This window comes from Urtica dioica, chromosome 3 (assembly GCF_054948205.1).
Source record: "Urtica dioica subsp. dioica isolate 48M chromosome 3, U.dioica_male_clone48M_v1_H2, whole genome shotgun sequence".
Lineage (NCBI taxonomy): Eukaryota > Viridiplantae > Streptophyta > Magnoliopsida > Rosales > Urticaceae > Urtica > Urtica dioica.
This window is the reverse complement of record NC_142758.1, coordinates 146,692-283,488: the sequence shown is the minus strand read 5'-3', so window position 1 is coordinate 283,488 and position 136,797 is coordinate 146,692. Positions and strand designations below refer to the sequence as shown.

Genomic DNA, 136,797 nt, shown 5'->3' with positions numbered 1-136,797 from the left:
GGGTGAAGTCTTCGATGAAAATTCAAATTTTTTCATCGTAGATTTCGTCAATCTCGCTGGTTGTGACTTCTTCGTCATCGTCGGATCAGATCATGGATTCAGAAAAGATCGGTTCATGAATTTCGAATGGGATATTTTTCGTTTTTAGAGTTTTCCAATAGGACTCCTCGATTAAGATTTTTACGAAATTATTAGGATATGTTTGGATTAAAAATAATAAGAAAAGAAAGGGAATTCAAATATTACAGTAATGACCTATGAATGGGGTACACGTGAGAACCACATGGTAAAAAGATTAGCATAATCGAGTAAAAATGACTTAATTTGAAATAAAACACGAATTCAAGATAGACGATTAGTAAAAGAGTACTGCTATTTATCTCTACTCACGATTTTGAACGATCCAGTCAGCGTTTGACAAGTGACCAATTTTAAACAGTTTATCACTTTGGATGGGAAAAGTCGTGAGTCGTAAATCGTGTCAAAAATCATTTCCGTTAGTATAATTATCAAGGGACAAGTTGTGACTTGTGTAAGAGTCAAGCGGAATTTATGTAATCAATCCTTCTAGTAAAACTAATTTTTTAATGTACAAAAAAAAAAAAAAAAATCCGTATTAGAAAGGAAAAAAATAATAATAATAAAGAGGAATGATTGTAAAAAATTGCAAGGACTAAACTCAAAGTCGCTCTCTCACTCATCACTGGGTTCAGTTGGGTTGTGCGATGAATATCAGTCTCAAAACCCAATCCTCACTGACTCTCCATATTTTCCGACGCTCCGACTCTCGCTGCTTCCCTGGCCTCGCCGCACCGTCGCTTCAGAGGCCTTGTCTCAGTCGAAGAGCTCAGAGCGTATCAGTGTCAGCGAGCGAGAGACAAGCCATTCCCATGGCGATAGAGCAACCCTCTCATCCGACCTACGACTTGGAAGCCGTCATTGGATTAGCCCTCGCCGAGGACGCCGGCGATCGAGGTTTGCTTTCTCTTCCTCTCACTCTGTATTTTATTTTTGTCGCGTCGTTTCTGAAATCGAAACGCCGTGTCGTGTTAGGCGATGTGACGTCACTGGCCACGATTCCCGGTGACGCGGAAGTGGAAGCTCATTTCCTGGTGAAGGAGGACGGAGTGATCGCCGGAATTGGCCTCGCCGAGATGGTCTTCCGTCAAGTTGACCCTTCTCTCAAGGTACTTTTTGCTCTCTCTTCATCCCTGAGCTTTGTTTTCGCTTATTCTTTCTTTGGGGCATTTTATCAAACAGGTGGAGTGGACCCAAAAGGACGGCGATTCAGTCCACAAGGGCCTGAACATCGGAAAAGTCTACGGTACAAAAACACTCTCACGGACAAATTTCATTCTAAAATGTTATTTTCTCTTCCAATTTTATCTCTTTTTATATTGATATTCGCAGGAAGGGCTTACAGCATTATTGTAGCCGAACGGGTGGCTCTGAATTTCATGCAGAGGATGAGCGGTATCGCAACTCTCACAAAGGTCATACATATAATACCGACATTGAATCTCTGTTCTTAATCACTAAGTTCGAGTCTTTTTATTTTTATTTTTGAGTGAGAGCAGGCAATGGCTGAGGCTGCTCGTCCCGCGATCATATTGGAAACGAGAAAAACCGCTCCGGGTTTACGTTTAGTCGATAAGTGGGCGGTACTTATTGCTTATCATATGATATATCTATTCTCTATGTTAAAAAAAAAATTAGCATCATTCTAGATAATCGAGTTCTGTCGTATTATAATTTAATAGGTGCTTATTGGCGGAGGAAAGAATCATAGAATGGGATTGTTCGACATGGTGTTAATCAAAGACAATCACATCTCGGCCGCCGGTGGCGTCACAAACGCCGTGAAATCCGTGGATTCGTACCTCGGCCAAAATCACCTCAAAATGGAGGTCGAGGTAAAGTCTAGGCTTTTGTTTTTTTTTTCCCCGACTGTGTTCTAGGGTTTTTGTGTTTGTGTACATAATGAGTATATGCGATAACTCAAAGCAGGTTGAGACAAGGACTCTTGATGAAGTACGAGAGGTTTTGGAATATGCGTTGGAGACCAAGACTTGTTTGACCAGAATAATGCTGGATAACATGGTTGTTCCATTACCAAACGGGGACGTTGACGTGTCAATGCTTAGAGAAGCGGTTGAAATGATCGACGGGAGATTAGATACCGAGGTAATTTAAAAAAAAAAAAAGAAAAAAAAAAGGCATTGTTTTGTGTAGATCAAATTGTTTTGTTTTTTTGTTGTTGTTGAGGTTTTTGACTATTGTGGGTATATTTGGTGGTTAAAGGCATCTGGGAATGTTACACTTGAGACGGTGAACAGAATCGGAGGAACTGGAGTGACCTACATTTCTAGGTAATCTTGAATTTTCCCTCTTGATCTGTATTTATTTGTTTGGAAATTTCAAGAAAGTAATTCCCTTCTAGAGCATATGAAGTTCATCATATATAGCGAGTTTTGTTCTACAATGACAACGATTTGCTTTGAGCAAGCCAATCTATGTGGATACTCACTCGGTGGTTTTAGTGCAGTTCTTTTTTTTTTCCTATCTAAAAAGAAGTTTGATTCAAGTTCAGAATTCTCTTCCTTAATTTTTTTTTTTCGTGCAATGTCAATCTGTGATATTTCTCGTATTGATCTTCAGTGGTGCTTTGACACATTCTGTCAAAGCTCTTGATATCTCCCTCAAGATCGATACCGAGCTGGCTCTTCAAGTTGGAAAACGCACCAAAAGAGCGTGAAAATGCACAGGTAGATCAAAAAATTTTATCGTTGTCCCTTTTTTCTTTTTTTTATCCCGGAGAAAATTCGGATAAGATGATGTGCGACTCAAAAACTTTTGACGAATAAAGGCGTGATTCTTGACGAATGAATCAGATCAAATGAAGTGCCGTTTTGTCTTTCTTTCGGAAACTTCGGTTCATCCGAGTCTTCTGTAAAAAACCCTATTGAATAAAGGTAGAGTTGGTGAAATTGATAGAGATATATACGATTTGAGATGTCCAAAGATAAAATCACGAGCTTCTTGTAATGGAAATGTGTAATGTGTGTTTTGCTTCAGAAAATGGAAAATGTGTATTGATATGTATGGTGGTGCACGATTGTAACGTATCAAGAAAGCAAAACATAGTTGGATTTTTGAAAGTGAGATATAATGAGTCGAAATTACCCGAGTTAGCTTATTTTTAAAACATTTTTTTTACGAATACCGAATTTCTCATTCTTATGAATTCAGAGAATATCTTATGGGAATACCTATTTTTTCAGTTTTTTCTTCGTGTTTACAGTTTATTTACTAATTTTATTTACAGTTTCATCTAACTTTTCCTTATCTTAGTTAATAATAATTTCATTTCAAGTTATAGCAAAGTCAGCTGAAATTTTAAAAAACGAGGTATTTGTAGAATATTTGAAAATCAGAGATATTCAATAAATCAGTCTTTTCCTTTATATTTCTGTTATTATTTTCTATCCATTTTTGTTCATAACTCAACAATAACTCCTTTTCACTTTCCTTTTAATTTTGATTTCTTTGAGAAAAATGGACATGAATAATATCAAACGCGATGATCTTGACTAACACGTTAAAAACAATTTTTTTCAAAGTTAATTTTTAATGACAAAGCTCCTGAAAAAATAGTTCTGATTTGTAATAAAATTAAAACAAAGACTTTACTTCCACATTTTAGTTATAAAAAAAAATTAAAAAATTAAAAAAATTCATGTCTTGCACTCTGTTTTGTTTTGCACTTTGATTTGGCAAAAATATGTAAGAAAATTAAAAAAATAATTTTTTATTTGCAGTTCATTTGGCTAATTATATTCCTTTTTATTTACCCCTTTGTTGGCTGACCATTGCACCAAAAGATTACGCTTTGTTGTCATGAGGCTTGGTGGTTTCCATTTCCTATTCCAATATATAAGTTTAATGTATGAGTGTGATCTTAGACCATTTTCCTATACTATATATAATATATATATATATATATATATATAATATATATATATAATATATATATATATATATATAATATATATATATATAATATATAATATAGGAAACTCCCAACATAACACTATTTCTATTTCCAACTAGGTTGTGTGTCACCAAAACTATAATTATTGAACCCATCTAATTCACGTATTTGATCAATATATCGGCTCTTACCTTTTAGAATTAGGCATACGAAATTTTCTTCTAAATATCTTTTTCCTGATCAAATCAATTACTTAAGATATGGTCTACATACCCAATTTTATTTTTCTAATAGTTCTAAATCTAATATTATATATTATTTTCATTTCATGACTTTGTTTTCCTGGTATTGCATAACGTACGAAGATGATATCATGTGATGGGACTGTCGAGAAATGCTCAACACCAACTAATACAGCTCTCTTAAAAATGTACAATTATATTTGTTCTTAGTAAAAGAGATATTTTTCTCGTTCGAACTATATTATTATTATGAAAAGAAAAAAAAAAGTCAACAAAAGTTTTGATGACCAGGTAGCACATGACATCTAATATTTTCTACCAAAGTACTCAGCCAAACAATCCACTCATCAAATGCATTTATGCCCCTTTTCAACCCTTTTTTTCAAATATATATATATATATATATATAGTGAGTGAGAGAGAGAGATTTGATTATAATTCAATTGTACAAATTTGAAAAAGATAAAAAAATATGAATTGTCCAAAAATTTAGAGCTGTTTATATCTCATGGGTCGCCATCCATTCATGCCCTCTAAAAGCTACTAACTCTTTTATGGGCTGCCTATTATATTACTTTCTCATATTTAACTCAATTAATTAAATGAAAACACAGAAAAACCCCTTGATTTGAAATATTTTGGAAATAGAAAAGATTGTTGGGTGTGACATTGTAATAAAATAGGTCTTTCCAGTCTATATATATTGATAGGGAATTGTTATTCACCAAGAAATTTGATCTGAAATATTCTTTATTGGAAATATGAACAAACATATATACGATATACTTATTATGCCGTTATTTTTCAAATGACACTCCTAATAGAAAAAAAAACGATAAGCAAACGGTTATGAAGACTGAGTCCCAAACTACTCTAAAGGCTAAACCTAAAACGGCTCTTAAGGTTGAGCCCCAAACGGCTATGAAGGCAGAGCCACAAGCCAGCTTTGAAGGTTGAATCACAAAACGGCTCTGAAGACTGAGCCACACAACATCTTTGAGGGCCGATCCACGAAATGGCTCTGAGGACTGAGCCACTCTGAAAGCTGAGCCACAAAACGGCTCTCAAGGCTAACCCCAAGAATTAAACTTCCTATAAATACTACATACATTGTGGAAGAAAATGAAGAACAATTCTAAGAGAAGCAAAATACTACAACTTATCTCTCTTTTCTCTCTCTAAAAAAAATTCTCTCAACACATACCCGCGAAATAATACTAGAGTTACTTCACATCGCTCAACTTTGATTTAGAAAAACGAAAAAGATGAATGATCTACTTCGTTTCTCTCTAGAATTGAAGAAGAATTACTCTCTCTCTCTCATATTTCTTTTCACAAACAAAGGCTGAAATTATACCACATTACATTCCCTCTAAAAAGGTGTCCAATAGCTTGAGAATTCCAATAATCATGTTCTTCACGTAGTAAGAGGAACATTTCATTATATATCACATTTTGTATCTTTTCTTTCAGCTAAGGAAAAATGAAGATCACGACGAACAACACCACCCACACCGAGTTCCCGAAGATCTCCACAACAGTCGTAACATCACGAGATATCCTCGAACCGTTACGATCCATTCAGATCCATAGGAGATTCAACGCCCGTAACCCAAGACCGATATACGTATATATAAAGCTTTATATAGGTCCTTATTGTTGCTAAAGAGTATTCACATGAGAATGATATGTATTATGAAGAGACTTTTGCGCCAGTTATGAAGATGACGACCATCCGCACTCTGATCGTGAGTGGCTTCCATTCATCGGTGGAAGATATCTCAGATGGATGTGAAGAATCTTTTCTTGTATGGAGATCTTCATGTGCAGTTCTACGTTACACCTCATCCAAGTGCCGCGCACCAGCCTAGTCATGTCTGCAAGTTGCGTAAAGCTCTCTGTGGTGACAAGCCCCCCGAGCTTGATTAAGAAGTTCTCCACTGTGATCACCTCTCTTGGCTTTCTTCATAGTCAGCTTGATTTCGCCTTGTTTGTTAAGCATACAAATGTTAGGAATAATATTGCCCACTTGAAGATAATGAATAAATGATTACTAAATTCGATAATAAGATTACTTTATTAGCATTATATGATTAGTGGATTGAGTTCTAAACAATTAGAATCAATAACAACTATCTTCCATAGCCTCCGTATTAAACTGAGTCACGTGTTGGGCACCTGAGTTCGGGCGGTGAGCTAACACGAGGTCGATGACTGATATACGCCTGGAAAGCTATATCTAAAGTCATATATGTGGAACACATAGGTGAAGGCTAATCACTATGTGGGAGCATTCTACACTTGTGGTAAGTGTACGACTTGGACAGGTCTTGGTGTAGATGTGTCGCTTAAGGACCGTAACGACACACTAACCGAGGCAACTATGATGGTCACAGTGAGACTTGATATAAATCCTGAAGTGATCATGGACACTAGGTTATGTTACTGGGCTCTTTGACTCATTCGCTAAAAGGCTATTCATGCTAATCACAACTTATGTCTTGGGAGTTTTGTCAGAGCATAATTCGAGTGGGAAGTGATTTATAGATACGGAATCCAGCCTTCCTGAAAGAAGGTTAATGTTCACTCACCTAAGGGTTGATTCCAGAACCGATAGATTGCTAGCACTTTCGAAGTAAGTAACGTTCGAAAGAATCTTTCGCTGGGGAAGCAACAATGCTTAAGGCTGATATGTATCAAGAGAAGTATAACAGAAAAATTGACTTCTCTTGACACGGGTTGAACCTGGAGGATCTTGATCACGAACTGACTATATCAGTGGACACTCGTCACGATGAGTAAATATAATTCTAGTATAAATGAGAGTTCAGTCTTGGCTTACAAGATGAAGTATTTGACCAAGATTAAACGAATCGATAGAAAAAGAGAAATGACTATTTCATCTTTTTCATCGGATTTGTTAAGCTTCTATTACTAGGTCCATAGTCCCCGATTCGGCTCTGATAAAGGCGGATAAGAACTTTCGTATAATAATGTTTATCATTATTAATCTCACTTGCTGTAATTGTGATTGACATCATTAATTCTGGAAAACGGGTATTCGCAGAATTAAATAAATATTTATGGTAGAATTGTTTATTTATTGCTTGATTAAGTAAATAAACAATTATTAATTATTTGTTTATTGTTGGACCAAGTAAATAAATGATTAATTGGGTTTTAAGCAATTGGGCCTTGCACAAAATATGAAAATCGGATTTGGGAATTTCGGCATAGGAGTTACGCAAATCCCCATGGGCTGTGTGCCTAAAATTCGACTTTTTTCAATATTGGTATTTACCAATATTTTCTCTTTAGTTGTTTAAATAAATGAGAGAGAATAATATAAGATATTGTCCTATATTTTCTCCTTATTTAAAGGAAAGTATTTAGGGGAATATATGAGAATATATTTAAAGGGAAATAATATATTCCCCTTTATTCTCTCACTAAATAAAATATTCTCTATTTAAATAGAGAATAATATCCCATATATATTGATCTGATGGATGAGAGAAAAAGTAGGATTCACTTGTTGAGATCCAATGGCCTAGATTTAATCCACTAGTGTGAACACAATAAAAGGAAATAAAATATTCTGGAAGATTCCATGAATATCTCCTTTTACTACTATAAATAGGGGTTCATGAGAAGGCAAAAATAAGCAATTATTTTGTGAAAAATTTCGTGCATCACTAGCCTCCCTTGGCCGTGCATCTGCCTCTCCCTCCCCTCGGAAATTCGTTTCCATTCTTAGTAAAATAAGAGAGAGATCTCGAAACACCTAGTTTCGTGATCTAGTGAGATAAAGACTGTGCCCACTCATCTTTCTTATTCGTCTCGGAGATTACGTTTCAGAAGACTAAGGTGTCATCCTCGAGTCCTTCATCAAGACGACGCAAGGAGTACGCGATTGGATTGGAGCGTTCTGTAGCTGAACCGAAAATCAATGTAAGTACTCGTTTACTCTTATATCGGTTGCTTGACTTATATGCTCTCGTGAATTAAATTAATTAAACATAACTAGATCTTGTTAATTATAACCATAATTTAATTAGCTTATGATCAGCGTAATTAATTATTTTTCCGCATTAATATGGTTATATGGTGGAATCATCTCAAACGAGTCGCATCGGAGCGATTGTTCGTGTCCGATGCGAGCTCGATCCACCGACAAGTGGTATCAGAGCTAGTTGTTATGATTAATTAATCGATTCGTTCTTGTAATTAATTTAAATATGGTTTGAATGAAATTATATGTGGATGTGAATTTCATGCAATTCAATATATGATATGTGGATTGTGATTCGTGGTTTGATCGTAGAATATTTGATTCTCGCTTTTCTAGATTTTTTGTAAACCCGAAATTCAAAGGGTATAGGTTTTATGTAATTATTATTATTGTTGTTGTAATCCGATGGTGCGACGTTCTTGATCACGACGATCGGCGAGAGACGGACACACAACGAAGAAGCATGACGGACGAAGAAAGCCTCCACGACTACGCCACAAGAAAACTTGTCACAAAATTTTGTGACAAGTCTCGGCGGTCCTCTTTGTGCCGGGCCGCGCCCTCGTGGCGGCGGCGGTCCGGTGCAGCCTCAAGTCTAATCTTGACCTAGGTCAAGATTAGAGGATTCGTCCGGGCCTCAGCCTGGAAACCCTAGTGGGCCCACGGGCCCACTCATTAAAAAAAAAATTACCGAAAAAAATTAAGTTTTTAAATGTTTTGTTTAATTAATTGTATGGGCTGAGCCCTAATGATTTTTATTTGAAACATTACAAAAGAAATGATTATGATATCGATTTATTTTAAATGAGAATTAGAATGAGCCCTTACTTAATTAATTTTTTCGATAAAAATTAGAAAAATTAAATAATTTGATATTGATTTATTTTTCTAAGGGACATAAGAATGGGCCCAATTGAATCCATGGGCCAATATGATTGGGCTCATCTTGATTTACTTTATAGAATCAAATAGGAAACGATCAATCCGAATCAAACCATTCTTGCATGCTCTTGCTTGTTTATTTAATTACTATGCCATGCTTGTATGCTATAACTTAGATCATGTATCGTATGTTAATGGTTGTCATGGGCTTTCATTCATTAAAATTGTCTAATTGGATTAGGATAGTTAATTAATGAATGAGTTGAACGCATCGGAGAGCTTTGTCACCAAGCCGATAAGAGGCTAAGCTGAGAGGTACTTAAGAAGACCTAGTGTCTCACCTTCTCTACTAGGAGCTTTTCCGTGATGGAATACTTTTAGGATAATCAAGACTAGATGTCACGAATTCCTAATCACTAAGCTATATCGAAACATCTGTTTTTAAGGGGTAGCTTAGAAACACTCGAGTTTTTAATATGACTTAGTTAACTCGAGTGGATCACCTAGATTAAAGTTAATGCTAGGAAAATTAAAATACTGAAAGTATATTGAGTCGTAGGTCTCCAACATTGACACAACACCGTGAGGATGAAAGATCCCCTCGTGACCGGCGGTTTTCTAAACATGGTGGTCAGTTCCATTCGGAAGGACTTTTCTGATTCCAATACCAAGGTTGTGTCTCTGACGATAGGTGGGAGGGTTGATCTCTGCATGTACTAGTTACGCTAGTGCGTATGAGCTAGATTTCTTTCACTGAAATGTTGGGTTGACTCATGCATGAACCAACCGGTGGTTGCTCATGTGGCCAAAGATTCCTATAAAATTGGTAGTTAGTGAGCATAGTTATGAAGGTGCATGTACTATGATTGCTCACTAATATGAGATGGTTCTCATTTTCACTAGGTGCACTCCGTTACGTCACCAGAGTGAAACGGACTGTGGCTATTAGTCGAATTACCTTGGAATATAAAAACTGGGTTCTTTTGATTAGTATTTTATCCCGTGCATGTTTGCATTATAGTTTTTATTTCCTAAATTATATTGGTGGTTCTTTCTTTTCATATTGTTAATAAATGTACTTTTATGTTTTTAGTAATCATGTCGAACCCTATTATGGCCCTGTTGTCGAAAGACGTCCTGACTGGAGATAACTTCCCTAAGTGGAAGTCGAATCTCAACATTGTGCTTGTGAGTGAAAGCATTCGTTTTATCCTCACTGAAGACAGACCTCCTCTTCCAGCTCATGGTGCCTCCAAGAACTTGAGGGAGGACTATGACAAGTGGACTACTGCCAATAACAAGGCGGTGGCCTACATGCTCGCAAGCATATCTTATGCGTTGCGAACTAAGATGGAAGGGAATGAGACCGCTGTGGAGATCCTTGACTCGTTGCAACAAATGTTTGGGATGCAAAGCGAGCAAGCCCGCATTTAGCTCATCCGTAAGTGCACTGGCACTAGGATGACTGCGGGAACTCCGGTGAGGGATCATGTCATGAAGATGACTAACTACTTCACCGAAGCTGAACTCCATGGGGCACAGATGGATGAGGTTACTCAGGTGGGAATAATCCTGAATTCCATTTCGAGTGACTTCATACAGTTTACGTCCAACTACATTATGAACAAGTTGACGTATGGACTGTCTCAGCTGTTGAATGAACTACAGACTTTCGAGTCTATCACTCGACATGGGAAGAACAAAGGGTCGGCTCTCTATTCTGACAAGAGTTCTTCGCCTAAAACCAAGAAGAAGTTGACTTCTGGTGCTGAGTCATCTAAGGCACGCCCGAATACTTCAAAGGGGAAAGGTCCCACTAAGAAGGAAAGGAAGAACTTCAAGAGAAGTGGAAAAAGAAAAGAAAAGAAGCGAGAAAGCATTGGTAAATGTCACCACTGCAACACTGAAGGCCATTGGAAGAGGCATTGTCCTTTGTACTTGGTTGAGCTTGAGAAAAACAAGAAGAATGCTGGTATGGTACCTTAAAAATCATGATTAAAGATATCCTAAAAATGTTTTGAGGATAAATATTCATGAGCATACTTCTTTTCTTGGTGCAGAGCAGATCTGATGGAGCACACATATGTAGACGAGCTTGCTGAGCAATGTCGGATTCAAGCCCGAATTGTAGAGAAGCTCATGCTCCGTTTGAAGATCTAATTTCCCGCTAGTTTTATTACTTTCATTTTTGGATTTATTTTTTGAACATGGGATGTGTCATTTAATAATCCGAGGTTTTCTGGATTGTAGCCTTAATGGCTATTCCAGAAAGGATGAATCTTTCTTTCTTTATGTTTTATTACATTATTTATGAACACATGGTTGTGTCTTTAAATATTTCCTTCTATTGAATGCCTTGATTACTTTTATGATATTTGAATATGCATGAATGCTTATGTCCTTATGAAAAAGATATAGAATATGAAGGTCACGTTTTTTCCGTTCATATGCTATATAGAAGCACAATAAATAAATATAAATATTTTCTAAGTTATTATCTCTGTTAGAATTTAATTAGCTTTTATTGCTTCATTAAATTCTTATGTTGAATATGTTTTATTGTTTAAGAACTATTTAGATATTTGAAAGCGTCTAAATAAATATTACCATTATTCGACATTGACTTGTGCGAATAATAAGTAATAAAGGAGACACAACTAAAAGTTAGTGTTGATGATGAATTAAATTAGTGGGAGCTTCCTTAATTGGAACCTAGTCACTAATATTCGTATTGATTGAGTGAGAGCATCCTTGAATGGAACCTAGTCACTCTAGATTTATTGATTGAGTGGGAGCATCCTTAATTGGAACCTAGCCAGTCTAAAATTCAATAATCGAGTAGGAGCATCCTTAGCTGGAACCTAGCTACTCTTATTCATTGACATAGTGGGAGCATCCATAAATGGAACCTAGCCACTAAATAACCAATATTATTGAGTGGGAGTATCCTTAATTGGATTCTAGTCACTATTGTTCAATAAAAGAGTGAGAGCTTTCTTTAATGAAATCTGGCCACTTGTTGTTCAATAAATAGCAACATCCTTCATAGGATTAAACTCATCATTGAATATGGCATTCCTTAACCGGAATGTATATGCTATTATTCAATAATTAAAGTGGAAGAGTAATCAATGATTACCTTGCCACATAAATCAATGAATTGAAAGGAATGATAATTTTGAATTATCTTGTCGTTGAAATCAATAACCTAGTGGGAGCATCCTAGAATGGATCCTTGTCACTCTCATCAACAATAAACTTTCCTTAAATGGAAAGACATGATCTTGAGATATCACTCTCGATCAAACTAACTTGTCTGAAAGTTATCAGCCCATATTTAATAGATCTACATGTTAAGCTATTAGCTTAAAGGAATAGAGAGATCTATAAAATGATTAATGAAATGGTTTAAGCTTTAATAAGCTATAAGGTAAGGGATTGAGCCCTTAAGGAGAGACACTATCATCAATGATATTCTTCTTTCTGATACCATGAACCACTTCATTTGGGATCTTCAAAATTGAAGATGAACTATCCTTTGAGGATGAAGTTCCAATAACATAAAGACATGGATCGAAGTAGTTATACTACTAAACCTTTTTTGAAATATGAAAGGTAGATCCTAAGTGCTTAACAAACTAATCATGATTGTACATGGATGTTTGTTATAATCGATATTTTGAGAATGATCGATAAGTGTAGCTCCTAAACAAGTGTCACGAATAAAGTCATTACTATTATAGTTCTAGACCTCCTTATGACACAAGTAAATTGACTGAGCTAACTGTTTCTAAAATTAAATTTAGAAACGACATGCTCGTTCCATTATGTCTCAAACATACTTATTGACATAAGGTATGAGCTCAATGTTGAGGCTATTGACATTGCCTTTAAAAGGACTAATAATTAGACCTTAGACAATGTCGTATTTCCAAGAATAACTACATGTGTTGTAAACACTGTAATTTATGAAAATAGTGAGATACTTAGTTATTTAAATATAGTAGATCCTTAAAGTCATGTGTATATATTGAATATGAACACGACAAACAAGGATGAACTATAAATAACCAAGTAATGGAAATAGGTCAATAAAGTTCTTATATAAACATGTTCAATAAATCACACTATAGTAAGTGGTGATGAGATCAAACCACGCAATGGTGCAACCTGTTTTGGCACCAAAAGGATGTACATCTTGATAGGGAGACTTGTTATCTTTAGATATAAAGTCTGGTGTATAATCTAAAGGTATGCGAAGTGTTAATTTGTTCTAAAGTAAATTTATTTACTATGAACAATTTGACTTGACCTTAAATGGTAAGTCAGAGATCACTTACAAAAATGCATGAACTAGAATAATATGAAAATGGGACAAATGTCAGATCGACATAAATGATAGAGAATAGATAAAGTGGGAATCCATATGATGGGAATCTCAATCCTGGGTCAAGGTCTAAACCGTCTATAATGATGGCAAAGAATCAAATTGGCTGAAGGAAACTTATCTTCTCTGGTCAAAGTGGGAGATTGTTAGGAATAATATTGACAACTTGAAGATAATGAATAAATGATTACTAAATTTGATAATAAGATTACTTTATTAGCATTATATGATTACTGGATTGAGTTCTAAACAATTAGAATCAATAACAACTATCTTCCATAGCCTCCGTATTAAACTGAGTCACGTGCTGGGCACCTGAGTTCGGGCGGTGAGCTAAAACGAGGTCGATGACTGATATACGCCTGGAAAGCTATATCTAAAGTCATATATGTGGAACACATAGGTGAAGGCTGATCACTATGTGGGAGCATTCTACACTTGTGGTAAGTGTACGACTTGGACAGGTCTTGGTGTAGATGTGTCGTTTAAGGACCGTTACGACACACTAACCGAGGCCACTATGATGGTCACAGTGAGACTTGATATAAATCATGAAGTGATCATGGACATGAAGTGATCATGGACACTGGGTTATGTTACTGGGCTCTTTGACTCATTCGCTAAAAGGCTATTCATGCTAATCACAACTTATGTCTTGGGAGTTTTCTCAGAGCATAATTCGAGTGGGAAGTGATTTACAGATACGGAATCCAGCCTTCCTGAAAGAAGGTTAATGTTCACTCACCTAAGGGTTGATTCCAGAACCGATAGATTGCTAGCACTTTCGAAGTAAGTAACGTTCGAAAGAATCTTTCGCTGGGGAAGCAACAATGCTTAGGGCTGATATGTATCAAGAGAAGTATAACGGAAAAATTGACTTCTCTTGACACGGGTTGAACCTAGAGGATCTTGATCACGAACTGACTATATCAGTGGACACTCGTCACGATGAGTAAATATAATTCTAGTATAAATGAGAGTTCAGTCTTGGCTTACAAGGTGGAGTATTTGACCAAGATTAAACGAATCGATGGAAAAAGAGAAAGGACTATTTCATCTTTTTCATCGGATTTGTTAAGCTTCTATTACTAGGTCCATAGTCCCCGATTCGGCTCTGATAAATGCGGATAAGAACTTTCGTATAATAATGTTTATCATTATTAATCTCACTTGCTGTAATTGTGATTGACAGCATTAATTCTGGAAAACGGGTATTCGCATAATTAAATAAATATTTATGGTAGAATTGTTTATTTATTGCTTGATCAAGTAAATAAACAATTATTAATTATTTGTTTATTGTTGGACCAAGTAAATAAATGATTAATTGAGTTTTAAGCAATTGAGCCTTGCACAAAATATGAAAATCGGATTTGGGAATTTCGGCATAGGAGTTACGCAAATCCCCATGGGCCGTGTGCCTAAAATTCTACTTTTTTCAATATTGGTATTTACCAATATTTTCTCTTTAGTTGTTTAAATAAAGGAGAGAGAATAATATAAGATATTGTCCTATATTTTCTCCTTATTTAAAGGAAAGTATTTAGGAGAATATATGAGAATATATTTAAAGGGAAATAATATATTCCCCTTTATTCTCTTACTAAATAAAATATTCTCTATTTAAATAGAGAATAATATCCCATAGATATTGATCTGATGGATGAGAGAAAAAGTAGGATTCACTTGTCGAGATCCAATGGCCTAGATTTAATCCACTAGTGTGAACACAATGAAAGGAAATAAAATATTCTGGAAGATTCCATGAATATCTCATTTTACTATTATAAATAGGGGTTCATGAGAAGGCAAAAATAAGCAATTATTTTGTGAAAAATTTCGTGCATCACTAGCCTCCCTTGGCCGTGCATCTGCCTCTCCCTCCTCTCGGAAATTCGTTTCCATTTTTAGTATAATAAGTGAGAGATCTCGAAACACCTAGTTTCGTGATCTAGTGAGATGAAGACTGTGCCCACTCATCTTTCTTATTCGTCTCGGAGATTACGTTTCGGAATACTAAGGTGTCATCCTCGAGTCCTTCATCAAGACGACGCAAGGAGTACGCGATTGGATTGGAGCGTTCTGTAGCTGAACCGAAAATCAATGTAAGTACTCGTTTACTCTTATATCGGTTGCTTGACTTATATACTCTCGTGAATTAAATTAATTAAACATAACTAGATCTTGTTAATTATAACCATAATTTAATTAGCTTATGATCAGCGTAATTAATTATTTTTCCGCATTAATATGGTTATATGGTGGAATCATCTCAAACGAGTCGCATCAGAGCGATTGTTCGTGTCCGATGCGAGCTCGATCCACCGACAACAAATACATGTCGTATCCTCTTGTCCTTGTATGTTGATGATATGATTATTACCGGTGATGATTATGATGAAATTGAATCATTGAATCTGACTTGGTTCGTCGCTTTGCTATGAAAGATCTGGGTTTGTTGCATTACTTTCTAGGTATAGAGGTGGATTTCTCTCCGAATGGCTACCTTCTATCTTAGTCAAAGTATATAGCAGATCTTTTTTAACGCACTTGTCTCACTGAAAACAGGACTAGTGACACTCCACTTAAAACCAATGCTCGCTACTCTCCATCTGACGGGTCTCCTCTGGCCGATCCTAGTCTATACCGCACGGTGGTAGAGAGCTTGGTTTATCTCATGGCTACTCGTCCCGGCATTGTGCATGTTGTTCGTGTTATCAATCAGTTTGTCAGACCCTAAATAAAAAAATAAAATAAAAAAGTTGTTCCCCAAACCCTCCACTTCAAAGGCTCCTTTGACTTTTTCAATGTCCCCAACCGCATTGATGAGAGCTTCCTTGGATGTTAATTTGACAATATCATTTTACCAACTAGGGTTTTTGCCACACTTTCTGCTCCATGTCATTGAAGGCTTGTTGGAGGTCCACTTCTAAGATTTCATTTTCATTCTCCTCAATCTCCAGGGAGTCATATAGTGCCACTAGCTCACCGGGAGCCATTGGAAAACGATGAACAAACTGAAGCCGTGTTTGAATCCCCTTGTTTAAACACACACTCAAACATATAGAGGACAAGATTTTCCCCGTGTTTTAATCAATGCACTAACCGAAATTAAGAATAAACACAAAAGTACTTTTTTCGCTTATATGATCTTCTAGATAGCAAAAAACTACTTTAGGTGAATTAAAAAAATATATTTTATTTTATCACCTTCATATTTAGGACATTACTTTATTTATTTATTTCTTTATCTCCAATCGTATAGGATACGTACACTTTTTATTATAATAGATTTGCATATGGGATTGTTCTCTCGCATTATTCTTGCCGAGGATAAATATAGAAAACTCTATTATATAAATAATTTTACAATCATTATTCGATTTAAGAACTATCGAAACAAACATAAGGACAATTAGATTAGTAGTTCAATAGTTCATCCTCCTTTTAAAAAGTAGCCTAAGTTTCATTTTATTAATAAATGTCCACCAACTCACAGTAAATTAAATTAATTAAATATTTAATTAAATTAATTCTTTAGTTAATTTAATTTACTACGGACTATTTGGATATTTTTTAATAAAATAAAATTTGACTTAAAATTTTAAAACGAATTAGTAAAATGAATAGTTACAACACATTTTTGACGAACATATAATTGCTAGACAAGCCTTTATAGTTAAGTTGTCACTAAAATGATAAAATTAAAGAATTTTAGAGTGAGAAAATTCAAGTTCTGAGAAACTCATGTTTAAGTTTCAATTTATAATAGTTTGTTTATTGGTTCCAAGTTGGTTAGACACACGTTTATCGGCTATTTACTAAAATGTGGAGCCATGTAATATTTTGATATTTTATTTTTATGATATTGTCACTAAATTTGCTTTATTTTAAGTGTTCGATTTTTCTATTAGTTAGGCCGTTTCATTCTACACTTTCTAATCTTTTATTGAGTTAGATGTCACTTTTTTTTTGCTTTAATTTATTTATTTTTGCCTTATTATGTTAATTTGTTACAACTAGCTAATTTTTTAAAAAATTTTGGTGAAAATTTTATTTTATTAAAAAAATAGCTCATCATGTCGAAGTAAATTAAATTAATTAAAATAATTAATTTAATTTATTTCGGACTGATTGATTATTTTTATAATAAAATGAAACTTTGAATATTTTTTAAAATGATGATAGGCAATTGTGCTACTAGGCTTAGTTGTCCCAATTTATTTTTCTATAGCTTAATAATTTCCTGAGGAAAACAACGTGCACTTTACGAATATTATTGGCTTACTTAATGAATATTATTGGCATACCCAAAAGGTCATTTCTCACTCTAATCGAGATACAATTAACGAAATAAGTGAGTCAAAATCACATGTAATGTAATGAATGTTTTTGTCACACGCAAAAGGTCATTTCATTTCTTACTCTAATGAAAATGAAGCTAGCGAAATTATTGATTCAAAATCACATGCCAAATACCAGATGGTGTTCTCTCTCTTTTTTGTTTTTGTTTTTCTTCCAAACAATTGAATGGTCTTTTCATAATTGAAACTGACATGTGAGAGGCAAGGGAATGTGTCTCTCCCCAGGTTACGGGTTTGGCTTTTGTCACTTTCTCAACTTTCATTCAGTCTTCTACAAAATTAATTTAGGGAATTGTCGACGTAAATATATACTACAGTCCAAATATCCAATCACCTAAAAATTGAAGTTTTTCGTTTGTTCTTCTTATCAAAATCAAATCTCCATCACCCCCAACGACCTCCAATAGCTAAAAGTCTATCAATAGCCGTGTTGATTATCATGCTAGAAAATTCATGAAAATTGTAGCTGTAAATATATATGTTTTAACAATTAATTATAATAGTCATCAAACGTGCATATCCGTATATGCGTTTTATATTTATTCTATGATTCTTTTAATCTTCAGAGCCTTTTATTAATGTTTTAAGGCTTTTAGAACTTTAATATTTTTTTTCGAGTATCATTGTATACGAGTTCCATGCACTTTGTTGATGACAAAAACTGTTTCAACAATTGATTTAGCAAAATTATATTTATGTCGACTGAAAGGCACCGGACGCAGAAAAAGTTAGGCTGAGTTATCTTCTTTAGAATAGACAAATCTACACTAGAGAGGAAAAATAACTTAAACATGAAGGTCTTGATGACATATTAGAACCAAAGTTCGAAATGCCGTTTTCGGTACCGTTTCGAGCTTCAGAATTTACACAAAATCGACAAGCCAACGAAAAATCAAACGAAAAAAAAAATGTGAAAAAGAGCAACTGATATTCCGTTTTCAAATGTCGTTTTCCATTAAAAATCGACATGTCGACGAAAAACAGAACGAAAATAATGTTACGTAATATGTTATATTAAAATTTTTAACTTGAGATTTATGTCAACTACATTTTATAAACTCCAATACCTAATAATTTTTGCACCAATATAAATATAAATATAGTTGAAATTTAAAGACATACTTCAATAATAATCATATATCAGAATAATTATTTAAAAATATAGTAAATATATATATCTAAATCAATATTAATTTAATGATTATAACTAAATATTAAAATATATCCCTCAAGGCTCACATAGTATTGAATTGCAGTGTATTTTGAATTTTGAATTTTGTATTTTGGTAGACTCATAAGGCCATAACCCATCCCACTAAAAGGGGCCAAGGCCTAATAAACCAAATAAACATGACATCAGGAAGACAAAAAGTCGGCAACATACAGCTTTTTCGACGGTCTCAGCGATTTTTTTAAGGGTTATATAGGTATATAGTCACGCGGCTATAGAGGTTTTGGTTTTAGCCAACCTTTTCTATTTACAGCATTTTAAAAGACGTGAATGACCTCAAATAACTCCAGCCAAATTCCCGCCCATTATTTTCAGCGTATTAATTTAAATGGAAAACAAGTATTCGGTCATAACTACTCGCACAAATTGAGGGAGGATTTAAAACTCAATAAATACACATAAATGGCCCTTTTTTATTTTTGGTTTATAATAACTCGCACAAATATTCTTTATATATGCTAATAGGAAATTGCCCTTTTTTTATTTTTGGTCAATTCTATCCAGTATTGTAAATACGACGTTGATTTACAGTTAATACTAATTGTTTCATCGTAAATGCATTGTAAATACAAAGCATATATTACAGTATATTCGTGTAAATAAACAAAAAAAAATTCAGGAAATATTTTGGACGTTCTGAAATTATGAATATATGAAAGACAAAAGAATTGTAAAATTCAAAGATTTTTTCCACGAAAATAGAAACTAATTAGCTAAAGTCAACGCTGAAAATTTTCAAATACACGTTAACAATCTTTCCGAATCGGTTAGATTCAAAATTAAAAAAAAAAACTACCTAATTCAATTAGCGGGCGTAATAAATAAGAGCAAATGTGTAAAACTAATTCAATTAATAAGATGCCACGTAAGCAAAATGGCTATTTACGGGAAATTAACGAAAGGTTGGCTAAAACCAAATTTCTAGTGTTTAAGATGGCTACGTAGCCAATTATTTGTTTTTTTAAATGCCCTTATACATTGTTAAGCCGTTTTTTGGATTTAACATTCGAGGACACGTGGTGTGCCTGGAATAGTCACATGTCTAGTATTGGATCGGCCCAAATTACTTTTCGAGAGTCCAAAGGGCTCAAGGAAGTTCGAGACAAAACCCAAAGCGTCCAAGAGCTTCAGAGGATCTTAGAATCGCAAAGAGGGAAATAATACTTTGCATTCTTCTTCGTCGGGAATGCGTTCTTCGTCTTTGATTCCTGGCCTGGAGATCGAGCCTGCCTGGAGGTCGAGCCTGCCTGGAGGTCGAGTTCGCCTGAAGGTCGAGCTCGCTTGGAGGTCGAGCCTGGCCTGGAGGTCGACCCTGGCTGGAGGTCGAGTCTGCCTGGAGGTCGAGCTCGCCTAGGGGGTCGAGTTCGCCTGGAGGTCGAGTCTGGCCTGGAGGTCGAGCTCGCCTGGAAGTCGGGCCTACTTGGAGGTCGAGTCTGGCCTGGAGGTCGACCCTGGCTGGAGGTCGAGCTCGCCTGGTGGTCGAGCTCGCCTGGAGGTCGACCCTGGCTGGAGGTCGACCCTGGCTGGAGATCGAGCCTGCCTGGAGGTTGAGCTCGCCTGGGGGGTCGAGCTCGCTTGGAGGTCGAGCCTCACTTGGAGGTCGATCCTGGCTGGAGGTCGACCCTGCGTGGAGGTCGATCTCGTCCGGAGGTCGATCCTGCCTGGAGGTTGAGCTCGCCTGGGGGATCGAGTTCGCTTGGAGGTCGAGCCTGGCTGGAGGTCGAACTCGCCCGGAGGTCGATCCTGCCTGGAGGTTGAGCTCACCTGGGGGATCGAGTTCGCCTGGAGGTCGAGCCTGGCTTGGAGGTCGACCCTGGCTGGAGGTCAAACTCGCCCGGAGGTCGATCCTGCCTGGATGTTGAGCTCGCATGGGGGATCGAGTTCGCCTGGAGGTCGAGCCTGGCTTGGAGGTCGACCCTGCCTGGAGGTCGAGCTCGCCTGGGGTGTGTGACCGTGCTCCTCGTGAGCTGCCTACGTACCCGCTTTGCGGGATCATGTCATGACGTAGTTCATGGCGAGTATGTTTGCTATGTGAGTGGATTCTTGGATTTTTGTTTTTCTTCCTCCCGCCGAGAGGTGGCTCTCGGTCTTTGTCTATGATCCGGGATTATTTTGTATTTGGGAGAGTATTTGGCTGAGAGAATTCTGGGGTTGAGAGAATTTTGAGTTCAGAGGATTCTGAGTTCGGAGTCCCTCTTATTTTGATTTGTGTGAGTGAGCTATTTATAGGGAAAACATGTCGCTTGTTGAAAATTCGCTTGTCGCTTGCTGAAAATTCGCTTGTCGCTTGTTGAAAATTCGCTTGTCGCTTGTTGAAAATTCGCTTGTCGCTTGTTTTTAGTCATGCATATTTTTAGCATTTGACTAAATTGTCCTTTTATATTGTAACGTCGTTTTTGCAATTGAGGCGTCGTTTTTACCATAAGAAAAAGACGGCATAACATTAACCCCCAGTTTCGCGTGCGACTTGTCGTGGGGGAAACTTTGTAGTCTTGTAGCCCTTTTTTTTTTTTTGTGAGAGGTCTTGACTCCGCGAGCTCTCCATATTTTTTGTGAGAGGTCTCGACTCCGCGAGCTCTCTATTTTTTTTTTTAGAGGTCTCGACTCCGCGAGCTCTCTATTTTTTTTTTTGTGAGAGGTCTCGACTCCGCGAGCTCTCTATTTTTTTTTGTGAGAGGTCTCGACTCCGCGAGCTCTCTATTTTTTTTGTGAGAGGTCTCGACTCCGCGAGTTCTCTATTTTTTTTGTGAGAGGTCTCGACTCCGCGAGCTCTCCATTTTTTTTTAGAGGTCTCGACTCCGAGAGCTCTCCATATTTTTTGTGAGAGGTCTCGACTCCGCGAGCTCTCCATATTTTTTTGTGAGAGGTCTCGACTTCGCGAGCTCTTTTTTTTTTTTTTTTTTTTGAGAGGTCTCGAGTCCGCGAGCTCTCTTTTTTTTGTGACAGTTCTCGACTCCGCGAGCTCTCTATTTTTTTTTTTGAGAGGTCTCGACTACGTGAGCTCTCTATTTTTTTGTGTTGGCCTCTTCCCCTCGAGTCCAAGTCTTCAAACATTTGGGCTTTGCCGCTCTGGCTCGGAAGATCTTTTCCGATATGATATACAGCCTCTATCCTTCCGTCACATTTCTTAGTGGCGTCAACATTTTTGCTGCGGGACCCTTGGACGTAGCACATTCTTGAATCCGCCTGATTTCCTTTCATCACTCCAATCCCCGATGCTGTCGGGAACTTCATGAGGAGGTGGTATGTCGAGGTGACGGCACGAAGTTTATTGAGCGTGGGTCGGCCTATAATGATGTTGTGGGCAGAGGGACGATCTACAATCAAGAAGTTGACTAATCGTGTGGTTTGAGCTTCCCCTTCTGTTCCGAAGGTAACCGGGAGACTGATGGATCCTTCTGTGTAGACGTGTTCTCCAGCGAATCCGAAGAGCGGGGTCTTGACCGGGGTTGAGTAGATTTCGCCGAGGTCCATCCGCTTGAGGGCCGTTTTGAACAGGATGTCGGCAGAGCTTCCGTTGTCAATGAGGATTCTTTTTACCATGTTGTTGGCCACATGCGCTTTAACGACGATCGCATTGTTATGCGGGTGCATTACTCGGAGTGCTTCCTCCTCCGTGAAGCGAATTGTTTCGTATGGAGTGGTCGGACATTTATTTTCTGTGAGGTTGATATGGTGGGAGTGGGCTTCCCCAGTCGCTGCTCGTGCGTAGTTCTTTCGCTCGTGGGTGGTGTCCCCCGTCTCAGGTCCACCAAAGATGGTCGTTACGATGTTAAGCGGGGTGTTCACCACATTTCTTTGAGTGCCACAGTTGTGGTCATCGGTGGCGGGTCTCTTTCCGCGGTCTTGTTGCTTGTTGGTTTGAGTGGCCCATCTTCTTTCAGCGGCATCTGGATTAGTGACCATCAATATGACGAAATCTTTTAATTCTCCATTTTGGATGAGGTCCTCGATCTGTCTCCTGAGTTGAATGCAGTCGGCGGTGAGATGGCCGTGATCTTTGTGGAATTCACAATACTTCCTTTTATCTCGCATGGATGGATCTGTATACATGGGCTGCGGGTTGGTGAACATGTTACTATGCAATGAAAGGATCCTATCTGGCGTGGTTTTGAGCGGAGTAAAGTCTGCGTTTCTTTGGAACTTCTCAGCAAGCAGGGGTCGTGGATTTGGCAGGGGACGGACGTCCGAGACCGTGACTGTCGTGGCCCGGTTCTTTTTCTTCGTGAGTCGTTGTCGAATTGTTCATCTTCTCTCTGACGGCTTCCCATATCGTTAGCTTTTCGACTGTCGAGGTATTCGTCGACGGAGATATCCTGGGTAGCGCGAGTGATGAGTTCTGACATGGTTGTTGGTCGTTGCCTCACCAATGATATCAGAAAGTTGCTGGTTTTGAGCCCATCGATGAAGGCAAAAATAGCATCGCTGTCATCGTACTCATCTACCTTGTTTGACTCTTCGATGAATCTGTCCAGGTAACGCTGAAGGGTCTCGTGGTGTCCTTGCTTGATTGTTAGGAGATACGACTTTTCTTTCCTTCGGACGCGTGACACGGCGAAACGCGTGAGAAATTTTTCTTCAAGGTCCTCGAAAGATTGAATTGATCCCCGTTTTAGCCTTTGGAACCATTCGAACGCGGTTCCGGTGAGTGTGAGGCAGAATGTTTGGCACATTGTCGAGGGTGTTTGCCCTGCCATCTTCATGTTTATTCGGTATTGGTGGATATGATAGAGTGGGTCGGTGCTCCCATCGTAGAGTGCCATGATTGGCGGGCGGAAATTTCCTACGGCATCTTCGGCAAGAACGGTCGCAGGGAACGGCGAGGCTACTCCTTCGATCATGCTTCTCACGATCGGGGTCCTGATTTGTGCCGCTCGTATTTCTCGTATTTCTTCCCTTAACACATTGAACATGTTGGTTACTTCGTCGTCTCTCCCCTGAGGGACGGCGGACGCAAATCGGGTAGTGTGCCTTCTTTCGTTCGACGCTTGGTTAGCTTGAGTGACAGGTGGCACAGGTGGTGTTGTGGTTGGTGGAAGGACGACTTCTTGCTGCTCAGGGGCGGCTTGGCGCCTTAGCATCTCCCACCGGGCGTTGAGATGGCCTCTTAGGTCCATATTGGGTTCGAGGCGTCCTGGCAACCCGGTACGTCTAGGTGGCGAAAAATGTCTTGCGTCCCTGCTGTCTGCCAGTTCCTCTTCTTGTCCCAGTCAAGGATCGACTTACCGTTACCGTTTTCGTACCGGGACTTCAATTTTGAGGGGAAACCGCTTACCGTCGGAAAAACCAGGGAGAATTCAGGAAAGAAAAAGAAAACCGGTACCGGCAGGAAACCGTTTACCGGAGAGGAAACCGGAAAAAATAGGGGAAACCGATGGGTATCCAGGAAAATATTTTGAAATTACAAACATTATTTTCATAGGTTCAATCTTCAAACATATCAAACATAAATGAGTTCTTAAACGAAAACATTTCTCATATAGTTCAAACTTCAAACATACCAAACCAAACAAAAATTGAGATATTAAATAAACACACTTCTCATAGTTTAAATAAACACATGTACGACAAAATATAAAACACACTACTTAGTAATTAATTATACGTGAAGTGTCTCGTCACTCGTGAATGAAGAACCGGTCGACGGCTCTAGCCAACCTCTCATCACCAATTCATAATCTACTGAAGATTAATTCAACATTTCAACACCATCACCATCACAATAATCAAATACTCTCGAAATTAATTCAAATTCAACAATATCATCATAATAATCATCAAGTCATATCAATCCATCATCATATTCTAAGTTTAAGACACAAAATTATGAAAAAATTGAAAAAAAACCCTAAAAATGAAACCCTCGGATGATACCTCTCGGTTTCCCCGAAATCTGAGAAAAATTGGCTTGAGCTAAGAGGAATCCGGCGGGACGCATACCTAAAACGACGGAATTCCCGGAATTTGGCCGGAATTCCCGAAATTTGGTCAGAATTCCCGGAATCTGGCCGGAATTCCCGAACGGCACCGGTTTCTTCGAATTCCCTCCCGGGGACCTCCGGTTCGGCGAATTCTGGCCGGATTCCGACCGGTTTCCCCGAAAAGTCGAACCTTGGTCCCAGTCGCTCGAAGGCAGACCGTCGTGATGGTTCAGTCCTTGCTCCTGCCGTAGAGCGTGCGGTTTGAGGGAGTTGTTGTCTTGGTGCCTCATTTTGGTTTTCTCGCGAGCGCTGAGGCTGCTCTGCCCACTCTGCTTGGTGGTGATGATCGATGTCTCGGATGCTTGGGTCGGGAGCTTCGTCTTGTCCACCTTCATTGGCAGGTTCCTCGTTAAGTGCTTGTTCTGTCTCATGCCTTTGACCTCCCAAGCGGGCATTCCCCGAGCGTCTCTCTATTGCTTGGGAGTGTAATGTCATGGCCCTCTCTTCTCGCTCCCTTGCGAACTCGCTTGCCAGCAGGAAAACATTGTTCTCGAGGCGCTCCATGCGATCGTCTCGTTCAATAAAGACGGAGTTAAGTGCAGCGGGATTCACCAGGCCGGTGGGATTTGGGTGCGACGATGGCACGGTGCTTGCTGATGGGACGACGCTTGGTGGCAATGTTTCTTGGACTTGGCTATGTCTAGCTTGAGTCTGGGCTCGCGTATGAAGCGCTACGCTTTCTGCCCGTTGAGGGGCGTTGCTTCCAGAAGCGGCGGCACGGTTGGTCATCTTGCGGAGATTCCTTGCGTCGCCTCTTGAGTTAGGATTCTCAGGTGGATGTGAGCTTTCCTTCGGATGAGAAAAGAATTACTGGCGGAAATGTCGTGGTTGTTCTCGAGATCCCCTCCTTCTAGCGCCAAAATGTTAAGCCGTTTTTTGGATTTAACATTCGAGGACACGTGGTGTGCTTGGAATAGTCACGTGCCTAGTATTGGATCGGCCCAAATTACTTTTCGAGAGTCCAAAGGGCTCAAGGAAGTTCGGGACAAAGCCCAAAGCGTCCAAGAGCTTCAAAGGATCTTAGAATCGCAAAGAGGGAAATAATACTTTGCCTTCTTCTTCGTCGGGAATGCGTTCTTCGTCTTTGATTCCTGGCCTGGAGATCGAGCCTGCCTGGAGGTCGAGCCTGCCTGGAGGTCGCGTTCCCCTGAAGGTCGAGCTCGCCTGGAGGTCGAGCCTGGCCTGGAGGTCGACCCTGGCTGGAGGTCGAGTCTGCCTGGAGGTCGAGCTCGCCTAGGGGGTCGAGTTCGCCTGGAGGTCGAGTCTAGCCTGGAGGTCGAGCTCGCCCGGAGGTCGAGCTCGCCTGGAGGTCGGGCCTACTTGGAGGTCGAGTTTGGCCTGGAGGTCGACCCTGGCTGGAGGTCGAGCTCGCCTGGTGGTCGAGCTCGCCTGGAGGTCGACCCTGGCTGGAGGTCGAGCCTGCCTGGAGGTTGAGCTCGCCTGGGGGGTCGAGCTCGCCTGGAGGTCGAGCCTCGCTTGGAGGTGGACCCTGGCTGGAGGTCGACCCTGCGTGGAGGTCGATCTCGCCCGGAGGTCGATCCTGCCTGGAGGTTGAGCTCGCCTGGGGGATCGAGTTCGCCTGGAGGTCGAGCCTGGCTTGGAGGTCGACCCTGGCTGGAGGTCGAACTCGCCCGGAGGTCGATCCTGCCTGGAGGTTGAGCTCGCCTGAGGGATCGAGTTCGCCTGGAGGTCGAGCCTGGCTTGGAGGTCGACCCTGGCTGGAGGTCGAACTCGCCCGGAGGTCGATCCTGCCTGGAGGTTGAGCTCGCCTGGGGGATCGAGTTCGCCTGGAGGTCGAGCCTGGCTTGGAGGTCGACCTTGCCTGGAGGTCGAGCTCGCCTGGGGGGTGTGACCGTGCTCCTCGTGAGCTGCCTACGTACCCGCTTTGCGGGATCAGGTCATGACGTAGTTCAGGGCGAGTATGTTTGCTATGTGAGTGGATTCTTGGATTTTTGTTTTTCTTCCTCCCTCCGAGAGGTGGCTCTCGGTCTTTGTCTATGATCCGGGATAATTTTGAAGTTGGGAGAGTATTTGGCTGAGAGAATTCTGGGGTTGAGAGTCTATGGGGTTGAGAGAATTTTGAGTTCAGAGGATTCTGAGTTCGGAGTCCCTCTTATTTTGATTTGTGTGAGTGAGCTATTTATAGGGAAAACATGTCGCTTGTTGAAAATTCGCTTGTCGCTTGTTGAAAATTCGCTTGTCGCTTGTTGAAAATTCGCTTGTCGCTTGTTGAAAATTCGCTTGTCGCTTGTTTTTAGTCATGCATATTTTTAGCATTTGACTAAATTGTCCTTTTATATTGTAACGTCGTTTTTTCAATTGAGGCGTCGTTTTTACCATAAGAAAAAGACGGCATAACATACATAACCGTTATACATCGACAATCGTCGAGAATGGCCAACATTCTCATGTTTCTCAATTGGAGCGCGCCGAAAGGATAGTGCCAGGTTCGATTGTCGCCGAGTCTCGCCGACGTTCAATAGGTTTCAACCACCTGTCCTCTTTCAGTCGGCGATAATTTTCGAATAAGAGTTTTCTTTTTCTTTCGAATTTCTCAAAATTGTGACGATTTTTTACGTTTTTAGAATCTTGCTTTAAATGACAATGGACGAATGTCGTTTGGTAAAACGATTTATCGTTTCGGCGAAACTCGAGCGGCTTTCTACAATGAAATGAAAAATATAGTGTTTATCGGCCGCTCATCATTCAGCAGTGGCAACGCTGCCGATAATCAACAAATTTCGTCGACTTTTAAAACCTTGGTCAGAACCATAGCAAGTATGAATGAGTACATCCATTTTCTTCATACTCTTTTTAGGAAATTTTGTCCATCTTTAAGTTTGTCTTTTATAGATGTGAGTCTTTAGTTTGTGTGTTTATTAACGATTTTTCAATTGTTTAATTATAACAGTTGAGTTCATGATATTGTATCCAAGTATTTTCTATTCTTACATTACATTATGAGTAAAAGCTTAGTATTTTCGTGAAACTCTATCCAAATATTTTCTACTCTAACTGTGTGAGTAGAGAGACCGACACAAAAACGAATTTATGCTCATACCATCCAAGGAGGAACGTAATATTTTAATATAAAATCTCATCTAAGTAGATAATCATGCTCAATTAATCGAGTTACAGATACTAAGTTTCTACAAAGAAAAAGGAATAACAATTATATTATTTTCCATTTACTAAAAACTATTTCAATAATGTTAGCTCAAAAAACCAAAAGCTTTGATGAGTACGATTAGCTCTAAGACGTGACACAAAAACCCTAGTGGATTTCAATGCATAGTCAATATCACTTGGATGGCCAAAGCCGACCATGCCCAAGAGAGAGCACAAAATAATAGTACAACAAAACTATGAGCAATTACAAAGAAAAAACGAATATAAATTCCCCATAACGGCTTTCTTTCTCCAAATCATTGTCTTTTACTTTAAATTTCACCTCCTTCACTAGTGAAGGATGACAGATTCCCCAAATCACGAAGGATCTTCCCCTTGAATGCTTAATTTTTTCAAAATTAAGGGGCTAATCTTGTTTTTTAGGTGGATGATGACATTTAGTCTACATCATGCTTATATTTATTATTACTATTAGAATATATGTAAATAAGGGTAATTTATTCATAGGTTTTTATTTTATGCATTAACTATTTATTGTGTTTTTTGTATTATTTCTTTAATGAAATGCTAGCGCCTCTTTTTTGGCCCTCTACCAAATTTCTGCTTTTCTCTTTCCAATTTTATCACTGTATCAAATTGAAAATCTCGTGACCTGATTTTTTTAAAAGAATTTGGCTCTGTCCTCCACTCCGATTTTGGGTGTTTTGCATCGCTATAGGAGATCTTCGCAACGACTTGGTCCCTGTTCTTGATCCTCTCTAAGAATTTACTCCGTCGTGCCAAACTTTAGGGACCATTACTACAAGGTTTTCCAACTTACATTGCTCGTTGATGTTCATCTTTGTTTCAAATCATCTCACGAACAGGTTTTCCGACCGTTTACGAAGAGGAACCTAAATCCTCTGGTTCATAATACCTTTGCTCCGAGCACGATCACTTGGTCCGACCGTGGATCGCACTAAATAGTTGTCCAAAAACGAGCAACACCTATAGAAATTCTTAGAGGCAAAAAATGTTTACTCATGAATTTGTCACCGGAAAGGCTTCGGCGAGATTCCTCACTATGTAATGTAAAAACAATTATGTCCATCAGTTGGTTGCGTGATGATTATGATCCAATTTTGAAGTCACAAGATTGAGAGGAAACCAATTCTCCTCTAGGAGATCACATGGCTTATTATGATACTCCAATCATGTCTCTTCTTGAGACTCATCCTCATCGCATCAGCCTCCCATGAATCCCAGTTTTAGGCCAGACCTTGGTTCTCGGAATTCCACTTCATTTTAGTAATGAGTGCTATACCATATCGATTTGTATATGAACGTGAAAAAGTAATTTAAGTTCATAATAAACTATAAGGAAATCCACATAAATTTTGGCAGAGTTTCTTTTTTCTTTCTATAATATCAACAAACCAAATACTAGCAAAACAAATATTTAACCACGAGAAACAATCTTAATTATCAATATAAAATATTATAGCCTCAGGGACTTGGTCACGATAATTATAAACTTGATTGCCAACTTACATAGGAAGAAAACTCTTCTCGCCCTAAAAGCTCGTATCTTTTTAGGTCTCGAGTGATCGGAAATAAACTTTTTCGCGAGACTAGACCCTCTATTCAAGGAGTTATGATCTACGGTCAACATGTGATCATAAGGTCCAACTTTAGATCTGGCCACATAAATCTTAAATATTATTTAATCATTTTTGAAATAATCATACTCGTTTTTTTCTAGTCGAAGTTTTCGTTTATAATTTTTATAGCTTTTTTGGTCATCACAATAAATAATTACAAATTAGAGAGCATGAATTAATGAACAACGCCCATAAAGTATCTCCTTTAGAAACGGTTAAGTTAGGAGAGGGTTATCATTATAGCTTCATGTTAGTCCAAAACAAAATTTATAATTTACCTAGCCATATCCGAACGTTTTTAATGACAACTTGACATTAGATATTTTCTTCGAATATTGCATTTACTATGGAAGTTGGAGGATGATGAGTTATTATTAGGGCATATTTAATGGCTTAGGAAACGTACTTTGTGGGTCCTTGTACATTGTACTCTTACTTTGAACAAAGCACGAGAAATTAATATATATTTATAAAAAGAAGAGTAGTTTGGGACTGTACAAAATCGATAATAAAAAAAAAGAAAAAAAAAAGAAGGAAAATCTAATATTAAACAAAAAATAACATATCCTACACATGGAGATGAGTCACGCATGATGATGATGGACAAGATTGTCTAGGGGCGGCTTGGATTGCCTCTTTTTGGTGCCTCTTATCCTTTTTGGGGACGGTTTTGTGTGTATGAACGATGCAACTTTAGAGACAAAATGTGGGCAGTCCATCCATGTATTATGACTTTGCTATGTGATTCCAATTGATAGTATATATACGTGAAGTCACATAGTGCTTATTAGAGGGTGCTATAGCCCCCAAAAAAAAATTTGCACTTTTTTTTACAGTTTTTAATTTTTTTTTAAATTTACCTCAAATATTTACAAATTAGTCCTCCCTTTACTTTTTTCGCATATTAGCCCACCTAGCTTGAATTTCTGGCTTCGTCCCTATATATATATATATATATATATGAGATATTGACAACAATAATATCATTAGTTTGATACTTAAAAAAAATCTCCCAAAACTTAAATATTGACACGTCTAGTACTAAAATTAGGTGAGAGAAATAAATGTTTCACCAACTATTCTCAACTAATATTCTCTTATTATTTTTCTTGTCTCTTTCTTCCCTCTCTCTTTCACGTTGTTCCCTCTTTTCTCTTTCACTTTCTCGTTTTCACAGATTCGTCGAAATTTTTTTTCACATTGCTCGCCGAAGTTCAAACACTCAGTTGGTCAGAATCTCGCGAAGGAGCTCTTCATCTTTCCCTGGGAATAGGAGCTTTGGGTCACGTTTGAATGCTAAATCTAATTTTAGTTTAAGTCCAAAATTTAAATAAATCTGCTCATCGTCTTCGTTGGTCATCGTCTCTCTCTCTGTTTCATCTCTTCTTCTTTTTTTCTCTGCGTTTTTTCCTTCCATCAAAATACAACATTATCAAACCTAGGTATGCCAAACAATAACAATCCTCCTGAACCCTGTAACCCAACCAAATAAGAACACACTTCATATATAAGACTAAACCAAGAAATGACCTATAAAATCAAACCCAGGATTTCAATACAAAATATAGCAATATCAAAACCAGGCATGCCAATATTAGGTTCCACTGGCAAGCGCATTTGCAGATCCGGGAAACATAGGTCACGAAGATCGCCAGAGAGAGCTTCGCGAACCCGGGAAGCTTCACAGACCCGGAGAGAGACGTCCAAAGTCGGATCTCGCCGATCCTCGTCGCGCGGTCCGAGAGACAGAGACGTCTCCGAGCGCCGCCCCTCCACACAACACAGATCCAAGCAAGAAGAAGGCCGATCGAGTGGTGAAGTCCCGTCCACACCTGAGTCGCGCAAAGAGGGGAGTTTCGAGACCCTACAATCGCGCGGACCGCAAGAAGAAAGCCGAGCGCGAGGAACCCCGAAGAGAGGAAGGGTCGAGCTCGAGGAATCCAGCGGCGTGCCGGCGAGCCAGCCGAGGGAACGCGAAGTCGCGACCGGGTCCGAGACGGTCTGGTCGCGTGAAGGAGATCAGAGCGAGGCCGGAGAGCTGCGCAGGCTGCGGGGAGCTTCGGGGAAGTGAGAAAATAGAGAGAATAAAATAAATATTTAATTATTTAATAACAATTAATATATCTGATAACAATATTTAAATATTAAAAGTATTTAGAATAATAGAAAATACTCTTATACCCTTTAAAATATTGTCACGTCATCAAAAAGTTAAACTTAACGTCCAAATACTGACGGAAGTGTGGTTTTGTAACACGTGTTTGAGTTGTGAGATGAGTTTTGCAACATTTTCGAGTCCATGGAGCGAAATGTAACTGAGATACGAGTCCATGGGGTACAAATGAGATTTATTCTAAATATGTCAATATTTAAGTTTTTAGTGATTTTTACTAAGTGTTAAGTCAATCGTATTATTGCCGTCAATATCTCTATATATTTTGTGCGTAACAGGGTCAAGTTTTATTAGCGTTGTCATAGTTTTATTTACGGAAAGAAAATGCCAAAAAGAAGCGTGAAAACGAGTACTACAAAAATAAAGCGGCAAAATTATAAATTATAATAGTTATTAGAGGCAGAAAAAAACAAAAGACACGCACGATCCACACATTAATATATATTGAAAAATGAAACACCATCCTTTTGTAAAATAAAGAAATATGTAAAAAGCACACCACTATGTAGGGGTTGCCTTCTCACCAAATCAATGAGCTTACCAAATCTCTCTCTCTCTCTCTCTCTCTCTCTCTCTCTCTCTCTCTCTCTCTCTCTCTGCTTTATCTTTATTGTTGCACTAGACATCCCAGACTCGTTTCACGCTCCATCTCATCTAAGTTTATGCACCGACTAAAGGGAATAAGTGACAAGTAAATGGATCTTTCATGGGAAAAGATAACAGTACGTGTGTATTTTTGGAATATAGTAAAACTATTTTTGTTTTTCATTTGTTTTTTTTAAAAGACTACGGTTAGTTAGCTATCTATTCCGATAAATGCGTATGAACCGAATATTATTTTTCATATTTTGTTGCTTACAATACCCACCAGTCCACTCCGTAGTTTCATGTAGAAATGAGAGCTATTTAAGAGAAGTTTAGCAAATAAAAATAATACAATATATAAAAAAGAAAACATTTATTTAAGTAGGTCTGTATATCACGTCGTGCTTTGACGATTAATTAGAAAAAAAAGATTTATCACGTTGTCTTGCACATAATATATACGTGGTAAGTTGATATATATGAATGATAATACCATAAAATTTTCATATCAGTTAGTTTCAACGATTTTGAATTTGGACTTCTTCAATCACTATTTTTCCTTCTCCTTCTATGACTTTTCTCGGATATTTTTGGAGAAATATCTTGGCACATATCGATTGATTTTCTTTGTGGCATGATTTATTTAATTTACCAAAATATTTTGTTTAAAATTATACACAACTACTTTCAAAACAATTGAGTCACATTTGATCACACGTTTTTTTTTCTGCGCGAATCTAATTAAAAATATAATATTTTTTAATTACGAGATATTTAGAAATACATCGAATTTGAATTTTCGATATACTATTCAGCTATTAATTTTAATAAAACTCACTTTGGGGTTTTTGTTCTAATCAATATACGTTTTAGTCATGCACGGCGACTTATCTAATTCTTGATCTTTTGGTTATGGTTTTTTATCGACATCTAAGTGTGAGAACTGTTGAGGTGATAAATCACACCAAAACAATCACGAAAATTTGCGAGGTTAAATGGATCGATTTAGATTTGTAAATGGGCCTTTATTCTCCGTTGCAAGATCAAACAGAAAGCTAGACGAATTTAATAATGAATAAAGGCAAGAAAATAGAGTGTAAAGTAAGCTCGGGGTTGTTTTTATTACAATAGCTCAAAATAATACAGAGATTTCAACTGGAAGGCAAAGATTGCAAGATTGTAGAGTAAAAATGAGAATAACGTAACGTCTCTGACATAGGCTTGATTATCTTATATTTATAGAACGAGAGATGAGGCTGCGAGCTCCGGGTTACAGGTGACACGTCGTGTGTCAGTTGGAACTTACTCCTACGTCTTGGGACACCTGTCGTTGGAGACTTATTCATACAATGAGCAGTTATGGATTGTCCGGGCTGACTGGCTTCGTATCTACGAGTCTTCGAGGGACGGTTATCTTGAGCTGGTATTAGAATCTTCTATCGGGCTGGCGCCGTTTTCGAACCTGTTAGCACAAATACGTGGGCTTGGGCCCAATTTCCTTGTATTGGGCCGAATCCCTCTCTTGTTATCTCGAGGAAGAAGTCCAACATCAACAAAAATTACTTTAAGTATTTGTGTAAAGATACTCCGAATCAGTTACAACATATTTTATGACTCATCATATGATCAGATAGGTCTTTACATAATATTTCTTTTGAAAAATTTGAACAAAATAAAATTTGTCTAAAATTCATGAAACAAAATGCATCCGCATATTTGACAATTTTAAAATCAATCTCAATTAAACTTGCAAATTTCCGATCATAACCTCTAATACCAATTGTTTGAAATAATTATATGGATCTAGAACAATTAATGTACTTGACTACATGGATAAAATAATAAAAAAAAATCATGAAAGAATAACGTGCAAGTTTAATGTCACGAGATCACTCACAAATCATAATAGAATTTACTAACCGTGATGTCATTGATACAAATCAATGGAAATTTTCCTTCCATTTCATCAAGGCCGTCGGAAGGAATCCTTCTGTTCTCTTTAACTAGTCGGAAGGAAAATATTTCCGCCCCAATTCCATTCCAAATGCCCAAGTTTATCTTCATGTCTCTTGGAACAAGGCCTCCAGAACTCACCAAAAACCACGAGTAGGATTCAACACTAAAAAAAATACCTGAATAATAAGTTATTTTGATACCTAAAATAGTCTAGTTGGTAATTCCACACTACCTCCGAATTGGAAGTCGTGGGTTAAATCTCCATTGGCTGCTGCCCTTAAAAAAAGAGAATAATAATTTCGAAACCATGTTAATTTTTTTTAGTTTGAGTAATGCGTTACCTAATTATACATAATATTTTCTAATTTATTTTTTTTGCAAACATTTTTCTTATCCCTCTTGCTTAGTAAATATTAAAACATAGATTAAATGTGGAGAGCTTGTATTAGGTATTAACTTTTTGAGATCATGGCACCATGCATGACTTGTAACTAAAGATAAAAAAAAAAGGAATGAATTTGTTATTTCTCATTAATGAACTCACATGTAATAATCAGATTACATATACTAAACCATTACCCATAATCCACGTCTTGTCTTGGCTTTGGGAATATAATATGCATGGTATCGTGTGACAGGTAAATAAAAGAACATACCTATACAATTCATTTGCATTCTTATACGGCATAATGTAATTCAATGTGGGAATTAATTATGGATACAGTAAAGAAGCTGAACATTTCACACAATTCAAGGGTTTTTAATGTTCATAACTTTTGTAGATTCATTGCATTTAAGTTTCAAAATCATATTCATAATTTACACCTGTACAAATTCGAAGACTAGAAAGTATCGAAGATTTACTGATTTATATCGTTACTCCACGGTACTACTAATTAGGTTATAATCATAAGCTTAAATCCCATGAACTTAAAAACTAGACATGATAAAATCCGCACTTGAAAGAGAAATTTTACAAATAACATAAATTACATACGCACGCAACAAGCAGTGTTTAATAAATAAAATTACAAATACTCCTTGAAATAGAAAAAATTACCGCTGATTCGAGCAAAATTTCGTCCCTAAATTCTACGAGAAAAACGATCCACATAGTATAAAGTCTTTAGTATTTCTATACATTTCAGTGAAATATTTTTTTTTATGAAATACATAACTTAAACCAATGTTTCAAATTTTGATAAATTGCATCGAAATTGTGCTATTCACTAAATATTGGACATTGAACGTTGTTTTATTTCGCGAGAATTGCAAGGAAAAAATTATTAAGAAATTTATATATTTTGATTTCATAAAATAAAATTTGTAAGAGTGCACATACAAACTTACTGAAATCAAAACACCCAGAATACTTGTACAATAACTACTTATGTACTTAAAATTTAAAAAAATGAACATCCAACACTAAGCATCAAACTAAGCTCGGTATTTTGCCGAGAAACTCGCCGGAAGTCCATACAAAAATGAGAAAAAAATGGAAGAATTAGAAAATAGAAAAAATGAAGTTGAGAAGAATCGTTAATAAATGTATATATTAGTGAATTATGTAATATTATGAACGAATAGTCTTTAAAACAAAGATTGTTTTTTTATAAAATCAAATTTTTCGAAGAATTGCACGAATCGACAATAATATAAATTGGGATGACATTTTGTGGCATGGTTTCGGTTTGTTATAGGTTCGTTTTCGTAGGTTTAAGCAACAATACTGTTTTTTGTGACGTGGTAATGAAAATTGGAGATAAATCATGTTGGAAGGATATCATTGTTGCGAGAGATCTTACTCATAATAATTCTTGATAACTCATTGAGAGTTGAAGAAGAGCAAGGATTTTTGAAGAAAAGTGAATTTGTCATAATTTGGTGGAATTGTTAGTGAATTATATTGAGCTGAGATCAAGTTTTGTGTATGAGTGGCTGATGAAAAGTTCAAATGGTTGAAATTTTAATAAAAATTAGAAAATGGTGTCCAAATTAACATAACAAATTATGGAGCAACAAATGTTTCGGAACTCAATAAATGCAGCTCGCAGTGTTGTAAATGACATTGGGATTTAATAAAAAGAAGAACAATACTTCATTGTGGCAGAATTTCAAAATTTTCTTTACATACTTCATAAATAACCGTCTAAATAACCTAATCAAAGGATATATGTTATTAACGGAATGAACACAAGTGTACCAGCCTCGTGTAGCGTGTTTGAACTTTGTAGTAACGTTTGAATTATTATTTCCATGTCCCTCCCTTGATCTTGACTTGAGATGCACTAGCAACAAAAATTCTATAAATGAGCTTAAAAAACTAAAGGTTGTGTTTGGTAGTTAACTCAAAAAGTTTTTGTTTTCTGTTTTCTAATTTTTGTAGTTGTACTGAAAAACTGTTTTGTAGTTGTTTTCAAAAAGCTGTTTGGTACAGTTTTCATTTTTGTTTTTGAGAAAGTGAAAAAACTGAAGAAAAAAAATGTTTGGTATAGTTTTCATTTTTGTTTTTGAAAGAATGAAAAGAGAAGATGAGGAGAAAGAGGAGAGAAGAGAATAATTTTTTTTTTCAAAAACACCTTTTATTTGTTTCAGTCTTCTTTACTTTTTTTCCAAAACAATTTCAAAATTTTTTGAAATTTTTTTCCAAAAACTTAAACCAAACATGTTTTCAATTTTTGTTTTCAATTTTTTCAATTTTTTCAACTCAAAAACTAAAAAATTGTTTTTGAGAGGAATACCAAACATGGCAGAATTTGTGTGTGGGAACCAAAAAAAATCAAATAGAGTTTGATTTTCTATAACACTCGAGCACTAGAAATCTCAACTAATGACATTAGAGGATGAGTGATTTTTTCTTGCAAAAATCACCATATATATAATACAAGGTGGCTAGTCGCAGAGCTAGAAACTCAAGTCGAGCTCCGCTCCTAAAAGTGGTTATTTCTTTCACTTAAGGAAGATAGTTCTAATTAATCATAGTAGTGTGTCATTCTCTCTCTCAACATAATCCAAATTTATATTTTGAACTCTAATAGAGTTTTTAAAAAAAACTCTAATAATAGAAAACATAATGAATTCCATTATATTTTATCGAAATTATCGGAGGTAATCAAATTTAATCGGAATTGATCGATTTTAAGGACAACAATAATTTAAAAAAAATGAGAAAAAAATGTTGAAATGATATATACATATTATTATAGAGGAGATCTTGTGTAAAAAAACGCGACAAAAGTCAATTTTTTAAAACGTGTAAATAAGTTTATTTACGATTATTTGTTACTTAGCCGGTGTAGAAAATAATATTAATCTTGAGAGAGAGAGAGAATCGGGTCAATTCAAAAGAATCAACCCATTCCGTTTGACCCACATCAATGACTTTCTTTGCCCGTTCTAGATATTGTCAATGGAGAGTATTCAGCACGCGCCTATACTCTAAAATTTGCATTTTTTACTTTTCTATTATCTAGCACGGTTCCATTTTCTCTTTTTCTCTCTTGTTGTCACACACACTGATTTTGAATATTTAGCCTCTGACCATTAAAAGATGCGAAATAATCCAACAATAACCACTGCTTCACAACAAAATAGATAATTAGCGAAAAATATAATATAATATGATAAACTACTATTTCACCAGAAACATATTGAGAAATATAAATTTATCATTAAATAGACATGGTTTGCGAGATTTATATGAATATAATAAAGTATAAAGTCTCAAAATTAATCAAATACACATAATAATATCTCCAAATAATCCCAAATTCATGAAAAAAATAGAATTAAAAATAAAAGTAAAAGTAAAGTTGGTGTGTTGTTTGTTGATGCTTTTTGAAACCATTATTTTAATTCCAACAACTGCACAAACAATTGTTGTTAGAAAGAATGAGAAAACTGAGAGAAAGGAAAAGAAATGAAAAAGAAAATGAAGGAGAAAGAGAAAAAAAAAGAATTGCTTCTTCTTCTCTCTCTCTCATCGGAATGAAATGGTGATGAAAGATCTCTCTCTCTCTCTCTCTCTCTCTCTCTTTTAATTAATACAAAATCAATAAAAGCATTGTCCAATCTTCGGTAATAATATAGTTAAGTCAGTTAATAAATAGCTGATTAAGTTTGCTTAACATTTCTTTTCTCTTTTTTCTCTTTGCTTCTTAATCACTCTTTTACTTTACTTGCGCTTGTTCAATGGCGTTGTTTCTCGTTCGTCGATGATAGGGTTTCGCGATCTGGATAGCTTTCATGCTCGAATCTGAGTTCGAAGAATCAGGGATTGGCTAGGGTTTATGGTTTCACCATATCGTTCGTGTTTTGTGGAATTAAAGGATAGAGATTCGATACGATCATATAGTTTTTTGTGATACGGTTTGGCTGTAAATAAATATAGAAGTATTAGATTTGTGCACATACAATCGTATGTCTTGTTTTCTTCTCCTCCTCGGATATATTTTGTGATTCTCGGAGGATTATTTTTTTTGTGTTCTCTCATTCTAAATTCAGCAAAAATCCAAAAAAAAAAAAAAAAATAGCAGATTTAGCCAAAGTCAACTGAAATCGCCCACCGTTTTTATCGTGGGATTTTCTATTTACGTTAATACATAGTCTTGCTATATCTAAACATCTTTATACAAGAGTCAGCCAGTGTCTGAGTAATCTGTGTCCAAGAGTGAAAAAAAGTGCAAAAATACTAAATTTAGGTGAAAAACAGAACGAGAAAGAGAGAGAGAGAGATTTGGTTGTGAAGAAGAAGAAGTTGGTTTTTTTTGGTGTTCTATGGGAATACCTGATTCATCACTATCAGATCTAATAGTAAAGGTCAGGTCTTGGCTTTACTGGGGAGACTCTACAACTGTCACTGATTTACAGCGTTTTTCCGGCGGAAATTTTAAAATGCTCAACGACAACAACAACAACGTAACCGCCGCCGCGTTCTGCTGCGATTGCTGCTCCGGCGACGGCCTCGGATTCTGGTGCCGGAGTTGCGGCCGGGGATACTGCGATAGGTGTGTCCCGGTCGCCGGAGACAGCCTGGCGGGGACGTGCAGGGTGTGCTCAGAGATGGGTCTCCGGCGGGACAAGAGCAGCGAGAAGGTTCATCCTTCTTCTTCCTCGGAGCCGTGCTTTGGCGGCGCCAGAATAAAGTGCCCCGCCGATACGGAGCCAATCCGGCCCGATCATCATTTCTCGCGGTTCCTCGATTCTCGGGACTGTGGAAACTCTGCTCATGTTCCTCACTCTTCCGGCAGGTAAAAAAAAAAAAAGAAAAAAGCTTTCGTCTTTGTGTTTTCTATCAAGCAATTTCGTGTTTTCTTTTCATCTCTTTCCTTGTTTAGAAGATCTTGTATTGCTAGGTTATATAAATGATTTACTTCATCGAGATCACTTATCGATCTGTGTTCCTTGAATTCAGTCCAATTAGTGCAATTATTCTTAAGTTGACTTTTATGGATGGCTTAAGACATTTGTTTTCGACCGATTGGCGTGTAGGAGCGACGAAGAGGAAGCTGAGGATTCTGGGAAGCATTTTTTTAGCCCATTGAGTGAATACGGGCAAGACAATTCTGATACGGATTCGATTAGTTATAGTGCTAGGAACGAGACTTTTACTCGGTCTGTGGGATCAAGTCCTTCTGACAGCCCCTCTAGGATTAACAACAACAACACTAACTATAGAAGCGGACTCATGAGTGTACAGAAGAGGGAAGCCTCGATGTCACGGAGCCACAGCCGCGTCGCCGGTCAAGAGCTTGTTTTAAAAAAGCTCGACCCAACGGCGCCCGATCACGACCCGTGCGAGTGCTCCGACGAGCTCGTCTCGTCTCTGCAAACGCCTCTGGACTTCGAGAAGAACGGTCGGCTGTGGTATCCGCCGCCGCCGGAGGACGAGAACGACGAGGCCGAGAGCAACGGGCTGTTCCGTTACGAGGACGAGGACGACGAAGACTACACGTCCGCGTTCTTCTCCACCGATAAACAGAGCGAGGCCGGGAACAAGGAGCCTCTCAGGGCCGTGGTTCAGGGGCATTTCAGAGCCCTCGTGTCTCAGCTTTTACAAGGAGAAGGTTTGGCGGTCGGTCAAGAAGACAACGGAACCAAGGACTGGCTTGACATAGTCACGGATTTGGCGTGGCAAGCCGCGATTTCCGTGAAGCCCGATACGAGTAGAGGGGGTAGCATGGACCCCGGTGATTACGTAAAAGTCAAATGTATAGCTTCAGGAAGTCCAAGCCAAAGGTAAAATTCCGTTTTTTTTTTCTTTCCCAATTTTTAAGTTCCTTGATATATACGATCTCATAGAATATGTTATATATATGCAGTTCTCTTGTAAAGGGCGTAGTTTGTACGAAAAATATAAAGCACAAGCGCATGACCTCACAGTACAAAAATCCCCGGCTGATGATTTTAGGAGGAGCTTTGGAATATCAAAGAGTTCCAAATCAGCTCGCATCGTTTAATACTTTGCTTCAGCAGGTCGGTTGCTTCTTCGGACCTTGAACTTCTATCGCATATTATAAATAAGCTTCGACTTCTAATACTAATATTTTTCACTACAGGAAAACGATCATCTGAAAGTGATCATTTCGAGGATCGAAGCTCACCGCCCAAACGTCCTGCTCGTTGAGAAGAGCGTGTCTTCTTATGCACAAGAGTATCTACTCTCAAAGGAAATATCGTTGGTGCTGAACTTCAAAAGGCCTTTGCTGGAGCGTATATCGAGGTGCACCGGCGCTTTGGTCACACCGTCGGTCGATAGCATCTCCACCACTCGAACCGGGCACTGTGAACTGTTTCGGTTGGAAAAGTTTTCCGAAGAACACGAGCCTAGCAATCAATTCAACAGAAAACCGTGTAAAACATTGATGTTTTTCGAAGGATGTCCTAGGCGTCTGGGTTGCACGGTAATAACGCTTTTTTAGTCTCTAAGTGAGTCTGTAATCCAACCAGTCTTATTTTTTTATCCAATTAATCGTAGCAAAATCGCTGTAGGTCCTTCTCAAAGGCGCTTGCCGTGAGGAACTGAAGAAGGTTAAACACGTTGTTCAGTACGCAGTTTTCGCAGCGTATCATTTATCCCTCGAGACTTCATTTCTTGCAGACGAAGGTGCTTCCCTGCCAAAGATGGTTCAGGGACAGCCGATAGACAGCCCCGCGGCCGATTCAGTGATACCCGACTCGATTGCTTCGCCTAGTAATGAAGTGATTGCAAGTCTCGATCCAGTACTCGTGGGGTTCGAATCTTTTTCTGAGGATTTCAGTCATTCCTTGCCAGCTGAGTTCGAGAACTCCATGGTCGGATACCTTGATCCCTATGCCTCCAACGATGGACCCGCATCTAATATGGGCTTAGGCTTGTCTTTGAATGAGTCCGACGAAAGAAAGGACTCGTACATCGAAACTCCTTTCCAACCCGGATCTCAAGCAACCTCGCCTTTCGGGGAAGAGTCGTACGAATTGGCGAAATCCGAAAGGCTGTCAGAGAGTGAGGTTTCGAGCGAGTACTTCTCGGCTGCCGACTCTCACCAAAGCTTATTGGTATCCTTTTCTAGTCGCTGCGTACTAAAAGGAACTGTATGTGAACGCTCTCGCCTTATGCGCATCAGGTTCTACGGCTGTTTCGACAAGCCTCTGGGGAGATATCTGCGCGATGACTTGTTTGACCAGGTAATCTTGATCTTTTTTGTGGAATTCTTGGGCCGCGACGCAATCGATTAACCCTGTTTTTTGTTTTTCTCGGTGCTAGACAACGTGCTGTAGATCATGTAAAGAAACGGCGGAAGCCCATGTGTTGTGCTACACCCATCCGCAGGGGAATCTGACGATCAATGTGCGGAGGCTTCCTTCTCTGAAGCTTCCGGGGGAGAGAGACGGCAGAATATGGATGTGGCACCGTTGCTTACGGTGCGCCCACATCGATGGGGTCCCACCGGCCACTCGACGGGTCGTCATGTCGGACGCCGCCTGGGGACTCTCTTTCGGGAAGTTCTTGGAACTTAGCTTCTCAAACCACGCCACCGCTAATCGCATCGCTACTTGTGGCCATTCTTTGCAAAAGGACTGCCTTCGTTACTATGGGTACGGACTCGGGAATCTTTTTTTTTTTTTTTTTTTGGGGTTAACATTCCAAATGGGTCTTCGGAAATCGTTTGACAATGACTTTTTCTTTTTTCATGCAACAGGTTTGGGAGCACGGTTGCGTTTTTCCGCTACTCCCCTATCGACATCATGTCCGTCCATTTGCCTCCGTCGGTGCTCGAGTTCAACGGCCGAGTTCAGCCAGAGTGGCTTAATAAAGAAGTGACTCAGGTTTGAGAAGAATCTTTTTCTTTCTTTCCTTTTGTTTTTTGAAGCTATTATCTTGTTTTATATGAATTTATGATTCTAACATTGGCTACTTTATTTTTTCTTCCCTTTTTACTAACAGCTTATGGGAAAAATGGAAACACTATATGCGGAGATATCCGATGTTCTCGATGGAATGGAGAGCAAAAGACAAGCTTCTTCGCATGAATGGTCGGACACATGCGAATTGGAGAATCAGATAACGAATCTGAAGGAACTCATGAAAAAGGAAAGAAATGATTACATTGTAAGTAGCGCGACTGTGTTTCAATATTTATGTCTCAGTCCCATTCCAAAATCACGTTCTCTTGTTTGAAACAATACTGTTCGGTTCCTAATGAGATTTTCTTATTGAAATCAGGCAACTCTACAACCAGCTATCATGGAGACTTCAGAACCGGACCACATGTTTGTCGACGTTTTGGAACTTAATCGCTTGAGACGAGCTCTTCTTGTCGGTTCTCATGTTTGGGACCGCCGATTTTATTCCCTCGACTCTCTTCTCAAAAGGAACAGCACACATATTCCCGAGGCACAAGCGAAATCGTCGTTTCTTCCACACATACAGTTGAAAAGCGATTCATTTAAGGAAAGCGGACCTGAGTACGCATCCGAATCATTTAAATTTCCCGATTCCCCCGAAAGCGATCTTCTCTCGGAACAGAGAGAGAGTACCGAGCCGGTGTGTGACTCATGTGGACCTGAAGAAGAAACAAATTCGGACGAATCTACTCTCTCGGAGAGAATAGACTTGGCTTGGACCGGCACCGATCAAGTTCCGGCCAGTCCAGAGCGGCTCGCGGGTCAAGCCGACAGTCTAGCCTTTAGAAGGCTGGCGAAGCCGGTGAGAGTTCATTCTTTCGACTCCGCACTGAGAATCCAAGAACGAATCCAAAAAGGGTTACAACCGTCTTTTCTTCACGCCTCGTCCCTCAGATCTTTCCACGTTTCCGGCGAATTCCGAAGTATGATCAGAGACCCGGTCTCGAGCGTGGTGAGGACTTACTCTCAGGTGTTGCCGTTAGAGGCACAGAAGCTGAACTTGATTCTGAGCTCGACACCCTCGTTCATCTCCTGCGCCTCGAATATGAGCGAAGGCGTGAGAATGTTGCTTCCCCAGACTGGCCAGACCGACTTGGTCATCGCCGTGTACGATCACGAACCCACCAGCGTGATCTCGTACGCCCTCAGCTCGAAGGAATACGATGACTGGGTCGCCGAGAAGTCAAACGAGCCCGAGGAGATTGTCACCAGAGAAGACAGCTCTTCGGCCTCTACTCTCACGGCGTGGCAATCTTTTGGCTCGATGGACCTCGACTACATGCGGTTCGGAACCGGGCAAGAAGACAGTTCTTCGACGATGAGCTCGTTGTTCACGGACACAAAAAAGTCTCCGCATCTGAGACTCTCGTTCGGGGACGATACGGTGAAATTCTCCGTCACGTGCTATTTCGCCGAGTCGTTCGACTCTCTGAGAAAGAAATGCTGCCCGAGCGAAGTGGAGTTCGTACGGTCGTTGAGCCGGTGCAAGAGATGGTGCGCTCAGGGCGGGAAAAGCAACGTCTACTTTGCCAAGTCATTGGACGAGAGGTTCATTGTGAAACAAGTCACGAAGACGGAGCTTGATTCCTTCGAGGAATTCGCACCCGAATATTTCAAATACCTCACGGAGTCGATAACATCGCGAAGCCCGACCTGTCTCGCCAAAATCCTTGGAATATATCAGGTCGGGCCTTTTGGCTTTTTAAAACTGTTTTCCATTGAGATTCTCTGGTGGGTCTCTTTACTTAACTTATCGGTTACTGTATATTGGCAGGTTTCGACGAAGCACGCAAAAGGTGGAAAAGAGACCAAAATGGACTTGATGGTTATGGAGAACCTCTTCTTCAAGAGAAACATCTCGAGAGTGTATGATCTCAAGGGCTCTGCTCGGTCTCGTTACAACTCCGATACGACCGGCGCGAACACGGTGCTTCTCGACATGAACTTGTTGGAGACACTGCGGACGAAGCCCATTTTCCTCGGAAGCAAATCGAAGAGGAGCCTCGAAAGAGCTATCTGGAACGACACCGCGTTTTTGGCAGTAATACATCTCTCTCTCTCTCTCTCTCTCTCTCTCTGATGCAAACCCTGATTGAGATCTGTTTGTGTTATTATACAGTCGGTGGATGTGATGGATTACTCGCTGCTGGTCGGAGTGGACGAGGAGAGAGAAGAGCTGGTTTTGGGGATCATAGATTACATGAGGCAGTACACGTGGGACAAGCATTTGGAGACTTGGGTCAAAGCCTCGGGGATTCTGGGCGGCCACAAGAACGCTCCTCCGACCATTATTTCGCCGATTCAGTACAAGAAAAGGTTCCGAAAAGCCATGACTTCTTACTTCCTCACTGTACCTGATCAATGGTCCTCATGAACAACTTGCGTCATATTTGCATTCTTTTTGTCAGCAAAGCATGTGTTCATTATTATTTATCCAATAAATATTATACATATATAGATATAATATGGGTTCATCATCACCATCTTCTCTAACGAAGAGAGAGAAAATGAGAACCCATCCATTGATTCATTGATAAGTGTACGTACATCTTTTTTTTTTTTTTTTTTTTTTTTGCAATTATTATTATATTATTGCTGACCAAAGATAACCAATTAGTTTAATATTGCTGAGACACGAAAAATATTAATTTTAATTTAGGAGACTTGTGAATTAAGTCTTTAATATTCTTTGAGTCCCTACAGAGCCGTTTGACTAGACCCGTCGCCGCTGCGGGCGGCATCTTTGGGAGACTTTATACGACGGTTTTAAAGCATTTGTCGTCCAAATCTCTGTGTTTTTGCAACCGTTGTCTAAATTCCGTTGTGGAAGCCACATGTTGTAGTAGTGACATGCACATAAAAATAAAAATAAAATAAAAAAATTCAACTGAAAGGGCTGTGTATATTCCAAGCACTGAAAACAAAAAAGGTTAATTATACATAGTTTCTAAATACTTTCTATAGATATATAAAACATATAAAACCCTAGAAACTAGTTGTACGTAGTCTTATTTTGGTCGTTTATATGAGAATTTAGTAGTACGTAACATCCCAAGCAAGCAAGTGATTTTCGTTGATGTGTGAATCTTTAAGCGACTGCTATTTGTATCTCTCCTTCATTAACTGGTCGGAAACTCACTCCCTTCTGTAATTTTAATTAACAACGTGAAAAATAAAAACAGTTAGGACATGTTACAAATATAATACCAAGCAGTAATAGAAAAAGTTATTCACTAATTAAGTGACTGTTAAGTTTATTCGCACTCACGTGTAGGTTTTCTTATGCTACTATAAGGTTTTTTTTTCTCGTAAATTTTTTCATGCACGATCAAATACTCTATTAATTTGATTTTTTTTAAGAAATATAAAATGTAATATGTGCCTGCACGTCCAAGGGATTTCGACTTTCTAGTAAGTAAACATTTTTTTTATTTAAAAAAAAAAAGAAAAAAGAAAAGCAGAGTGGCCTTCTATAACATTTACGTATATTTATACACATCATAAATGCAATGCATGAACATGTATGAAAAAACACTTTGCTTTAGATATCGATTAATCTAAATGACTTTGGAAAACTAATTAGTAAGAATTACGAATAAATATATTATATAATAATAATAATATGAAAGTCAAGAATTTCAACAGTAGTTTTCATATTAATTAGCAGATGCCAAATTAACGCCCATATTATACGAACAAAACAAGATATATAATTTTTTTTTAAAAATAGAAACCTTAATAATAAAAATATTAGTTTTCTTAAAAAAAAAAAGTCAAGGAATTTAATGTAGACTCGGATTATAGGAAAAGCGGAAAAACACTCTTGATAAAAAGGTCGATTTTTTCCTTCCTTCAAAACTCTCATTACAATGAGGCCTAAAAGCCTATTTATAATAGCATTTTTGTATGAACTGACCATTTCAAACTTAGTATTTAGCAAAATAGCCAAAACTTTATAAGTTAGTGAATTTTAGTCACTTATAATGTAAAAGTACTAATATACCATTCAAAATCTTGGAAAAAAAGAATCTCACCCCTTGAGGGGAGAATAACGTCATCGGGATCAGAATCCGTCCTCCAAACTACTCGAGGATCAATTTTAGGTCCGGGAGTGAAAACCTCCCATTCCCTAACAAATACCAATCAAAACTACGCCGCCTAAGAATTGAAAAACTCATGGAATCCGAGAATCAAAATTTGAAACATTTTGATCCACATAAATTTCCTAAGATAATCCAAGTAAAAAATAACATCCGATGGATATAACAATCAACCACGAGGGATGGGACCTTACCCAGGCCAAATGTAGGAAGAACAATATCGTATAATTGAGGAATCATCAAAAAATGCGACCGAGAAGTTCAAAAGGCGAAGCACACACTCAAAAACCTGGAAAAAGCGAGAAATGATTTCAAAATCCGGAAAATAGCTTTACATATATTCGAGATAAACAGCCAGGATAAAGCGTGTCTAAGAAGTTTCGCCGATCCAACGGTAGGGACGAAAGGTAGCAGCGATTCGAAAGCAAAGATGAATAAAACGACGCCGTGCCATTCTCTCGACCTCAATAAGTCCGAACAAACCATTCTTAGAATATACCGGGAAGGAATATAGTAAAAGTGTTCGAGGTATAATTGAATTGAAGATGATACCATATAGTTCATTACCATTTTTACTAAAACACTAAGAAACTGGAAGGCTGCTGTTACTTATATAAATTGCATGAATCCGAGCATCTGCTCGGAGGCACCGAGAATAGAAGGAATCTAGCACTTAGGTCGAGTCAAATAGTTCCGAGAGCTCATGAAGGTTAAGGAACGACCTATTCATAAGGAAAGAACGAACCCTACCGAGCAAAACTTCGAAAAGAGGAGAAGCTGATAGGTCAAAGACTAGTCAAAACAAAATAAACACGTGTAAACAAATTAAATAAAAAGAAAACACACACCTCAACGGTTACAAGCCGAATAAGAGAAGAATAGCCGCCCATTATGCAAGTCATGGGAACGATTTTTCTCGAGAAACCGTCAAGAGCGTGGGACTGATCACCCTACGTACTCAACTCAAAAGCCTTATAAATAGAGAAGGAGCTCGATGAACAAGGGACGACACTTTTTTACACACATAAACACTCGCCTAAGACTTCATCTTTACTAGATTCGTCTGTAAAGATAATCTTTCCTAGACACTCCGAGTTTTCGGGACTGCGTTCTCGGAACCAAGTCCTCTTCGTGAGACATTTGTTGTACTAATTTTGTCCGTCAACAGAATATAACTAATATAAGTAACTATTTATATCATAATATATTACTACTGTATATATTATAACCTATGTTGACCTGAAAAATTAGTATAACAAATGTCTCACGAAGAGGAGTCCCGAGGATTTCGAGTTTTCTAACTACAGACTAATCTCGTAGGAGAAAGAGAATAAATGAGTGTGTTGAACGATAGATGAAGATTATGGTTAGAGCTTGTGAGTATGAATCTGCCCCATTCTATTTGATCTTCTTCCTATTTATAGGTGTCTCGTGCTGTGTCTGTGGTCGTGGCGTCGAGGATTGTGGGGTGATCTATCCCACGATATGGACAGTTTCTTAATAACTGATGTCGCTACTCTTAGTAGTGGGTGGTTATTCCTCGGATGCTCGATTTTAACCATCGAAGTGTGCGTTTTGCTTCGATTTTACACGTGTTTATTTTGTTTTGACTAATCTTTAACCAATCATCTTCTCTTCTCTTCGAAGTTATGCTTGATAGGGTTCGTTCCTTAACCTTCAAGAGTTCTCGGGCCTATTTGACTCGAACTCGGCACTGGATATTTTTGTCCTCGGAATTCCGAGTAGCCTTCTCGGCCTTGGAATTATTAGGGATGGCAATTTGACCCGTTACCCGCGTTCCGGCCCGTTATCCGATTTATTCGGGTCGGGTAATACCCGTTATTTTTTGGTAAACGGGTAATACCCGTTAAGGTTTTAACGGGTCCGGGTACGGGTAACGGAATAGCCATCCCGTACCCGGTTACCCGGGACCCGACCCGTTAACTTTTAAATATTTAAAAATATAATAAATCATATGTTTACATAATTAGATGATATATTTTAAACATTGTTTTTAAAAATATAATAAATCATATGTTTACCTAAAGATGATATATTATTTTTAAACTTTATATTGTTGATAGATTTTTATTTTATAAACGGGTAAGCGGGTCTACCCGACCCGCTACCCTTTTTTTAAACCGGGTAAATGGATAACGGGTCCAACATTTTTAACCCGTTTACCCGACGGGTATCCCCGTTACCCGGCCCGTCTCAAAATCCGGGTAAACGGGTCCGGGTAACGGGTAAAAAATTATAACGGGTACGGGTAACGGAATAGGTGTACCCGGCCTTACCCGTACCCGTTGCCATCCCTAGGAATTATGTGAATAACAAAGTAGAATATGATATATAATTATAATATCTATTTATATATAGAATACTGATACGTATATACATAACTAATATAAATAACTATTAATACCATATATTACTGCTATATATACGCATAGAATATTATAAGAAATATATATTAGTACTATATATATAAACATACTACATAAATATAATAGAATTATCTTAATGACAAAATATTTAGGAAATAAAATACTGAGATATCTTTTCTGCATCAGAATTCATTAAAGCGCTCTTCGTATCACCGTCTTAGTGTGTGAAAGAGAAGATGTTTGCTTTTGACATGAGGATAATATATAGATAGATTATATTTTTCGCAAAGCATTGTGTACAACTATGCAACTTTGGAACCATGCACACGTAATCGGATGATTATTAGGAGAAAATATTTGTTTCACATGGCACGTCGTAATACAGTCTACATAAATTTGTGGCATAATTCAACGAAAAATGCAACGTAGTCAGCAAGTAGTTATAGAGCCGTGAAAAACTTGACTAGCTTTGCACTATTTCGCATTTTGTCTACAAGTTCGCAATATATTTCTGCTTTGATTACGGTTAACCAACACTAGGAGGATCTTCGTATCTATTTTTCTCTCAGTTTATCTATCAAATTTAAATCATAATTTTGTCATCACTTTATATCAAGATAAATAAATTCTTGTAAGGAACAATGACATGTCATAACTTAACTAGAGTAAGAATTAAAAAAGACATCAAAATAATTGGTAGCGAAATTAAAAAAAGGCATCACAATGATTATATCAAAATGATTTGTTGTACATCTAACAAATCAATTATTAGTAGTTTTGGGGATAAAAGAGAGGAGTGTATAGTGAAATTGTTGACCAAGGTGACATGTAATAAAGGGCAAGTTGTAAAGATTTTTGGCGTTGGAGAGGAAAAGGAAAGGAATTTCAATTTGTTGTTGGAGAATCATTAACTGGCTTCACCATGTGAAACGTATAGCCTTAAATAAGATTTCTTCGTCGTTTGCTACAAAGACACATAATATGAATGGAACCATTGGCCGTCAAGAAAGAAGAGATAATTAATGGTTTCGCCACACTTTTTTAACTTCTCTATATTATTTTACGGAGAAAAAGCTGTCAAAAAAAAGTTTGGGAAAGCAAGTAGTAAAAAAATCCATATTTCATAGGTCATATGATCAAGTGGATAACTCAATGGGGTGGGACATCAAATTAAGGCACTTTGTCGGCCATCATATGAAACAATAAAAGATCCAAACCAAGTCATAATATATCCATGATATAATAACTACGAAAATAAATAATGCTAAATAATAATGACGCCACGTCACGTACCTTAGGATGTTGAAGATTAGGACGAGTATTGTGGTTCCAATGTTGTAACTGATTCCCATCTGCTGATGCTACTCAAACTACAATTGTCATCATCACTATTAATAAAATCATCATTGTTATTAATGTTGAGATTATTACGACAGAGGTCAAGGATGTTCTTCGCAGCTTGATATGAATTTGTCGAAAGAATTCGTCGAAGTCCAAATTTGAGCGGACCATCTATCGAAAGGTTCGGATATAAATGAAGCTTTCGTGCTCGAAATTTTCGAATTATGATGGATCAGATGGTGCCATGATGGGTTGCAGAATTTCCGTTGATGAATCGGATGAACGCCACAAGAATTTTGAGCACAAATTCTTGATAAGTTCTAAAGCTAAGAGAATCCTCTCACTCACACGACACACATTTTTTTTTTTATATCTTCAAATCTTGAACATTGTTGATTTTAGCGATCGATAGGGATATGTTGAACTTTTGTGCTTGAGACGAAATTACTTCATCTTCCAGCCTCTTGTTCACTTCAGAATGAACACCTTTGGTATTTCTAAGTTTATTGCAATAATTTCTCACTCGATCAGTGTAGTCATACACTCCTTATCTGTAGGCTTTTTTGTTTCTTTAAACGATTTCAACACATTGAAAATTGCAATTTCATGTATCGAAAAGACTTTCCTAGGTCATCCCGCTATAGTAGCATAATATCGTATGATCTCACACCCCACGGGATATTTGGTACATGCTCTTGAAAGCTATTCACCTGAACCGTCGTATCTGCCTTTGATACTCACACCTATGGTCAAACCAAATTTGCTTTGTCACGTTGTTGCTTCAAATTTGCCTTTGAAGATTTAAATACGTCAACTTCTCATGAATAAAAACTAGCTAGGCTTCGCATACCTTGATTAGTCATCTATAACATAATGATACAAAATCAAAACATTGTCATCCATTTTACCAAGGTAAAGGAAATAGACAACAAACATTTGTAACTCTAATTTGTCTTTGTTTTGATATTTCCCTTTAATAACTGTTTGAAATGTACATAATTTGTTCAAACACGGAACACAAACCAAATTCCATCATAATTTGTCCAAGGATCTAGATACACTATTATTATTATTACTACGTACTAGCGAATTCGATTACAGTATTACACATTGTCCATGTGCTTTGTTTTCTATTCCGTGTACCGGTGATCCTTGGTTCCTATTATTAATACATATATGCATATATATAGATACATATTGTAACGTAACACAACAAAATTTCCGACCATTACTTAATTCCAACGTAGTAGTTAAGACTATTGGAGCATTCCTGCTCTGATTCATTGTTGCAGAAGAATTTCCAATTTCCGCCATGATCGAGATTCCCTTTCCGAAGCCAGGCTTCTATCTCTGATAGCATAAGAAGGTTTGAAAGAGAGAAACAGAAAGTCAAATTTATTGAACCAAGCTCATATGCTTTCAGGGGTGACTTGGACTATTTATAGCTCTGAGTCAAGTAAGCTAACTGATAGAAAGCTAGTAAAATGCCACGCAGGTAGAGTAATCTATTACACTTCCATGACAGAAATTAACAAAAAGTTTACCCTACACTCTGGAGGACATAAATTTCAATAGCCAACAAAAATTGTAAAGTTCTACGTAAAGACTTAGTTCAGTGAAATAGTTAAAATGTGCAACAATCTGATTTGAAAAAAAAAATTTGAAATCAAGATTAATTTTTTTTTTTAAGTGATGAATTGCTCATAATAATCGTCAAACTTTTAAATCTTAGTTGTAAAAAAAAAAATTGAAAACGTAAATTTGACTACTTTGATGAAAAGTTGAAATTTTTGATTATTTTGCTAATCAATAAGTTTCAAATGACTATTTTATACAATTTTTCCAATAATACATACAAGTTACAACAACAAACCCATAAGAAGCCATTTTCTTTTTTCTCCTTGTAGTAAAATAATAAATATCCATACGCAACTAAAGGCTTCGTCGAGCGCCCTCTTGCGACTAAAGTTGTCACTCCACCCTCCGGCCCGAACCCGCATCGTGTCATCGACAGCGTAGCTGATAACGTCGAAACCCGGCCCCAGCGGCATCGATATTACGATTTATAGTTGCAGACTTCACCACAATTGATACGTAACGACTTTTGGGACAGCCAACGATATTACGATGATTGATGATAGAGTAAAAATAAAATAAATAAAAAATTGCCCGTAACCGTAACAAAAATGAGATCGGGCTTTTGTTAGAATTAGAACCCCATATAATCCGAGACCTAACCAGAGAGCAATCAACAAAGCAAAAAGAGTAAATAAGTGGTTCACTGCAATCTATCCGTATGGTCTTCATAGCCTCGGCGATAATTAAGGCTCCACAACTAAACTTCTTTTGCGACAACTAGCTATATTACAATGACTTATGATAAGAGTAAAAATACTTTAAAAAATAAAAATAAAACATAATTTCACCCGTTTAAGGATCTGTTGATGACGTTTTTGTTTATGTTGTTGTATATAAGCTTTAACTAATCAGGCCATAAGCTATGATTGCAAATTAAATTATGATTTTTGATTTTCCTTCTTTATAAGAAGATACCGACCCAACTCATTCGAGGATATCAATATCTGATTCTACCACCCCATAAGGTAAAGAATAGATAAAATTTAGAGTCAATGAAACGAGACGAAGGAGGCGATTTTAATCTCACCACATTGTTATCAGATTGGGCAACAGAATTTCCCTTGCTTGCCGCCATTGCTGCTGCTAATTCCTCAGCCTATTTGATTATCGGTAAAAAAAATGATTTCGTTAATAGCTTTCTTAAATGGGTAGGTATAAAGCAGGGGGGAAAAAAAAGCTTGATAAAATAACATAAAATAAAAAATTTAATCTCAAGTACCTTCCGAGCTGGATTTATCATTATTTGCTCGGCGTTTTCTTCTTGGTACCGTGCAATTTTTTCTTCAATTGCAGGGACATCTATTCCATCTACCAAATTAAACGCTGCAAAATGAAGTTTGTTTTATCTTTTTGTTATTCAGAATATAATGATTGTATGCAATGAATTAATGAAATTTAGAACAGTTTGTAATGTCAAGACAACTTACTCATGTCTTCTACTTCCTCCAAGTAGTCATTATACTCTTTAAGGGAAGGAAAATCATCTTCTCGTTTATTAAAGCTAGAAAGTGACAACTCTCAAATTGGCGATTCATCAGGATTATATCTTTGTACGATATGGGATAGGCCATAGAGATTTCATGTGTCTGAGACAAGCTCTGGACTATCAAATCTAATATGATGTTCCAAAGCAATAGTATATGAACTTAGTCCAATCCAATTAAAGAAAACCAACAGTCACCAAATTCGAATCGGGACACTCGAAATTATGTGTAACCTCACGGAAAACCACAGGTGTTTTTTTTTAAACACTGTAAGATAAAATGTAAATGAACACGAGACTATATTCCAAAGCGAAAGGAGAGAGATTTACATGCTGGCAATCCTCTTCCTGATCGCCAACTCCTTGCTGTGGGGATTTGAACTCGAGACCACCATTTTTTTCTTCTTTATTTACTTTCTCATACGCAGATCAAGTATTAACAATAATGGCCAATATTGACAAAAGAGTGAAACCTTAAAAGGCACATTGTCGATCAATAGTTACCTGTAAAGTTAAGCCCTTTGTAAGCAAGGTTTTAAAAAACGTTAAAAACGTACTTACTGAGGCGTGGAAATGGTAACGTTTTAGGTCTGGAAAATGACCTTGCTTGAACACCACTGCAGATTTGGACTTGTTATGAAGGCTTTTTCTTTTTCATTTACTTTTATTCAGCTTCAACTAAGAAAAACGCAACCCTAAACTTGTAAGTCAAAACCCAGGACAAAATCCCCCAAAATCCCAATACACGAACAAAAACCATCATCTAAGCCCTAAAATCAGGGACCCTGGAATGCTCTACCTGGACACTTATCTCTTATAATTTCTCTAACAAACCCATTTTGTTTTCCATATAAATATATGCGTAACAAACTCATAATATCTCTTATAATTTACAAAATTAAGTATATAAATATTACAAACCATGAGGCTGGAGAACATAAGCAACTACAATTAAATTAAAAAAAAAAATCTCAAAATTCTCTAACCTGCGTATGCAATAGGATCTCCAGAAGCTTGAAATCAAAAAAGTATTGTCACGAGGTGTGAAATGCACCACCAGTCTTTGAATTTTCAGACTCTTTACATAAAAAAATTTAGACGACATTATTATGATATTCAATCTCCTAATAAACCTTTTTCTTCATCTATGGATTTTTTTTTTTTTTTTCCATTGAAGGCAAAAACAAACATGGAGCTGCAATCATAAGCTGAGTTGATCTTCTTGAATCCCCACCAAATTCGTCTTCGGAGTTCAAACTGAGAAGAAGAGGATTATGTTCAACGCGATTTAAGGTATGAACCTCAATTATTTTTCTACTTATTGCTCGTTTATTTCTTTTTTTGTTAAGTTATTCTTCTAATCTATTGGTGCAATAAATCAGTAATAGTTTTCATAACTCTCAAATACCGTATAAACACTAGCCTTCATGTTTCTAAACCAAATCAAAGATCTACTAAACAGGTAATAACCCAGTATCAATAAATCACTTTAGAATTGATGAGAACGAATCAAACATGGAATAACTTCTATATAAGTCTAGCACAATATTTTCAGTATTAAAAAAGAATCATAAAAAAGAGAGGCCAATATCATATAAACACTAAATCGTTTCGTTACGGTCTTAGATACGCTTAATAATTTGCTCATTGAAAAGCTATATCATTTGCCTTAAAGCGCAAACCATTTATTTTTGAAGTACTTACATATTTGATATTATAAAATTCTCCTCCTATAAATATAATCAAGTGAGCTTATGGAGTATTGAATTTATGATGGGGGGAAATTTTCTTATATATTCTACGTATATAGATGGTATCTAAATATAGCATAATTGATAAATCCACACCACCTCCAAAGTAGAGGTTGTGGGTTCAATCCCCACTGACAACAAAGCTGCTCTTCAAAAAGAAAAAAAAAATTCTACGTATATAAATGAGTGAAAATCATGATACGCAGTTGCGGATCAAAGCGGTATTGGACCATGATGCGGTTGATATCTTATGTGACGTTTGTATCGTGGAGATTGAAACCGACCGGGAAGAGACTTGGGTCAAAGCCTCGGGGATTCTGGGCGGCCACAAGAACGCTCCTCCGAGATAATCTTGCGGAAGAAGAATGAGATCTGGATCTAGGTTTTGGATTCGAGAGATAATGTTCTTCTCGATGATTCTCATTAGATTGAATGTATTACATTGTTTGGTATAAATACAGAGTATCGATCTAACTAACTCTAACAACTTCTAACAACCTTGCCAGGCTGTCACGCTACTACGCTCACTGACGTGTCTGTCACGTTATCTCGCTCACTGACGTGTCCTCTGATGTGTCATGACTTACTCTATTACCCCCCTCAAAGTGCACGGAGCTGAAGTGACGTGGAGTTTGTCCTTTAGCTTGAGAAATCGAGTGACACTAAGGGTTTTGGTCAGAGCATCAGCGATCTGATCCGTCGTTGGAACGTAGCGTATCTCCAAGTCCCGACGCAACACCATATCACGAACGAAGTGAAGATCGATCTCCACATGCTTCGTGCGAGCATAGAACACCGGATTGGCCTCCATAGCTGCAGCACCAATGTTATCACACCAGATAATGGGAGGGCGAGACAACGAAACAAGGAGCTCTGTGAGTAGGGAGCGAATCCAGGCAAGTTCAGCAGCCACGTGAGCTAGAGCACGATACTCAGCCTCGGTGCTCGATCGAGCAACAACTCCTTGTTTGCGTGAGCTCCAAGATATCAGGCAATCTGCAAGGAAGACACAGTATGCGCTGGTGGAACGGCGGTCATCAACATTGCTTGCCCAGTCTGCATCAGCAAACGCCGTGAGAGCAAGGGAGCGAGCTGGCTTGAAGAACAAGCCATCACTGATTGTGCCTTTGAGGTATCTCAACACCCTTTTACACGCTAACCAGTGAACTGACGTCGGAGCTTGAAGGAATTGGCTGAGTTTATTCACCACATGAGCAATGTCGGGTCGAGTCATCGTAACATACTGAAGAGCGCCAACAGTGCTGCGATAAATGAACGGGTCTTCCATAGCCTCACCATCAAGCTTGGATAGAGACTCACCAGGGGCCGCCGGGCTTGAGCACGGTTTAACACCAACCATGTTCAGGCGTTGAAGAAGATCGGCTATATACTTCGATTGAGAGAGATACAGGCCAGAAGAATCACGAAACGCTTCGATGCCGAGGAAATAGTGCAAGGACCCCAGCTGTTTAAGAGCAAACTGAGCGTGCATGTCTGATGTGAGCTTGGCAATGACCGTATCATCGTTACCAGTGACTAGAATATCGTCAACATATACCAACAGAAGTATATATATGCCATCACGAGCAAAAATGAACAGAGAAATATCAGCTCTAGACTCTGCAAATCCCCACTGAAGAAGGGCTTGTCGAAGTCGTTCAAACCAGGCCCTAGGCGCCTGTTTAAGACCATATAGTGCTTTGTGTAACTTGCACACGTAATTAGGCTTGTTTTCATCTCTAAACCCATCAGGCTGGGCCATGTAAACGTCATCAGTGAGAACACCGTTTAAGAACGCATTGTCCACATCTAATTGCTTCACATCCCAGCCCTTGAAAACAGCAAGAGTGAGGACTACTCGCACTGTACAAGGCTTGACTACTGGACTGTATGTTTCTGAAAAATCAACACCAGGAGTTTGTGCGAACCCCTTTGCCACTAGACGCGCCTTGAACCTTTGCACAGCACCAGATGGCAGATACTTCACTTTATACACCCATTTGTTTCCAATGACCTTTTGAGTACTTGGAGCAGGTACAAGTGACCAGGTGTGGTTCTGATGAAGCACATGAAGCTCGGCTTGCATGGCTGATGTCCAGTGCTCACTGGCTAGAGCTTCCTTGACTGAGACTGGTTCACGAGGACCAGGTGTAATGGTCAACGGATGCCTGGACACTGTGTACACCTTGGGCTTGAATATGCCTGACTTTGATCTGGTTTGAATGTCAGAGGTATTTTGAGGAAAAGTCTGAGGGATTGAGGAATCTGGAATATCTGAGTCAGTGGAGTCACATAAGGGTGGTGTGTAACTAGGTTCAGTAGGGACCGGAGGGGATTGACTTTGGTCATGACTGTGGGAACTGCTGTGACTATGGACAGGGGTTTCAGTTAACTGAGCAGGGCTAGGGGTTTGAGATGAGATAGCATTTTGTGGTGTACTGGCACTTTGTGACTGAATAGGACTGTGTTGAGGAACATTTGTAGGGGTAGGGTTGGCTGTACTAAAAGTGGAGTGACAGTGTGAGCCATGTAAGTGAGGGAGGGGTACTATACTGGCTGTAGGTTCATCTGAACTTGCTGGCTCAATTTGAAAGAGAGATTTGTAGGGGAACTCAGACTCATCAAAAATGGCATTTCTGGTGACATACACTCTTCCTGAGGGATGAAGGCATTTATAACCTTTGTGCAACGGGCTGTATCCTAGGAACAGGCATTTAGCTGATCTGAATTCAATTTTATGGTTGTTGTATGGTCTAAGGTGGGGATAAACAGAGCAGCCAAAGGTTCTAAGGAAATTGTAGTCAGGTGATTTGGTATATAGTGCTTCAAAATGATTGAGATTGTTTAGAACCTGTGTGGGTATGACATTGATGGTGAAGGCAGCTGTAGAAAAGGCATCCCACCAGTGAGTCAGTGGCAACTCAGCCTGTGCTAGCATTGAAAGCCCTAGCTCCACAATGTGCCTGTGTTTCCTCTCTGCCCGGCCATTCTGAGCATGTACATGTGGACAAAGATGGCGGATAGCAATACCGTGTTCAGCAAGAAATGGTGCAAGAGGGCGATACTCTCCTCCCCAATCACACTGGACACCACAAATGCTGGTCTTCAGGGACTTCTCGGCAAACTTTTTGAAGCTTTTGAAGATTCTAAACGCCTCTGACTTTGCCTTCATGGGATATATCCAAGTGAACCCGGAATGATCATCAACGAAGTGTATATAGTATTTATAGCCTTGGCTTGAAACAAATGGAGAGGGACCCCACACATCTGTATGAACCAGTTGAAGAACATGTGTGGCTCTTGACTGAGACAACGAAAAAGGAATCGTATGACTCTTGCCATATTGGCACGCTGAACATACTGTAGCTCTATTTCTTTCTGAACAAGCAATTTTACACTTATTCATTACAGTGTTTACAACTTTTTCTGAGGCATGACACAACCTATTATGCCATAACTGCCAATTATTTGTAGTAGAAATATTACAACAGACTTTGGGATGTTCAAACTGACTGAGAGAGCCATCTTGAGTAACAGTCGGAGACACCCTTGGAGAGTCCATATGCACGTTATGTAACTCAGGTTGAGGAGAAGCATTCTTGACATTGCCTTGAGATGTGCAGCCAAACAGGTATAGTCCATCTCTAGTTGTTCCTCGAAGAAGAACCCTGCCTGTCCTCTTGTCCTTGACAATACAAGAATTTGCATGAAACTCAACAAAAACTTCATTATCAGCTGTTAACTGAGATATGCTCACCAGACTCTTCTTTATTTCAGGTACTCTAAGTATGTTTTTCAGTCTAAGTTCATAGCTTTTCTTCTTATCACCAGAATTTTGTACCAGATTAGAGTTACCTAGGTGTGTGATAGTAAGACAATTACCGTTGCCAACCATCAATTTCTCTTTTCCCTTGTCGTTGGTGCTGACTTGTAGGTTCTCCATCTCTGATGTAACATGATTGGTTGCACCTGTGTCAGCATACCACGCCGGGTCATAGACTGTCTCTGGTCCTGCAAAGAACGCAGACATTGTCTTGGACGCATCTCTCTGCTGTGCTGGTGCTGAGTTCGCCGCTTGTGGTGGAGACGCCTGATAGGTCTCGTCAAGTCGGTACCAGCACGCAATCGCAATATGACCTTGTTTGTTGCAGATCTGGCACGTAGGTCTAGAGCCATTGTTCGATCCCGTAGCACCATTGGCACGTCCTCTTCCTCTGCCACGTGTTCGTCCACGACTACGAGTTTCCACATGATTAGCCATCGCTGTGTGAACTTGAACGTCTAGGCTGCTCACCATCTGTTCGATTCTGGTCTCCTGAGAGAGAGCCATGGCTAGAATCTCCTGGATTGAGATTTCTGCACCATTAGCTTCATTGCCTTTCAGTTTAAAGTTAACCATGCCGACTAGAGTGTCATACTCTGACGGAAGTCCCATGAGAATGGCCATGATCAACTCATCATCGCTAATTTCACTTCCAGCCAGAAATAGCGAGTCTGCAATACTCTTCATCTTCGCGAAATAATCAGAGATCGAAAGAGAACCTTTCTTTGTCGTCTGAAGTTGTAGTTTGAGCGGCATCACTCTGGCCTTGGATCTGACAGCGAACAGAGATTCCAGCGCCTTCCACAACTCATGTGACGTTCTCATTCGCGTGACCGATCGGAGAATGGTGGTGGTGAGAGAGGACAATAGCCAACTGAGAAGGAGTTGATCTTCGCGAAGCCAGACGATGAACTCTGGATTTGAGATCGAAGACTTGTTACCTTGACTGTCGACGATTTCATTGAACTGCTGTGGTGGAGCTCGATTGCCATAGATGAAATCTTGTAGGTCATGGCCGATGATCGTCGGCAAGACTTGAGATCTCCAGACGGAGTAGTTTTCTCGATCGAGCTTAACCGATATCGCCGAATTCAGCGTTGTAGCGAATCTTGAGTTGTTCGCAATTGCTGATCTCAGCTCGTGGTTGATCTGTGATGACGGAGAAGAAACACCTTCAGTCGCCATTGAAGAGCTCTGATACCAAGATAATCTTGCGGAAGAAGAATGAGATCTGGATCTAGGTTTTGGATTCGAGAGAAAATGTTCTTCTCGATGATTCTCATTAGATTGAATGTATTACATTGTTTGGTATAAATACAGAGTATCGATCTAACTAACTCTAACAACTTCTAACAACCTTGCCAGGCTGTCACGCTACTACGTTCACTGACGTGTCTGTCACATTATCTCGCTCACTGATGTGTCCTCTGATGTGTCATGACTTACTCTATTACTCCGACCATTATTTCGCCGATTCAGTACAAGAAAAGGTTCCGAAAAGCCATGACTACTTACTTCCTCACCGTACCTGATCATCAATGGTCCTCATGAACAACTTGCGTCGTATTTGCATTCTTTTTGTCAGCAAAGCATGTGTTCATTATTATTTATCCAATAAAAGTTATACATATATAGATATATATGGGTTCATCATCATCATCTTTGCTAAGCAAGAGAGAGAAAATGAGAATCCCTCCGTTGATTCATTGATATGTGTACGTACATCTTTTCTTTTACAATTATTATTATTATATTATTGTATGTAAATTTTCAATGCCTAAAAGCATGGGGTATATTGTGGACAAGTTGACCAAAGATAACCAATTAGTTTAATATTGTTGAGCCACGAAAAATATTAATTTTAATTTAGGAAACTTTAATTTATAAATTGAGTCTTTAATATCCTTTGAGCCCCTACAGAGCCGCTTGACCCGAAGCATTTGTACGACGGTTTTAAAACATTTGTCGTCCAAATCTCTGCGTTTTTACTTTAAAAGACGCCTTTTTTTTCTTTTTTTTTTTTTTGGCAATCGTTGTCTAAATTCCGTGGTGTAAACCACATGTTGTAGTAGTGACATGCACATAAAATAAAAAAAAAAAAAAAAAAAAAAAAAAAAAAAAAAAAAAAAAAAAAATATCAACTGAAAGGGCTGTGTATATTCCAAGCACCGAAAATAAAAAGGTTATACATAGTTTCTAAATACTTTCTAAAGATAAATAAAACATATAAAACCCTAGAAACTAGTTGTACGTAGCCTTATTTTGGTCGTTTATATGAGAATTTACAAGTAGCACATAACATCCCAAGCAAGCAATCGCTTTTCGTTGATGGATATAGAGATGTCTGAATCTTTAAGCGACTGCTATTTGTATCTCTCCTTCATTAATTGGTCGGAAACTCACTCGCTTCTGAAATTTTAATCAACAACGTGAAAAATAAAAACAGTTAGGACATGTTAGAAATATAATACCAAGCAGGAAAAAAAAACAAGTCATTCACTAATTAAGTGACTGTTAAGTTTATCCGCACTCACATGTAGGTTTTCTTATGCTACTATAATTTTTTTTTGTCTCGTAATTTTTTTCATGCATGATCATATACTCTATTATTTTGATTTTTTTTAAAGAAATATATAATGTAATATGTGCATGTATGAAAAAACACTTTGCTTCATATATCAATTAAATGACTTTGAAAAATTAATTAGTAAGAATTACGAATAAATATATTATAAAATATTAATATGAAAGTCAAGAATTTCGACATTAGTTTTCATATTAAAGCGCTCTTCGTATCACCGTCTTAGTGTGTGTGAAAGAGAAGAAGTTTTCCTTTGACATGAGGACAATATATAGATAGATTATATTTTTCGTAAAGCATTGTGTAACAACTTTGGAACCATGCACACGTAATCTAATGAACTTGCAACGTAATCAGCAAGTATAGTTTTAGAGCCGTGAAAAACTTGGACTAGCTTTGCACTCTTTCGAATTTTATCTATAAGTTCGCAATAGATCACGGTTAACTCGTTATTCTAGTTTATTTTTTTAAAACAAAAGAGCACCAACACTTTAGGAAGGATATTTTATGTCTCTATTTTTCTCTCATTTTATCTATCACTTTATATTAAGATAAATAAATTTTGGTAAGGAAGGCTAACATGTCATAATTTAACTAGAGTAAGATTAAAATAGACATCAACGTGATAGATGATCTTGAACGTATATATTCAGTATTTGTTATACTTCTAACACATCAATTATTAGTATTTTTGGGGATAAAAGAGAGGAGAGTATAGTACGAATTGTTGACCAAGGTGACATGTAATAAAGAGCAAAGTTGAAAAGATTTGTGGTGTTGGAGAGGAAAGGAAAGGAATTTCAATTTGGTGTTGGAGAACGATTAATTCGCTTTACCATGTGACACGTATAGACCCTAAATAAGATTTCTTCTTCTAAGAAGACACATAGTATGAATGGAACGATTGGCCGTCAAGAAAGAAGAGATAATCAATGGTTTTACTTATGCCACACACTTTTTTGACTTCTAAAAAACAGTATAAAAAAAAAGCTTTGGGAAGGCAAGTAGTAAACAAAAAATCCATATTACATAGGTTATATGATCAAGTGGATAACTAAATGGTGTGGGACATCAAATTAAGGCACTTTGTCGGCCATCATATGAAACAATAAAAGGTCCAAACCAAGTCATAATATTCTTGTATATCCGTGATATAATATAACTACGAAAAAAAACAAATAATGCTAAATAATAATGACGCCACGTCACGTACCTTAGGATGTTGAGGATTAGGACGAGTATTGTGGTTCCAATGTTGTACGTGTAACTGATTCCCATCTTCACTGATGCTACTCAAACTCCGATTATCATCATCACTATTGATAATGTCATCATTGTTATTGTTAATGTTGAGATTATTGCGACAAAGGTCAAGGATGTTCTTGGCAGCCTCGTCGTGGTCTCTGCTCTCCCTCATGACCCTCTCCACCTCCGACCTCGGAAGCCTCATCTTCACCCTCCTCGCTCCTCCGCCGCCCGTCTCCGGCGAGTCTCCGGCGGAGCTGCTCTTCATGATGGAAAGGTCGGAGGCGGAGCGGCGAGCCAGCACGAGGCTCTCGAGGCGGTCCTTGGCCGACATGGTGATCCCCGACCGGACCCGCCTCGTCATCGTCGACGTGGCGGCGGGGAGCTCGACGAGGAAGTAGAGGCGGCGCGGCTTCAGCTCGTGAGCCGAGTCGAGAGGCTTGGCTCGAGTGCCGTAGTGCTTCACGGCCTCCGAGTCGAGGATGACGTGGCCGGGGTAGTCCTTTGTTACTTCGCCGGCTTTGATCGGAGTCTTCAGCTTCACCTCTTCGCCGTTGATCTTCATTACCTTGGCGCTTCTTTTGCTTCCCAAAGCGTTTCCCATTGATCCTTTTTTTCAGTCACTCACTGATTATCTGTTGCTAACCCTACTTTCTTTCAATGATATATTGAGAGTGGTTGACAGATATATGATGGTAGTAATGATGATAATATAATAGTAATTTTAAGAAGAAGAATTTGGTGGGTGGTGTGAGATTGAGGGAGAGAGTTGGGTTTTATTGTTTTAATGGGTTGGTGGTGTGAAAGGGTCAACAAGTGCAGAGGTTATATTGTATTTATTTATTTGTATTTTTGTTGGGTTTTGGCTAAAAGGAAATTGGGAACATGGAATGTAAGTAAATCACTGCAAAATTACAATTTCACGACGCAATATGAACGCGGTCCGGGAAAATTATATAAAACGACAAATATTAGTTGGATTTTTTTTTTAATTTATAATTATGATCATCTAGATTAGTTACTCAACCACCAAAATTTAGAAATTAATTAAATAGCTAATCTTTTATAAATTATAAATAAATAACTATTATGCTGATGTGACACTATTAGACGTTTTTAACATTTAATTTATGTCATTAAAGTCTGATGATTAGTTATAATTATTAACGAATATTTACAACTATTAATGTTTTGAAAAATTACACGGACTAAGCCACTTGAAAGTAACGTTGATATTACAATCTAACCAACATTTCATTTAAGTTTCAAATATAGCCACAAATGATGACGTGGTTTTATTATTTATTTAACAAATTACTACATTAACCTTTATTAAAATCGACTGAACATAAACATGTAGTTTAATATTTTGATCGCAGCCAAATAATGCAGCTTTAATATACGTTAACTTGATTTATTCCATACTATTTTCTTTCCTTTATTGTAGTTTAATTAGTTGCGATATCAAGTTTTTTTGGTTAATTTCTATTAATTTCCGTTTATTTGATTTCTATGATTTATGTTATACAAGGGTATTTTCGATATTTTCTAATTGTTTATTTTGGTAAATAGCTAGATTACAAAATTTATCAAACGTTGGCTACATCCTTAAAATTATGTTTGAAATTGACTACGTTGCTAGATTACCCTAATAATTTTTTGCTTTGTTAATAAAAAATCATGGCTATTTTTAGTAAAATTTATTACCAAATATTAGTGTTACGATAAAACTTAAATTTTCATACGACTATATAAGTAAAGAGCCCTAATTCTCTCGTCTCCAAAATATACAGTAAACCTTGTCCAAATATGTCATGATTTAGTTTCACACTTAGTTAAAGACATTTACAAAACAAGAACACGTTCAAACGATGCTTTTATTACCTTTGAATATATATATATATATATATATATATATATATATATATATATATATATATATATATATATATATTTCCTTAAAATTAAATATCTAGTATAAAATCGTAAATGATGTTCTAAATTTTACTAATTATTATAAATAACCAAATTTTCATGGCTACAGTGACATGTAAGCTTACCGAAATAGGGTCCATCATGCATGAAACAAAACAACAATATATTTATTATATTGTTATTCAAATGATAAATGATTACCAAATCATATTTTTCTCTACTTGTTCCAACTTCCAAGTTGAAGTAGAGATTTTACGGTAATCACGGCTTGCAATATTCAACATTTTTTATGTGATTTTCAATTGACTATTGCAAGAGGTTTTATTGACTTTGTCAAAATTTTCAAAGTTATTTAATATGAAAATAATAGTATTATCATTAATAAAGCATATTCTGACTTCTAACGGTTTTCTTCCACATTTTTCTCAATTCAAACTTTCCTAGTGTGACTATTAATCTCTATCGTTCCAAGAAAAATTGGGTGAAATTCTTTATAAGTTCTCGGTCTAACTTTTAATCTATTCTACGATGGTTAGTGAGAAACGAAGTTTAGAAGTCCTAATTTGAATATCAAAACACTTGTTGTCAAGCAGTAGTACATATATACAGGTCAAAAACTATAGCCCCTCAGATATTGATATTTAAAGCATTTCAGCTCGTAAGAGCTTGCTTTTTATTTTAGCTACTTTTTAACTATTTTAACTCAAAAACTATTTCAGAGTTCAGACTTCGATCACACTTTTTACTTTAGCTAACATTTATTATTTTAATATTAAAAAAAGCTGTTGAAAAAAAATTGTTGAAAAAATAAAAAGATAATAATATAATACAACATTATTATTAAAATAATATGAAAAAGGATTGGCAAAAAAAATGCTCACTACATTTAGAAAGCTCCCTATTACAAAGTTAAAATAGAAAGTGTTTATAAATATGGTTGGAGTGTTTATTTTCTCGATTCGCTAGCTATAATAGCCAAGGAATCAATATAGAGAGCCCCATGGAGTTGCTCTCAACCACCTTCTTTTGAAGTTAGCATTTTTAAAAAAAATCGATTTTAAAATTACTGTTAACCAAAAATGATTATAACAAGGGAAAATAACCTATTTATACCCTGTGTTTTAGTGAAATATCGAGTTTAACCCTCGGTTTTCAAAAATGTCGAGTTCATACCTCTGTTTAACTAAAATGACGAAATTATACCATCTGTTTAACTAAAATGACGAAATTATACCTTGAAATAGACAACAGTGTCACAAATATTCTTTTTATTGACTTTTCATTGACGTTGACTATAATATTTATAATATAAACACCAATTATCTTTATTCATTCGCGCTACATATGTAATTTATTTAAAAACTAAAAAATAAACAACAGTCTCTTAATCGTGAAGATCACAGAAAGAGGCAAATGGGTAAACATCGATAGTTGATAGTCATCAAAATCGCATATTCGAACAGAGAATCCAAGATTTAGAGTTACAATTCGAACACGGAATGAAGTCATTTCTTAGGCGGTATGAGTTTTATTATTTAATTTCAATTTAAAGCTATTTTTATTTCAAAATTGAGAATTTGGAAATTAGGGTACTGATTTAGATTTGATTCGGTTTTTCTTATATAAGAATTAATATCAATGAAAGGGAGATTTGTGATACTGTTATTCATTTCAGGGTATAATTTCGTCATTTTAGTTAAACAGAGGGTATGAACTCGACATTTTTGAAAACTGATGGTTAAACTCGACATTTCACTAAAACACAGGGTATAAATGTGTTATTTTACCTTATAACAATTGTTTCTTCAGCTGACACTTATTATTGATGACAAAAAATTATTATAACAATTGTTTCAACGGAGACTATATATCAAATGGAATCCGTAGATACAGCAAAGATCTAGGTCGAATCGTTTATATAACAGACAAATTTAATTATAGGGAAATGACGCCAACTAGTAGTAATTTTGGTAATTTGGACAAAAAAAATAGCAATTATGTTTTTATACATTTTTACTAGTAACTGTAGACATGAAAGTATACAATTGTCATAAATTGTAGACGTATAAGTCTATAATTAACAACAATTGTAGATATATAAGTCTACAGTTATTAATAAAAGTGTCCAAAAACATAGTTGCTAGTATTTTAGTCCAAGTAAAAAAGTTGCTACTAGTTGAGGTCATTTTTCCTTAATTATATGAAGTATAAAATAAGTAATATTGACGGAGCATAGATAGGTGACAATAACAAAAAAAAAAAAAAAAAAAAAAAAAAAGAAGAAGATAAGTTTCTCGGTTCGCCACAGTACATATGACATGTTAGTGTTGGACCAAGTATATAAGAGCGCTTATTTTTAAGCGCAGTCCAAGAGAAATAACAACGCTCACGTGGTGCAGTTTAAATCATCGATTTCATTTGTTTGTGGGATTTTTGCATATAACGGCGCTTATTAGTAAAATGTCGTTAGAGCTCTTTCATGTGGTAGTGAATATTAAATAATGCTTTGCATCTTATTCGTTAACAATTTAATTCTAAAAAATTTCACATTTATTTTGTAAGTATTGGTGGTCTGATATATATATATACACACGTGAGTGTGCATGCGTGCATGTGACAACAAAAAAAAAGATAGTTTATCGGTTGCCACAGTACATATGCCGTGTTGTTGTTGGACCAAGTATATAAGAGCGCTTATTTTTAAGCGCAGTCCAAGGGAAATAACAACGCTTTAAAAAAACGTCCACGTGGTGTAGTTTAAATCATCGATTTCATTTGTTTGTCGATTTTAGCATATAACGGCGCTTATTAGTAAAATGTCGTTAGAGCTCTTTCATGTGGTAGTGAATATTAAAATAATGCTTTGCATCTTATTAGTTAACAATTTAATTCTAAAAAATTTCACATTTATTTTGTAAGGGTTGGTGGTCTGATATATATACATATATATATATATATATATATATACATATATATATATATATATATATATATATATGTCCATCGGTTTGGCTTTTATTCTTTTCTCTTTTAGGCCTTATTGTATTAGTTTTCCGTTTGACCATTAATGGATTGCGACTAACATTTGAATGCTTTGCGTCACTTCATAGTAAAAAAGAAATTTCGAAAAAAAAATTCTCAACTAAACGTGCTAAAAATATTGAATTAATTCAAAAAAAGTGCATCCGACGAATTTGACAAGCAACAGAACTCTTTTGACTCTCCAATTACATATTCTCTATCGCCAAACCAAATTAATAGAAACGGTCATAATTTGTGACCCCTTAAATTTCTCAACAATTTATAGTTGGTCACATGCTACACTTAAATTTTAATTCTCGCTGTCAATGGAGAAATTGCATTTCAAAATATTGAGCTGGTCACAAGCACTGCCATTTAACAAGCCAATAATAACTCAAGTTATTATATGATTCTACTGCAAAAGGAAAACATATTTCGGAATTTAATGCGGATCAAGAAGGAAAGAGATCATGTTATTCAGCTTTTTAACAAAAGCAACCCTTTTACCAAGGGAAATTTCTTTATATGGGCTTAAAAATTGATTAAATATCAAGATTAGACCCTAACCTTTTAAAATATCTAGAAATGGACTTTTGGACCCAAAACGGACAAATATACCCCTTAAACATTTTGAATAAGCTTTCCCTCCTCCTATCTCACTCGACATCTCTCTCTCTCTCTCTTTCTCTCAACAAAAAAAATCAAAAAAATTCCGGTACGATTCAGTACGACCTATACGACCGTGTACGACGTGATACCATCTGGTACGAGTGAATACGATGGCGTACGATGGAAAAGGTTCGATCTCGGGCGGCGGTGGAGATCAGAAATCCCGAGCTTCAAAACCAAGTAAAAAGGTAAGTTTTCATGTAATTTCTTGTTAAACTTCATTGAAAATAGTTATAATAGGGTTTAGGACTTAGTTATTCTCTGATTTGAGTTGATTTGGGTCGGATTTAGTATATTAGGGTTTGAAATTAGGGCCAATGTACGATGAGATTGATGCATCGTACGATTCTGTACGATGTCGTACGATGAAATTCATAGAGCTCTACGATGCGATACGATGGTGTACGATGGGTTTATGTTTTCTCAAAAAATTGTCGTACGATTATGTACGATGTCGTACGATTATGTACGATGTCGTACGATGCGGTACGATGCTATACGATGATTTTTTAAAAAAATTTAATTTCTTGTTTTACGATGATATACGATGCTGTACGATGCTATACGATGATTTTTTAAAAAAATTTAATTTCTTGTTTTACGATGATATACGATTCTGTACGATGCTATACGATGATGTTTTAAAAAAATTTAATTTCTTGTTTTACGATGATATACGATGCTGTACGATGCTATACGATGATGTTTTAAAAAAATTTAATTTCTTGTTTCTTGTGATTCTAATTTAATTTTGTTGTTTTTTTATGACAATTTGAACTACATATACAACGTCTCATTCCCGGGGCGTATCACCTACGGTGGGACGGGGATCTTGAAGCTTGTACGGAGTAGATTCGATGAGCTCGGGATAAAAGAACGAATCCTCGGGACTCCGTTCGAGCAATTTTTTACGGAGAGCAAGCTTGATTTCTCACCGGTGCTCGTACATACTCTCCTTCAGAAGAAGATCGAGGCGACACTCTTCAAAGTGCGAATATGAGAACGTTCAGGAAGAATTGGTGCGTGGACTTATTCTACAACCACCTTATCCCGTTATTTTGTATTTTCGGATGTTTATTTTTTATCTTTTTGGTTTTCTATGTAATAGTACCTTATAAACATATTATCGAGATGGTTTGTTGACTATTGATTTAATATGTTTTTTATTGTACCTTATAAACATGTAATTCAATGAAAGAGATTCACAAAAAAAAACATCAAAAATTCACACATTCACAAAGGGTTTAGAACTCGAGACATTTGTGGACGAAAACGAGTCTTGGGACAAAAGCGAGATGAGGTCTTCGTCGTTCTCACAGAGTTGAATTGCGAAAAGGTCCATGAGACGGATGATACTCCATTAAACAAGATAAAAAGGTCACTCAAATAAACGTTAAAGTTTTAAACTTAAAAATAAAAATAACACAAAGTCTAAAGTTTTAATCCCTCCAAGTGCATGTTTTTCTGTTATTTCCCCTACCACCACATTTCCCGCATTTTCGCTGGACGACAATCTTTTCGCCTTGAGATGGGTATCGATTAATTCTTCTTCTTCCTTGTTTACTTTTCTTCGGTCGACCGGCTTGCTTCTTTTCAACGGGTTCTGAAACTTTCATGTTTTTTATCTCATCCGGGACATCTCATTGATCTTCATTGCCAACCGGATATATGGCTTCCTTGTACATCTCAATCCACGTCTCCTTCAAATAAAAGTCACTGCATAACGAGTACACGTCCACGCTTCAATGTTGGGCTGCTGCGATAGAATGCTCACACGGGATATTCAATTGTTGTGGTAGTCCGCAAGTGCATGTCTTCGCCATAAGGTCTACATCGAAATCACCTCTTACGTCTTTGACATGACATTCATATAGACCAAGTCCGTACTCATTGACGAACTGTGCCTTATTATTTAGCTGTGCGAGATCATTTTGCCACGTTGGTGTCAATTTTGTGTTCAACTTGTTCGCTATCTCTTCTCGTTCAAAAAACCAAGTTTGGAGTGTGAATCGAATAAACTCGAGCAACGTCGTAATGGGAAACGTCCTCGCATTCCTTGTTTTGTTGTTGAAGCTTTCTGCGTTGTTGCTCGTCATTAGGTCGTACCTATATAAAACATACTTGATTTATATAATCAACGACATAAAAAATTCAGTACAAAAGAAGTTCTAGACTCTTACCGTTTTCCAGGAAAGAAAGCTCTGGCCCACCGATCGACACCAACTTCTTCGAGATACTTTGCCATCTCGACATCCTTACGTCTCAACTGTCTAAAATTAGCTTCGAATGCTGTTTTACTGAAGGCGTAAGCCGCATCGTAAAGTTCAAAGCGACAATGGTCTGTCTTGAACTTGTGTTGGACATTCAGTTGTAAATGATGGTAACATGCTCCGTGAGGGATACCAGGAAACACAACCTCGACACCATGTATGATGCTAACGTGGCGATCGGATATAAACGCCAAATTAGGTACGTCTTCACCGATAGCTTCTCGCAATCTTCTCAAAAACCAAATCCAAGAAGCATGACACTCGCTATCTACAACTCCGAATGCAAGTGGATATAATTGTGAATTCGCATCCATTGCAATTGCGCAAAGCAACTGTCCCCCGTATTTTGTCTTCAGAAATGCACCGTCCAATGCTATGACCGGCCGACGTGCTTTGAAGCTTCTACGACACGCCCAAATGGAAAAGAAAGCATACTTGAATTTGTCACCATCTTGCACAAAGTCTGTTAACGTCCCAGGATTCTTTTGCTTCAACATGTACAGCCAAGACGGTAACTTCTGGTACGATTGTTCCGGCGTACCCCGCACGTACCCAATAGCTTTCTCCCTGGATCTCCAAGCTTTCAAATACGATATGTTCACACCCCATCTTGTCTTCACTTCTTCCGTGACGTTATGCGCCGAATACTCCGCCATAGAGTTAATTGAGTACCTGTCTTTAAATACGTGACCGATGACCCATGGTGCCGCTCCTCGATGGCCCTCTGTTCGAACAACACGCCCACATGAGTGTTTACCCTCGTACGACGTAATCTCCCACATCTCAGACCACTGCACGACACCCCTCAACCTCCATGTGCATCTCTCGTTTTTGCATAGAATATACCATCTCTTTTTCGAAGAAGATTTCACTCTAAATTCGAAATTATGTTTCAACGCGTACAAGTGGATATGTTTCTTCAGTTCATGCTTGTTTTCAAATTGCTGCCCAATATATATTTCTTCTGAGCTACCTGTTACTTTCAAAGGTTAGTTAAACAATATGTGGTTTCATATTATACTTGAATCTCATTTGAATCCACTTAAATTACCTGTAGAAGAATGACTTGGATAATGACTCGGGTTTTCCTTCACAACATCATCGGCGCTGAACTCGGGTGCTTTCCATGAATAAGGAACGATAGGTGATCCGATCATCGGAGGCTCACGCTGACATTGACCCGATGGTTCACAATGACCCGTTGGTACCGTAAACGTTTCCACAAATTCTTCATATTCTTCGGGATTGGCGAATTCTTCAAATTAATTACCTCTACCATTGTTATCTCCGTCATATCCATCACTATTCTCTTCATCACCATCGCTACCTTCGTTTTCATCACCTTCGCCACCTTCGTTTTCATCACCTTCGCCATCTTCGTATTCATCACCATTGTGTTCATCATATTCGTCACTGTTGTGATTACAATCTCTATCACGCATGTATACTTCGTCACCGTTTCCGGCACCCTTGTACTCGTTAAACAAGTCATCGTCACAGCCACCGTCTTTGTTTTCAATTATAGGATCATTTTGTCGATCCTCGATAACAAGAGTATTCCGTCTCTTCTTCGGTTCATTGCGAGACACCATTCCAACTTCCACATCTTTCCCTTTACATACTCCTCGATACGCAATAGGTGCAATGACCTCGATCTGTTTTGGTACCAAACTTACACAGAGTGGAAATCTATTACGATATTTGTGCTTCATAAAATGCGAAACATCACCATTGTCCTTCAATACGGCAGGACCTACTGGAATTGTACCGACTGCGTATGGGACTTCGAGTTTTAAGTCGAACGCGAATCTGTCTAACTCGAACTTCTCGTATAAGAAATCTACTAACTCCGTGTACGTTACCTCTTTCGGAATTACGAATGCACGAAATTCTGCATTGGTGAAAATCCATTGGTGTCCTTCCTTCTCTCAAGTGCCGTTAATCATGACAAAAAATGCAAAAAACAGTCAAACTATATGCAAAATAAGCTTCTATATCGTACATCATCGTACAGCATCGTATACCATCGTACACCATCGTACAGCATCGTACATCATCTTACAGAGAGGCATCGTACGGAATCGTACAGAATCGTACAGCATCGTACAACATCGTACAGAATCGTACAACATCGTACAGAACGCAATTTTTATTCTAAATTTCATCGTACAAAAATTTAAATTTCATCGTACATCATCGTATACCATCGTACAAACAAGTTAAACCTAGATTTTGGACTTTGTTTTCAGATCTGATCGATTTTTTTTGCTACATTCTATCATATACAATCATAAACTTTGTAAAAATGATTAAGTTAGTAATCTTACCAATGATTCTTTTGAAACCCGCTTAAGTAGAGAGGATTTGAGTGGATTTGAGTGTGATTGAAATGATAAAAATGAAGTGTGAGAGATGTATAGGGTTCAGAAGGGCATTTTTGTCCGATTTTGGGTCAAAAGTCCATATTTAGATATTTTTAAACATTAGAGTCTAATCTTGATATTTAATAGCTTATTAAGCCCACTTAATGAAATTTCTCTTTACCAATATCCAAAAAAAAAAGTAGTGATTAAGATTGAATTGAATACTGTCATCTTAAAGAGATCTTGAAACTATAAAAGAGTAAGAAATAAAGGGCTCACCTTTTATATGGATTTTGAATCCCTTTATGTACATTCCAATCATGGAGCAAAAACGACAATGGCTCAAAGAAATGGTCTTCAAATAGGGAAAAGATTGAACAAGCTTTTCCATATTAAAGAATATATTTTTGTAACAAATACAGTATCAAATGAATATATTACACTCTTACATAAGAGGAAGGGGGAAAAAAATTGATACATAAAATGGGGTATTGAGATTAGTTTTGTTATCTCAAAGTCCGTATTTTCTCAGCTTTCACATCAGGAAAAAAAATATATAAAAATGACATTTTCATCCACAAATAGAATTGGATATGAGAAATAAAAATTGGTACAAGAATAATCAATTATTTTTTTTTCCTTTAATTAAAAGAAAAAGAAAGAATCTATGGGTAGTTGCTACCTGTTAATTAGAGCTGTTGCAGCTTGCGAAGATGTTCCAGCAACGAAGCAGCCTTGCGTTTGGTGCGGTCAGAGCCGTTCTTCGCGAGCTCCGTCAATGGAATCAAGGCTCCGAGGCGGCTTATACAGGCCAGGTTATCCCCGTCCCTCTTGCACAGAGCCAGCAAGATCGCCGTCGCGTTTTCCTTGTTCCGTGGCAGACCCGTCCTTAGAAGATCGATCAGCACTGGGATCGTCCCAGCTTTGACTATGGCGAGCTTGGCTTCTTGGTGGGTGGCGAGGACGGACATAATGGTGAGAGCCTCGTCCACCATTGAGTCGCCGGAATCCGACGCGAGCATTCCCAGAAGGGCTGTGACTACACCGGCTCTGACGGCCCGCCCTTTGTTCCCTTGGTATATGCAGAGGTTGAAGAGAGCGGTGGCGGCGTCTTTCTTCCCTCGGGTCCGCCCGTTTTGGAGGAGGTCGACCAGAGCCGGGATCGCCCCGGAAGCTCCGATGATGATCTTGTTCTCGTCGGCGAGCGAGAGGCTGAAAAGGGTCGCGGCCGCGTTTTCCTTTGCCTCGGTGGATCCGGCGCGGAGGACTTGGACGATGGAGGGGATCGCTCCGGCGAGCATAATGAGGCCCTTGTTGTTCTCGTAGATCGAGAGGTTGAGGATCGAGGTGACCGCGTTCTCCTGGGTCGGGGGGTCGTCGGAGGTCAAAAGGCTGACCAGGACCGGGATCGCTCCGGCCTCCGCGATCAGGATCCGGTTGTCGGTGCTTCTCTTCGAGAGGGACCGGATCTCGGTCGCGGCGCCTCGTCGCTCCTCCAGCGACCGGCTCCACAGCTTCCGTACCAGGGATTCGATGGCCGCCATGTCGCCGGAGACGTCCCGAACCGACCCGTCGCTCCGTTTCATCTTCCCGTTCACCAGACCCGTCGGGGGTTCGATGTTGTGGCCCTCGCACCATTGGCCGATCAGGCTTCTCAGCACGTAGTTCGGAGTCAGCGTCAAGTGCTCGAGCTTCTGCTGGGTTTTCGGGCACGTTTTGTTGCCGCAGTCTATCCATCTCTGGATGTAACATCTCTCGTACGTCTACCAAACCAAAATAAACAAATAAGCTAACCTCACAAGCATTTTATAAACAAGTAAAATAAAAAACGGACAACCCTTGGAAAAAAAAAAGGGTCTTTTAGCTATATAGCTATTTGACTTATGGCGTTTTGTATAATACCCAACGTTTTGTAAATTTCATGTAAATAGCCACCTCAACTTATTTACCTCAAAATAAGTGGGAATGTTTTTGGGTCTTTTTGAGTGCCGTAAATAAGTTGAGGTGGCTATTTACAAAAGGTTGGCTATCTAGCAATTCTTAGTCTTTCGGTGGCTTATTTGACTAAACCAAACCCACTCGATTTGAATTCACTTGTGAATCAATAAACGACATTGAGTGTTTTTTTCGAGATTGATACCATACCTGTCCTGTGGCGACAATGACAGGGTCTCTCATCAGCTCCAAGGATATAGGACACAGATAATCATCGGGAATCGCCATAGCATCGGGCTTCTTCATTTCACCGGAAGCCTTGTCGATGGCCAAACTCAAATCAGGAGTCGAACAAGAGTTCCTAAGGATTTCGGGGTCGTTTCTTCTGGTGTCGTCTACACCAAGGCTGTTCAAGCTGTCGCATCTCACAAAAGTGCACGGCTTCGGCGGAAGTCTATCGGTACCACCAATCTGTTCACTTCTACCCAATTTTTTCGAGTCCACCTGAAGTTGTTCTTTCTCTAACAGTTGTGGCAAATTAGACAACATCTTCTTCGAGTTCATGGATCCGTATCTCTCCGTAGCTCTTCTCAATTGGTTTCTCACCAATTCGACCTGTTCAGAAATGAGGCGTTAAGTATTATATACCAAAAGAAAACACAGTCGAAATCAACTCCGGAAAAATCCAACATCGTTCAACCCCTCGTACCTGTTCCTGAACTTCCTCGGAGATGTCGAAATGGTCGTACGGAAAATTGGCCAGCGCTTTCTCTAACTTCCACGTCACGCATTGAAACTGAAAGGCGATCCTCTTGATAGCCTTGTCCTTTAATCAAAAGATTTTAGCATTCTTCAGTGATCGACAAGACTGTTTAAAGAATCCGCTAATTCATACAGAGTGTAAAATCAAACTCTCAACAAATTTTCATTTGGACCTTTCAACAATAACAACAATTCCTCCAGTAAATGAAAAAAATGTCAATGTCAGTCAAAACTCCAATGCCAAAGTTTGATACTGACTAAGTCTTAAAAATTAAAGCCATCAGAATCACTTTCAACGAGAGAGACGAAATTGATATGAAATGAGAGCAGAATCACCGATTCCTATTCAATTCTCCAACTCTATCCAGTCCAGTTCAGATCTAAGAACACAACGACCAACCATGGAAAAAATAAAATGAGAGAGACAGAGAAGACTTACAGAAGGTACATTATCGGAACTGAAGGTGGAAGCCATGGCGAGAAGGCATTTCGCTGCCTGAAGAGCAACCATGAGATCAGAATCCCAGCAAGAACCTCCCGAAGAAGACGAAGTCGAAGAAGAAGAAGAATTATCGGACGGTCGAGATTGTCCCTCGATATCCCTCATCTCCTCCAGAAAATGCGTCAGGAGCGAGATCCGACGCACCAGATCCGTACAATCCCTCCTGAAAACTCCGGCGGAGCAAGTTGACGAAGCCGACACTTCGGCCACCTCGTTCACCAGCTTCAGAAGCTCTGGCGTCCGATCTCCGCCGTCTCCGGCGACGTCGACGGCCATTGTTACAGCTCTGTGGGGTTAGAAGATTTTGTGTTTCGTTAATCGCTCTTTCTCTCTCTAACGCGCATCACATTCAGAGATAGAGAGAGAAACGGACATAAATTTGGGTTTGGAGTCTTAATATGATGATCTAATTCAATTAAAGAATTATCCTGATTACATTTACATTTTTTTCAACTACGTTTAATTATTAAAATAAATATTAAATGGAGGGAATCTCGGGAAGAAAACAAGAGGATACAGATGGATATGGGAATAATATTATTATTAGTTTTGTACAACTATACATGTAACAGACTTTCATTTGTTTATTTATTTATATTTCTCATCACCAATACATATTATATAATTATATTATATGTGCGTGTATACATAGTCCACCACTTACACTATTCCTTTCCTATGGTCACTTTTCATTTTGATGCCAGCCTGTACACTCGCTTTTCCAATTCTATTTCCATCTATTTATTTACACATCTTTTGTATTAAAATTTTATTTATAAATGTATTATGTATATATATGATGTGTTTACCACTAATATGAAATAATTTGAAGCCAGTATTATATGAATTGTTTGACACATCTTTAGAGGTGGAAACATGATTAACATGAATTTATTTTTAATCATAGGCTCTTATTGAAATACTTTGATTATTAGTTCATCAAATGAAAAGTATATATATTTTTTTTATAATTGATCATCTTCATTTATCGCCACGATCTAGACCTTTGAGCTCGCAACATGTGTACCTCCTTATTACAAATAAACGAAACGATTATGATTGCGGTTGAATACTCTTCGTCTTTGAGATTTGGACGGCCAGTTAAACTGGTCTCTATGTCACTCACCTGGATGTAACTCGAGTTGAGCTATAATGAGCGGGTTTAGGTTTTCCAGAGCTGATCTTAGGGGTTATTCGTTCTTCTCCTGAAAAAGGATGGACCAAGTTAGCTCTAGCTCATCCTCTTGAGCCGCGAGCTTGGTTGCCTTGAGACCTAACATTTTGTTTATTCTAAGGACGAATCTTACACCAAAACTATCTTTGCGCAAAAAAGAAACAACAACTGAATGCAATACAGTAGATCGATAGATATCAAACCCATATTGATGAATTTTGGGTTAAAGCAATTAATGATAAATATATATATATATATATATATATATATATATATATATATATATTAAAGATAACTTTGATAACATTGTAGTAAGTTTTTTTTTTCAGAATTTAACATGTGTCGCGTGCACGAATTTGAACAAGAAATAAAAGACAAAAACAAAATGAAAGAAAAGACAATAAGATTGACCGTGGTTCACTTCAAACAAATTTTTGAACACTGTGTATTCATGTTGAGCTCCAATCCAAAAATATATGTGCACTTGATCATTGAACAGTTTCTTCATACTCATAATATTTACAATGTTCTCTCACTAAATGTACACAAAGAACTCTCACGATCAAGAATATCAAATCTGAACAATTACAAAAACTCAAGACTACGAAGGACAGAGAATAATTACTCAACATAACAATAACCCTAATAGAGAATCAAAGAAGGCAAGAATTAATCAATTTCAGTCTTTACAGATCTTATATCCCACTTTAGATGCTAGACGAGATCTAATTGTAGAAGTCGTGGAACGTCATTGAAGACACCGAGTATTGACCTAGCTGCTTAAGAAATCTTGAACCACTAGAAAAATGAAATGCGGTGACACTTGAATGGTGGCGTTTATTAGAATGACTGTTATCTATCTTTTATTTAAAAATATGTCATTATGTCAGCCATTAGAGCTGAATGCTATGAAAATATGGCAGTCATGATTCAAGTGCCTCCTAACTTGTAAAAGAAAGCGGTCATAATCGCCGCTTCTAATAGGCTGCGTTTAAAGGTGGCCATATGGGATCCCGCGGGACCCCGTTTCCCGTATTCTTGGTATCATGTGGGAAATGGGAAAAACCCATATTATAAAATATGGTACCGGGACTTTTGTCCCGGAACCATCCGGGAAATGGGACGGAACCGGGATCCCCGTTTAGCACCGTTTAGTACCGTATTTTTTATATTGTATTTTTTTAATTGAAAACATATGAATTTTTATTTATTTTTAAATGTATTTATGATTAAAATAAAATAAAATAAATAAATATGGGAAATATGGGAATCCCGGAACCGCGAAATATGGTACCGGGAATTCCCGGTACCGTGGAAAATGGTTCCGGGATTTCCCGGTACCATTTTTTACGGTCCCGGGAGTCCCATTTCCCGCAAAATATGGGACGGGACCAGGGGATCCCATTTCCCGGGTTCCATATGGTCAGTTTTAGCTGCGTTTGGTTCAGATTAAAAAGCCCTGTTTTTATTTTTAGAAAAAACTAAACTGCTTACTTGATGTTTGACAAAACTGTTTTTACAAAAGACTTTAAAAGCGATTTTAGATTTGGTACATGAGATGGAAAGTTTAAGATTCTTAGTGTTTTTAAGTTTATTATATAATTTACTGTAATATCCTCGTATAAAATATTATTCATATATATGTATATAAATAAGCATATTAATAATTATTATTTAATTACCAAGAACATGTCTATTTTAGTCTTTTTACTATAATATATTTATTTTACCAAACGTTAAATCAGTTTTTGTTAACAACAACAACTGTTTTATAAACAGTTTACCAAACACATTGTCAATTTTTTAAAAAAACAATTTTTTTAAAAAAACTTAATCTAAAAACATTTTTTTTAAAACAAAACTATGTCAAACGAGGCATATGCTAACATAGATAAGTAGGGATATTTAGTTATTGACGGGATAAAAGCAAAATACATATTTTCTTTATATATATAATATAGCAACCAGAATTCCAAGCAACAATAATAATAATAATAATAAAAAGTTAAACTTTTCTCACGTATCCCACTTTTTCCTTACAAAATTTCAGAACTTCTTGATTGTTGAACGTGGGTGGGCACAAATCGTTTCCAATTAATTTAAATAACTCCCCATCATCTCAAGGTCAAATTACGAAAGCAAAGCGTAAATGTTTGAAGTTTAGATTCAGATTATGTAAATATGAATGCTCAAGGAATCCAATGTTGTTGTTTTCTTTTTCTGACATTTTCGTTATATACTACGTGTGGTTTGCAATTACACGTCATTATCGCTAACTTGAGAAGGATGTTATTATGAACATGTACATACTGAACAAAAAATAGTCACCTACTTGCTTGTAAGACTCTAAGGCTAGTGGAGCAAGTAAGCAATGTGTAAATTGTTGCGTAAAACGTCGACATCTAAATGAGAAAACTGTCCGGGCCGTTTATTACAAGTGTTTGTGAACACGGGAATCAGAGAACGAGTCTTAGTCTTCACAACTTTGGCATGTTTTTTTTACTCAGCTGAATGCTCGGTTTAGCTCGATTCGGGTCCTTTGCTTCGCAGGTCACTGCAGATGTGGACTCATCTGTTTCTCTTTGGTGTCGCTCTTTTAGGTGAAAATATATATCGAGAGAGCGCAAGAGGACATAGAGAAGAAAGAATTAAACTTTCAGAACGTATACTCGTTAACCATTCCATAAGTAAACAAAAAGCTGAGTAAGAAAGAAGAGCAAGTAAACTACTAATGGACTGAGAGAGAGGGAAAGAGTGAATGGGTGGCTATACAAATACAACAAAACAAATATTTGCTAACCAATTCCAAAACAAAAACCCATCTCCCCTGATCATGCCCTACAAGACTACCATGATAATATTAATATTATACAGCCCAAAGATCTCTACACGTGCTTCAATGTCTGTTTCTATTTGTCTGGTCTCCCCATCCTCTTTGGAAGAAGAAGAAGAAGAAGAGGTGAACCAGCGTGGCAAAAAAAAAAAAAAAAAAATCACTTGCACTGGTTGGACTGGGAATTCCAATCGTCGAGGAGATTGGTGAGGGAGTCGGCGAACTTGATGGCGTGGCGGCCGGGGGTGACGAGGTTGAGGTCGCCCCAGCGCGAGCACGGGTCCACCCACCAGCTTGCACGGCTGCCAGAGCACCAGGCCCCGGGGGCGGGCCCGCCTTTGCTCGCGCGGCCCAAGATCCGACGGTCGATGAGGTCGAGCACGGGATCGTCCCGCGCGAACCGCCTCGCAAAGGCGGCGCCGCTCTGAGCCATGTGATCGAAATCCGAGGCGTTCAAGAAATGGGGGTCCATCCCGGGGGGGCTGTCCCAGATCATGTACCGCAGGTCGTTGTTCACCGTCGTGTTAGCAAACTCCGGCGAGTTGCAAATCACCGAGTGGAAATACCCTTCTTCCGACAGAACCACGTTGTTGAAGTACATCAGAAGGGTCCGTGGAAGGTTCTCCCACCCCAAAATGCAATACTCCAAGAACTGCCGGCTCAGAGTTACCCACGGCGACCCTGCCAAAACTCAATCCGTAAGCTTCAATTTAGCCTCGATCCTATTAGTTTTACACAATTGAAGCCGAAGGAGACAACAATATTATATTCATGACAGAAACTTTGCCTGTGAATACTTTAAATGCTTCGGGGGTTTTTCGTTTTTCTGTGGCGTGGAATATTTGGCTCCTTCTGGCCAGGTATATCGCCGGATCAACTACAATAGGTTGATATCTTTGAGATCTGCATTTCGAAAAGAAAAAAAAAAAAAGTGGGATCAGTATTCTATTATGGTTCCGATTATGATCCAAAAATCTATTATAGTGAAGGGGTACACATACTCTTTCCATCCAAGGTCGCTGGTGTGATCGATGAAATTTAAACCTCTTCGAACGGTTGAGAAGACGTGGGAAAGATCTGGAAAAAGGAAACGGAGACAACGAGAAAGTCAACATACAAGAGTCTCTCGAAGCAAACTACACAGAGCGATTAAGAAAAGATTTCATAATCCATTTTATAAAATGTCCAATTTTCATGTCCTTGCAACTATGCCTGGTTGCTCTTTTTGGCGGTCACGAAGTAAAAACAATCGTCGCAATGCTAGACTATTTCAATTTGATATCAACAAGATCTCATGTTGTTAGAGTCAAAAACTTAGAATCTAATACCACTTCGGCTCAATCAATACCGAAGACATTTGTGTTTCACCGCTATGAAATAAATTTCTTATGTACCAATCATGACAGGGAAAAAAAAAATTAAAGAGTTTACAATACTTCAATCCACAGTTAATCTAGGGTATTTTACCCCACAACCTACAGGGAAGATCATTAAAATTACTACTATAAAGAACCTTGAAGGTGCACCAAGATTTTTAGGTTACTTGGTATAAGTTTATTTGTCAAAATCATCCATAAATTCGGGGGAGAAAGTCAAGCCCCCTCATGTTTTCTCAAGGGTTTCAAATCTGATGACCATAAAAATTTACTGAATCGAAACCCAAATTTCCAATCTCATCAATTATAGTATACAAGCACAGACAAGAACACCAAAAAGTACATCACATCTAGACTGTCAAACTTAAATCAATGTACAAAACACCAACAATTCCAAAAAAAAATGTCACAGTCTGAGAGCTTTAAGCAAATAATTGATGTTCTAGACTTCGACCATACATTTTCAGAGCAACAATTAAAGAAAACTACATAAAATTAAAAATTAAAAAGAGTAAAAAAAAAGAAAACGACATTATAACCCCTCTAATCTTATCAACTACAAAAAACTTCACGAGCTCCTATCCATAACCCAATCTAAAACATCCAATAAAATCACATCACTACCCATAAGTCAACACCGCAGACATCCCTAATTCCTTCGAAGCTAAAAAAATTCAGTAAACTCTAATCAAACTCCCAACTTTCGCAAGTCAGTGTCCTCAAACAAATCGCAATCACTGCTCGATTTTCCCATTCTGACTTCGATTCATAGGCAAAAGCGACAGAGAGAGCTAGGGATAGAGAGAATTACATTACCATCTTGAGTGAGCAGAGGGTAATCCATGGCGTTCAAGGTGATAAACCAGTCCCAGCCAGGATCAAGCCTGAGCAAAATCGCTGCCGCGCGGAGAGTGGTGGCGATATTAGAAGCCCCCATGTAAGTCGATCGTTCGGGCTTCCCAACCACGTCCACATTACCGAACGCCCTAACCGCCGGCACAGACCTCACCGACGCCGCCAAGCTCCGTCGCTCGTCGTCGGAGGCGTCGACGGAGAGGTGCAACAAGTAACGATTCCTCGGATGATAAACCGCCATTAACAGCCTGAAGATCCGATCTCCGTCGCCTTTAGAGCCCCAAATATAGTATGCGAACGCCGGAGGATTGGTGGAACCTTGTCGAACGATCGCCGGAAAGGGCTTTGACGAACTGAACGAGATCAGAGACAAAAGGAGTAGAATGAGAGACAGAAATGACGCTGAGAGGAGAGTCAGAAGCCATTTCTTCCTCTCAGCTCCCATTATCTCTCTCCTTAGTCTCGAAGAAGATCTCGTTGCAATGGTTCGACAGTAATAATGGCGAACATGTAATGAATACACGAAATCGGGAGATTTTTCCGAGGAACGCTCTCGTGGATCGAGAAATCGGTCTGGCTATTCTCGGAGTTCTAGAGGATATGCGAATTCTATTTCTAGGGTTTGAGATTTCCGGTATTTGCTTGTCTCTCTCAGCTGAGATTTGAGAACTCTGCGATGACGAAGAAGAATGAAAGGAGAAGAGACTTCAAAAGAGTTTTCTTTTGCTTTTACAATATTTCTTTTTTCATAAATTTATTATCAGTCAAATAATTACAAACAATTTATTATTACGTGCCCTCATTATTTTATTTTATTTTATTTTATTTTTGCCAAGTCCACCCGCGTGAAAGACATAATATTCATCTGATTCAGTTGATTCTAGATTTGAATCTTTCACCGGTTAAAGTCCCATGACAATCGAAATTCTAAGACATACTTCTTATTCCAGCATATTAAATATTAATCGAAATTTTCTGTCACAATTCAATATAATTTTCTTACAATATCATATATATGCCATTTTTCTCAATATAATACTAATGGTAGTGTTGTTTTGAAGAAACTGAGCCAAATGGCTAAATAGTTATCATTAATTAAAATCGTAGTTTAATTATTTATATATTAAAAAATAATTTAATTTATGTTTACGTCTTGTTGTAATTTAAATTATTTTCTTAATTTTTAAATAATTCGACTACATTTTTTAATGTAAAAAATTGAAATCGATTATATGCTTAATTTCTCTTATTGTTTTTCACCGACACTAATTGTTACCATTAAAATACGATTAAAAAAAACATAGAATGAAATATGTTAATTAAACAAATGTAAGTATTGTAGGTTAACGATGATCAAAAGGATTTATGTCTTATTTTATCTGTATTCTTATAGCTAAAATAACAAATAATTATTATTTAATTAGGCGTACTATACTAATTTCAATGCCTTAGATAATATAATGTATAGAAACGATGTAGATACATATATATTAACCTATGAATCTACCTAGTTAGAGGCAAGAAAGTGATCTATATATTTTAATGATTTAAAGATTCTTTAGATCTCGAATAAATATTTTTATCATTTTGTTTAGCTCATACATCTGTGTAGTGTCGCCGACGCATAGCTTAACATACATTCGTAATTTAGAATCTTAAGAACATTTATAATTTACGTAAGAACACCTAAGTTTTAGTGTCAAAACTTGTATTGTCTATAAAGCTAAAATATAAAATACAGCAAATCACCTTCTTTTAGGGAAACATCAGACATGATGATTGAGTCTCATTTTCATACTAAAATAATTATGTATCAAATGCAATGTTAAGAATTAGAACCAAAACAAATGTCAAATATAAGAATTTAATATATTTTACTGAATTTCTTTATTCAAAGTAATTAATTAAAAACTCCTCTTTTTATATTGTTTTTTATTATTATTTCTTAGAGCTATATGCGTACTAATTTAATTTGTGCAACCTTTTTTTCTTCCTCTAAAAGTACAAGTGGTTATACCAAATAGAGACCATAAGATTGTGAAGCAAGATTTTGTCATAATTGATGAGACTATCTTTGCTAGTCTTCTTAGAGTTAGTCCCCATAATTAAATGGCTTGAAAATGGTGTCGTAGCTCTCCTACATAAATCTATGTCTTAAACTAAATGAAAAGAGGGCGTAAGATTCCGAGAGTTAATGAATTTAATGTATTGAATTAAAATTTCATTAAAAGCACTCTCATGCTCATTTTTACTCGACAAGTCTCAAAGCCATGTGTTTTACAACTAGTCAACGACTTTAAGAAGTAGAAAATAACTCGCATCCAATTCAAATCCAAAATCCAAATTGAAAAAGAAAAAGAGCTCGCATGTGGCAACATCTTTTGAAACTAATCACAGAAATAAAAATAACGTGTTTAAATATTACATCATAAAAATAATGATTTTTTTAATTTTAAACGTCTTTTTTATATTTAAACATTTTTAAAATTATTTACTGTTTTAAGCGTTATTTAATTTTGTTTACTCTTATACTTTTATTTACAGTTTAAAAAAAACACTATATTTAAAATTATTGTGAAAAAACACTATATTTAAAATTATATAAAAAATTATTATAGACGGATCTATTAACATTTGATAATCCATTCCCTAAATCAACCAAAATGATAAGGAATATTGACACCAATATTATCAATTGGTGTGCATTTACCAATTTTCAACAAAAACAAAAAATTTGACACATCTATTACCAACTCCTATGTATAAAGACATTTATACCCTTAAAATTCAATTAAATTTTTCACTCATCGCTTTCACGTTTCTGACTCATTATTTCCCAAACAAGAACCACAAAAAAAACCTTATTCTCTCAGATTATCTTCATCTTCTCCATTACCCACAATGAAAGATAACTTAATGAACACGGGCCTAGATTTAACCTAACAACAACAATGAAAATTCAACACGCATGATAATGCCGGTTATTCTTTTCACTGCATGCACAAGATCCTTGCAACATGTAGTCGCACCACTAATTACTAACAATCTTAACAATTACAGATTAAAATTGCGAGTATGGCAATGAACGTTAATATTCCTATCTAGGTGATCAATCCAAACGGAATTAGAACAATTCAATAACAATGAGCAAATTGAAAAGAGATAACAACTTCAATACGAGAAATAAGAAGCAATGTCTACACCAAGATCTTCAATTCATGTTTTGGGATTGAAATTTTCCTTAACCGTTCAAAACCTAACTAGACATAATTAAGTAAAAACAATACAAACAATAGAAAAGAGAAAGAAGGTAGAACGAGTTTGAGAGTCAGGACGGTCTCAACGGAAAAACCGTTCGTACTCCGGTTGTCGTCGAAAGTCTTCTTCTCTCTTCGTGGTCTGTATGGCTCTTCTTTTGCTCTGAAAATCGTAGTCTCAATGTGTTAGGTCGAAATCCCAAAGTTCCCTTCTAGGTAGAATTCGAATGGGCCTTATTTGGTTTGGAATTGGCTTTTAACGGATTTGTACCACGGTACAGGTTTTCAGTTACGCAGTACAGCCAATGAATTTTGCTCATATACCGTGGTACAAGCTTGTTGTACTCAAGGATTTAAATCCCGGGGGAACCGGACGGGAACCGGTCCGGTTCCCCCTTTTTGGAGCTACCCGGCACCGGAACCACCAAAACCGGAGTTTTCCGGTGGTTCCGGGGGAACCAGACCGGGATCCGGGTAGGAACCCGGTTCCCACTTCCCGGTCCGGTCCAGCTTAAAAAAAAAAAACAAAACCGGGTATTTAAACCCGGATTCCCTTTTTTTTTCATTTGCGTCGGTAAGCTCTCCTCCAAATTCCGCCGCGCCTCTGTTGATTTCTTCCCAGATCTCGCCCGGATCCCGCTGTGCCTCCAACTTCCCGACGCGCCTCTGTTGAATTCTTCCCAGATCCCCCCGGTTTCATACCTTACCGGTGAGCTTCCCGACCCGAATTTTTTTTTCTTGATTTTGAGTTTAATTTTTCAAATTAATTTATAATTCTTGAAGATTAAGTATAAATTGATAGTTGTGAACATAAATGTAGTGTTGATTTAAGGTTTGTGTTCATTATTCTTGGGAGATAGGTATAAAACTATAAATTGTTACAAACTATATCACATTATGAATATATGAGTCTTATTTGATTTTCTAATTACAGTTAATCGCATTTCGAGACGCTCGAGGGGACTTCTCACAACGAAGTGTTGTTTCGGCACGAGGCACCCTTTGTGCAAGTAAGCTTGTGAGATGAATTGTATGCATTAACTATGTCATGGAATGGTAAGAAATAACATGATATGATTTATGTCACATGATTGCAGGTGAGTGGTGGGAGCTTTACGGAAATTGGACCCCGACTTGACAGACGTTAGCCATTCAAATTTTTTCACAAACTTCATCCGCCTCCGCTTGTGAGAGGAATTGGAGTACATTTGCCCTCGTCCACACGAAACAAAGGAACCATCTAGCGTACAGCAGACTCGAGAAGCTTGTTTTCTGCTCATACAACATGAAGTTGCAGCTCCGTGAAGCAACTCGGATTCACGACAACAATCTCAACCCCCTGGATCCTTTGGATATCATCAAACAAGCTTTCGAACGCTCGGGGAATGACAATGAGGGAGACGACGAAATGCTCCGCTGGATTGACGAAGTTCACATGGACGACGTCAACCAGAACCCGAATCCAGCAGTAGCTGAAGCGGCTCGAGAGATTGGAGTTGATCCGGAGCGAGTGCTGAACGAGGACGTCCAACCTCAACACGGATCCGGAGACAGTTCGGATTCAGATGACGGAGGTTCAAGCCGTAGATCAAGCGGAATAGATGGAGGTGAAGGTGACAGTGGATCAGGGGGAGGTGGTGGAGGTTCATATCGGGCTGGAGGTTCCTTTACTGCTGGAGGCACTTCATTTGGTGATGTCGGCGGTGCTCAACTCAGATACGCACCATCGCAAGAAGATTTTGATCGTCTTCATCACCCTGCCTTTTTTGATTCAGGATACGGGCGCGGAGGTATGAATGATGTCATGTCATTTACGTCTAGCAATGACGTTGATGACTTGTCCTACAACTTCGGATCGGTATCAATTGGTCCTCAAGGCACAGAGTCATCTTATGATGACGGATCTTCCAGTTACAACTACCAGGACTCTTATGCATCAAGTTACGCTCCCGAAACGGTGCAACCAGTTCCAGGTTATCCCCTCCACTCCATGTCTGTTGGTTCATCTCAGTATGAGTACGACTATCACTTGAACAGGTACTTTAGTGCATATGCTCATTATATGACTTGGTATGATTACTGTATGACCGCTGCATACGGTCGCTTTGAGTAGTCATTTGTATCCCTCCTATGTTGAATTTGTTGAACAATAGTATTTGATGAATTTTGTTGAACTTTATCATTTTGGTTATTAAAGTTACTTTTTATTGTGCTTGTAATTTCGTATTGTGTTGAAACATTCTACACTATTTTTAATTTTATGAATTTTATCCTACGTACTTTGTATGTTTTTTTTGTATATTTCTTTTCTGAATTCCCCTCTGTAAATACGGTATTTGAAGGTATTCCTCTATGGTAACGGTAAGTTCAACGGTACCGGTTTCCTTTTTTTTTTCTTGCTTCCCCCGGTATTCCTTTACGGTACGGGGGGTTACCAGTAAATTCGAAGGCTCAGAACGATAACGGTAACGGTATTTCGATCCTTGGCTGTACTGCGGTACAAGCTTGCTGTACTGCGGTACAACCACTGTTTTTTCCTCTTCAATGTGGCTGATCCGTTTTCTTCCAAAAACTTGATATTTAAGCTCCAAACTCGTCCGAAATCACATTAACATATGTAAACACTCAAATCATAAGATGTTCAATTACAAACGTGATTTTAAGTTATTACAATGAATAATATGGTAAATAATGACCACAAAATGAATAAAAATTATGCACTTATCACCGACGTGGTCTTGAGTCGTTTCGCAAAGTTTCTTTTGATAGTTTGACTCGTAGATTTGACTTTAAGCCTTCTGTTCATGGGCTTGGACTTTGTGCGTTGACTTGACGTGTCGTCTTTTATTTTGGGTATCGTTACCTCGTGAAAATATCGTCATAACATTGGTATCAGCTTCTTATGGATTTTTTTTTTTTGGAATTTTGAGTACCGAGACTTATTTGGTCTGTTTGTATTTATTAATTTTATCAATTCAAATAATCAAACGGTTTGAAATTTGCGTGGTTTTAGGCTAAATATATGTTACTACAATCTTGGGCAATTACTAGTTTGTTACTAATACACACAAGTTAAACGGTTTGAAATTTGTGTGGTTTTAGGCTAAATATATGTTACTGCAATCTTTGATAGTTACTAGTTTGTTACTAATACACACAGCTAGTTATAAGATTGAGGTTGTAGTGTACTTGAATGCAATTTTTTAGTGAGAGAAGAGTATATGGAAGGAACTATTAGGAATGTAATCTTCTTAGTTTATATTTATGAATGTCAAGTGTAGCTTAGCTTTTAGATTTTTTTTTTTTTTTTATGCATCAAATAGATATATGCAAAAAGTGTAGTTGATTTTTTACTAGTACTTTGCCTTGATAAATTTGTTTTAATGGTGTGAATCGTATCATTTACTGATATGTATGTCAACAATGCGTGTCATTTTGTTAATCATTCACAAATTGTATCTCTCAAGACCACTTCTTTCTAACTACAAGATTTAAAAATATTATATACCATATACAACTCCAGTGAAGGCTCGTTGCTCAGACATCGTGAAAAATACAACTGAATATGTTAAAACATGAAAATTATGTCAACAAATCGTGTCATTTGTTGACATATATATTAACAAATTATGTCATTTGTTGACATGTCAACAAATTGTGTCATTTGTTGACATATATATGTCAAAAAATCGTCAAATAAGCTAAGATTTGTTGACATATATGGGACTTAGAGAAAAAAGAGGATAAAATTGTACACAATATATTCTCTCTCCTCCTTTTTACTAATAAAATTGGCAAAATGATCGTTTTAGTTGATTATGTAAAATGAATTTGTAAATGGTAGTAGATCTATTCATTTTCCCGTAATTTATCCCCAAAATTGTGGGCTTTTAGACCTTGAATAAATAGCCCAACTAATATCGTTACTCGGACTGGATAGATGCCTACAAACACTCTTTATATTATTTTTTGGAATGCTTATACAAACACTCTTTATTGAATGGATCCCAGTATATTAAACATGCACTACTAGTTTAATATACTGGGATCCATTCAATATCTTTCAAGATTTTACTCTTCATGGATATCTTAACTAAGATGAGAGTTTTAAAATTACCATTTTATCTTTCTAGCTATTATTTTCTTAAATTTCTTTGTTGTTTGTGAGTAAGCACACATATTCTTTGTGGGATAGAGCTACCATATCATAATGATACTCGCAGTTGAATACTACGCCTAGTTAACTTATTCAAACTATAAAAAAAAAAGGTGATATACTTCGCGTTTCATCGATCTGTTCACGAGTTCCATATCCATGAGATTCATAATCCCAACATTACTATGTCATTTCACCAAATTCCTAACACTATTACAAAAAAAGGTCTTTAGAAGCGACAAAATGACATTTAGATAAAAAAGTTGCTTATAAATGACTGTAGTAATCATAAGTTCTTAATGAAAAACCTTGATATTTACGGTCATCGACTGAAAATGATTAGCTATAAGTGACTACGTCTCACTTCAAGATTTAGGTATATTGTTACCGATTAAATATTGAGAAATAAGTTTGAAATATATATACATACATATATATATACATATATATATATACATACATATATATATACATACATATATATATATATATATATACATACACCTTTTAAGTTCAACATGCATGTGTTTCTTCACATGACCCCTCCTCTTAAGAACAATATTATAGCATAAACTTGGCAAAACAATGATACTAAGTTTTTAGAAAAAGTTATTGTTTTTCCATCAAAAGTAATTTTCCGAAATGAATATGCTTAAAAAAAAATGCAATTAACATAGTAAAAAATTATTTTCGAGATTAAGTTACGATTTTTTTTTTTTTGCTATGCTAACCATACACGTATAATGATATCATCGACAATGCTGAGTATACTATATACATGTATACGTATAAATATATACAAAATATTCTTGTGGACTATATAAGGGTTAAAATTTAACCATGGTTAACGATTTTTCAAGACAAAGGCAATTTTTTAGGTTAAGTAAAAAAAAAGAAGAGTAAAGAATTTAACTCAAGTTAAAAGCTTTGCTATAAATATATTCTCAGTTTCATATTTCGATTAATTATTACTAATATATTCTTTCCTGTATTTTAGGGACCTTTGAGAAATCTTCCAAAGGTTCTCAGGGCTGTTTTGACAAATGGTGTGTGTAGCATCTTGATGGTCCTCTCAGATTCAAAATTCCTCAACTATTTCTTCCTAAAAGGGTAATTGCTCAACCTCTAATTTTTATTTTTGGGACTTGGTTTTTCTATATTTTTATGAAATAGTATTTTTTTTTGGGTAGTGAATGTTAGAGAAATTAGGGTTTCGATTATCAATTTGTTGATTTCATGGTTTCAGTGCTCTGTGAACTGAAATTCGACCGTTAATGCTTAAGCATGTTCGAATCAATGGCGTGTGTTAATTTGTCAGAGTCAGGTCTTAAATCCATCCTGGAAATTTTTATTTCGTTTTCGCGGGTCTTGAGGGTTTTCGATTGATTGCGAAGCTATTCCGATGGGTTTGGCTGTGATGATTTGAGCGCCGAAGAGAGTTTAGGGTTTCGATTTGCTACATTACGTGTATTTGTTGCGAGTTAGATTCGGACTCAGAAAATGAAGATTGAGAATGTGTGTTTGCGATATGGATGCTCTTTTGAAGGTCGAACATTTCTGTTTCGAAAATCTGCGTCTTTTTTTTTCCTCTCCTTTAATTCGTAGTTTGATACCCGAAACAGCATTCTGGTTAGCATTTTGGAACTTTTCCTTGTGAATATGCAAATCAAGTACTCTGATAGCTCAAGAAACCCCTCGACTTTTTCTTCCTGTATCTTCCTTCCTCTGCTATGCTGTTTGATGCTATAATTTAGTGGAATGACTTTTTATTTATTTCATGGTTCTTTGTGGATTTTGTTTATAATCTCTGTATTTTTGGTCTGGTTCAGGTACTTTGGATTCGGAGATGACAACTTTTCCTGAGCAAGCTTAAGCTAAGAGCCTTGGGTTCGATAATCTGATACATTGTATTCCCTGCTCAGCCTATCTTTATTGCAGTTTTAAGATCGAATGGAGTGCAATAAAGACGAGGCGGTTAGGGCAAAGGATATCGCCGAGAAGAAATTTGCGGAGAGGAACTACGCCGGGGCTAAGAAATTTGCGTTGAAGGCTCATAATCTGTTCCCGGGGCTAGAGGGTCTATCTCAGATGTTGACGACGCTCGAAGTGTACATCTCGGCGGATAATAAGATAAGTGGAGAGTCGGACTGGTACGGCGTTCTCGGCGCGAGCCCGTTGGACGACGACGAGACGATCCGGAAGCAGTACCGGAAATTGGCGCTGGCTCTTCACCCGGACAAGAACAAGGCCGTCGGCGCCGAGGGAGCGTTCAAGTTGGTCGCCGAGGCTTGGTGCTTGTTGTCCGACAAGGTCAAGAGACAAGGCTACAACCAGAGGCGAGGCGTCTCGTTGGGCTTTCAGGTTCAGCCGAGAGCTCCGGTCGCCAAACCGTCGGCGGCGAACGGACGGCACAAGAAGAGCGCAGCGCCGCCGCAGAAGAGGAAGAACGACACGTTTTGGACGATCTGCCACCGGTGCAAGACCCACTACGAGTACATGAGGATGTACCTGAACCACACGCTCTTGTGCCCCAACTGCCACGAGGCCTTCGTGGCCTCGGAGCGGGACCCGCCTCTGAACGTCTTGAAGAAGCCTCAGCCGAATTGGTCGTCGCCGCCTCCGCCGAGTTCGAACGCGAAAACGGAAGGGAAGAGCGGTAGCGCTAAGCCGAGCCCTCGAGAGCCGTCCAACAGCTCGTTCAACGAGGCGGCGTTCAAGTGGGGTCCGTTTTCCGAAACGGGTCAGCGTGGCTCGTCGTCCTCCGCGGCGGCTCAGGCTGCGAGTCTGGTTCAGCAAGCGAGCGAGACGGTCAAAAGACAGAGAGAGGAAAGGCATAATATTAGTAACGTCTTCAAGGCTCAGATGGAAAGGCCGTCAAAGAAGATTCACGTCGAAAACAACAACCACCACCAGAATGGTTTTAAAGCCTTCTCCGTCGCTGGAACGGCCACGGGAAACGGAGGACTCGGTGGTAACAGTGCTGTTCATGATAGTACCAAGAAAGGTAATTCCGAAGCGGGTCGTTTTTTCTTCCCAAACAATTTTTTTGTCGCCAAGCCGAACACTGCGAGGGAGCTTTCGTTTCAAGAAGTCAGGGTTATGCTGACTTTTAAGGCCAAGACTGAGATCCGAAAAAAGCTTCCGGAGCTTAGGTCATTGGGCAAGAAGCAAAGTGGAGCGGCGGTGAAAGTGGATTCGAATGAAGACGAGCAAGTGTCGGCTAATAAGTCGATCAGCGTGCCTGATTCGGATTTTCACAACTTTGACTCGGACAGAACCGAGGACACGTTCAAAGAAGATCAGGTGTGGGCCGCGTATGACGACGATGACGGAATGCCTCGCTTCTATGCCCGGATCCACAAAGTCATCTCTCTGAAGCCGTTCAAGATGCGGATCAGCTGGCTCAACTCGAGAAGCAACAGCGAGCTGGGCCTGGTGAATTGGATCGGCAACGGGTTCACGAAAACCAGCGGCGAGTTCAGAGTCGGAAAGCACGAAAGCGCCGGCGGACTCAACACTTTCTCGCACATGGTGACCGGCTGGGAAAAAGGGCCTCGCGGGGCGGTCCGGATATACCCCCAAAAGGGCCAAGTCTGGGCGGTCTACAACAAGTGGTCGCCGGAGTGGGATTCGGAGACCCCGGAAGAAGTGAGGCACAAGTACGAGATGGTCGAGGTGGTCGAGGGTTTCAGCGAGGAACGAGCCGCGGTGTCCGTTGCCTTGCTGGACAAGGTTCCCGGCTTCAAGACGGTGTTCCGTTCCCACTCGGACAGTCCGAAAGAGGTCCGGAGTTTTCCCAAGGAAGAGCTGTTTCGGCTTTCGCATCAAGTTCCTTTTCACGTTCTCACGGGTCAAGAAGCAGATAATGCTCCCAAGGGCTGTCTCGAGTTAGACCCGGCTGCCACGCCTTTGGACCTCATTAATGCCTAAGAAGGGAGAGCAAACAGAAAACCCACCGAGGAAGATAGGTAGTAAAACTTGATGACTAGTTTATAGCCATTTTGATTATCGGATAAAGTTAGATGTTGATCACCGGCGAAGAAGAAGAAGAAGAAAACCGACAAAGGGATTGTGCTCATTGGGAAACTTTTACAGTAATTTTTTTTGTTTTGTTTTTTTTATTGTTGAGCCTGACCAAATGTACATTACATAAATACTGCTTTTGTTGCCCAGAGTTTTGGGTACTTTTTGGCTCTCTATGGTTTTGGGATTCAGTACATGTAAGTAGAGAAAATCATGCATGGTATACTGATCTGGTTATCACTCTTTTTTTTTTTTTCATTTGGAGACGATGGTATAGGGGATGGGAGGGATTATGATGGCTAGGTTTTATTTGAGTTTGGTCGAAATGAAGAATGTTATTTGTTTTGTTGAACTAAAGGTTTCAGTCCTGAGATTTATTCATACTCTCTTTACTTCATGTTCCAGTCTCTTTTACATACATTGTATCCAAGTGAAATATATGCATTGCGTCCACTTTTTCAAGATTTTGGAGTTTTAAACAGGAATATAGACATGGACACGAATAAATACATTCTTTATTGTTTTTTTTTATATATATATATAAATAAAGCATGGATTTCTACCGACAAATCCATCGTAAAATATGTATTTTGTCCATTTGTAGACTAATATAAATAAAACTTTGATTGAGCAATGTCTCACAACTCTCTCAAGCTACAAGTACCTAAAAAAAGAAGAAGAAAAAAAATACAGATCGTTCCATTATTGATCTTAGTCAAAACTTACAGAGCATCATGACAGATAATCCAAAAAGGAATAAACAAGGACTCAGTTATTTTATTCGGTTTCAGATAGAGTTGACGGAGTCCTCGTCGCTTGCCTCGCTGTCGCTGCTGGAACTGCTTCCAGAGGCTGAGCCGCTCGTTGCGGTGGCGGAGCCGCTGCTGCTCGAGCTCGAGCTGCGCTGCTCCGCGTTCACTTGCGCTCTCAGCGCCTCTGCCGCGTTCGGGCCCTTGTCCACCTCGTCCCCGCTGTCGTCCACGTCAGCGATCTCGTCGTCGGAGCCGTTCACGGCTTCTTCCGCCGGAGACTGAGCGCCGAAGATGTCTTCGATGTCTATGTCTTGGTGTTCTTCAGCTTCTTCGTTCTTCGGGTCCGGTGAGATGACCGGCGGCTGATCCGATGGTGGATGATCCGCCGCGACTCCCTTACTGGCTGACCTCGAACCTGCTGTAGCTACTGAATCAGTGTCTGTATGCTAAATCCGCCACTTACTTGCGAGTGAAGAAACTGTCTCAATTGGATTTCAGGGTTGGGTTTTTAAACTCTTAAGCTGAAAGGATTGGCTGGCTTGAAGCTTGTTTAGGGTATCTTTGGAACTTGATGGGAAATTTAATATAAGAATCAGTGTGCATATTTTTTCTTGTGCTATTTGGATTGGGTAAAATTTGATCGCAAATATTCAACTAAAATTAGGATTTAATTTTCTTGGAAAAAAATAAGTGGAAAATGAAAATCCAAGCAAATTCGCACTTAAGTGAGATTTTGATTTCCTCATGTCTCACGTGTGACTCTTTTTCTCTCAATTTTTTTATTGACTTCTGAACACTACAAAAAATTTGATCTTTCATTACTGTTTTACTTCAAGTTTTCATTTTTCCTAGTCGAGGTCCAACCACAACCTTAGATTCTTGAATAAATGAAAGATAAATAGTGTACAAACCCGGATTTTCTGACCCGCCAATATCGATCCGCTCTACCTCAACCTGCAAAAAATTGCCCCAGAAGATAAACCCTTTTACAACTCATGAAACTTTGAAGCGATAAACTGGGCAAATGTATACCCGATGCCTAATTATAAATTTGTCATTTCTCAATCATTACTGTTTGTAGTTCAACAATGAGCTTGCTACAGCGGAAAGAGCATCTGAATTTTTTGAATTTCAGTATTTTAATTCATCATCTCGATCTTTTTATTTCCGTCGACCCTGAATTCAACTGAACACTAATTACATTATGCATAGAACTCTTTCCAATGATGATGGAGTTCTGTTCAGTGTTCAAAAGCTCTAAATAGCTATCTCATTTTCGTAAGAGAAGTCATAACATATAAAAGGCAACGCAACGGCAATGAACAAATTCGGTATCACAAGACTAAAACTTCAAAGCAGTGCAAAACAGAAGAACCCGTACGTTTCAACTCTCACAAGGACTGGAATTTCTCTTCCAATGATCACGTAGTTGCTTTCCGTGTTCAAAAAGCTCTAATTTTCTTTTTCAATTTTTTTTTTTGTAAGAGAGGTCATTAACAGGCAACGGCAACGATATTGAGATTGAAGTATGAACAATTTCAACAGCAATTCAAACAAAACGCATCGAGATCGAGAAGGCAAAGAGGAAAACTGGAAACACTCACCGGCAAGGTCGGGAAGGCAGTTCTACCTACGTGAGCGATCTTGGGAGCCTTGGCCGGAGGCGGAGAGAGCCTGGGCTCGATCGCGGCGGCGGCGGCGGAAGACTCGCCGGGCTTCCGGAGGTGACGGAGCTGCTTGACAGCGCGGTGAAGGCGCTCGAGTCTGAATGTTTGGCCGTCGAAGAAGAGAACCGCGTCGCTCTCCTTGTAATCCTCGCTGCTTCCTTCGAACGTGACCTTTGGCTTCCCAACCTGGTTGTTCTGGAACTCAACGTTCACTCGGTTCTCCTTCGTCTTCTTCATCGATCCCGGCTTCGTCTTGTCGATCGACGCCGGCTTGAACTCGTCTGCACCGACATTCAGATTTCAGATTTCTCCGAGAGCACCCAAACAGGAAAATAAACATGAGGTTTATCCTTTTTACATCGCAGAGTGCAGTACTTGTTCGAGGAGTCTTCCTTGAAGGAAGGTCCGAGGCTGAGGCTGTACCACCGATCAGCCTGGGGAGCTGTCTTCGGCTCTTCCTTGGAGTTGTTCGCCATTGATGGACCTTGTTCGAACTCTGTTGTTCTTCTAGAGAGAGAAGACGACCAAGGAGGGAACCTAGAGTGACGGCGGTGCACGCGCGGGGATGACGACGTGACGCGATCTCATTGGCTGGATTAGGGTTGGGGGACCAGACCAGAGCAGGGGTCGATGCGGGGAGAGAATGAGAGGTGATTCTCTGCTCCCAATACTATCGTGCGGATGTTACAGCTATCTGCCACGTGTGAAGCACTGAGTTAGGCACGTGTGCGCTTTGAATCTATAATTTTTGTTTGAAGAGCAAATTAGCCCTTTTTTTTAATCCGCTGCCTCACCTCGCCTCGCCCTCGGAAGACGGGCAGGAGAAGGCTCGTCTTTTGTTCCGGAAATCGAGTTTTTTTTTTGTAAACTAGGAACGTAGCCATTTTGAAACATGATTTTTGGAATCTAGCCAACGTTTGGTAAATTTTGCAATCTAGCCATTTAGTGAAATTTACGGATATAAAATACCTAATTTACCTTTTTTCTTATACTTACTTGATCAAAACACTAGCCCACGTTTGACCGGTTTGAATTGTATACAGCCAATTAATTTCAGATTTTTTCGCAATTTAATTGGATATTTAGCTAATTTAATAGGAGATTCGGTGATGTAATTAAAAGAGAAAATTTAATGCAATAAATGCACACAAAATTTACCATAATTAACATAAATTAACAAATCAGCGGAGATTAACAAAAATTTACAAACATTTACACTGTATTTGCTTACACGGCTATAATTTTAGCAATTTAATTTCAGCTTTTTGAATTCATAATATGAGATTCGGTGATGTAATTAAAAGGGAAAAGAAATATTTATTTGATTGAATAAGTCAAACAAGATAATGAATACACGTAATTATGATAAAATCTCGTTCAAAATTAAAAAATAAATTTGGAAAACAAAAATATCGTATTAAAGGAAAGGAAAGAAATCGGCTCTACTTGCACATATGTAAATTTATCATAATTAACATAAATTAACAAAGCAACGGAGATTAACAAAAATTTACGAACATTTGCACTGTATTTGCTTACACGGCTATAATGTTCATTAAAGAAAAAAACGCTCAATAACCAACTTTGCCAAGTATAGAATTTTTTTTTTAAATTCGAAATATAAACCGAATATAACAAATTCGGCTACAAAACCAAGTTTCAAAACGTGGGCTAGTATTTTTGAAACCAAACCAAGGCTAATATAGTAAATACCATCTTACATAAATATGACACATCATCAAATTTGGCTAGATTCGAAAATTAAACGAAACGTTGGCTAGATTACAATTGCAACGTTTGATGTGGCTTATATCGACTAATTTTTCTTTTTTTTTTCTCTCTTTTTCCTTCGCTCCTCTGCTTCTCCGAACTCTGTTTTTTTCCAAATCTATTCCGACTTCTAGATTGACAAGATGCGTGCAATAGACGAGTGGAAGAGCTCGCCTAGGAAGTCCTCGAGTTGCTCTCTGCATTGTTTCAACAGATCCTCGGGTGGTCTCGGCTTCGGAGGCTCTGGCTTTCATCGACAACGGCAGAGAAGGCGCGACGAGCCCTGCACTATTCTGTCCAGAGGTGGAAAAGTGGATCGAAGTGACCATGTCGAAAGCGACCGTGAAAATGCTAGTAGAAGGGTCGTTTGAAGGTTGCTTGGAGCTGCTTATTTATTTATTATTATTTTAGTTATTTTTGTGTATTTTCAGTTGTAGTTCCTGTATTTCAATTTTCAGGTTTAAGTCTTTGGTGTTAGTTGTTGGTTTAGTTTATGTGTTGAGTTTATGTGGATGAGATAGTTTATGCCCCTCTTAAAAAAATTGTTATGATGAGGGCTTAGATTAGCTTAGTCCGGTGAGGAGTACCTCGAGATGTCGAGGGTGGCTAAGAGTTCGAGCTTACGCCTGTTATGGCAGTTTCTAGCTCGATTTCGGAATTGCGGAAGACATCTGTTGAATGGGCCCAATGGAGTTCCAGACGGGATTGCTTTTTCTTTCATTATAGACCTTTGCCTCCTTTTTTTTGTTTTGTCAATTTTCTGCTTCTCATTTCATTGCATGACATTTATGTGCTTCTGTCCAGGATATTTTGTATGGCCGAAGCCAGTTCTGTGTGTCAATGAGAATTTTTCGTTAAAAAAAAAAAAAAAAAAATCTCACCAACTCCAATCAAATGTGACGAAAAGAAAAGAGTGCTCCAAATCATCTCAGCTTCTTTTATAACTTGATCTAGGGTAGCTCGTGGCCCACTAAATTCAAATTATTTCTAACCAAAAAAAAAAAAACAACAACACAAATCCAAGATAACAATATATAACATAATAAATTGCTACACATGGAAGGTTTTTCGAGGCTCAAACATTACGGAACGCGCTCATTATATCCCCACCTTGTTATTACGAACTTGGCTAGAAGCAGACCCATGCATCATGCCCCTCCACATCCAGGGATCCTGGCCGTTGAAGTCCCAGGCCACTGCACATGTAGCTACGCCGCGCTTATTGAGCGAAATCCACATTAATCTTGAGAGAATCGTTGTCTGACACTTGCGTCAATCAAAATAAAAATACATTTTTTTTTTTTTTTAATTTCGTTGTTTTTCTATTAAAAAATTAGAGCAAATTATAGGTTGCATAGTATTCGAACTATTTTCACACTTCTGTGGTGATATACACGAGTTGAATTAAATGATGTTTTGTTCAAGGTGCATGAATTCGCCCAAACACCTTTGAGAATCCACTCTTGTTTAAACCACTCTTATTTACTCATTATGCACGACCATAATCCCAACAAATCAACATTACACATAAATGTCTCATAAGACAAAATAGTCATACTATATAGAGTAGTAACACTATCCATTGTAGTCTAACTAGTCATAATAGTCTAATATATTAGATAGTATTACTACAAAGAATAGTCATACTAGACAAAATAGTCTCACTTATTATATACAATGTGTCCTTTTACGTCTTCTCGTGGACATCAATTTCAATAAACGCTCGAAATTTATTAGAATTATAGATAATCTCATTAACTAGGTATTCATATTTTCGAGAATTTTTTTTTAACATTAACTCAACACCAAACAAACAAGATAATCTAAAGATATCCAAAAATTTGATTAACATTAAACCCGTACAAAATAGTAAAAAAAAAGTCCATTCTTTAAAAAATAAATAAAATAAAGATAAGTTGTTGTTTTTTTTTTAATATTTAAGAAAATAAAATAAAATAGATAGTTAAAGGGTTGACAAATGTTTTTTATTTTTATCTTATCTTGAAAACTCCACGTGTCGCTCATGGGGCGAGACAATGTTACCGTTTTGGAAGACGATGTGTGTAAAAAAAACGATGCCGTATAGAACACCTGCCCCGCACTTTCGAATTACTAATTAATTGCTTCGGCTCAGTTTCAGTCCCTGAGCTTTCTTCAGAGACGAACATGGCGGGTTTTGGCGGGAACGGAGTGTCACAGGTCGTGGCTGGCCTTAACTCCGGCGGAGTAGCCAAAGCCTTCGCCGCCATCGCAGCAGCCTTACTTTTCCGCCTATTCTCCGGCCCTGGCCCCTCCCTCTCGCCGGACTCTGACGCCGGGGACTTCGATCCCGACGACGCCGAGTCGCGCGGCTCCGGAGAGGTGGTTCCGGTGACTATACGCTGGAGGAATATCACCTGCTCTATTTCCGACAAGGCGTCCAAATCGGTGAGTCCGTCTCTCACGGCATCGGAAAGAGGTCCGAGTTAGGGTTAAGTTGGTGATTTGTTTGTTTTGGTCGATTTAGGTTCGATTTCTGCTGAAAGGCGTTGAAGGAGAAGCGAAACCAGGGAAATTGTTGGCCATAATGGGACCTTCTGGTTCGGGGAAGACGACTCTGCTAAACGTACTCGCCGGTCAGCTGAGCGCGTCACCGCGTCTGCGTTTGTCTGGAATTTTGGATGTCAATGGGAAACCTATCTCCAACCGAGCTTTCAAGTAAGTACATAATACATTGTTGTCTATGCCTTTTTTTTGTATCAGTTTAGAGCTTGAATTTTGGCTACGTGGCTTGGAAATGGCAGGTGCGCTTATGTGAGACAGGAAGACCTGTTCTTCTCACAATTAACGGTCCGTGAAACGCTGTCGCTCGCTGCGGAGTTGCAGCTTCCGGAGATCGAATCTGTAGAGGCGAGGGACGAATATGTTGAGGAGCTCTTGTTTAAGCTTGGATTGGTAAGATTGGGATTTCTTCTGTTGCATCGATATAGCTGACAGAGAGATGATTTTTGGAATGATGGTCGGTGTTTGAAATTGATGACAGTAAAACAGGAAAATCCAAGAAAAGAAAAAAAAAATCAATGTCCGATGAGAGAAATTCATTATGTCGAAAAGTAGGTTACTATCAGATAGTGTTCGGAAGGAGAAAAGCACCAACGAGAAAGTTACAAAACCCTATCGGCCAATTACTTCTAACCCACAACTGCGTCCCGTGAATGTCATATTATGTCGCATCGCTGGCCTTCCCGGCTTGACCAAATCCATTTGGGTCACCAAAACTCTAATAGTGTTTTTAACTTTTTTTTTACTTGTTTTAGTGTATTGATTGTTTGGAGCTTCAAGTAGAGGTTTTGAGGTCTTTCCTTTTTGTCTTATAAAAAGGTTAGTTGTGCGAATTCGATTGTTGGGGATGCCAAAACCCGTGGAATCAGTGGGGGCGAGAAGAAGCGTTTGTCTTTGGCATGCGAACTCATCGCAAGTCCTTCTGTTATATTTGCTGATGAGCCCACAACTGGTTTGTATCTCTTAAGTTGATATATATATATATATATATATATATATATATATATATATATATATATGAATCTCGGGATTGGTCTGGTTTGTGGATAGTTCGCCAATAATGTATCATGTATTGATTGTGAATCAGGTCTTGATGCATTCCAGGCCGAGAAAGTGATGGAAAATCTTCGACAACTCGCAGAAGATGGACATACTGTGATTTGCTCTATTCATCAGCCGAGAAGTTCGGTTTATGCTAAGTTTGATGACATTGTGTTGCTAACAGAGGGGGCCCTTGTTTATGCTGGCCCCGCACGAGAGGAAGTCCTTATATACTTCTCGAAATTAGGGTATTCGTACTTTTTTTTTTTTTTTTTTTTGAGTCAATTCATAATTTATTTTGTGGCAGTATATTGCAGGATTCCTTGTTTTTTTTTTTTTTTTTATAATTGAAATTCGTAGACAAGCCACGCCCAAATGTGCAACTTTGCTTACTTTTATGTAGAGTTTTTCTGTGAATTTTTCGCTTTATAAACTAGATTTGTGATTTGAACACATGTTCTTTCATCAATAATTCAGTGCTACCTTCCAAACCGTTTTATTGATTCATTGTTGTTATTAATAGATACCAATGTCCGGAGTATGTGAATCCCGCTGAATTTCTGGCCGATCTCATATCAGTTGATTACAGCTCATCTTCAACCGTTTACGTATCTCAGAAAAGAGTCGAGCATCTCGTGGAATCATATTCACATCAAACTTCAGGAGTTCTATATGCAACTCCAATCACAGTAAGAGAGATTTCCAAGAATGGCACGAATTTCGGCAGGAAAAGTTTAGTGAAGAAGAAGATAGGGTGGTGGAAACAATTCTGGTTGCTCCTGAAACGTGCATGGATGCAGGTTTTATTCAGTCTGATTTCCATTTTCATTTCGAGCGTTTATTGCTGTTTGCGTGGAATACAAGACTCAGATAAAGACTCAGATTAGGTGTATTAGATTCCCTAGTATAAGTTTTAGTGAGGACTAGGAACTTCCTTTTTTTTTTTCTTTTTTTTTTTTTTAAATTTCCCCCGTTAATATAGGCGTCACGTGATGGTCCGACAAATAAAGTTCGAGCAAGGATGTCGATAGCTTCAGCTATTATTTTTGGGTCAGTTTTTTGGAGAATGGGGAGATCGCAGACGTCGATTCAGGACAGGATGGGGTTGCTTCAGGTACAATTTTAATTCTTTTACTTTATGGTCCCTTTTAGTCTCTATTATGCTTTTTGATAAGAACTCCATGACACTGAATCATTTATCTGGCATCCCTCGTCATGTTTTAAGCTGGGATTCTGTTTAACTCAGAAAATGGCGTATTAGTAATTATGCATATTTTAGTATAAATAGATTATTAGGGTGATGAGAAGAGTTGTCTGTTATCAGAGGGATCAGTTGACCACTCGGTTGTGAATCGTTTTTTTTTTTTTTTTCCCAATACTATCACATACATACCGTGAGTTGGGGGTTAAAAATTTGCTCAACTAGCTTTTCGTTTAGGTGCTCGTGACCTCCAATCTGTTTACTCTTTCAGGTAGCTGCGATAAACACTGCAATGGCTGCTCTGACAAAGACTGTAGGAGTGTTTCCGAAGGAGCGAGCAATAGTGGACAGAGAGCGCGCGAAGGAGTCTTATGCTTTAGGACCTTACTTGCTCTCCAAGTTGTTGGCAGAGATTCCTATCGGAGCTGCTTTTCCATTAATGTTCGGTGCTGTATTGTACCCGATGGCTCGTCTTCATCCCACTCTGTCTAGGTAATTTTGGGTCTTATTTTACTATTTTCTATACAAACACAAAACTCCATTTGCTTTGATATAAATAATTTAAAATATGACTGCGTGATATTATTTTGACAATGGAACTGCCATAGGAAAAGCACACTCATATAGCTGACTGTAAATGGGATGTTAAAATTTGATGGGATATTTCTTGTAACTAGTGTCTGCATATATACACAGCTGTTCTTGAGAAGATCATACACAGTTGAATGTTGATAATCTGGCTCCGAGGAACACTAAGCATTTGCTTGATTCTGCAATAATCTCAAAGATGTTCTTAGTGAAATATTTTCTGATACGGTCGGGTTTATAGATTTGGGAATTTCTGCGGGATTGTGACAGTGGAGTCTTTCGCTGCATCTGCTATGGGACTTACTGTTGGAGCTATGGTACCGAGCACCGAGGCAGCCATGGCAGTCGGCCCATCACTTATGACAGTTTTTATTGTCTTTGGAGGCTACTATGTCAATGCAGAGAATACACCAAATGTCTTCCGATGGATTCCTCGCATTTCTCTTATCAAATGGTAAGTTTGCTTTTTAGTTTTTTATTTATTTTTTATATACAAATACACTTTGATTCCTAAACTAGTTTTAATCAGAAAAATGGTCCCCAACTTTTGATTTTATAGTATTTGAGTAATACAAATACTGAACTTATCCTGTTTCTTAAAATTTTATTGAATACATACATACAAACTTAAATAGTATGCTTATAAATAAATAAATAAATCATCAAAATAACAAAGCTCCACTGAAACCTAATCTCTTCTCGCTTTTGAGAGAGATCAAGTTATTTGGTGAAGGCTACTTTTCTCATCAACTTAAGGTCTCTTAGACCAATCTTTACAACCTAATGGTTCAGGCTTAAAAACCATGAACAGTTACATAATAAGGCTCTAATTACTTAATTTAAATTCGTAAAATAAAAAAGGCATAATTGAAAAATACTAATTGTAAGATTTAAAACCCCAATTCAGAAATTAAAAACCCTGATTTCCTAATTTAAAACCATAACTAACTAAGCATGTAACACATTTATATAATGTTTTTAGAGTTAGAATGTAGTTTAATTAGTTTCTTTGATCAAATTAGTACGTTAAACATATGTTTTCAAATCTTTTAGGTGATAGATTGAAAAAATATATACAATATGAAAATGACTAAAATACTAAAAAATCAATAGATTGGAATTCATTTTGCTCAAAAGATTAGTTTATATGCGACTCGCATATCACTTACAATTTAGCGATCATTCGTGAAAAATAGCTTACAAATATATATCGTGTGCATTACATGAATTGGTGATACCCAATCAAGCAATTTCATTTGTAAACTTATTTTCAGGGCATTTGAAGGACTTTGCGTCAACGAATTTAGAGGCCTCGAATTTGAGCACCAACAGCCGCATCATTCCCAAACCGGAGAACAGGTTACAAATCGCTTATTTGCATCTTCACATACACATATTTAACCCTTCATTACATCGATTTTAATTATATTTACAGGCACTCGAGCGAATCTCGTTCGGAGAAAGTCGGATTCGCGACACAATGGTGGCTCAGAGTAGAATACTTCTCTTCTGGTATTGTCTGACGTACCGCCTTCTCGATAAAAACAAGCCCAAATACCAGAGGCTTGAGCCACCGGTCGGTCAAAGCCAAACTGAACCCGAGCCTGTAACCACGTCAGACCAGGTAGGCAAAGAATCTCCACCGCACGATGGAGATGAGCCAACTGGGACGGACCAAATCCGACCGTTTATCCTTGAAGGTTTGTGATTACTTGGGTGTTGATTAGTCTTCTGATCAGAATTTACAGCTTTTCATTCGTTTATCTCATACAGGTGCTAAGTAAAAGGAGAGGAGGAGCTAGTAAATATAATTAAATAAACTGATGAATAAAAAATCAACATCCTTAGTTTATAGAAAATCGTGCCTGTAATGAAAAATAACGGTGTCTTCATTCGTAAAACTGAGATGTGTTTTCACTCCCAAATTTCCGTTGTAATTTCACATATTTCTACTCTCTGAAGTGGTCAGATGTTCAAACTTCAATGACATGCGAGAGTGGGATCAATTTTTTTTCTTTCACTTGTGTTACTCGTACAATTAGCATATACTCCAAGCACGAGCTCGGAGGCTCCGAGAACATAAGAAATTCAGCACCGAGCTCGAGTCAAATAAGCTCAAGGGACAAATGAAATTATGAACAAACCGTTCATAAAGCAAGAATGAACTTTACCAAACAGAACTTCGAAAAGAAGAGAAGCTGATAGGTTAAAAACTAATCAAACACATAAAACACGTGTAAATAAATAAAACACTTAACCGAAACGCACATTTCGACGGTTATTCCGAGCACACGAGGAAATAAGCATCCACTACTCACGTATGGAAACGTTTACTCGAAAAATTATCGGAACATGGGCTTGATCATCCCATGTATCCCACAATTTCATATTAAAACTCGATCAAAAAATTTCACTTATCGTTCAGCACTCTCATTTACATTATCTCTTTTTTACGAGATTCGTATGTATTTAGAGATAATCTTACTTGGAAATTTAAAGATGGCAAAGAGCTTTAACATTTTCAGTTTAACTTCCTTGCGTTTTTCTTATAATTTATTTATTTTGGCGACTTCATATAATATTACCAACTACCAAGTTACAAAATATATATATATATATATATATATATATATATATATATATAATTTAACTAATTCATAAGATAAATATCTACTGATAGAATCTAATTAAATAATTTCGTTATTATATCTTTACAGTAGAATCTTAATTGCATAAAAAAAAGGGAGAATATTTTTATATTATTCTTTTATCTCTGAAAGTGAGGAAGTAAAAGAAGGAAGGATACTGAGAGAGCCTTAAACCCTATTTCTCTTCTTCTTCTTCTTCGACCGAAGTGAAATGAACAACTACGCACTCAGTTAATCCTTAAATTATTCATCAAAACATAAAATGGGAAGCAAATCACGTCCTCTCTCATCGTTGGTTCGCCTCCTCTCCCACCAAAAACCCTCCGCCGGCGCCTCCCAATCCCGGTGGTATACGCCCGGCGGCGCGGCGCGAGGACCTCCGGCGCCGAGAATCAGCTACGGAGGCGGCGGCGAGAGCGATTCCGATGCCGACGACGACGAGAGATTCCGTCCCGCCGCCGTGAAGCGCAAGCAGGGAATCTACAACAGGAAGCTCGGGCGCCACAAGGAATTGCTCAACTCCTTCCAAGACGCTGGTAGTTTCTCTCTTCCTCTTCTATACTTAGGTCTTGAATACATAATTATAAAAATACCATTGTCACTGAAATCGCCACTAAGTTTTCATGGCCAAAATTGGGGATCTCTTTTGGAATTACAAATAATAAAAAAAAAAAAAGTGATTTTAGCTGTGAGCATTGTTGAGTGTGATTTACGATGAAACCTCGGACAGAGACGTTTGATGAGGCTTACAAGGTGATGAAGAAGATCGACAAGTTCGAGGAGACTCATTTGCCGCTACGGCTCGAGTACAGAGTGATCGGAGAGCTAATGCAGCGGCTCAAGTCGGCGGCGTCTCTGAAGGAGCGGTTCATCTTGGAGCAGAAGATCAACCGAGCTCTGGCGCTGGTCCACTGGAAGGAAGCCAACGACCCCAACGACCCCGAGAACTACACCAAAGTCCAGACCAAGGCGTGGAGCCACCTGGCGGACGACGACGAGGACGACGTGGGCCCCGCCTTGGACGACGGCAGCGACAGCGAGGCGGAGGAAGAGTTCAACGACGTGAAGGAGAAGGACGACAAGTTGATGGCGAAGATCGACGGCATCGACAGAGTGTTGGAGGAGAAGCTGGGCGAGCTCGACTACACTTTCGGGAGGCGCGGGAAGCTGCTCGAAGAGGAGATCAAGGCTCTCGCCGACGAGAGGAACACTCTCACCGACAAGAAGAGAGCGCCCCTCCACAGGAAGGTAATAAACATCTTCTTTACTTCTTATAATATATACACATATATTATAATCTTCCTTTTTTATTTATGCAGGGTTTCGACATGAAAGTGGTTGACGTCAACCGGACTAATAAAATTACAAAGGTATTTTTTTTTTGTTTTTTAAATAAAAATAGTATCTTTAATTTCATACTCCTTTTGTGTTATTAGGGAGGTAGAATTTCCAAGTTTGCTGCCATAGTTATATGCGGGAATTACAACGGTGTTATCGGATTCGCCAAAGCCAAAGGCCCTTCAGTTCCTGTTGCTGTCCAGAAGGTTTGTCTCTATTTTTTTTCCCATGAAAAATGTTTTGATTATTATTTTTCTGTGAATTTTTATTTTATTATTAGCACTATTAATCAATTATGCATATATATATATATATATATATATATATACATATATGTAACCTTCCTTGACATAACTTTGCTAATCAGGATTTAATGTGTGCATGATTGAACAATGTTGCTGCTGATTTAATTGGAGTGTGTATAAGCGGGGTTATTTTTACATGAGTTTAGTAACAACAGCAATGAAATATAGTGAGTCAATAGTGAAAAAAACCCTCAAGGTTACTGTAGGCGAGCATGATATTCTGAGGATTGTTTAGCGTCTGGTTTATTCTGTCTATATCCAGAGTTTTGAATTACATCGGTCACACTTCGTTTCAAACCGGGAAATATTAAATTACGAAGAAAGAGCCATGGGCATGTTTAGTGAAAGATCAATCTGAGACCCAAGAAGAAAAAAAACGTTAGCATGATATTCACGTTAAGACTTGTATTTTTTATAAATTATATTTGTGCATTCTCTGATGATATTGGCTCCACCGAGCAGGCACGTGAAAAAGCGATGCAGAATCTGCACTACATAGAGCGGTACCAAGAACGTACCATTCCTCATGCAATAGTAATGACATACAAAAAAACCAAGGTAATCGATTCACCGCCTCTGGTAAATAATATATTTTTTTTAAAATTCCTATGCTTAGTTTTGAATTTGACAATGCAGCTTTATCTGTGGCCCGCTTCGGAAACATGTGGCCTTGTGGCAGGAAGAAAAAACACCCAAATCATCTTGAAGTTAGCGGGTTTCAAGAATATGAAGTCAAAGGTAACAACTTTTTGAAGCCGAAACTTGGATTTTATTCAATTATTCGACTTCCTCAATGTGTATTTGTTTTTTTTGTTTGTTTGTTTGTCAGGTTATTGGATCACATAACCCGTATAATACTATCAAAGCTGTCTTCATGGCCCTTAATGCGGTAAATATACAAAAAAAAAACCTTTCATTTTTTTTACTCAAGTTTCGGCTTCAGAACGGGATTTTGTTGAATGTTTTTTTTTTCTCTGTGAAATTGCAGATCGAAACCCCGAAGGACATTCAAGAGAAGTTTGGCCGCACTGTGGTTGAGAGATACCTTCTTTGAGTTTCAAGTGTTCAAATTCATTCAGCCAGTCCGAAATTTTTTCTCAATTTTGTGTTTTTAAATTTTTATTCTAATAGTTCTCGAAATAGTTTCGGCATCTCTTTAATTTAGTTAGATCACATAAACAAATGGAATAATAAAGCAGCGTTTGTGACGTTTAAAGCTTTTTCCAGTTCTCTCCTATGAATGGATATTTCACACCGCCCATGAAAGACCTCTATTCTTCTATTTATTTGTAAATTTTTCTTAATTTACGTTTCAGAGCAGGAAAATTGAAGTATAGTAATTATTAAATTCCCAATTCGTGCCATAAAATCGAGGGGATGATGTGAACGCAAGAAATTAATATCCTCTGCATTCGCAGGTCTTAAATTGACGGATATTTTTTAAAGAAAATTTACAGGGAGTTGTACTGTGTTTAGTGCATAGAAAATCAAAACCCATTGTGAGTCTGTGACACAAATTGCTGGTTAGAAAAAAAGCTAGTCGATGAAAAGTGTATTAAGAATGAAGAATAGAGAAATTGAGAGGGAAAGAGATTCAATATCTAATGTTTAAGTGTGGTAACAAACACTATTACAAGCAAGTAAGGAGAAATAGAAATACGAAAAAGAAAGCCACGTCATCAAGCCACAACAGGCCTTGAGAGCCTTTTCATCTGATTGAAAAGCCTCAACGCGTCATCACGTTTAGTTTAACTTTTTCCAGCTTTTGTAGAAATTAGGAACATGTACTTTTATTTATACATTTTTTAATGGACACACACTATATCTTATTTTTTGGCATAATTCATAATTGCTCGTCATCTTTGGCATAAAGTTAAAACTGGTACCATATATTGTTGATTAATTCCTCCCTAATTTCCGGGTAAATGCTCGTGTGTCCGTCAATGGCATATAGTGTACGTATTTCGGTTGTATATATATATATATATATATATATATATATATATATATATATATATATATATATATATTATCTTATTAAGTCGGGAAATATACGATGTGATCGGTCGATAAGTACATGCCACTTTCGTATGAACTATATTGCGTATGCTAATGATTTATTTTGTAAGAGATTCCTTACACACACAGAAAAAGGAAAGAAGACAAGAAATGTGAAATGATACAATTCAAGATTTTGAGTAATCGGTCATATCATATATATAGGAAGTCCATGTGCATGAGGGACGAAATTCCGGATGTCCAAAACCTGCCAAAAAAATTCAATAATAATGTAAAAGGGATAATAAATTTGTACAAACAAACTAGTTTACCTAAAGCCCCTTTTTGTCTGTCATAGTGACTGTGTCTTATAATCAGAAGTATACCGAGTTTATAGATTTTAGTTACCCGGAGCTGTAGTTGTTTGCATGCACCAAAAAGCGATCAACTATATCATTACAATGGCATTAAAATATTGAAAAAATAAATATAAATATAAATATATATATATATAATACTTGACAGTGTAAGAAGTTATTGCAGCTTAATTTGTTCCTGAATAATCAAGCCACATATAAATTTTGTGCTATATGTAATTTATGTTTGCAAGTTTATAAGAATGAGTTAAAAATTACCCAAAATTTGTGTGTATATATAAGTGACACTGTGAGAGAGAGAGAGAGAGAGAGAGAGAGAGAGAGAGAGAACACATATATATGTATATATATAGGAAATTATAAAAGGAGCTCCCTTCAGTCCAAGACGCGGAAACCGCGGGTGAACTCGGCTATAGCTCCTGCTTCGTTGGATCAGAAACGCACCGATCAGATATTGGTATTTATACGGTGAGCTCTTGAATCAACGAGTCAGCAGCTGAGTAATCAACCCTCGACTCCCTCGGACTGGACTGAAGAAAGCTCCTTTTTTCATAACCCTAGCTTATCTATATACCTAGAACACACACCTGAGCTTCTATATATATTCATCACATACTAAGCAAGAAGCACCATAATAAAGCGTAATACTATTAATAATGAAAATAATCACTAGCTACCACTACTATGGTAGTAAATTAAAGAGCATCTAAGTGGAAGCTTTTTGTAGGGTTTTGTTATAGTGCAACCCTTAGTTGATGCACTATCACTTTGTTCCTCCAAATGGGACATAAACATATTGCACCACAAGCACTATCTGTGTGGAAAAAATTAAGTCAACCTAAAGTCAACTGTATGATTAGTGGTTTTATGTATGGAGTGAGTGATACTTATGACTACTATATAGATATGTAGCATAGGTGCTGAAAGAGAGAAGAGTGTGTGTAGTTACTAAGAAAAATATATGATACGAGGAATAAATAAAGAGGGAGTTAGGGAGTCTATAAATAGAAGAGAAATTCCGACATGAGAATCCGAGTTATGGTGATATTCTGGATTTAGGGGCCAGTAATATCATGTCGAGTTTGAAAATATTTGCTTCAACTCAACTCTCACATAAAAAAAGTCCGAAAAATTATTTGGACCCTAATATCTTATCATACAGCTGGCCTAGCTCAAAATTGTCGGATCAATATATATATATATATATAGTATATATATATGTGTATGTGTCAAATGTCATTAAATATGTATGTATATATATATGTGTGTGTATGTGTCAAATGTCATTAAATACATATTACAATTATATTTAATGACATAAAAACGAATAATCTCAAAGATTTAAGGCTTCGGCCGCTTTTCCTGAAAACTTAGCTCGGGTTCGCCCGATAATTGCTTAACTTACCACCAATTTCATAATATTTTCTCATTTTCCACCAAAACGCTAATTTTTCCCAAAATGCCACCATCTATGTCAACAATGTTGACATCTATGTTTGCTCTTCACTATTAGATGTCAACATTGTTGACATAGATGTCGACATTGTTGGTATGATGGTGGCATTTTGGGAAAAATTAGCATTTTGGTGTAAAGTGAGAAAATGTTATAAAAGTAGTAGCAAATTAGGCAATTTCTCTAAGTTCAAACATAAGATTTGTGAAACCCAGCCTCTGCTACGTTATATAATCGTCCCTTAAGTTCTGTACTTGACCCGTTAGAACTGGGGAGACATGAGAGCTGTGTTTAACTCTCGAATTCGAATCGAGGGTAAAAGTACCGGGAGTCATATCCCGAGTCTTCAACCTAAAACACTAACGAGCATAAAAGGGAAATGAAATCTCTCTCAGGGTTTATCCTGAGTCGCTCTCCTGTAAGTAGCATAGGTGTGTACTCTGAGTGCAGCAGAGTACACGAACCCTAAAGAATTATTGTGTCGATGATACCAAAATGAAATGAACCCTGACAGACTATGAGGGCCTGGGGGATGGCGCTGAGTACTCATATATCGTGGAGTCGACCAAGAGTCGTACCCGACCATGTAGCCAGGCTATGAGGGCCTGAAGAATGCACCTTGACGGGCTATGAGGGCCTGGGGGTTGCGCTGACGTCGAATGAAGTTGATACCATTAGTGGATCCCAGACAGAAGTTAAAACTCTTAGGCTGCCGGACGACTGCTGCTCGAAGTCTAAAGCTGGTCTCTTGTCGTTTTGAAGGTTATAGCGGGGGATGTGTGTAACCTTAAAGACGACAAGTATTAGTTAGAGTATGCGCGCATCAGTCATGCTCTAGAACTTGTTAGATTTGCATCCATGCATTCTTATGTGCTTATTTGCACGTCACATGTTATCACATGACATTAGTCGCTTTACTTTCTAAGTTAGACTCCCACTTACTGAGTCAATCGACTCATAGTTTTATGACCCTTGGTAATGTAGAGAAGGGCAAGACGGCGATGTGAATAACAAAATTGAAGACGAAGACCGGACGTGTATCTCTTGACCTTTGGGCTAATGGGAACTCAGTCGGAATCAACCCAGAAGCTGATATGTATATATAAAGAGTTGTTGTGAGACTCAAAGTCTGAATTGAGAAAAACGAAAAATTTCCCCGGGTTTTTCATATAACAACTTTTAATACTTATGTATTATCGTATTATGTTTTATATAAGTGTTATGGTTATTATGTTTATTTAATTCTGTTTCTTTTTATATGAGATATATTGTTATATTGATGTTGAGACTTATGACGTAACCCACCGTCGCGGCTCATGAACTGGCGACGAGAGGTCGCGGGTCGTGACAAAACAAATCCAAAATAATTGCGGTTTGGGTTGGTTACAACCCAAACTTCATCGAATTTTATTGGAACGGTTTAAAAGACTGCGGTTTAGTTTGGATAATCGGGCGGTTCAGTTTGGCGATTTTCGGCCATTCGACAAGGAGATTCTGAAATTGCGGAGGCTTGGTTCGCTCAAGCTACCGAATATTGGAAACAAGCTCTAGCGCTTACTCCGGGTAATTATATTGAAGAGCAAAATTGGTTAAAGATCACACAAGGCGTTTCGAATAAGAACGCCTTTTTAATTTATTCGAATTTATTAATTGCTGAACACCCATAGACTTCATATCAAATTTGAAACCACTTATATTTACTTTTAATTGAAAATAATTTCCTTAAAATAAACTTAAATAATATCCAAAATTTTAAAAATATGATTAACCGCCAAAATATTCAAATTTGGTAACTGATTGAGAAAATAACATGCAATTAGTGACTGCCACGTGTCTAAAATTATTTCATCTCATATAACTACTAAAATTATTTCATCTCATATAATTACTAAAAACTGCCACGTGTCTAATTTTGGCTATTTTCAAAACAAACTTGTAATGTTGAATGGATTTGAGGGCAACACTCTATGTGGTGTAATTGTAATTTTTTTTTTTTTTTTTAAATAAACGCTTATATTAGATAAGCATTCAAATTTCCATGTGATTGATTAACGAATTAATTGGAGTGGTTAATTATTATGATATCGGATATACATATAAAACACATTATTGACAAACACTCCATGTGGTTAAATATGGTTTTGACGCCGCATATAGATTTCAGGAAACCTTACATGTGGTTAATTCATTGAATTAGTGTATGTCCAGCTCACGTGATATGACAATTATCGCTTCTTCTTCTTCTTCTTCTTCTTCTTCTTTTTGAAGCTTTTTAGATATAGAAATATTAACAAAAAAAAATCCTAAAGAAAATTAGGGGTTGTTTGATTTGTGATTCCAAATTTGTTTTCTGTTTTCTAATTCTAAATTCTAGAAAACACTTTTAGAAAACATATTTGATTATAATACTTAGAAAACAAATTTAGAATCATGTTTTTTTTTTTAAAAAAATTTGTTTAGTTTTATCTCTCTTATATTTTAAATTAAACTCTAAAATAATTGAATGTAAACATAACCAAACAACATTTTAAAATATTCTGAAACGTAATTTTAAATTTGTTTTTTAAATTTAAAATTAGAATAAGAAAACAAAATTTAAAAACAAAAAACAAATTTAGAATACTAAACCAAACGGCCCCTAAAGATATTCTGATATATTCAGGAAAAATTCTTAAAGATGTTACGTGACAAGATAGGTTATACTAATTAGATACACAAAATTGGTATACCCCAATTCGACAAACGATGCCTACGTTTGAATGTATGATACTCTTAGTGGAAAGGAAACTCATTGGTCAATAGTAGAAATAGTACACAGTGATGTTAGCTAAATGATCAATCTCTCAGTGTTATTTTTCTAAGCATACCCATGAATTTCATCTCAGGTTTTCCTGAATTTGAGATCCTCTTACTTTCACTCAAACTACGTACTCACAAGTGTTTGATCAACAATTATAATTGCACGTAATATTTATAATATCACAAAACACAAACCCTATTATATCACTCGCAAAAGTAAGCGGAGATGAACCTTAGATAAATCGCACTCACAAAGAAAGAAGATTTTTCTCAAGAACCTCTCGAAAAACTATAATGTGTAACCAGACTTCTATGGGTTATATCTATTTTATAGGAGTCAAAACTTAGCTGCAAAGCTTTACAATAATTTCTTTGTAGATTGTCTCAATCGAATTAAGCGGAGAAAATATCGGAAGCGAATCACAATTAAAACACACTTGCGCAAAATACTCATTGAATCAGATATGGTGCTAACATGCCATCATATTTTTCAAGATGTTAAGAACATGGAACAATTTTTTTTCAATCTGCAAACTTAGCCAATCAATATATCAATAAACTTGTCTTTTGACTTTTTGTAGGCAAAATAAACATGGGCATCCCATCTTAAATTGTCAGAATATTCACAATCAAAGCCTTAAAGTGCATGGGAAGCTAATCACAAGACTTATACAGAAAAACTTATTTTGCCAAGCATAAGTGCAAGTCAAAACACACATGTCAAAATAAATTACAAGATTACTATCTCTCTGGATGTTAGCTTCAATAAAGTCAAAAGCAATAAGACCAGGATGAAGGGGAGAAAATGCAAAAATAAATTGCATGACTCAAACCTAAAAGAGTAGTTAACAAGAACAAACCATACATAATATAATAACAAGACAATAGAGTAAGCTAGAATATTTATTGACCAAAAATAAACAGATGTTCATGTTGATCTCTTTCTTTTTTGTGGTAGCAATTCTGTTCACTTCAACAATGAAATAGATTAAAAGGGGTACGAGTACACGAGTTCTTATTTGTAAACGCTAGAGTATTAATGGTGCAAAATAACAAATGGATACTAAATTTTCATGACTCAGAACATTTTTCTTAAGGAAAAATGATATGAAGTAGCCAATTCAAACTATGACTTTTGCAAAATAACCATAGTTTCATTAGGTATAGCAAAATAACCAATTGAGAGTACTACGATTTTTAATCCTGCCTCGATTAATTTTAATCCAGTCTTCATAAAGCTTACATTCTGTCTTTATAGTTCGTTGGGATTAAATTTAATCCAGCCTAGATTAATCTTACTTAGACTAGTTTGCTTATAGTTGACAAACTATGGCTATTTTGCAAAAACTTAAGTTCTATTTGGCTATATAGCCGCTTGACCATTTTCTTAATTTTATTACGTCTCCTTGTGCATATATATTTGCCTTTTACCTAATAATATAAAATGTAATCAAAACATGAATAACCGACTAAATGATTAATTTCATTATTTGGCACTCGCTCTCCCTTTGCTTTGCTTTGAAGCTAATAAATAAAAAAAATAAAAAACTGATTCCAAGCATCTTTTTTTTTTAATATGCATTCCAAGCATCTTATCTTGGCCGAATTTTTATAGCATTTCTATTCCGTGCAAAGTCAACAGTGGAAAGGCAAAAATGTCGATTCTTTCAGAACCTTTCACAATTTCGGCGAATGTTTTCCTTAATATTTAACAAATTAAATTTGAATATTTCTTTAAAATAATTTTTTGATATTTTCCCAAACTTCTGTCAAAACTATCACGAGCATTTGAAATTTTCGTAAATCGGACCGTCGGATTCGATAGTGAGATATACTATATGCAAACACAGACATATATGCATATGTATGCACACTAATAATATATAACATCGATTCCAACTAAAAGTTCGATCCCAACCATGTGGTTTGGTTCGCGAACAACAAGAAAACATGTGGAATCAAAGAAGAGTTAAAAAAACTTTAGAGATGTACTGCGAGCTTGTTCATCATCAAACTTTGAGTTCTTTGTTTTGATAGGGCTGGAGAGAACCTTTTCTACATTGCAATAATTGCTATATGTCGATATTTACAAATTACATATGTCTCAGTCTTGTTAATAAACTGTCTGTCGGATTACGTGTATATTTTCTACAAAAGAAACCAAAACCAATAATGCTAAGGGAATCTTAATATCATCAATTCATCACCATCATCAGGACGGAGGCAGAGAAACTCACAAGAGAGCTAAGTTTCAAGAAGGCTAATTTGTAAATTTTCAGGTACTGTAACTCTGTCCCTTCGTCTTATCAAACGTCGTACTGTGCATGTCTTGGCATTTGATCAAAACCAATGAAGACTTTATAATCTATGCTATTGTTTTGCAATAAATTTGATCTAGTTCATATCGATCTTTTGTTTTTTTTTTTTTTTTTTTGCTTAAACAAAATATTTTGAAAATAAATTATCAATATTTTTAATTATTTAACTTCTCTATTAAGCATCTCGAGAACTCTATAACTATATAAATAGAGTTCGAGTTCTCTAATGACATACATTATATAACTTCACATTTGGTGTAATATTACACCAAATGAACATTGTTGCACCAAACTTGGTGTAAAAATGTTCATTTGCGTAAAAAATTACACCAAATATTTAAGCATTACTTTAATCTAATTAATTTATAATCCATAATTAAAAGTACATATTTTAATTAATCTAAGTTTAATCAATATGTTGTTAACTTTTTGGAGCTTTATTCATAATCCAAATTAATTTCTTCAATAACACTTGAATTAAGTTGATAATTAAAAAAAAATATAGATATCAAACGAAATTAATTATTTTTGTCGCGAGTCGCAGGACCTTTCTTGAGAGTTGCAGGAGTTGTGAAATTATCCGTTCAAGAGGCGTGTTTAGTGCGGTGACCGTGGAGTATTTTCAAAAGGTATCGGTCGAAGGTGGTTTTTAGTTCGCAAGATCCTGGCCATTAGAGGTTTGGCCACCTTTGCTTCTCCTCTTTCGAGAACCTTTCGTCGAGATAGTCCTCGACTCCCGTAAATGTCTTAGCTCGCATCATGAGTTTGGCCATGCTCTCCGGGACGCGTCCCACTATGGACTTCAGGAAATCGCTAGTACGTGATCCCTCGATAATCGTTGCGATCACGTCATTGTCGTCAAACCGATCCACCTTGTTGGATTCCTTGGTGAAGTGAGCAATGTATTGTCTTATGGATTCGCCACACTCTTGGCGGATCGACCATAGGTATATTTTTTTTTTTATTTCTTTTGCCCCATCAAAGTGGCGAACAGAACGAAGAATGCCTCCCTGAGGTTCCTGAACGAGTGGATGCTTCCAGACATCAGACTCCTAAACCACTCGAATCTGGATCCAGAGAGAGTTAGACAGAAAGCCTGGCAGATGGTGGCCTAGGATTGGTCCTGCATGATAAGCGACGTCTCATAGTGTTGGACGTGGAAGGCTGAATCAGTTCTCTCATCATAGGGAGGAAGATTGGGTAGTTTGAAATTTCCTTCACAATGCTGAGTCAGGATAGCCGGTTGATTTCACTCAATTTATCATAATCGACTCGGGGACTATGAATCTAATAACTCAAAGCTAGATTAATACGAGCGAGAGCGTAGACACTTTTACCTCTCTTTTTCGTTTCATAAAATCTTGGTGATATTCCACTAAAAATCCCAAGGCTGAACCTTTTGAAGTTATCAAAATTATATTTACTTGATTCTTATAGATTAGTGTCCATTGATATAGCCAATACGTAAATATCCACCCTCTAGGTTCAGCTTGTGACACGAAGGGTCAAATATACAGCTATACACTCGAGTTACTTATGAGCATTAAGTTCTGTTGATTCCCTAGAAAAAAATTCATTTGTTGCTCATAGCACAAATGTGTCGACAATCGATCGATTCCGGATTCAGCTATCAGCTATCGGCGCCATCTTATCCTCGTTCGACTATGTTTAGGGCCGAAGGCCGCGATTATCCTCCTCTTGATCTCGAGGTCTCATGTCTCCTAGAGCCTCTAGAATTTTGGCGATTTGAACAAGTCGCCCTTGGTTGGATGCCAGTGGATGTGCCCCTATCATTTCTCGGACGCTCAAGTTCGGACAGAGAACGGGTCTCCTCGTAATCGGTCTCCTCGACGTAGTCGGGGTCGAGCTCATCATCGGGATTCGTAGAACTCGCCCCTTAGGCCAAGCTTCCCCTTTGAGTATGGCTCGGGCGTTCGGGTTGTTTCTTACCACGTAGGTAGCGGGCAATTGGCTCATTTCTCTAGTACGAGAATTAGGTAGAAGTAAAAGGTTGAGGAAGAGAATATGTTGGAAATCACCTTCTTTCTAGTGTCAAAATGTTGTCGCTCGTTTTCGGACAACGATTTAGAGACACGAACGGCTCGACCCAAGACCGGACCAAGTGATCGTGTTCGTACATAGATGCCTTGAACTCGGTATCCCGAGTTCACTTCCGAAAGTGAAGTGTCATTCACGCTCTCCGAGGTGGCCTGCAAGTAAGAAGAAAGAAAACCACGTTCAAAGGGACGAAGAAGCGTTGCCTCTGATTACTTCTCCAGAAGTTGGATTGAGATGGAAAATAGAAGGTTTTAGTGAGTTTGAATGTTTAGAGAGAATTCGAGTGAAATGAGCTTCCATGGTATTCCGACAGCGTTTCGAGACTCAAAATTGGATTACATTTTGCTTGGGTCGAGGACCTATATTTATAAGCCTTGGAATGCATGCCTCCCGGGTTGAGAATACTGCAGAACGCCTCACTCGAGCGCGCGGATGGGACCGGTCAGCTCCCAGTGTGAAGGCCGACCAACCGATGCCTGGCCGGTCACGCCCGACAATCATGATGCCGGCTGTGTCGTTCACGGCCGAGGGAGGCGTGGGACGAGTGGGAAAAGATTGGCTGCATTGGTCCACGAATCTGGCTTGCAAGAGACTCTTATTTTTGTTTCTTCCTTAGAAGGGCTAATGCTATTGCTCATTCCTTAGCTAGAAATTGATGACATGGTGGTATGGGTGGAGAATGTTATTGAGCTCTGTTTGGTGGATTTGCATTTTGCCTGGTTGTTTCCAGGTTTTTTCATCAAAATAAAAAATAAGAAGGATATACTAGAACGACAACAAGAGAGTAAATCTGCGTTGCATGTTCTTGCAATACTCTCTTTTTTTCTTGGCGGGAATATGAATTGTTAGGCTCATTAGGCTGATCCTGAAAAAAACGGAATTGGATGTGAGAAATTTCATAAGGAGCCATTGATGACTTTCAAGTTGCTGAGCAATCGCAGCTGAATTCTGCCGATTGGTGATATGATAGAATAGAGCTTACTTTTATTATTAATTCTTGTAGTGAACTAGCCAGTTGAGTTTATAGCATATTCAAATTTGAATATATATAAAAGAAAAAAGATAGTCCAAGTTTGGCTAGCTCTCTAACAACCGTAACACCATGGCTATTTTTGTGCATTTTCATTTACTTTGAATATATTGCTCTCCTTACGTATGATTATGTGATTTTGTGCCTGTGTTCACTCTGTATTTATGTCCATATTTTGTTTGCTTAAACTGTAAATTACATGCATGTATAAATAATTGAATTGAAAGAAATCAATAATATGCTCATCATGAGAATGTATTTTCTATTCTAATTCTAATGTATTGTTGATATATTTTCTTGCTGTGTCATGTTAGAATTGAATAGATACACTTGTGCTTTTCTTGTTTTGTCATCGTTTGACCTTGACTTGTATGATTTATAAAAATGAATTTCCTTCTACTTCTTGTTTGTTGCGTGTGAGTGAATATCAAGTTAAAAATTTAACTAAATAGAATTATTGAAGCTTGTATTTATGAAATACGAAATACGTTTCTTTTCATTTAGTTGTGTTACTACTTTTTTTTTTAGGATGAGGATGACACCTTTGATTTCATTTGTAAAGTTTGACTTTTTCAACTGTACTTTCCTCGTGAAAGTCGTGTGTAAATTCATATTACAAATTGAATCTTAACCATGGATAGTTGTATGAGTTGAACCTGCCTAGACTTAGACCATAGTCCATTGAACACGCAATATAAAAGAACCTTTAGTACTGGCAATCTTTCAGAAAATTATAATAATATTTTATTTTCCTTAATAGTATTGTATTATTATTCGTTAGCCATGCCAAAGGCTTGAATAGAAAGTCTAGATTTCGAGCCGTGAATCATGCCTGGTGGTTTCTACAGGCCACATGACATAAATCGTAATCACCGGCTTTCAAAGACGGTCATCTTTTTTTCTATCTATGCGATCATTAATATAATAATGAATTTAGAAAACTTCGTGAGTCCGTGACAATGGTTTTTCAATATGGGTAAAGATTTTTATCACGAGTCAACGAACTCACGATTCCCCCAACAAAGCAATAAAGCCTGTTTAAAATTATTTCCACGGTGTCAAGTCATCCTGGCTTCTCGGTTGGAAGACACACAGAAGGAACGCATTCCGTATGGTGTGTGTGCCTCACGGGTGTGCCAAGTACCGCGTGATGTTGGCACGGAAATTTTCCTTCCGACACATGGCGGAAATGGGAGAGGGCACTCGGATGGCGTGTCAGGCTATTTGTGCCGTTGGAGAATGCTGTTGTTTGTGTATGCGTTGATGTTTGTTTGTTTTTTATTATTATTTAATCTCAAGCATTCTCAGCCGTAAGATTCATTTAAATTTGATTTTTATTTTTATTTTTTAATTCATTATTGGAAGTTAATGGAAATATGGATTTCCATTAAGTGGAACGGAAATTCCATTTCCAATAAACAATGGAAAACACCTAAATGGCTAATGGAAATACCATTTCCAATAAGCAATGGAAGGTGACTTATTGGAAATGAAATTTCAATTTCCTTCCAATAGCCAAGTTGAGTGTCAAGCATTGTATTGATGGTCAAAAGTGGTAAGTGGTGTCAAATAGCCATACTCTTTTCAATATAGAACTTATCTGCATATAGCTTGATTTTTATGTTTTAGGGCATAGGCTAGCTTTTTAACAGTAATAATTGAATTACTGAAACCTAAAAGAAAGAATTACAATAAAACACCATATGTTTGTCCGTTTATGAAATGAGAAGACTGGCATTGGAAAGGCAAAAAGATGGCCACAAATGTGACCAGACGATATAGCAAAGTCATTTTCCATTCCCAATAAGATGCACTGCTAACATCTTGAGAAGCTCAATCCCAAATCTTATTTTTATTCATTAAAATTAAAATTATTAAAATTGTCAACGCGACACTGTTCACAGTAGACACATTTCACTATTAAGTCTACACTGTAGTGATGAAATTGCCATTTAAATTTTCTATAATTACGGAACTTTCCACTCGATGATATTACAAAATTATCACTTTGATTTAACATAGACAATTACCTGTGAAAAGACGAAAATTTATAAACTTGTCATTTGCTTAAAATTACTAATTTATCACTGCTCAATCAGTCGTAACCTAAATTATTATGGATACATAACGGTTGGTATTCTGCATGTGTATATATAGTATATTACATTTCACGGCAACGCGTGGGAGTTAAATTTGTTGAAGAACATGATCGTAGCATTTAAAAACAAATCATGTAAATTTAATCTTTTGATTATGCATATTATTTTCCTATTAATCTAGTATTAAATAAATAAGTTTAATAAAATATTAAATTTTGATTGATTACTGATAAAATCACAATAATTAAGCCTCACGAGTCCCTTGGGTATAGAAATGGCAACGGATACTTGTTCGGCCAGGTCCACTTATTTCGCTATTTGGACCTGATTAAAAAAAAAATTCGTTACTCGGACTGGTTTATCCGATTTTTAGAGCGGGTAGAGTACGTAACGGGTCCAACACTTTTCTATCCAAATTAAGATAAGAGCAATTTTTTTATGAAATTCGTCATTCAGTTTCAGACCCGTTACCCGTTTACCTTAACTCCAAATTAAGAAAAGAGCAATTTTTAACATTATGTATTTTATATTGATTTATGATCTCGCTTTCCTCTTTAATTTGGCATATTCTTCTTATTAGTTTCCGCCACCGCCCAATAAACTAAATAGTTTGCTATCCAATCAGAATTGATTAATAAAATAAATTTCAATCCCCCGCGCTTTCCCTTCCCACCGCTCACTCCCTCGAATTCTATTTCTATAAACAACAAACCAAAAGCACCGAATCTCCTTCTCAAATCTCTTATTTATTTGCACCCAATTCAACTCTTAACAAATAAAAACCCTTCCTTCAAAAACCCTCTTCTTTCCTTTACGGCCACACAAAACCCCAGTTACAATCTCAATCCCATATATCTTCCTCTCTTCACTCAAACCCTATCTAATCTATCTTCAATAGCCCCCAAAAAAGAAAACTTTATTATAAAAATAAACCTAAATATTTCCATTATAACCAAAATGGCAACAATTTCTTACCCCAATTTCGTTACGTCGCCGAAACCCGCCATGGAAGCTCCAATCCCAGCTTCGCCGATTCTGTCCCAGACAGAGCTCAAGAAAATCGCGGCCTACAAAGCCGTAGAGTTCGTCCAGTCCGGCATGGTCGTAGGACTCGGCACCGGCTCCACCGCCTGCCACGCCGTCGACCGAATCGCCGACCTGCTTCGCGAAGGAAAGCTCACCGACATCATCGGAGTTCCGACCTCCAAAACCACTCACCGCCAAGCCCTAGACCTAGGAATCCCTCTCTCCGACCTCGATTCCCATCCGATTCTCGACATCGCCATCGACGGCGCCGACGAGGTCGATCCCGACCTAAACCTAGTCAAAGGTCGCGGCGGCTCTCTCCTCCGGGAGAAGATGGTGGAATCGGTCTGCCGGAGATTCATCGTCGTCGTCGACGATTCCAAGCTCGTCGACCACATCGGAGCCTCAGGCCTCGCCATGCCCGTCGAGGTCGTTCCGTTCTGCTGGAGCTTCACCGCCGAGAGGCTCCGCCACCTCTTCGCCGCCTCCGGCTGCGTCGCACGGCTCCGAACCGCCGGGGATTCTGGAGAGCCGTTCGTCACAGACAATCGGAATTACATCGTCGACTTGTTCTTCAAGAAGAGTATCGGCGATTTGAACGTGGCGAGCGATTCGATTCTGAGGCTCGCCGGAGTGGTGGAGCATGGGATGTTTATCGATATGGCGACCACTGTCATCGTCGCCGGAGAGCTCGGCGTCACCGTTAAGCACAAACCCTAGGCTTTCGTTATTTGGAATGGTATTTTCTGACGTATCTTATATATTTATTTATACACATAAAGATCGATTCTTTTTTAACGTAGGGGAACGGAAGAGAAGAGAAGAGTTCAAAATTTAATAATGTTGTACGTCTTCTCTTTTTGGGGGGGTTTTATGGGGTCTAAGAGTAAAATGGTGGCATTGTTCTTTTCGGGAAGAACAAACAAGTAAAAGAGTTTTTGGAAATGTTATTTTTTGGAAGTAAAATGTTATTTGAACGTCGTGACTTTTTGAAGGCGCTGAATTTATTGTATCTTTTGCAACGACTATGCCATTGCGAGGCGATTGTTATCTGTTGAAATGAGGCCAATGAATCGTTTTAACTTTGTATGCATTTCTGGGTGAAGTTGTTTGTATTGACTATCAATCACAGAACAAAAGATACACTAAAACTTGTTGATCTGAATCCTATTCATTAGAGGAATGCTGAAATGAGACACAATCACAGCCACATTTGAGGAATGAAACGAGTGAAACTTGATGTCTTATAGTATTAAGAAAAGAGTTTGATTTACAGATTCCTTGTCTTGTGCCTATCTCTGATGTCTGCTGAATTACAGGCTCATTGTTCTGTTCTAGCTCTCTCTGAACATATGGGCACGTTTTGATGCTTAGCAAGTTTTAAGGGGTCTCTCTGTGCTATAGTTAAGCTGGGGTGTTAAATTTGAACTTTCTGCTGAAATCGTCTCTCTGTGCTATACTTAAGCTGGGTTGTTAAATTTGAACTTTCTGCTGAAATCGTCTTTTGTTAGGATAGCTGTTGTGATGGTGATCAAAACTTAGGGAAATTTTATAGTTAGCTTTTCCTTGATATAATTTTCCAATATATGTAAGTTCTGAATATTGCAGAGGAATAAACTAGGAAGCTGGTCAAGTATTGATCTTTGAATTTCTAGTCAATATTCTCAATTAGGAGGAGAGATGGCTATACAACTTTCACAAGTCAAACTCAAACCTTTAGTATAAAATTTTGACATGCCCCATCCATCATGGCACAGCCCGAGGTCTAAAATTTAGCGAACATAAAAAGAAATTTAATTGAAATGTGGTTTAAATTTTAAAATATGGGCGGCGATAAATATTACAATATATCAACCAAAATAAAGAAATATTGTCTGAAATTAGATTTATTTTTTTAAAAAAATTAAAAGTTAAATTTAGAGTCAGTCCATGGACGTGGGCCGAATTAAACAAAACTAACTATCGAAGTAGTCCGTTGTAAAAATAAAAAAGAAGACGCGTCTCTTTATATGGTGTTTTGATATACTCTTTATTGCTATTTTAATCCTTGATCCGGATTAATAAAAAACAATTAAAATTACAAATTTATATTGGTTCATCTGAATACGAAAGTTATGTTCACTTTGCTATTATAGATTTCATCAATAACTAAAAAAAATGGGCAATTATCTTTTATTTTACATAAAGAACATTGTCATTTATAATATACATTGAAAAACTAGAGCAACATGTACAAATTTGGAAATTTCAAAACACCCTCGATTAAATACTTTTACAATACAAAAATAGAAGTATTTAGACCACTGTAAACACTTTTTTTCTTTCGATTGTAGTGAGAATTTGTTGCGCCAAAGTGAACATAACTTTCGTATTGAAAGTGAATAGCTATAAACCTGTGTGTGGTATTGTTCTTCGTAATTATTGTGTGATTCATGTAATTCATTTTATGGTTTTAGATTGGATTTGAGATTCAAAGCCTAACACACCCGACCCCTTAACGAGCGGACACAAATCCTAACATGCGCGACCCCTCAACGAGGTCTCACCACCACATGACAAGATCGGGGACACACGTGCGACCCTTCAGTAAGGCCACGCTCCCTTTTGTGGAGGTTGATGCTTAATTTTGTTTTGAGCCAAGTCTAATTGTGTCGAGGACTTTCTCCCCCGCCTAGCATGTAAATCTCGACCAAGTCTAAACAAAAATTTTCAAAAATGAAATCAGAACATTATTCACTCTCCGCTTGATTTAGTCACATGTATTATTAATATATATATATATATATATATATATATATATATATATATATATGTATGTATATTTTTTTTGAATGACTATTGCAACAAATCATAGAATCATAATTTTCCTAGTTTAGTCTCCAAAAAAATCATATTTTTTTTCTTCCAGATATTTGACTTTTGATATACGGGTGATGTGTATGAAAATTTATGAATTAAAAAGAAGAAATAGCTGTCTCGGAATCCAGATCTAATATATTAATGTTGATTAAAAAAAGAAGATGTGTATTCAATTAAGTTCCAAAGACGTGGGTGGTGATGTGAGTGTAAGAGGCTGGATTAATTGAAGGGAAAGAGGCCACACCCACCAGTCTTGCAGTTGTAAATCAGAGGAAAGAAAGGAGCGAGGGATGATGGCGGCGTGGAGGTACCTGCGGGAGCTGTACGAGATGGGGCGGTCGGACAAGCGGAAGGTGGTGTTCGCGGCGAAGATGGCAGTGTGTCTGGCGGCGATAACGACGGCGGTACTGTTGAAGGAGCAGGTGAAGAACTCGATCTGGGCGATCCTGACGGTGGTGGTGGTGTTCGAGTTCAGCGTGGGAGCCACCCTCAGCAAGGGGCTCAACCGCGCGCTGGGCACCCTCACGGCGGGGGGCCTGGCGCTGGGGGTGGCGGAGGTGGCGGTGCACTCCGGCCGGCTGGAGGGCGCCGTGATGGTGTCCAGCGTGCTGGTGGCCGGCTTCGGCGCCAGCTACGCCAAGCTGCACCCGGCGGCGCGCCCTTACGAGTACGGCTTCCGCGTCTTCCTTCTCACCTACTGCATCGTCCTCGTCTCCGGCACCAAGTCGTTCCTGGAGACCGCCTCGAACCGCCTCCTCCTCATCGCCCTCGGCGGCGCCTCCGCCCTCGTCGTCAACATCCTCGTCTTCCCCATCTGGTCCGGCGAGGATCTCCACAAGCTCGTCGTCAACAACTTCCGCGGCCTCGCCACCTCCCTCCAAGGCAAGCCCTCGTAACAGACTCCATTTCCATTTCCATTTCCATCTTACCTTACATTGGACCAGGGTGCGTGAGCGGGTACCTGGACTGCGTGGAGTACCAGCGCATCCCTTCCAAGATCCTCACCTACCAGGCCTCCGACGACCCTCTCTACAGCGGCTACAGGTCCGCCGTCCAGTCCTCCGCCCAGGAGGAGTCTCTGGTAGATACCACACACACTCTCTCTCTCTCTGCATACATTTCGTACTGATTCTGAACGATGCAGCTGGAGTTTGCGACGTGGGAGCCGCCGCACGGGCGGTACAGAGGGTTCAGCTATCCGTGGAGAAGCTATGCGAAAGTGAGCGGCGCTCTCAGGCACTGCGCCTTCATGGTCATGGCTATGCACGGCTGCATTCTCTCGGAGATCCAGGCTCCCCCGGAGAAGCGGCAGATATTCAAACAGGAGCTGCAGTTGGTGGGCACGGAGGGGGCGAAGGTGCTGCGAGATCTGGCGGACAAGCTGGAGCGCATGGAGAGGCTCAAGCCAGAAGAGGAGATCCTGAAAGCAGTGCACGAGGCCGCTGAGAACCTCCAACTCAAGATCGACCACAACTCGTATGTGCTCATCAACCGCAGCAAGGAGGCAGAAGATTCCGACGGCAACGGCAACAAGAACGTCATCATCTCCTCCCTCAGCCAAATGTGGGGCTCCCAGAACCCCATCGACCACTCCTTCTCCACCGTGTCCTGCGACAACTTCCCCAGGAACCCCATGGCCTCCTGGCCCCGCCTCTCCTTCACCGCCAACCCACAGAACGAAGCCAGGGTCTACGAAAGTGCGACCTCCTTGTCCCTCGCCACATTTGCCTCCCTTCTCGTCGAGTTTGTGGCCAGGCTCCAAAACCTCGTCAACGAGTTTCAAGACTTGAGCCAAAAAGCCAACTTCAACCAACCGTCTTCCCATAACGATCCGAGCCCCAAACAAGGCGCTGGATTCTGGGCCTCGCTCCGGACACGACTGCCCTTCGTCAAGAAGCATGATTCACTTTCTACTCCATTCTTATCCTGACTCCAGATCAAGGTGAAATTTAATTTTCTTATTTTTGCCAATCCAAATGTATTTACCAGACTGGCTTGGAAACTGTATTTATCTTCAATTTTTCTTTCTTAATCTCATATATATCTTATAATCAATCCCCTGAGGCAGCAGGGGGGAAAGTGTAGGGGTGCCCATACGACATAATAATCTTATATGCCACCATACTATCGTTTGGCATGAGAAGCAAAAATAAGAGCAGACTTTGTTTGTATGCTTTATTTGAAGCCATACGATTCGTCTGTAATTTTATATTATATGATTCTTGTCTTCAAACTGTGTAGACATGGCTGTAGCAAATATCCAGTTGATTTTCATCTGATGTGTCAACGTGGTTGGTTTGAGATCTAATGTTTTGTCTCATTTTAACATCTATTTCTGTCACACGTGTTTAACTCAATATATCAGATACTCAGATCACTGTTTTGCTCCTTTACCATCTTCGACTTTCAACTATAATTTTTCGACTTTCAACTACTATAATTATTTTTTTAATTTAGAATCAATTTCCCTTGCATTCTTCGCTCTCGCTACTCTGAGGCTGTTTTGAGAGTATTTAAACAAGCTACCATTTGCCCAGCCTCATCCACAAGCTCACTTTCGTGTAATTCTTATCACTGTTATTTTTACAAATTGAATACGGCAATTTACACTTTCGTGTAATTCGTGAAATACCGCTTATCGCAGTTGAGATAAGCGGCATTCAATCTTTGTCGGGGTATTTTCGTCATTTTGGTGATGTCACTTGGGGAGGACCCCTGGCGAGGCCTCCCGATAAGGACTCCTGGTTAGGCCTCTAAACGAGGATGTCTAATAGGACCTCGCGGTGAAGACGCTTGATAATAAGGACTCTTGGTGCAGGCTATCTGACTAGCGCTTCTTGACTCGGACTCATGGATAGGATTCCTGGCCAGCCCTCTTGGTTAGCATTCCTGGCTAGCACTTATAACAACCACTCTTGGCTAGCAATCCTGACTCTAGGAGAGCGATCATCGTGACTTTCGAATTCTGCATACATGGCTCTTGCGCGGCCACTTGGTCTGGCCTTAGGTTAAACATCCTGAAGTCTTAATCGTTGTTCAAATTTAAGAGAAAACATAGTTTCAGGTTTTTGAAAAATTTAAGGATAATGATTTTAAAACTCACGAATAGTGTTGACAAATGTATAATTAATTCCACTAAGTTCATAATAACACCATTGAAAAGCAAGCAAATTAGTTTTTTTTTAATGGTATTTGTCGTCGGTAGAGATTGAACACACGATCTCTATATTGTATTGTAAGCGATATAAAATGACCATTAGAACAAGTTAAGTACCACATAAGCATATCCGTTTTAAGCTTAAGGATGCCATGTGAGATAAAAATAAGAAAACTCAAGGAAACAAATAATTAGCTGTTGACAACTAAGGACAGCTAAGAAAAACGTATACAGCTAAGGGAATTAATCTCACACACTAATCAGCTCTAACTAACAAGGAGAAAAATAAAGCCCATCTAACAATCAACCTAATGGGCCTTTTAACAATGTTACACGTTAATTAGACTATTCTGGAGAGTATACACGGAATTAACATAAGACCTTGTTTGTTTCTTAACTCGAAAACTGTTAAAATTGAATTTAAAATTCTTTCAGAAAAAGAAAATAAACTAGTGAAATTATTATGAATTAATATCTTAATAATAGAAAACCTCTTATATAGTGATGTCGTGCGAATGCCAGTTTTCCTCTTTCATTCGCTCGCTCTATTCTCTTCATTGTGTTGCCAGAGTGAGACAAACCCTAACCCTCGATTTCGTTTTCGTCCATGGCTATCGACGAGCAATACTCTCAGAAACACCGTCGCTCTCCCTCTCGCGACCGAGACATGTCCTCGAAGCGCCACAAGCACCGCCACGACGATCTCGAGGAAGGCGAAATTCTCGACGACGACGACGACCGCTCAATTCCCCAGTCTCATCAACCAAATCTGGTCTGTTCTCGTACTTTCCTTATTCTTTTGATTCTTCTTTTGTTTCGGTTTGCTTCTGAGAAACTTGTCGAATTCGATTTGGCCTTTTATGAATTAATTGTGTTTGGTGAGAGCTTGTTTGTTAGAGTAGCCGAGTTGAATCAATTGCTTTAGGCGTTTCAATCAATGGAGACTCATCATCGCTTCTTTCAATTTGTCTTTCGTAAGAGCTGGTTTACATGTTTATTCCTTGTTTTCTTGCATTATGTACCTTCACTTCCTCCTTTATTTTAAACACTTTCTGCGATTGCTTAGCAGGGTCTCGATACTTTCAACGGCTCAACTGCACCTGGAAAAGACTCTAGAGCGATCCATTCTAGAACTTCAAGAACCGGTCGGAGTGACGAAAAGCTGACTGGTGTCAATGGTGCTTCAAAGCACCACCCTCACTCCGAGAGAAAGGAGAGTAGAGGGCGTGGAGACTCTGTTTCCCCGTCCAGACAAAGCGACGACAGAGATGGAAGCAAATTGGGCAGTCTTCATCAAACTGATGGAATCCACGAAAGAAGCCGATCAAAGTCACACGATCGTGTGGCCAGAGATTATCGAGGCCATGATCGGGACAATGAGCAGTACAGCAGAGACAGAGATCGAGGTCATGATCATCGCGACAGTGAATACTACAGCAGAGAGAGAGATCGGAAAAGGGACAGCGAGCGAGGAAGGAGCAGAGAGATTGAGAGGGATCGGCTGAGAGAAAAAGAAAGAGAAAGAAGTAGGGATAGAAAGAGAGAGAGGGAACAACGACACAGAGACCGCAAGAGAGAAAGGGACAGGGACACAGTCTCTGAGCGGAGGCATAGGGACAGAGATCGGCACGAGGAGTCTAATATGCCGCACAGGCACAGGCACTCAAGGAACTCTGAGCATGACGAAAACAAAGACCTTCAACCTAATAATTCTTCGGCCGCTTCCCTTAAAAGGTTTTTGTTTTTTTTTGTTTTTAGGTTTTAATATTTGATGTTTTCGGTGAACCTTGTGTAACTGTTGTCTGTTGATGCAGAGATGAAGATGGGCGAGAGGACTATGATGATACGCCTACTTTGCAACTTGCTGAACAGGAAGAGGAAGATCTCAACAGAATTAAAGAGGAGAGCCGAAGGAGAAAGCAAGCAATCTTAGAAAAGTATAAGAATAAGCAGAAAACACCCTCAGAGTCTGAGAGTGCAAAGGAAGGTACTCACTTGCTTACCTGAGATGATTCACATGCTCCCATTTCTCTATTTGCTTGATTGTTTATGGTACTAAGTATGGGTTGCTTGAATGATAAAATTTATACCAATATATCTTTCCCACTTTAAACAATAGGGTTGTGGCAACCAAATTATCTATAGGAGAGTAATATGATAGCCCAAGACTATTCCTTTGACCTTTACCTTCGTAAAAATTGAACAGAAATCTATGTAGCTGCTATAAGTTTATTCATTTCGATTTTTGGCATGTTTGACTCCTGGGCGTAGTTCACGTGTCACAACACTTTTCTAATGTTATTGCTATATTTAATATGGAATTACTTACGATTTATTATTGATTCCTGTTTGTATATGCTGGGCAGATAAAGAGGCTTTGGATCATACTGGTCTACCAAAATCTCCCTCTAATTCTGATCAACCAGTTGTGGATCATAGTCCTCCAGAAGCATCATTTTCTATAGGAAAATCACCTCCGTTGAATGGAGCTGCCGAAGCTGGTGGAACTGGTGTCGGAGGGCTTGGAGAGGGCACACCCAAGGTTCCCAATTTTATTTTCTGTTTTTTAACAGTTTCGTCTTTGAACATTTTCTCAGTGATGAATTCATTTATGAATTAATGCAGAGCGAGAGGCTAGATGGAGTTTTCTGTGATGATATGTTTGGTGAAACACCGACAGGAGTTCGCAAAGCAGTAAGAGTCATGTTATTTATGCATTTTGTCGTAATATATGTATTATTTATCCCCTCCCTTTTTATTTTATTTATTGATTTAAGTAGGATATATCTATTTTATTTATTGATTTAAGTAGGATATAACTTTGAGAATGCTTTATTATCAATTCTATCTGGTCTACTTTGTGTTAGGCTCGATTGTGTTATGCATTTTGATTTTAATGGGTTTTGTTTTCATGGTAGTGGAAAAATCTTCTAATCTACATGATGACACTGTGATAGGCTTAAGCCATAGTTGATAATTATATTGTTTAAAGCTGATTTTCTCACATTTAGTTATGCGTTGCAAGTGTTCTTAGAGATGTATCACTGTCTTTTCAGGAAAAAAGTGATGGCCCACCGATTGAAAGAAGTGGTCTTCACGATAATTGGGATGATGCAGATGGATACTATAGTAAGTAGTTCATTTATCTAAACGCTTATATGTTCATCGTGTTTGTTGCTCATTCAAAATGTTGTTTATGTTTTTTTTTTCCCTTCATGTCAATGTTATTTTCTATTCAGGCTACAGATTTGGTGAACTACTTGATGGTCGATATGAGATTACTGCTGCCCATGGAAAAGGTGTGTTTTCAACAGTTGTTCGTGCAAGGAATGTTAAAACCAATAGTGGGGAACCGGAAGAAGTGGCAATCAAAATAATACGCAGTAATGAGACCATGTAAGACATCGTTAGCTTTTTATATGAGTTTCTTCGAGTGTATACATTGACTCTTAATATGTGACTCAGGTACAAGGCTGGTATGACTGAGCTTGTCATATTGAAGAAATTGGCCAGTCAAGATCCAGAGGACAAGCGACATTGTGTTCGATTTCTATCAAATTTCAAGTACCGGAATCACCTTTGTTTAGTTTTTGAATCTCTTAGTATGAATTTGCGTGAGGTATTAAAGAAGTTTGGTCGCAATATTGGTCTAAAGCTGACTGCAGTGAGGGTGTACGCCAAGCAACTCTTTATTGCACTTAAGCATCTCAAAAACTGTGGTGTTCTTCATTGTGATATTAAGCCCGATAACATGCTGGTGAGTTTTGTAGCTCATAAGATTATTATTATTATTATTATTATTTTTGTGTGCTCTATATCAATTCAAGAATTATAATAGTGTATCTGTATTCCAGGTGAATGAAGCTAAGAATGTGCTGAAACTCTGTGATTTTGGCAATGCAATGTTTGCTGGGAAAAATGAGGTGACGCCATACCTTGTTAGCCGTTTTTATCGTGCTCCAGAAATTAGTAAGTTCAACTTTTATCTGCTGTTTGTTATCTGTTATAAGAGTGGTGGGGATTTATAATGACCTCCTAAGCTGAAAATCGTCGATGTATTTCTCTCATTTGCAGTTCTGGGTTTAACGTATGATCATCCACTAGACATCTGGTCTGTCGGTTGCTGTTTGTATGAGCTGTATACAGGAAAGGTGCTCTTTCCAGGGACAACAAACAATGACATGTTACGCCTTCAAATGGAATTGAAAGGCCTCTTTCCCAAAAAGATGCTACGCAAAGTAAGCATTTTTTATTATTATTCTTATTGTTATCATTATTAGTAGTAATAGTAGTAGTAGATGCGTGTATGGTATTCAATTTTATTTAATTTTTTTTTTTTAATCTATGTGAGCTGTGTAAATTGTTCGCCTAATTTAATTGTGAGCACTCATCTTAAAGTTCATTATGGAATTTTCCTACCCAACTTTGAGATGAATATTCGATTCCTTTGGGTTTTAAGGAAATGACAGACTCGTGTTAATCTGTGAATAACTGGTGATTTCAGGGAGCTTTTACCAGTCAAAATTTTGACCAAGATCTCAACTTTCAAGCAAGTGAAGATCCTGTTACAAAAAAGGTATTCTGCTTTATTGGCTTGCGCTATATGCATTAAGTAATTTTTCATTTTAGTTTGTTTTATGATGATCTAATTATGCTTGTTCCTTTCCAGACTATGAAGCGATTGATTCTCAACGTAAAGCCGAAAGACATTGGATCAATTGTAGTGGGTTCCCCTGGTGAGGACCCGAAGATGTTAGCTGACTTTAAAGATCTTTTAGATAAGATGTTTACTTTGGATCCGGATAAGCGATTGACTGTATCGCAGGCATTGAGCCACCCATTCATCACTGGCAAGTGAACTCTAGAATAACTAGATTACGAACTAATTCAGATTCTAATCATTGGGGGTTGTGTCTCTTCACTGTGATAATGACCTGAGAGAGCTTGGCATTGCTGAAGTTTAAATGGGTGATGTTTGGTTCTGGAGATCATTCGGCGTTGACTGATCTGTTTTGATTGTAAGACAACTAGCCGGAGGCATTTCTTTTACCTTGTAACACCTTTCATACTTTAGCTGATGCATGGATTTATATATGTTTTATAAATATTCATCAAGGTTGAACCTTTATTTATGTGTCAATTCCTTCGAGATGGTAAATATACCCAAGACGAGTTGGGGGACCTTTCTTTCAATTTTCCTCTTTAAAGATAATTTGATTGTGTAATTTCATTATCGTGGTGTTGTCTACTGGGTTTTCGACAATTTGTATAATTAGTTGAAGGTTCGGTGCAATCTTCAATTTCTTACCACCATCTGTTTTTCTTTATTTGACAACTAGGAGAATCTAATTTGTGTTTTCATTCAGGATTATCTTCCAGTGGTTTGAGGCAACCCTTTGGTGCTTCGATACTTAAAAAGGCATCCTGGAGAAGGTACCTCGGTTTATAATTTATTGGGATGAATATTGTGACCGTATTGAAAATAGTTGATATCAAATTTTTTTTTTTTTTTTTTTTTTTTTTAAGTTGTGTGTTCTATTCATAAATATACAGAGTTTCATCCTAGGAAAGTCAGTTTAGTTGGAAGTTTTATAGGGCATTATTAGGTATCAAATTGGGTAGATTTACAAATGCATAGATCCTAATGAAAGTGCGTTACATCTGATCCATGGTCTGCTCGAGTCGGAGTCACGCTCAACAAAGGATGCAGCTGCGGCGTTGATTTGGTAAGTCCTGTTTTCTTGTAACGCGATTAATTCCACAATTTCATATTTTCAGTGTTTTAATCCCAATTTCTTTTTTCAGTGTTTGTGCGTTCAATGTTTGTAAGTACGTGACACCAACACAATCAACTATCTCTCTATCATCGTACTTGTATAGCTGCCTTTTCATGAGAAATTTGCTTGATTTAGAAAATGTCCCCGTTAGATTCCCTTTAAACGAATTTATCTAGAAGAAAATTGTGTGCATTTTCATCAAGTAAAAGAAAAAGAAAAAATAAACTAGTGGTTTAAAATTCATGACATAGGACTCCAGAGTCAAACCAGTTTGGTAGAGCTTCATGTATCTATGACCTAAAAACTTTGCGTGACCTGGGTTTGTGTGTCAAATAGAGGTGTTAAACTGTGGTTTAAAGAAAGTAGAAAATAACATTTGTGCATTTTTATTGTCAAACGTAGGTCAATTAGAGTTTTTATTTTATTTTAAAGATAATAGGTCAATAGAGATTGTTTATACTCACTCCCATCTTAGGTGAACGACTTGTCTTGATTTTGTCCATCTTTATGTACTTGTGCTTGTTGGTTGGTAGGTTTTAGTTTTACATATTTGTGTTTAGGCATTTGTTTCTAAGGAATTGTTGCCCTCTCGATTAGTTCAACAATTTTTTTGGCTCACAAGAAAATTATTCATTTTTTTTTTATCTACATTATATTTATTCCTGATCAAAACATGCACTTGTGAGTGTAGTTTCATTGAATAAGGTTCTCCAATAGCCTTGATGAAAAGTAACCATGGTGTATATTTCTCAACTATCATATAAAAAAGCAAGCAAGAGTTTTGAGTTGTCTGCTCGCTAATAGTGTCGTGCTATACTTTATAGCTTTAATTTCTTTTTGGCTAATACTAACTGAACTATTCAACGCTCTTATACTCTGGTTAATGCATATCTACGGAGGTTAGCTCTTCATAATTACGAAACCTAGCTGTGTAGTCATACACCAGCAATGTGGCTATTTCATATTGCGTTTTGTAAGTATCAGATGGTAAGAGAATTGAATTTTTATCGGCGAATATACTTTTTTTAAGAAATTTTATTTTTATTCAGTTAAACATACGCACGAGCAAAATACAAAAGGAATTGTGGGGTCTTACGTAATGCTTAAAGTTATAAAATGACTATGCTGTGAGACCAAAGCATAGGGTTCAATGTACACGAGATTTGTCGTGCCATCTCCTTATCACTCTTGTAATCAAGGACACCGTCAATAATCACTCGATACACAAAGTCTCATGATGATTTCCAACCTCCAAATCGAGAACAATCTCGTTAGACCTGACATCCTTTGATTAAACAGTCATTTGCAGCGAGAGCTTGAGGCTAGAGCCACACCACGTGTTTCGTATCCATGATCGAGTGGAGGCGACTACTGACCGGAGAAAATTTCAGGGATTACTCATCTTTAGGCGAGAAAACAAAGTGTTTCTTCATGTGGGAAACTTTTTAAATTGTATCATACACACAAAAATACTCGATGCTTGAGTATTATATTTCTTTTGCGTAATAATTGAAAAAGTAAAAAATATACACATGAAATTGCTAACACGTTGCTTGT

The 136,797-nt window shown here is 38.0% G+C and overlaps 13 protein-coding genes across 18 annotated transcripts; 8 read left to right on the top strand and 5 right to left on the bottom strand.

Moving 5' to 3' along the window:
• Window positions 1-651: 651 nt before the first annotated feature.
• On the top strand, window positions 652-3,284 carry QPT (quinolinate phoshoribosyltransferase). Its single transcript, XM_089610043.1, has 9 exons — window positions 652-975; window positions 1,054-1,187; window positions 1,261-1,324; window positions 1,411-1,493; window positions 1,578-1,661; window positions 1,761-1,913; window positions 2,008-2,184; window positions 2,302-2,369; window positions 2,659-3,284. Exons 1-9 carry the CDS (start codon window positions 726-728, stop codon window positions 2,753-2,755), a joined length of 1,110 nt encoding a protein of 369 aa, XP_089466169.1. The 5' UTR covers window positions 652-725; the 3' UTR covers window positions 2,756-3,284.
• A 35,064-nt stretch (window positions 3,285-38,348) lies between these two features.
• On the top strand, window positions 38,349-45,627 carry FAB1C (FORMS APLOID AND BINUCLEATE CELLS 1C). Its single transcript, XM_089610191.1, has 11 exons — window positions 38,349-39,822; window positions 40,064-40,810; window positions 40,894-41,047; window positions 41,131-41,475; window positions 41,564-42,238; window positions 42,318-42,649; window positions 42,754-42,880; window positions 42,999-43,163; window positions 43,278-44,642; window positions 44,733-44,999; window positions 45,078-45,627. The coding sequence occupies exons 1-11, from the start codon at window positions 39,350-39,352 to the stop codon at window positions 45,330-45,332; spliced, it is 4,905 nt and encodes a 1,634-aa protein (XP_089466317.1). The 5' UTR covers window positions 38,349-39,349; the 3' UTR covers window positions 45,333-45,627.
• Window positions 45,628-52,585: 6,958 nt separating this feature from the next.
• LOC149401845 (uncharacterized) lies at window positions 52,586-54,593 on the bottom strand. The gene is made up of 6 exons (XM_089609301.1): window positions 54,238-54,593; window positions 53,852-53,925; window positions 53,644-53,747; window positions 53,379-53,520; window positions 52,956-53,019; window positions 52,586-52,844 (listed from the first exon to the last, which is right to left on the bottom strand). Exons 1-6 carry the CDS (start codon window positions 54,300-54,302, stop codon window positions 52,646-52,648), a joined length of 648 nt encoding a protein of 215 aa, XP_089465427.1. The 5' UTR covers window positions 54,303-54,593; the 3' UTR covers window positions 52,586-52,645.
• Window positions 54,594-61,618: 7,025 nt separating this feature from the next.
• On the bottom strand, window positions 61,619-64,134 carry AT17.1 (plastid movement impaired protein). The gene is made up of 2 exons (XM_089610152.1): window positions 63,276-64,134; window positions 61,619-61,890 (listed from the first exon to the last, which is right to left on the bottom strand). The coding sequence occupies exons 1-2, from the start codon at window positions 63,909-63,911 to the stop codon at window positions 61,834-61,836; spliced, it is 693 nt and encodes a 230-aa protein (XP_089466278.1). The 5' UTR covers window positions 63,912-64,134; the 3' UTR covers window positions 61,619-61,833.
• A 9,782-nt stretch (window positions 64,135-73,916) lies between these two features.
• On the bottom strand, window positions 73,917-77,285 carry LOC149401843 (U-box domain-containing protein 11-like). The gene is made up of 4 exons (XM_089609665.1): window positions 76,702-77,285; window positions 76,210-76,326; window positions 75,711-76,115; window positions 73,917-75,328 (listed from the first exon to the last, which is right to left on the bottom strand). Exons 1-4 carry the CDS (start codon window positions 77,038-77,040, stop codon window positions 74,255-74,257), a joined length of 1,935 nt encoding a protein of 644 aa, XP_089465791.1. The 5' UTR covers window positions 77,041-77,285; the 3' UTR covers window positions 73,917-74,254.
• Window positions 77,286-80,592: 3,307 nt separating this feature from the next.
• On the bottom strand, window positions 80,593-83,761 carry LOC149401842 (Core-2/I-branching beta-1,6-N-acetylglucosaminyltransferase family protein). The gene is made up of 4 exons (XM_089609847.1): window positions 82,964-83,761; window positions 81,773-81,848; window positions 81,559-81,674; window positions 80,593-81,452 (listed from the first exon to the last, which is right to left on the bottom strand). The coding sequence occupies exons 1-4, from the start codon at window positions 83,445-83,447 to the stop codon at window positions 80,932-80,934; spliced, it is 1,197 nt and encodes a 398-aa protein (XP_089465973.1). The 5' UTR covers window positions 83,448-83,761; the 3' UTR covers window positions 80,593-80,931.
• A 7,623-nt stretch (window positions 83,762-91,384) lies between these two features.
• LOC149401841 (DnaJ heat shock amino-terminal domain protein) lies at window positions 91,385-94,661 on the top strand. 2 transcript variants are annotated; one of them, XM_089609328.1, is made up of 2 exons: window positions 91,385-91,525; window positions 92,245-94,661. In XM_089609328.1, the coding sequence occupies exon 2, from the start codon at window positions 92,366-92,368 to the stop codon at window positions 94,343-94,345; it is 1,980 nt and encodes a 659-aa protein (XP_089465454.1). In that variant the 5' UTR covers window positions 91,385-91,525; window positions 92,245-92,365; the 3' UTR covers window positions 94,346-94,661. The 2 variants fall into 2 exon arrangements, with proteins under 2 accessions (XP_089465454.1, XP_089465455.1); XM_089609329.1 differs by lacking the exon at window positions 91,385-91,525 and adding an exon at window positions 91,639-91,961.
• Window positions 94,662-95,155: 494 nt separating this feature from the next.
• On the bottom strand, window positions 95,156-97,518 carry LOC149401840 (RNA polymerase II transcription elongation factor). Of its 2 annotated transcripts, none has more exons than XM_089609333.1 (4): window positions 97,216-97,518; window positions 96,795-97,138; window positions 96,102-96,144; window positions 95,156-95,605 (listed from the first exon to the last, which is right to left on the bottom strand). In XM_089609333.1, exons 1-4 carry the CDS (start codon window positions 97,331-97,333, stop codon window positions 95,226-95,228), a joined length of 885 nt encoding a protein of 294 aa, XP_089465459.1. In that variant the 5' UTR covers window positions 97,334-97,518; the 3' UTR covers window positions 95,156-95,225. The 2 variants fall into 2 exon arrangements, with proteins under 2 accessions (XP_089465459.1, XP_089465458.1); XM_089609332.1 differs by having other exon boundaries at window positions 95,156-95,608; window positions 97,216-97,516.
• A 3,196-nt stretch (window positions 97,519-100,714) lies between these two features.
• Window positions 100,715-106,018, top strand: ABCG7 (ABC-2 type transporter family protein). 2 transcript variants are annotated; one of them, XM_089609326.1, is made up of 12 exons: window positions 100,720-101,054; window positions 101,134-101,324; window positions 101,411-101,561; window positions 101,988-102,120; window positions 102,256-102,457; window positions 102,733-103,009; window positions 103,192-103,323; window positions 103,682-103,902; window positions 104,240-104,452; window positions 105,273-105,357; window positions 105,434-105,698; window positions 105,772-106,018. In XM_089609326.1, exons 1-12 carry the CDS (start codon window positions 100,794-100,796, stop codon window positions 105,780-105,782), a joined length of 2,142 nt encoding a protein of 713 aa, XP_089465452.1. In that variant the 5' UTR covers window positions 100,720-100,793; the 3' UTR covers window positions 105,783-106,018. The 2 variants fall into 2 exon arrangements, with proteins under 2 accessions (XP_089465453.1, XP_089465452.1); XM_089609327.1 differs by lacking the exons at window positions 104,240-104,452; window positions 105,273-105,357; window positions 105,434-105,698; window positions 105,772-106,018 and having other exon boundaries at window positions 100,715-101,054; window positions 103,682-103,906.
• Window positions 106,019-106,741: 723 nt separating this feature from the next.
• On the top strand, window positions 106,742-109,597 carry LOC149401838 (Ribosomal protein S5 family protein). Its single transcript, XM_089609331.1, has 8 exons — window positions 106,742-107,182; window positions 107,377-107,894; window positions 107,966-108,016; window positions 108,083-108,190; window positions 108,752-108,847; window positions 108,926-109,027; window positions 109,119-109,178; window positions 109,278-109,597. Exons 1-8 carry the CDS (start codon window positions 106,909-106,911, stop codon window positions 109,341-109,343), a joined length of 1,275 nt encoding a protein of 424 aa, XP_089465457.1. The 5' UTR covers window positions 106,742-106,908; the 3' UTR covers window positions 109,344-109,597.
• Window positions 109,598-123,056: 13,459 nt separating this feature from the next.
• On the top strand, window positions 123,057-124,540 carry RPI2 (ribose-5-phosphate isomerase 2). The gene has a single exon (XM_089609334.1). The coding sequence runs from the start codon at window positions 123,379-123,381 to the stop codon at window positions 124,165-124,167; it is 789 nt and encodes a 262-aa protein (XP_089465460.1). The 5' UTR covers window positions 123,057-123,378; the 3' UTR covers window positions 124,168-124,540.
• A 1,744-nt stretch (window positions 124,541-126,284) lies between these two features.
• On the top strand, window positions 126,285-128,578 carry LOC149401836 (aluminum-activated malate transporter 4-like). The gene is made up of 3 exons (XM_089609330.1): window positions 126,285-127,188; window positions 127,251-127,387; window positions 127,451-128,578. The coding sequence occupies exons 1-3, from the start codon at window positions 126,597-126,599 to the stop codon at window positions 128,234-128,236; spliced, it is 1,515 nt and encodes a 504-aa protein (XP_089465456.1). The 5' UTR covers window positions 126,285-126,596; the 3' UTR covers window positions 128,237-128,578.
• A 1,400-nt stretch (window positions 128,579-129,978) lies between these two features.
• Window positions 129,979-136,785, top strand: LOC149401835 (uncharacterized). 3 transcript variants are annotated; one of them, XR_016296091.1, is made up of 14 exons: window positions 129,979-130,235; window positions 130,533-131,197; window positions 131,278-131,450; window positions 131,830-132,005; window positions 132,089-132,157; window positions 132,520-132,592; window positions 132,703-132,859; window positions 132,929-133,220; window positions 133,318-133,432; window positions 133,538-133,701; window positions 133,968-134,039; window positions 134,133-134,481; window positions 134,830-135,189; window positions 136,540-136,785. XR_016296091.1 is itself a non-coding variant. In XM_089609324.1 (12 exons), the coding sequence occupies exons 1-12, from the start codon at window positions 130,071-130,073 to the stop codon at window positions 134,319-134,321; spliced, it is 2,310 nt and encodes a 769-aa protein (XP_089465450.1). In that variant the 5' UTR covers window positions 129,979-130,070; the 3' UTR covers window positions 134,322-134,696. The 3 variants fall into 3 exon arrangements, 1 of the variants encoding a protein (XP_089465450.1); XR_016296090.1 differs by lacking the exon at window positions 136,540-136,785 and adding an exon at window positions 135,269-136,509; XM_089609324.1 differs by lacking the exons at window positions 134,830-135,189; window positions 136,540-136,785 and having other exon boundaries at window positions 134,133-134,696.
• Window positions 136,786-136,797: the final 12 nt, after the last annotated feature.

Bases quoted from the DNA above. Each gene is read 5' to 3' on its own strand.
- ABCG7 (XM_089609326.1), top strand. From the start codon at position 100,794: ATGGCGGGTTTTGGCGGGAACGGAGTGTCACAGGTCGTGGCTGGCCTT. The intron at 102,458-102,732 runs GTATTCGTACTT...TGTTATTAATAG, and splicing joins ATATACTTCTCGAAATTAGG to ATACCAATGTCCGGAGTATG. The intron at 103,010-103,191 runs GTTTTATTCAGT...CCGTTAATATAG, and splicing joins TGAAACGTGCATGGATGCAG to GCGTCACGTGATGGTCCGAC.
- LOC149401842 (XM_089609847.1), bottom strand. From the start codon at position 83,447: ATGGGAGCTGAGAGGAAGAAATGGCTTCTGACTCTCCTCTCAGCGTCA. The intron at 81,849-82,963 runs GTAATGTAATTC...TCCTTTTTCCAG, and splicing joins CCCTCTGCTCACTCAAGATG to ATCTTTCCCACGTCTTCTCA. The intron at 81,453-81,558 runs GCAAAGTTTCTG...GAGTTTTGGCAG, and splicing joins AGCATTTAAAGTATTCACAG to GGTCGCCGTGGGTAACTCTG.
- QPT (XM_089610043.1), top strand. From the start codon at position 726: ATGAATATCAGTCTCAAAACCCAATCCTCACTGACTCTCCATATTTTC. The intron at 1,188-1,260 runs GTACTTTTTGCT...TTTATCAAACAG, and splicing joins AAGTTGACCCTTCTCTCAAG to GTGGAGTGGACCCAAAAGGA. The intron at 1,494-1,577 runs GTCATACATATA...GAGTGAGAGCAG, and splicing joins GTATCGCAACTCTCACAAAG to GCAATGGCTGAGGCTGCTCG.
- AT17.1 (XM_089610152.1), bottom strand. From the start codon at position 63,911: ATGGGAAACGCTTTGGGAAGCAAAAGAAGCGCCAAGGTAATGAAGATC. The intron at 61,891-63,275 runs GTACGTGACGTG...TTAAAATTTCAG, and splicing joins CTAATCCTCAACATCCTAAG to AAGCGAGTGAGTTTCCGACC.
- LOC149401836 (XM_089609330.1), top strand. From the start codon at position 126,597: ATGATGGCGGCGTGGAGGTACCTGCGGGAGCTGTACGAGATGGGGCGG. The intron at 127,189-127,250 runs GCAAGCCCTCGT...ACATTGGACCAG, and splicing joins CCTCGCCACCTCCCTCCAAG to GGTGCGTGAGCGGGTACCTG. The intron at 127,388-127,450 runs GTAGATACCACA...TGAACGATGCAG, and splicing joins CCGCCCAGGAGGAGTCTCTG to CTGGAGTTTGCGACGTGGGA.
- LOC149401840 (XM_089609332.1), bottom strand. From the start codon at position 97,333: ATGGCGAACAACTCCAAGGAAGAGCCGAAGACAGCTCCCCAGGCTGAT. The intron at 97,139-97,215 runs GTAAAAAGGATA...ATGTCGGTGCAG, and splicing joins CAAGTACTGCACTCTGCGAT to ACGAGTTCAAGCCGGCGTCG. The intron at 95,609-96,101 runs GTTTGTACACTA...CAGTAGCTACAG, and splicing joins TGGCGGGTCAGAAAATCCGG to CAGGTTCGAGGTCAGCCAGT.
- LOC149401845 (XM_089609301.1), bottom strand. From the start codon at position 54,302: ATGGTGGTCTCGAGTTCAAATCCCCACAGCAAGGAGTTGGCGATCAGG. The intron at 53,926-54,237 runs GTAAATCTCTCT...GTCACTTTCTAG, and splicing joins AGGAAGAGGATTGCCAGCAT to CTTTAATAAACGAGAAGATG. The intron at 52,845-52,955 runs GCAATTTTTTAT...ACTATAAATCGT, and splicing joins CATTTTTGTTACGGTTACGG to AATATCGATGCCGCTGGGGC.
- LOC149401838 (XM_089609331.1), top strand. From the start codon at position 106,909: ATGGGAAGCAAATCACGTCCTCTCTCATCGTTGGTTCGCCTCCTCTCC. The intron at 108,191-108,751 runs GTTTGTCTCTAT...TCCACCGAGCAG, and splicing joins TTCCTGTTGCTGTCCAGAAG to GCACGTGAAAAAGCGATGCA. The intron at 109,028-109,118 runs GTAACAACTTTT...TTTGTTTGTCAG, and splicing joins TCAAGAATATGAAGTCAAAG to GTTATTGGATCACATAACCC.
- FAB1C (XM_089610191.1), top strand. From the start codon at position 39,350: ATGGGAATACCTGATTCATCACTATCAGATCTAATAGTAAAGGTCAGG. The intron at 42,650-42,753 runs GTACGGACTCGG...TTCATGCAACAG, and splicing joins GACTGCCTTCGTTACTATGG to GTTTGGGAGCACGGTTGCGT. The intron at 45,000-45,077 runs GTAATACATCTC...GTTATTATACAG, and splicing joins ACGACACCGCGTTTTTGGCA to TCGGTGGATGTGATGGATTA.
- LOC149401843 (XM_089609665.1), bottom strand. From the start codon at position 77,040: ATGGCCGTCGACGTCGCCGGAGACGGCGGAGATCGGACGCCAGAGCTT. The intron at 76,327-76,701 runs GTAAGTCTTCTC...TTTTGATTAAAG, and splicing joins GTTCCGATAATGTACCTTCT to GACAAGGCTATCAAGAGGAT. The intron at 76,116-76,209 runs GTACGAGGGGTT...ATTTCTGAACAG, and splicing joins CCGAGGAAGTTCAGGAACAG to GTCGAATTGGTGAGAAACCA.
- LOC149401835 (XM_089609324.1), top strand. From the start codon at position 130,071: ATGGCTATCGACGAGCAATACTCTCAGAAACACCGTCGCTCTCCCTCT. The intron at 132,860-132,928 runs GTAAGACATCGT...TATGTGACTCAG, and splicing joins ATACGCAGTAATGAGACCAT to GTACAAGGCTGGTATGACTG. The intron at 134,040-134,132 runs GTATTCTGCTTT...GTTCCTTTCCAG, and splicing joins AAGATCCTGTTACAAAAAAG to ACTATGAAGCGATTGATTCT.
- RPI2 (XM_089609334.1), top strand. From the start codon at position 123,379: ATGGCAACAATTTCTTACCCCAATTTCGTTACGTCGCCGAAACCCGCC.
- LOC149401841 (XM_089609328.1), top strand. From the start codon at position 92,366: ATGGAGTGCAATAAAGACGAGGCGGTTAGGGCAAAGGATATCGCCGAG.